Here is a 144,179-nt window from a genome sequence, read left to right on the forward strand (position 1 = left end):
ATCATAAAGCATGGAGGCAATAAAACTCTCGTCTGCTCTAGGAATATCAACTCTTGCCCTCAGGAAATCCAGCACTACTAAGTGTCGTGACAGCCAATCCCTCCCAAAGATGACATCGCATAATCTCAGCTCAATCTTTGACGAATCTCTGAATAACTCGATTCATCCACACATAACTGGTACAACTCGAATATAAATAACTCCCAATGTCATATGTCAGCTGTCTGAACTGAAACAACTCTGAAATGATCAACACTGCCAAAAACTAGCCAACAAAACCAAGCGTAACTCCAATATCAACACAACGCAAGCTGCTGCACCCCAATTCAAAAGCGATCTCCACGAGTTCACAAACCAAATATACCTCCAATATAGTCAACATACTCGTACACAAAAACAACACATGCCAACCAATGGCTCACACCTCATATCACGTAATCTCCAGTAACGAAAACTCGTGGAACGATTGCTTGAAGTAGGGTGGAAGCAGAAACGTCACATATCCACTCATGGATAATCTCGGAATCATGATCAAAGAAACTGATAACTCCTGAGAAAACTGACGAACTGAGACATCACCCATCTGCTGCTGAACATCTGGCTAGAACCCTGTTAGTTGAAGGATGAATGACGATGATTTTACTCATCGTCATATAAAGAGACAATTGAATTAATAATTACTGGACAGAATGGTGCTAAAAGAACTTCACAATCTTTTTTTTAATTATATATAAAAATTATTTTATACTTTTTTTTTTAAAACGTAGAAAACCGAATCCCCTAATCGCCATCCCGGGTCGAGGCCGGGACGGAACACCGCTCTGATACCAAATTGTGACACCCGTCACCTCCAATCCGGAGAACAGCGGGCCACCAACAATATCTCGTATAATAAAAGTCCATATACCCAATTACACTCACCCAAAGCCCAAATAAAAATCCGAATAAAAAGTCCAGTAGCACCAATCCGTCCAAATATCATATACTCATCTGTCTCACCTGAAATGGGGAAGAAAGAGGGGTGAGTAACAGGGGAGTCACTCAGTGAGGTATGAGATACTAAACCCGAAGTCCATGGACCCGGACAGAGCACTCCGAATAAATATAATTTAATCCTAACACGTTGCAAACACGGTACCTAAAGTACCCAAAGATCACACAACAGTCCTAGCGAGGTGCACACTCGCTGCCCACTAACAGGCCAAAACACTACCGAAAAGGTGCTCGGTTCATACACACACCGAACAAGTGCTCGGTAACACGCGCCCGTAGACGATTTATCGACCTCCTGGGTTACGCGTCAACCGGTCGACTATAGCTGACCGTAACCTCCAAACAATCCGGCATACAGAAGTCCGTCTCTGTATCCATCTCAGACAATCATATAACTCCTAATAAAACAACTATTTTTATTTAACAATTTTAAATGAGACAATCATTGTTGAATCCTCTAACACCCTACTTCCGGTTTAAGCAAAGAACCTAAAAACTAAACAAGCAATAATAGACTCGATTTCACACAGGCGGAAACACATTACAAAAAAATTATACTTATTCGAGGTCATAAGCCGTGTAAGAGAAATTCGGGAAAATACCCTCACATTAGCCAATATCGGGAATTAATCGGGGAATTCTCGGGAACTGATATTGCTTGTACAACAAACTCGATCTACGCTTTAGAGAGAATGACTTGGCGAACAAGTCACCCATAAGGTCCATGTTTGCTTCCTACGAATGCCATGATAAAAGTGCACGTTAGATATGTTTCTTGTATCACAAGAAACAACTAATGATACGCTTAACCTTCTCAGACATAGCTACGGTTCAAAGGCCCACGATCTCCAGTGACACGGTTCAGCTCTCCGGTGGCTAACGGTTCATGGCGGCGCAGATCGGTGGTCGTTGGTTCCGAGACGCAACGACTCGCGTCTCACTTTCTCCTTCTAGGTCCTGGCTTGCTCACGTTCTCCATGGAACGGATCCGACGTGAACTGGAAACATGGTACATCGATGGATCTATGACAATGAGGCTATGTCAGTGGCGTGACGACGGCTCCGGTGATGACGTCTATGATTTTGGTGGTGGTAGGCGATGGTGGTGATGAAGACGGCGGCGATCAAGGCATGGATCTCCGTTGTACAGAGATGACTCAAGGCTTTGACCACTCCGGTGGTGACTCATGTGGGCGGTAGTGATGGCACGCAACGGATCAAACTAACGAGTGGTGGTTTGTGATGAACGATGGCGTATCTTCTTTGCAAGAGATCCAGAGGAACACGAGTAAAGGATAAAAGTAGAGACAACATGAGAGAGAAGAGGAAGCTGGTGCAAAATGTTGCTTAGTCTCACACGATGATATCAATGGCGGCTGAGATTTGTGGAAGGAGATAAATATATCAATACATGCATACACGTTTAGGTTATAAGAGAAGGTGGATAAGTGTTGGTTTAATATTAATAATTAAACCAAAAACGGTTAAAGAGAACCGGATCGTTACAAATACATCCCTAAAACTTCTTAAAATTGTATTCAGGACTAACTTAATTTTTGCATAACAGAATGTATTAAATTAAATGATTGATTATGAAATTTCATTATTTAAAAGCAATTTGATACATTATAGCAGAAGCAGTAAAGTTACCCCTCTAAACTTCAATTACTATAATAGTAAACAACGTCTCTGACATCTTTTTCATATATTAAAAATTGCAAAATAGCTAAGTCTGAACTTTGAACCTAACGAAACTTAAAACGATTTCAGATGTGTACTTCAAAAATACGCTTACTTCACTCGGTCGCTCGGTAGTAACAAATTTAATTGCAACTAATCGACAATGGATACGAAGTGCTGACCAAGTGCATTTCTTTACTATTCATAAATAAAATTGATGGTGAATTTGCCATATGTAACAATTAAGAAAAGATATAATCCTTTTACTAAAACTATAAAAAAAAAAAGTGACGAAGGGATATAATCCTCTATACACTATTTTGAAGAGTAATTAAAAACAAGAGGATACCCCAAGCAAGCCCGCACTTTATCATGGATTTAATTTATTTCATCTGCCTACTGTACCCAACCAGAAAAGTATTTAACTTTATTGTCTTTTCTAAATACGAAGAATTTGTTATGGAAGTTTATAGCAATGCATGCGAAGAATTTGTCATGAACATTCACATTTCTATTAATCTCACTTCATGACACATCTATTCAATTAAAGCGGATACCTACGTCAAAGACTAAATAAAAGTGTGCAGAGATCATTTATTCCATCTGGTTAATTTAATTAGCAAGGTAGGTGTTACATACGCAAGTATCTAGCAAGGAAGTAGAGGATGGATCAGCGAGGGCGGGAGAGAACATCGACTGGCACAATGATGTCTGGATAGGGAACTATCCTTCCAAGATCAAAATTTTTATGTGGAAGGCCTTACACGGAGCCATCCCTATAGGCTACAACCTGGAGAAAAGAGGAATAATCAACGACACTACATGCCCAAACTGTGGACAACAAGAGACATTGGATCATATCTTCTTAAACTGCAACTATGCAAAAGAAGTCTGGCGTCTCATGCCAATCACGAAGGATCTCAGCTTAAGCCCACAACAACAATTCGAGCAGCTCGTACACACGGCCAAACACGTCACCGACTCACCGGTCTACCCCCGACAGGGATCTCACCCGAAGTTATCTTCCCATTGACTTGTTGGACATTATGGAAAACAAGAAACCAAAAGCTGTTTGAGAACAGAACCTTCACACCCCCAAGAAACTGCTACAAAGGTGATCTCAGACGTTAGAGAATGGCAAGCAGCACAACTACCTATTGCAAGAGGAACCGTTCCACAACCAGAGCCAGCATGCGACTCGGCTACTATCACAATCCACACTGATGCAGCATGGAATGTACTTGGATGAGTATTATTCAACCATACTGACTCCACTACGCTGCAGGGAAACTCAACTGAATATTTCGTTAGGTCGACAATGGTGGCGGAAGTTCTTGCAATTAGAACAGCCCTTACAATAGCACTGGACAAAAACTGGACTCACATCCACTTGAAATCAGACGATCAGGACCTTATCCAAGCAATCACTGGAAGGAAAATGTTAAAGGAAGCTTTTGGAATCATCCATGATATCATCGTGCTTGCCAACTGTTTCACCTCTATCTCTTTCTCTTATGTTTCTCGTTCTTGCAATGTATCAGCAGACTCTTTGGCAAAAGGAGCTCCATGAGCTCCCACCCAAGCGTGTAGTTGTTTTTTTAATTTAATGAAATCGGTTGACCAAAAAAAAAGGTGAATCACACGCAACTGAGTTTTTTTTTCAAGATGAAAAATATGATTATGCCTTTTGACCAAAGAATACTGTTAGATATATAATTAGATGCGTTATGATAAACAAACTAACAACTGAATTTATTAGATGCTATCTAACTATTTATCTAACAGTATCCATTGACCACTTTAGTTTCATCTAATACAATCGGTTTTACATAATCATAAAATGCATAATCATATCTTTCTTCTTGTAAGAAAATCAGTTGCGTATGATTCCTCTAACTTGCTAAATTAAGCAGATGGAAAAAATGATCTCTGCTTAGCTAGATAAACAGTTAAATGTGTATAACTGCATAAAATAGAAAATAAATAGTTAAACTAGAGTTTGACCCGTGCGGATATATTTTTATTTTATAAATGTATACATTTAACATTATTGTAAATATTTTAAATATATGATTTACATTTTAGTGTGTTATATATTGTGTAACTTTATAATTTTATTGTTTAGGTTTTTTATTCATCATTATTAATATATAATTATTTGTTTTATATTTTTTTACTTTGTTTTAGACACCATTGTGGAATGATAAAAAAACACTCAATGAACCATACTTGTAATGAAAAACATAGAGATATCAGTAGTTGCCACAACATAAAATATAAAAAAAAGACCACTCTCAATAAATTTGTAGTTAAAATAAACTTTTCATTAATATCTTTTGAATTATTATTTTTTCTGATATCTTATTTTGTAAATAACGCATGAACTAAAAGTTTGCTATGACTATTATATTTTGTATATAATCATTTTAGATAATATATTGTTGTGAGTTTCAAATTAATTAAATAATATATAGTTGTAGATATAAAAGTTTAACATATGCTAATATTCTTTGTATAAAATATACATACTTTATGAATTTTAACCCTTTTTTAACGGTGAATAATAGTTTATTTTATTTATTTAAATGAAAGCAATGATATTTTATTTTATTTATTTAAATGAAAGCAATTTTAAAATAAAATAGGTTAATTTACCAATTTTATATAGTTTTTTTATTTAATTCATATAGTACTTCTATTTTATGTAATATATTATGAAATTTATAAAAATAGGAATAATTTTTATTTTTTATTTTATAATAAAAATTTAATTAATAGTAATGTATAATCATATTATATTACTAATTACAAAATTAATTATTGTATGATTTAAAAAATACTTAAAACTTTTAATAAGATTTAGGTAGATATTTTCTCAACAGATTTTGTTATAATTAAAAATAAAATTTAAATATATATTTTTCAACAGATTTGTTAGACTAAGAATAATTATTATGTCATATTAAATAATTAATCAAATGGTCATACTAAGACTTTTAAATAGTAGATAAAAATTAGGACCCTAAAATTAATAGATTAGACTAGATCTCGACCCGCGCAACCGCGCTGATTTTTGTTTTCATTTATTTTTATATAAACATTTTGTTTTCCATTCTAAATTGGTATATATTATAATATATATGTGTCTATCAATTTTCAAAACATAATAAGTTTACGGTATATTTTTTTAATTGAATAGATTGTTTCAAACTTTCACATGTATTTGTATCTTCTTCTATATATATATTTTCGGATTATTATTTCATTATTAAAATCGTAACTATATATATATAAAGATTAGTAAAATATTGTTTTATTTTCATATTCAAAAATATTGTAACATTTCACAAATTTAGAAAGTTTTTTATAAATTAAACTTTTCGCTTCATAGATTTATATTATCGAGTAAATAATTAAACATTTAGTTTCTGTTTAATTTTTAAAATAAACTATATAGTTTAAAATATGTTTTCATTAGTTTAAGCTAGTAAAGATTAATCATTGTTAGGTAATATGATTTTTGTTATTTAAAAAAAAATATTTATAATTTTAAAAGTTAACATCGACAAATATTTAAATTATTAACATATGGAGGTATAGTATTACAACATTAAATTATATCTATTTAATTTATACTATCTATAAATCCAATGGATCATCTATTGTTTAAATCCAATTATTGATAGCCCAATAAAAATTTTTGGTAGACCCACAATTTAAACGATAAGATTAGTGATTATGTAACATGACTTTTTAAAAATATGTCAATTAGGTCTATTTTTAAAAAAATCACACATGAATCAAGGGTGTGACTTCTGTTTTAATATATAAGATGGGTATGATTAACGAACTATAACTAAATTTGATAGGTTATGTGTTGCCTCGTGACTGCCCTATTGAATTTTGTCTTAAGTAGTGGTGGCGAATCGGATTTTCATACTTGAACACTGGGTTATCATGTAATCAACATATCTGAAGTATCCATTTATTCAACATAAAACATGGATTAATTTAGCCCTTAGATTAAAATCACTGCTAGTTCAGTAAAATTTGATGCCTAGATAAATTTTAAGCCCACTTGTATACAACTTGAGCTTTTAACATAAAATTGCAAGACGCAGCCATTAAAAGGAGTAAAGATTGGCTCTCTGCCTATCTAGACAAAATAATATTAATATTTTGTACTAGTTTAATTATTTCATTTATTTTTCTTTTATAAAAGAATGTTCAAATACATAACATGTGTAATACATTTGTTAAATAAAAAATTAGCATCAGAATTAAAAGTCTTTCATATAGTCTTTCACGATTAAAATAAATAAATAAATACTGAATAGACTGTCTCAATCCCAGTTTATGCATCAACCAGCATAACTACATTTGCATGCAACTAAAAAAGTGATCGGGTATCGCCCTGACACCACAACTCATGACATCTTCTTCTCGTCATCAAACATATCGTCACTACATGCCTTCTATGTCGCTGGTTGGGTTGGAAACTCAGACGATTACATCTCCACAAACGCATTCATCACAACCACCCAATATTTTTGTAACTTCCGAGTTAGTGATATATGGAAAAGTTTAAGAGAATTGATTTGGCTAACTATGTCACTAAAATTGACTTATTTTTTCCGTCACACATTCGTTTAAAACTCAAGAGTTAAGCGTGCTTGGCCTGGAATAGTGAAATGATGGGTGACATATCGGGAAGTGTACTGTGCGAGTGAGGCCAAAGCACGGAGAAAAGTCATGTGTTGATTGGGTCAGTAAACAATGATTTCGGGCCTTGAAAAAAATTAACTGACCGACCGTTAAAATGAGATGGGACCCACGTTCCGAGAGAGCGGGCTTGGGTGGCCTATTAGCCGTGGACGGTCGGGGGTAGCTGATTCGCCTCAGTCCATGGATCAGTACATGGAACCGTACCAGAATGGAGATCAGACCGTTCAGGACAGCTCAGCCGAAGTTTGCCTTCCTAGCCGTACCGCCCAGGATGATCGAGCCGTGTACCACCTCGACCCACTTACATCCGGAATGAAGCGTCGACCAAGTCCACGTCCTGAAGACCGATCTGACCGAACCAGTACGCGTCCTTCCCAACCATCTCGACAAGCCAAAGTTAACAGCCGAGCCAGACTTGACATGGATCATGCCCGACTTGACGTGGATCATGCCAGACTTGACTTGGATCATGCCAGACTTGACTTGAATCGTAAGGTTTCCCAAAATGATCGAGACTTCTCTCTCTTGGTTCGTTTGGCACGAAGCGACTGTTCTAATGATCGAGCCAATGGACTAACCCTCATGTCCGACTCCCTCTTGGACTTCTATCATTCAGATTTCTCTAAGGCACGAATGATCCAACTATCTGAAGACTTAGGCCGCATCAGTACACTGCTTGATCAGGCCACTGACTGTCCAGACCGTCCCGCGTTCGTCCAGCTCCTTACCGCGGCGACTTCAACTTGATCGAATGAATCTAGACATCAGCCATCGACCAGATCTGAAGCCGAAGAGTTTCTTGACTGACCTTCCACATTCTCAGTAAATTTTTTTATTTCCTAAGTGTTTTTATTAATGTCTTTCATTTACTACAAGTACTATAAATATGTAAACTCTTCTTCATTATCAATCAATCGATTTTCCCCTTAAAGTTTATGAGTTTATCTCTTTGTTATTTGCTTCGAACAGTTCTTGTTTTCTTGTCGAGTGATTCTCCAAGTAAACATATCTTCCCTTGTTGGTCTTGACGTCACATTCCAAACCACAATCGAAGCCGGTAGTATCATAAGGCCTTTCCGCAACCTTGTGTGTTGCCTATCAAACCATCAGATCTCCCTACTTTGGCGAGTTCATATACAAAATCCTGTTGAGTGATTCTTGTCCGAATCTAGGACGTATCAAAGTGGTATCAGAGCCACTCAACTGGTATCACCTTTTCATCTTTCTCATCTCCCATTTTCTAAATCTGTTCATCTTCTTCTATCTATCACAAATCCGGGTCATCTCTTTACCAGCCACTAGATCCATATCAAAAAAAAAAAACAAAAAAAAATCAAAAGTTCGATTTTTGGCTAGATGGTGGAAGAGAAATTCTGCTGGCTGAAGAGAAATCCAGCCTTAGAGTGGTTAATACGGATTTCAAAACCAAAAATTGATGATCCTCATGGAGAATGGCGAGGTTGAGTCCGAGGATGATCAGGACGATCTAGAGGACAAGGGCGACCTCGGTCCTATCTTTGATGAGGAAGGAGAGTCCTTCGACTACCCACACCAAGGGCCACTTCTAGTTGCCAGGAGAGCCACAGACGAAAGACTTGTTCCAATCTTTGAAGAACATTCAGACCTTGATCTAGAACCGGCCCTAGATGAGACACTTGAGCCGATCTATGATGATGAGGATGGACATCTCGACTACCCAGCTTACGGTCCACTTCTTGTTACCAGAAGAACATTGAGTGTTCAACCCAAAACCAATGAACGTGAAAAAAGGGAGAATCTTTTTCATTCTCGATGCTTAGTTTCAAAAAAAGTTTGTTCTTTGATTATTGATGGTGGTAGTTGCACTAATGTTGCTAGTGATTCTTGTGGGAACTGAAATTCGCACTGTCGATTTCCGTTTAAATAAGGAAACTAGGAAAGCCCTAATTTCCCAGAGGTCCCGGATATCTGCTAATACCACACGCCAAACAATCAGGACATGAAACGAGAACAATAATAAAATAAGAAATCGAAAAAGAGAGCAAGATAGTTCTTATTCCGAATCTACGTTTGAGCGTTTACAACAAGGTAAGTGCCTGGGCTACGAGAGCTGTCGGCGAGATTCCTAGTTCTAAAACCCTAAGACGGAAAAAAACCTAATTGAGTCGCAGCTCGAATAACAAAAACGGAAAATTGCCTAAAATTGCTCTAAGTGCTAAGTTTGCTGTCGAAAAGTCTTCTCCATGCTTCACGCCTAGGACTCCTTATATACTGGCCCCAAGGTCAGTTTACGCTTTTCCCCTTCTGCCTCTAAGCCGCCATAGCATAAAAATGAAGATATTCCATTTTTTCCGATCTTCGTAATTATCTTCAAAATTTTGTATTTATCCACGGAAACTTGACATTTATCTTTCCATGCGAACCAAGCGTAAACCGTCAAGCGGCTTACGGGTTGTTGGTTAAGAAATCGTAAGTTGGGTCTCGAGTCACGTCTTAGGTCCCTTTGGGCCGTCTTCTGACTCGAAGCGTTTATTACGGCTTTTTTCGATAAAGAACGAACTTTCCGCGGTTTTTACGGTTAAGTTTGATCGATAACTTAGAATGGCGGGGAATCGTGAAATTGGTTCGCTACGGTCTTCGGGAGATAGCATCGAAGGGTAGACGAAAATGCATGGACTAATGTCGTATCGACGTTTCGGAAGAGCTCGGTCGCTACGTAGCGACCGAGCGCTCGATCGCTACATAGCGACCGAACTACGGTTCGAGCTCGGTCGCTACGTAGCGACCGAGCGGAATGGACGTTCGGTCGCTATGTAGCGACCGAGCCTTGGCTCGAACTCGGTCGCTATGTAGCGACCGAGCGGAGCACGCGTTCGGTCGTTGCATAGCGACCATTTTCGAGCTCTTGTCCGATGTCTCGTGAATGTGTTTTCTCCGCAAGATTCTTCAAAAATAAATTTTTTTCGAAGATTTATTTTTCGTAAAAACGTTCATTCCGATTTTTACGGACTTTCAGATATTGATTCCGCCGTGATCGATTTTGACCCCAACAGTTAGCCCCCCAGCTCGTTAGAACCATGAGCTTATAGCATGAGGTTCTAGCGAGTGGCTTTGCAAGTTAGGCAAGTTAGGTGAATTTGGCAGAATTAATGGTCGAAAAAGTCAGTGGTAAGTGGTCTTCTCGCTCTTCTAAAAGTAGAACGCGATAAGATTGAGGCTGCGCCTTATGACGGCTGCCTACGTACCCTTGTTGAAGGGATCAAGCCTTTCGTAGTTCGTCTTGGAGTTAAGGTTCTTATGGCTTGTTTTCCAGTGAGACCTTTACGGTCTAGTTTTTATGTAGCGGTTATCAGGCGTGTTGCTGCTGATGGCATTTTATATGAGTGTAGAAGGAAGACTACGAGTTGTCATCTCGTAATCTAACTCTGTGTGAACTGATATATCCGTGATCTGTTTCGAGAGTTTTCCGCAGTGTGTAAATCTTGCAGGATTTCTGAAGACGCTCGAATATTGGCAAAGAGACAAATTTTAGGATCTCGTATCAAGGTTTTTGATACTATGCCTAGAGATGTTAGAGACCAGTGCACTGGTTTTAGGGCAAGACCTAGGTTTACTCCTGGTTTTAGAGGGTGCGATGACTAATTCGACTTACGTATCCCATTTCAGCTTCATCCTGATTCCATACCGATTTAAAGTCCGCGATAGGTTCTCGGCTTATACGACTTGTATGGTTGGAACCGAGCATCTCTCCAAGGACAATTTTTAAGCCTCCTGGAAGTGCTGACCAAAAATTTTGGGTTTCTTTTATAGCGTTATTATCCTTTGTGTCGGATGTACGAGAGTCATCTCCACGAGATGGCTAAGTCTGTTTAGGACGTTAAGAGTTCGTTGTGATCAGCAACAAACTTAATGGTAAAAAATATTGTTTTGAGTCTTCGCGAAGGATATGTTTTGAGAAGATGTTAGTGCGTACGACTGTCTGGTCTTCCAAGAAAGTGTTTTTATCGAGGAAAGAAATTTCGTCGAAGAACAAATCTTCAGGAATCTGCGACGTCTCGCGAGGCTGAAGATTTGTTATTCTTTCGTATGCCGCGTTTCGTGCTTGAAATGTTCGCGGGCTTGAAGATGTTTTGCGATGTTGCAAGGGTTTAGTCTTAGCCCTGCGTTTGAGAAACGTTCTTGTTTGACTACGGATGTTCGCAGCCAAAATTGTTGTTCCTGTTTGGATGCTAATAATTTTATTTGCGATCGAGGAATTAGGACTGAGGTGTCGCGTAAATTTTTCCATGGGAAGAAGCGTTTTCCTTCATAGTGCTTTGTGAAGTGTTGGCTTTCCGATATCCCGTGCATTTTTGAGGATGTTTCATATAGCTCTAGAAGCTTTGTTACGAATTTTTATTTACATGCCGCGTATTATGGGCAAAACGTTGCGGGCTTAAAGTGAAATGTGGAGCGTATTGAACTCGGTCAATTTTCTAAAAGTGTAGATCTTCCTTTAACCATTTGGTTGTTAGGACTGAGTTTCGTTACGAAGAATTTATCATATGACTTCCGACTGTAGGCTATACGATAATTATTCTCTTAATAGTCACACAACGTTTTTAGACAAATCGTAGATTGTCGTTTAGCCGTTAAGTGATGGAGCTATGGTTTCTCAAATAGTTTGGCTTGGCGTGAGGGATGTGTTCACTCAGATAGCCAAGGATGTTGTAGGTCAAGGATTAGACCATGGTACTTTAACATTTAAGGTCATGTTAGTTTACGATCGTCCTTAAAGGGGATGGCAAATATTGGTTTGGACCTTTAGTGGAAGGCGTAATTAACCGAGGGCCAAAGAGCGCTTGTCGAGATTGATAGGCCAAGTTTGTCGGGGTTATCCATGCTAATATGGCCGATAGTCGTAGAAAACGATTCTGCGCTCTAGGTTTCAGTTATACGACGAATATTTCGTATAATGTGACCTATAGTCTTATGAAAATCGAATTTTTTTTGCCTGAGGAAGACGAAGCCCAAGAGGTATGCTACATAACCAGAGTGGAGTCAGTGGCGGGACGACTGCCTTCTCGGATGTGACCGAGGGAAAAGAAAAGCAGAAGCCAGCGAGCCGCATGGTTCTTCATAAAGCCTGTTATGTTAACTTTAGAAAGTTTCTTCGTAAGACTTGGTCTGATTGTACGAAGGATTTTCGCGTAAGTAACGGGACCGGTTTTATGAAGGTTGTAGATCGGTGATATGTAAACATATGTTAAAGTAGCGTTGTTTCTGTGGGTTTCACGAGAAACGTTTCTGCTGTGATTTCGATCCTAGGTGAAAGTTGCTTGGAGTTACTCATGGAGTGTTACCGAAGTTTATTTCATTACGATCTAGTCGCAGAACGTTTTTCATAGGTTTTATGAAAGGATTCTCATGACACATTCATTTCTCGAACGAATTGGTCAACCAGGTGGATCTAGCCACCATCGGGAGGAAAGCGTCTCTTTGTGCATGATGCTACATCTATTCTCGAGTTTTCTTCGTCACAAATGTTTTCGATGCTTTTCCGTGACTCACTTGGTACAACGGAAACTGAAAGAAATGCTTTGGTGATTGAAGATTTCTCGTAGAAATTTTTAAACGAAACTGGCTTTTGGAAAGGGCTTCAATACTTTGGCTAATCGTCGAGTTTCAGTTTGATATTGTTATATGTTTTCTGTACGCATGATTGCGACAAGAAATGATGTATAGTCTTTGAGATTATGTTCATGATCGTCTGGATATGTTGCTAGCGTTTAGACGAATTTTAGATTGCCGTTTGCCTATTTGAGACGATTTGCTTTAACAAAATCGTTTTCTTGACGATTTGCAAAAGTTTTTGAAGTTTGGGAGTATACGAGTATAGTACACGTACCTACTCCCTTTTTTTTTACGAAAGAAAATAGTTGAACCGATACTTTGAAGGGTTGTGTACGTTTCTTCTTCTAAGGTTTGGAATGATCAATAATCCTGGACGATTTAAAGACGACGCTTGGACTGTGATTTGGTTTGTTTCCATTTTGACGACTTGGAATATGTCGGTTCCGAGAAAATTGCTAGAAACGAATCGGTTTTAAGACGACGTTCATGTCTCTAGTTTTTTTCTTTCTTTAGGAAGCGAGCTTGATATGCGTGGCGATCGTTTCTCGATTTTTGGAGAGTTTAGATCGGTCTAGCTAAACAGTTATGGAACGATATATCAAGACAAGAAAAATCGTCTAAGACTTAGTTCGCTAGACTATCCACCTAGGTTTTACGTTCCCTAAAGTTCTATGGCAGTCTCAAAGGCGTTTTTATTTCTTAGTAATTTCCTACGAAAATTCCAAGTCTGATTTCAAAAATTTCAAGTCGGAAATACCTTAGTTCTCTCGAAGACGCAGTTTTGTCTCTTCTCAGTTTTGCTTGCTTATTTTCCCTCCTCTTCTCGTGTATGTTCGCCATTTTCGATATTGGTCTTTATCCTTTAAACCTGACATTTATCTTTCGAACTTGGCTGTTATCTTCTCCTTAGATACGACGTCAATTTTTATAAAAAGGTTCAACGTAATCGTATAGTTGAGGCGGTTAAGGTGTTAAGTTAACCGTTGCCGTCTTATACGATTAATCTGAATCCATGCGAGAAAACAAGTCTTTGCGGGGGGGGGGTTTTTATCGTAAAGTTTCAATGGTAACTCCAATCAAGACGAAACAAGAGACGTTTCGATCGAGATTTGAAGGAGAAGACAAAGATGGAGGTAAGGGCGAGTAGGAGCAAGCGAAGGAGTTTAGACGAGTCTTACTTGTTTTCGTCGTAAAATCTCAACGGAAACTCTGATTGAGACGAAACGAAAAGAATTTCGATGAGGATTCAAAAGAGAACCCAAAGGATGACCTTTCTGAGGCCTGACAGGTCACTATGTAGCGAGTGAAGGTCTGACAGGTCGCTACGTAGCGAGTGGAAGCAAGCCAAGAAGAGTCCTACTTGTTTTCGTCGTAAAATCTCAACGGAAACTCCGATTGAGATGAAACAAAAAGCGTTTTGATGAGGATTCAAAAGAAAACCCAAAGGAGGACCTTTATGAGGCCTGACAGGTCTCTATGTAGCGAGTGAAGGTCTGACAGGTCGCTACGTAGCTTGTGGAAGCAAGCCAAGAAGAGTCCTACTTGTTTTCGTCGTAAAATCTCAACGGAAACTCCGATTGAGATGAAACGAAAAGCGTTTCGATGAGGATTCAAAAGAGAACCCAAAGGAGGACCTTTCTGAACCTGACAAGTCGCTATGTAGCGAGTGAAGGTCTGACAGGTCGTTACGTAGCTTGTGGAAGCAAGCCAAGAAGAGTCCTACTTATTTTCATCGTAAAATCTCAACGGAAACTCCGATTGAGACGAAACGAAAAGCGTTTCGATGAGGATTCAAAAGAGAACCCAAAGGAGGACCTTTCTGAGGCCTGACAGGTCGCTATGTAACGAGTGAAGGTCTGACAGGTCGCTACGTAGCGAGTGGAAGCAAGCCAAGAAGAGTCCTAATTGTTTTCGTCGTAAAATCTCAACGGAAACTCCGATTGAGACGAAACGAAAAGCGTTTCGATGAGGATTCAAACGAGAACGCAAAGGAGGACCTTTCTGAGGCCTTACAGGTCGCTACGTAGCGAGTGGAGAGTTGGCTTGAGCTCGGTCGCTACGTAGCGACCGAGCTGTGTGCGTGCTCGGTCGCTACGTAGCGACCGAGCTGTGTGCGTGTTCGGTCGCTACGTAGCGACCGAGCTGTGTGCGTGCTCGGTCGCAACGTAGCGACCTAGCTGTGTGCGTTCTTGGTCGCTACGTAGCGACCGAACTGTGTGTGAGCTCGGTCACTACGTAGCGACCGAGCCTTGTGAGTGCTCGGTCGCTACGTAGCGACCGAGCTTGGCTAGAGCTTGATCGCTACGTAGCGACCGAGCTGTGTAATCGATTTGCTGCGCTTCCTTTTTCTGCGATTAACCTAGGGGTTTTCTGCGGTTTTTGGGAGAACAAGTTTTACCTTTCCAAAAAGTTTTCGGAAAACGTGTTTTGGTAAAACCCTTACGCATTGAAACTTCTTTAGCTCGGAAATGAGCCAAACTTACGGGATTTGATAAAATTTATCATTTTCCTTTATGTTTAGACAGAGAAATCGCAAGCTCGTTTCGTAGCACTTCCTGTTGGCGAAAAGTCGCGGCTAGGTTTTTTTTTTTTTTTTTTTAGGCACTATGGCGTTTGCGTAATCGTTGGCCATAGGCGCAGTGGCGGCTGGGGTTGTCTTACCAGTTGCGAATTGCGATTTTGTCTTTCGTGTTTCCAGACATTGTTTTGATCAAGCGTTTTGTGGCTGAGAGTTAGATTGATCCGTACCCCCCCCCCCTCCTTCTAGCGGCAAACTATGGGAACCAAAATTCGCACTGTCGATTTCCGTTTAAATAAGGAAACTAAGAAAACCCTAATTTCCCAGAGGTCCCAGATATCTGCTAATACCACACGCCAAACAATCAGAACACGAAACGAGAACAGTAATAAAATAAGAAATCGAAAAAGAGAGCAAGATAGTTCTTATTCCGAATCTGCGTTTGAGCGTTTACAACAAGGTAAGTGCCTGGGCTACGAGAGCTGTCGGAGAGATTCCTAGTTCTAAAACCCTAAGATGGCATAATACCTAATTGAGTCGCAGCTCGAATAACAAAAACGGAAAATTGCTTAAAATTGCTCTAAGTGCTAAGTTTGCTGTCGAAAAATCTTCTCCATGCCTCTCGCCTAGGGCTCCTTATATACTGGCCCCAAGGTCGGTTTACGCTTTTCCCCTCCTGCCCCTAAGCCGCCATAGCATAAAAATGGAGATATTCCATTTTTTCCGATCTTCATAATTATCTTCAAAATTTCGTATTTATCCCCGGAAACTTGACATTTATCTTTCCTTGCGAACCAAGCGTAAACCGTCATGCGGCTTACGGGTTGTTGGTTAAGAAATCGTAAGTTGGGCCTCGAGTCACGTCTTAGGTCCCTTTGGGCCGTCTTCTGACTCGAAGCGTTTATTACGGCTTTTTTCGATAAAGAACGAACTTTCCGCGGTTTTTATGTTTAAGTTTGATCGATAACTTAGAATGGCGGGGAATCGTGAAATGGGTTCGCTACGGTCTTCGGGAGATAGCAGCGAAGGGTAGACGAGAATGCATGGACTAATGTTGTATCGACGTTTCGGAAGAGCTCGGTCGCTACGTAGCGACCGAGCGCTCGATCGCTACGTAGCGACCGAGCGCTCGATCGCTACATAGCGACCGAACTCCGGTTCAAGCTCGGTCGCTACGTAGCGAAAGAGCGGAATGGACGTTCGGTCACTACGTAGCGACCGAGCCTTGGCTCGAACTCGGTCGCTACGTAGCGACCGAGCGGAGAACGCGTTCGGTCGTTGCGTAGCGACCTTTTTCGAGCTCTTGTCCGATGTCTCGTGAATGTGTTTTCTCCACAAGATTCTTCGTAAAAATAAATCTTTTTCGAAGATTTATTTTTCGTAAAAACGTTCATGCCGATTTTTACGGACTTTCAGACATTGATTCCGTCGTGACCGATTTTGACCCCAACAAGTCTCTTGTCAGGAAGTTAGGACTCGTGACCAAACCACTTCCTCGACCTTTCAGATGGGAGTGGTTGAACGACACTGGAGAACAGTACGTCCAGGAACAGGTCGCGGTACCTCTCACTATTGGACGATATGAGGACGAGGTCCTTTGCAACGTTCTGCCCATGGACGCATGCCATATTCTGTTAGGACGACCATGGCAGTTTGACAAAAAGACTATACATGACGAATACACCAACCGCCACTCCTTTGATCATAAGGCAAAGAAGATCACCTTGGTTCCCCTCTCACCGGCCGAAGTCCATCAAGATCAGCTCCAGTTGAAGAAGAGCCGAGACAAAGAGCCAAAGCGATCCGAACCTGAGGTATCTCCTAGGAACTCTAACTTCTTTATCAAAGGAAGCCAGGTAAAGAAATCCTTATGCTCAGAACAGCCGTTTCTTTTGCTCGTTTATAAAGAAACTCGAATGGCTTCCTCCTCTAACATTGCACCGGAAATTTCGAGCGCTCTTACAGATGTGTTTCAGGAATACTCTGATGTGTTTCCAGAAGAGAATCCTAAGAGATTGCCACCAGTCCGAGGCATTGAACATCAGATTGATTTCGCTCCAGGTGCGTCTCTTCCAAACCGACCAGGTTACCGAACCAATCCAGTGGAGACAAAGGAACTTCAAAGGCAGATTGGAGAGCTTCTTGAGAAGGGATACATCTGGGAGAGCCTCAGCCCTTGTGACGTTCCTGTTCTCCTTGTGCCCAAAAATGACGGTTCTTGGCGCATGTGCGTGGACTGCCGAGCCATCAACAACATAACGGTAAAGTATACGCATCCAATCCCTAGGCTTGATGAAATGCTTGATGAGTTGCATGGTTCCTCTGTGTTTTCTAAAATTGATTTGAAAAGTGGTTATCACCAAATTCACATGAAGGAAGGTGATGAATGGAAGACTGCATTCAAAACTAAACTAGGATTGTATGAATGGCTTGTCATGCCATTTGGCCTTACCAATGCACCTAGTACATTCATGCGTTTGATGAATCATATCTTGCGGTCTTTTATTGGTCATTTTGTTGTTGTCTACTTTGATGACATTCTCATTTACAGCAAGAATCTTGATGATCATAAATTGCATTTGAAATCTGTTCTTGAAGTTCTTAGAAAAGAACGTTTGTTTGCTAATCTTGGTAAGTGTTCTTTTGGGACAGATCATGTGGTCTTCTTAGACTTTATTGTAGGTGCAGATGGACTCAGAGTGGACGAGGAAAAGATCAAGGCCATTTGACCTAGTCCAACGACCGTGGGCGAGGTGAGATGCTTTCACGGCCTGGCCGGGTTCTATCGAAGGTTCGTCCAGAACTTCAGCTCTATAGCCGCCTCTCTTACTGAAGTAATCAAGAAGAACGTTGGGTTAAAGTGGGAACAAGCCCAGGAAGAGGCGTTCCAGATCCTCAAAGGGAAGTTGACTCAAGCCCCTACTTGTTCTTCCTGATTTTTCTAAAACTTTCGAAATCGAATGTGATGCCTCGGGTGTAGGTATTGGTGCTGTTTTGATGCAGGATAGGAAACCTATTGCTTATTTCAGTGAGAAGCTTGGAGGAGCTACGCTCAACTATCCCACCTATGGCCAAGAACTGTATGCTTTGGTCCGAGCCCTTCAGACGTGGCAGCACTACCTTTGGCCTAAGGAGTTCGTCATTCATACGGATCACCAGTCTTTGAAACATCTTAAGGGCCAGAAAAAGTTGAACAAAAGGCATGCCCGTTGGGTCGAGTTCATTGAGACCTTTCCTTATGTGATCAAGTACAAGCAAGGTAAGGAAAACGTGGTGGCTGATGCCTTGTCTAGAAGGTATGTTCTTCTGTCCACTCTTGAGACCAAGTTGCTTGGGTTTGAGTTTATCAAAGACTTGTATGCAACTGATCCAGACTTCAAGGAAATTTTCAGAAAATGTTCCAAGGTTGCCTATGGGAAGTATTATCAAATTTCTGATTTCTTATTCTTTGATAACCGTCTTTATGTTCCCCAATGTTCTTTGTGGGAGTTGTTTGTCAGGAAATCTCATGGAGGAGGATTGATGGGACATTTCGGAATCAAGAAAACCTACAAGGTGGTTTATGATCACTTCTATTGGCCGAGTCTGATGAAAGATGTGGAGAGAATATGCAACCGATGTGTGGTGTGCAAGAAGGCCAAGTCCAAAGTGAAAAACCAAGGTTTGTACTCAGCTTTACCCATTCCATCTCATCCTTGGGTAGATATCTCTATGGATTTTTTGCTTGGCTTACCTAAGACTAAGGCCGGACGAGACTCTATCTTTGTGGTAGTTTATAGGTTTTCAAAAATGGCTCATTTCATACCTTGTCATAAAACTGATGATGTTGTGCATGTTGCTGAACTATTATTTAGAGATGTTGTCCGATTGCATGGCATGCCTAGAACAATTGTGTCTGATCGAGATGCTAAGTTCCTGAGCTATTTCTGGAAGACTTTGTGGTCTAAGCTAGGAACTAGACTGTTGTTCTCGACTACTTGTCATCCTCAGACCGATGGTCAAACTGAGGTTGTGAATCGAACTTTGTCTGCACTGCTTAGGTCCTTGGTTAATAAGAATCTTAGGTTTTGGGAAGAATGTTTGCGACATGTTGAGTTTGCATACAATCATTATGTGCATTCTGCGACTAAGTTCTCTCCATTTGAAATTGTGTATGGTTTCAACCCTATGTCTCCACTTGATCTTTTGCCTTTGCCTTTGAGTGAAAGAGTTAGTACAGATGGGAAGAAGAAAGCCGAGTCCATTCGGAAGTTGCCTGAGCAAGTCTGTGCCAACATCACGGCCAAGACAAAGATCTATGAGAGAAAGACAAATAAGAAAAGAAGCAAGGTCGTTTTTGAGGAGCATGATCTTGTTTGGGTTCATTTGAGGAAGGAACGCTTTCCGGAGGAAAGGAAGTCCAAACTCTTGCCTAGGGTCGATGGACCATTCCATATACTTAATCAGTGACAATGCGTATCAATTGGATCTGAGAGGTAAGTATGATATTTTTCCAAGTTTCAATGTTTTTGATCTATCTCCTTTCTTTGCAGATGATCCAGATTTGTGGACAAATCCTTTTGAAGAGAGGGAATGATGCGCCTCAGTCCATGGATCAGTACATGGAACCGTACCAGAATGGAGATCAGACCGTTCAGGACAGCTCAGTCGAGGTTCGCCTTCCTAGCCGTACCGCCCAGGACGATCGAGCCGTGTACCGCCTCGACCCACTTACATCCGGAATGAAGCTTCGACCAAGTCCACGTCCTGAAGACCGATCTAACCGAACCAGTGCGCGTCCTTCCCAACCATCTCGACAAGCCAAAGTTAACAGCCGAGCCAGACTTGACATGGATCATGCCAGACTTGACGTGGATCATGCCAGACTTGACTTGGATCATGCCAGAATTGACTTGGATCGTAAGGTTTCCCAAAATGATCGAGACTTCTCTCTCTTGGTCCGTTTGGCACAAACCGACTGTTCCAATGATCGAGCCAATGGACTAACCCTCATGTCCGACTCCCTCTTGGACTTCTATCATTCAGATTTCTCTAAGGCACGAATCATCCAACTATCTGAAGACTTAGGCCGCATCAGTACACTGCTTGATCAGGCCACTGACTGTCCAAACCGTCCCGCGTTCATCCAGCTCCTTACCGCGGCGACTTCAACTTGATCGAATGAATCTAGACATCAGCCGAAGAGTCACATCGACCAGATCTGAAGCTGAAGAGTTTCTTGACTGGCCTTCCACATTCTCAGTCAATTTTGTTATTTTCTAAGTGTTTTTATTAATGTCTTTCATTAACCACAAGTACTATAAATATGTAAACTCTGCTTCATTATCAATCAATCGATTTTCCCCTTAAAATTTATGAGTTTATCTCTTTGTTCTTTGCTTAAAATAATTCTTGTTTTCTTGTCGAGTGATTCTCCAAGTAAACATATATTCCCTTGTTGGTCTTGACGTCACATTCCAAACCACAATCGAAGCCGTTAGTATAAGGCCTTTCCGCAACCTTGTATGTCGCCTATCAAACCATCAGATCTCCCTACTTTGGCGAGTTCATATCCAAAATCTTGTTGAGTGATCCTTGTCCGAATCTAGGATGTATCAGTAGCAGAGCTGGTTAGTCATCACGGTTCTGACCCAAGAGGCGTCTTAAGACGTGTCGTAGGACACAATGAGGACGTTGCGTTCTTTGAGAGGGGGTGAATTGTAACATCCCGAGTTGTGATATATGGAAAGGCTTAAGAGAATTGATTTGATTATCTATATCACCAAAGTTGACTTATCTTTTCCGTCACACATCCGTTTAGAACTCCAGAGTTAAGCGTGCTTGGGATGGAGTAGTGAAAGGATGGGTGACATATCAAGAAGTGATTTGTGATACCTTGCGAGTGAAGCCAAAGCACAGGGAAAGGTCATGTGGTGATTGCAGGGTCCGTAAACAATGATTTCAAACTTTGGAAAAATTAACGGACCGACCATTGGAACGGGATGGGGTCCACGGGCCGAGAGAGCGGGCGTGGGTGGCCTATTAGCCGTGGACGATCGAAGCGTTATAATTTTGGTCAGCCAAAAAACAGAAAAGCATACAGATCATCAATAGAAGCTGAATACATGTCAGCTGCAAACAATGCCTCTAAATTGTGATGGATATGCAGTTTACTCACTAAATTGGGCATCACCTTATCTGCTCATCCAGTTATCTGATGTGAAAACGTTAGCACCACATTTCTCTATGCAAATCATGTTTTCCACTCAAGGATGAAACTTGCCGCATTGGATTATCACTCCATAACAAGACAAATACAGAATAACATTCTTAACACAAGGGATCAACTCGCATATATATGCATTAACCAAACCTATGGCACGCAACAAATTCATTGAGCCATGAGACAAGATCAGAGTGTCCACGGGCCCCTCCGTCTTGCAGAGCATGTCACGGATACAATAGTATCCCGCTGATATCTCACAAATATCTTTGGAATCTACATATATTACTTGGACCTAGTCTCCTCTACGACCTATGTATAAATACATGTGTATACTCCTAACATATCAATAAGACATGAAGCTTACACTTACATAAATACATGTGTATACTCCTAACATATCAATAAGACATCAAGCTTACAGTTATATCTCTTCTTTCTCTTCTTATTATTTTCCACACATCAAAATCTTCACTTCTCTAATCATTTATCACATAATTGCAATAATATTATGAGGATTCCACAACGAAGCAGAAACGTGGATGACTATATTTCAGGTTATTACATCACCATAAGATAGAGGCAAACTTATGAGCATAGTATTATACACGTGCACTACAAGAAAACACGGACAATACCGACGGAAAAACCGACCGAAAAAAATCGGTCAGGATTTTCCAACGGAATTCCGACGAAAACTTGTCGGAAATCTATTTCGGCAAATTCGTCGGAACTGCGTCGGAAAATACTGACAGAATACTTTCGTCGGTATTTGGTCATACGATCCCGACAGAAAACCGACAAAAAACTGACAAAAATATGACCGTTGCAAAAAATTGACACATACCGACGAAATACCGACGCAGTACCGACAATTTTGGAATTCGGTCAGAATTCCGTCGGTATATTCCGACGGAATACCGATGGATTGAACAGCCGTTTCACTTCCCGATGGAATACCGACGAATTTGCAGCCGTTGCACTTCCCGACGAAATACCGACGAATTATGTAGCCGTTAGTATCCGTTTAAATTACCGACGGAACACCGACGGGTTTTGTACGTTAATTTAGCCGTTATTATTCCCGACGGAATACCGACGAATATTTTCCGTCGGGAAGTTTTCCAGATTCATTATAAATACGACCTCTCCTTCATTCATTCAAATCACAACAAAACAATATAAATTATGGGTACTCCTTATAATTTCCGTTCTTAGTTAGATCAACCTCATATGGATCCAAATACAAATTTACTTACGAAGGAATACACACGTGGTATTCAAGAATTCATGGGGGTGGTTCAAAGTCAACCGGAAGCAAGAACAAGTAAGTATTTATTATGTCCATGTTCTACTTGTAAGAATAATATCCGTGTCAAAAAAATGGAAGTATGGAGTCATTTATATTTGAAAGGATTTACATGTGGTTATAAGATTTGGTATCTTCATGGAGAAAGATTTGAGTATGGTAGTAGTAGCGAACCTCAAACTGCCGATAGGTTAGATGAACCAACCACAAATGTAGATTTTGGGGTAGGGACTGTTCAGATGGTATATGATGCATATGGAGAAAATTTACCGTCGGGTGAAGAGGAAGGAGATAGACAAGAACAACCCAATTTAGAAAATTTCCCATGTGAAGAGGAAGGAGAACGAGAACAACCCAATCTAGAAGCGAGAAGATTTTTTGAAATGTTAGATGCAGCTAAGCAGCCATTGTATCAAGGATGTAAAGATGGGCATTCACCTTTATCATCCGCAAGTCGATTGATGGCGCTAAAGACTGACTATAATTTGGCTGAAGAATGTGTGGATGCGATTGCAGATTTTGTTAGAGATGTTCTACCTGAAGATAATCTTGCACCTGGCTCATATTATGAGGTACAAAAATTGGTCGCTGGTCTTGGCTTACCATATCAGGTGATAGATGTATGCATCGATAACTGCATGATTTACTGGAGAGCAGATGAGAACAGGGAGAATTGTAAATTCTGTCGGAAACCTCGTTATCAGGATACGAGTGGAAGAGTTCCGGTGCCATACAAACGAATGTGGTATTTGCCGTTGACTGAAAGATTAAAGAGGTTATATCAGTCTGAACGAACAGCAGAACCAATGAGATGGCATGCAGAGCACTTAACAAATGGTGAGATAACACATCCTTCCGATGCAGAGGCGTGGAAGCATTTTCAATCAACATATCCAGAATTTGCATCTGAGGTAAGAAATGTGTATCTTGCATTATGCACAGATGGTTTCAGCCCATTTGGAAAGCATGGAAGACAATATTCATTGTGGCCGGTAATCTTGACACCTTACAACTTACCACCACATTTGTGTATGCGACGAGAGTTTTTGTTCCTCTCAATTCTCGTTCCCGGGCCAGATCATCCTAAGAGATCACTGGATGTGTTTCTTCAGCCATTGATATATGAGCTGCAATTATTATGGGAGCACGGTGTTCATACATACGATGTTTCGCGGAAAGAGAATTTTCAGATGCGAGCAGTACTTATGTGGACAATAAGTGATTTTCCAGCATATGGTATGTTATCTGGATGGACCACGCATGGGAGGCTATCATGTCCTTATTGCCAAGACAACACAGATGCTTTCCAACTAAAAAATGGTCGGAAAACGTGTTGGTTTGACTGTCACAGGAGATTTCTACCACACGATCATCCATATCGTAAGAGTAAGACATTGTTTACAAAGAACAAGAGGGTGTTTGACAGTCCACCTGAAGAAGTAAGTGGCAAAAAGTTGAAGGAACAATTAAGAGATTTTGGTGCAGATAGAACGCCAGACGTGGGTGGAAATGGACATGAACCGATTTATGGTGTAGGGGAAAATCATAATTGGCATAAGAAAAGTATCTTCTGGGATTTGCCCTATTGGGAGACTCATTTGTTGCGGCACTGTTTAGATGTCATGCATATTGAGAAGAACTTTTTCGACAATTTGATGAACACCATCCTTGATGTCCAAGGCAAGACGAAGGATAACTTGAAGTCAAGACTGGATTTGGTTGATATTTGTGCTCGTCCCGAACTTCATGTTGATGAGCACGGTAAAGGTCCTATTCCCATATATCGACTGGATGCAACTGCAAAAGAAGAGTTTTTTGATTGGATAACACACAGTGTTAAATTTCCAGACGGTTATGCATCAAGTTTGCGTAATTGTGTTGACAAAAGTGAAGGGAAGTTTACTGGCTTGAAGAGCCATGATTGTCATGTAATGATGCAGCGCCTCCTTCCTTTTGCGTTTTCCGCACTATTGCCACGAAATGTCCACGAAGCAATCGCAGGTACTTTAAAATTTAACATAGTTAAATTAATTGTCATATTATTTTTTAATGCTTATATATATATATATATATATGCTTATGGAATTTGTTTTCTTCGTGTATGTAGGGATAAGTGCTTTCTTCCGTGATTTATGCTCGAGATCACTCACATCAGATGGTATTCGCAATTTGGAAGTTAAAATACCGGTGATCCTTTGCAACCTCGAGAAGATATTTCCTCCATCATTTTTTGATGTTATGGAGCATCTTGCTATTCATCTTGCGAGAGAAGCGGCACTCGGTGGTCCCGTGCAGTACAGGTGGATGTATTTGTACGAACGGTTTATGTTTCATCTGAAGAAGAAGGTCAAGAATTTAAGCAAGGTGGAGGGATCAATAGTGTCTCAGTGCATCAATGAGGAAACCTCAAACTTTGCTGAATACTACTTTCCATCAGAAATTCGAACAAAAAGTCGAAGACCTGCACGGCATGATGATAGAGGTGAAAGGGCAACTTATTATGTTTATGTGCCAAACATGTTTACACAAATTGGACGACATAGTGGAAAGTCAACGGACCGGATACTTACAGTGGCTGAGCATGCTCATTTGCACACATATTTGCTTACAAACTGCGAAGACATTCTTGAATATGAGAGGTACATAGATTTAAAACTATGAATTATTTGCAATATTTTTGACACATATCTAACATTTTGTGTTTTTTACAGTATTTACTTGGCAGAGATGCGCTTAAAGTACCCGGATGCGACCGAAGAACAACTCGAACAACTCAAGCAAAACAACTTTGCAACATGGCTTTCTGATTATGTAAGTGTCTACTCAGTAATTAGTGGTAACTAATCATTTTACTTATTATCTTTTAATGAAAGAAAACATTTTTTTTTGTTTTTATAGGTAAGCCATTGTTTAGCTACTGGGCACCCACCTAAAGATTGGTTACGTGAGATAGTTTGTGGTCCAAAGTTTGTTGCGAAGTCATATCCGAGATATTGCACTCGAGGATATGCATTCAGAGTTCTTAAGGAAAATACTGTAAGGAGAACAGTTGATTGTGGGGTTTCTTCGTCATCCGGAGACGATGTGTACTACGGTAACGTACGCGAGATTTTGGAAATTCAGTACCCGGGAATGATTGGCATGAGATGTATTGTCTTCAACTGTGAGTGGTACGACAACGTTGTTGGTCGCGGAGTAAGCACTGACGCATTCGGTGTTACATCTGTACATTCGCGACGACGACTGGATTTTTACGATCCATTCATTCTTGCTTCACAAGCTGACCAGGTATGTATGTTGAAATATATTTTCCATCGGAAGAAATCATATATAATTACTTGACTTATATAATTTATAATTTTTCAGGTTTGCTATATTCGTTATCCGCGGATTAGGCAAAGGAACGATCCTTGGATCGTTGTCATGTCAATAAATCCCAGAAGCCGAGTACAAGGAGTATTTGATCCACTACAACAACAATTAACCGAAGAGGACGGCGAGATTGGAGAGTTTGACGAAGACGATTCAGATTCATCATGTTCATCATCAGATAATTCCTCAGATGCAGAGTAGATACTCTTTTATGAATGTATATGCAAATTACTTTTAAACATTGTAGATTTCTTCTAAAAACAAATTATGGGTTTGAAACGTTGTATACTTTAAAATTAAAAAAATAAATTAGATTTGTTGATTTCAAAATCTAACGGTTTTGATTGATTGATTATATACGGTTTTGATTGAATGGTTATATATATGTCATGTTCAAAGTTTTAAAACTGTGAGAATACAATGGTGAGATTTGTAAAACAAAAATCAAACTGAAACTCGAAATTGATAATGTCCGTCGGTATTCCGTCGGTATTTACCGACGCATTTCCGACGAACCCTTAGAATTTGAGGGTTTTGTCGGAAATGCGTCGGTAAATACCGACGGAATCCCGACGAACCCCTCAAATTCTAGGGATTCGTCGGTATTCTGTCGGTAAATACCGACGGAATACCGACAAAACCTTCAAATTCTAAGGGTTCGTCGGAAATGCGTCGGTAAATATCGACGGAATACCGACGGACATTATCCATTTAGAGTTTCGGTTTCTTACAGGTATGTTTTTTTTACAGTTGTATTAAATATCATATATAACATCAGACAACAAATCTACCCATTGTATTCTCACAGTTTTAAAATTTGAACATGACATATATATAATCATTCAATCAAAACCGTTCGAACAACATCATACACTTTTAAGTTGGCTTGTGCCAGTTCTCAGAAGTTGTAACACTCAAATAAATTTATAACATTTTTTGAGAATGTTTTATGATTATATAACATAATATATCGGTTTTTGAAAGTCGTATAACAAATATAAATAATTTCGACACCCTGTGTAAACTCTAAACCGTAATCCGTCGGTATCTCGTCGGAATATTCCGACAAATAACTGACGGAATTAACTATACCGACGAAGAACAGACGGAAATGGTCGTCGGTATTTAGAAAATTACCCAGGTGAAGCTGTACCGCGCAAAATTTCAGCGAACCGCCAATATTAAAAAACCGACGGATTTCCGACGGGTATATTAAATACCGACGGAAAAAACCCGTCGGTAATCCGTCAGTTTGTTAAATGAATACATAAGAGAAAATCTCTTCTTTTTCCTCATTTCTTCCCCTTTTTTCTCTCTCTCCGCCCAACCCCTCCTCCTCCCTCGCGATTTCCGGCGATTCCCTCCTCCTCCCTCGCGATTTCCGGCTAAATCCCCCAAATTCGACCTCCTCTTTCACCCAGTCATGTAAGATTTTCAATTCCTTTAACTTTGCTCATGGGATTTTAAAGGTTACAATGTTAGTTTTAGGGTTTATGTGATTTTGAGATTGATTAGGGATTTGGAAGTTAGTTTAGGGCCGGGATTGAAGTTTTGATTTAGGATTTGTGTGATTGAAGTTATAGATTTTGAAGTTATTGAAGTTATAAATTTTTTTTTAATAAAATGTTTTTAATTATATAAAAATCGTTTTTATTTATAAAAAATCAGCATATGGTATAAAAAATATTTTTTTCATTATAAAAATTCGTTAAATAAATTATAAAACACATTTTAATTATTATAAAAATATTTTAATTATAAAACGTTTCTAATTAATAAAAAAGCTTACTAATGTTCTTTTTTGTAGGGATGAACCACCTCCTCTTATACTTAGACGTCGTTCTCGCCGGAGTACTTCTTCAGTGACTCAGAGTACTCAGAGTACGTCACCCGCTAGTAGCCCAGTTGCAGCTACCACTCCTCCAGCAGCCCCCACCCCTCTAGCAGCCTGCACCCCCCCCCCCCCCCCTTCTGTAGCTTCCGGCCCTTCTCAAAGTTCAAGAGGAGGAGGATTGCCTACTACGATGACTGTTGCGGAGTTAGTTAGGCAACCTGGCCGAGAATCGCTTCAGCGCCTTGATCCAAATTATCTTATTGTCCCAAACACCACTTGGTAAGTATTTGTTTTAAAATGTTCTTTCATTTTATATTCATCTTTTACATTTAATTGTGTTTGGTTTTATTTCGTAGGTTTGATTTGTCTGGCAATGGTATCACCAACAGCCTTCTTAGGATGGAGTACACGATGCTAAAGCGTGGTTATCCAACTTTCTATGACATGCCTGACGAAGATCAAGAACTTTGGTTTCGGCAATTTGCGGTATACGTTGTCAATTTTTAATATTATAAAAAAAATTTCTACAATTGTAACTTTCTAAAAAAAAATTTGTATTTATTTTGCAGCAAGAGTTCACTTGGGAATCAGGGATTACAGAACAAGTGAAAATTGTTTTCCGCCGCAAAGCAGCTTCGCACTACACCAAGCGGATCAATGAGTGGAAGCAAAAATTCGATGTTGGCGAGGTCCCGAAGCACATCAACCCAGACGTTTGGCGGGATTTGTGTGCTCATTGGACGAAAGATGAGACAAAGTCTTTGTCGACAATCAACTCGCAAAATCGGTGTAGCGGGCGTGGCGGGAAAGGGATGTTTGTCCACAACTTAGGGGCAACAAGTTTACAGACCCGAGCACTTCAGCTAGTAAGTTTCTAATCTGATTTTCTTATTCATTTTTAAATATGTGATACTAAATATATTGTTTTTAGATGAAGGAAAACGGTGGAGTTCCCGTAGATGATTTTACCCTGATGAAGAACGCCTATACCAACAAGAAGACTGGGGAGATTCAGGATGGACTTATTAAGGGCGTAATCCAGGTCGTGGAAAATCGAAAAGTGGATCTCCTCGCGACTCAAGCTTCTATGTGTGAAGAAGGCGATTCTGCATCTTCCAACTCCTTAACCGTAGAGCAACTCAACAACCTTGTTCTCGAGGTACATTCTAATTTCTTTTTGCTAAGTATGTGTGATATGTGTGTGTGCGTGCGTATGTGTGTGATATGTATTTGTTATTTCTCATTCAGGCTGTTCCAAAGAAAAAGGGCCGTTATGTTGGATTGGCTCGTTCGACCGGAGGGGCTTCTTCTTCTTCTTCAGCTCACTATCCACTCGTTGATGAGCTTATGGAGCAGATTAAGACCAAGGATACGGAGATTGAATTCCTGAAGCAGGACAATGCTGAAATCCGGGTTGAGCTGCAGCAAAACCGAACGACTATGGAGGAAAACAATGTTCTCACCCAGACCTTGTTGCAGAAGTTTAGGACCCGATTCGGTGAAGACTTTTAGTTGTTTTTTAATTTTCAAAAACTCTTTATTACTTTTTATAACTTTAATGTATAATAATGTTGAATTTATATATGTATAATGTTTTTAAATTCTAAATTATCAATTTTTCCTGAAATTAAATTAAGAATTATAAAATTGTTTTTTTAATTAAAAAAGGAATACCGACGGATAGAGTTATCCGTCGGAATGTCTACATTTTTCCGACGAATAAGATCCATCGGTATTTTCATGATATTCCGACGGAATAAAGTCGTCGGTTTTATTTTCAGTTACCGACGGACTGTTTTCGTCGGTATGTTCTGAAATTCCGACGGATTCTCTTCGTCGGTATTCTCTATAAATACCGACGGATACGCATCGTCGGAAATTTTAGATAAAAACCGACGGAATGCGTTCGTCGGTATTTGCCGACGAAATATGTTCGTCGGTATTTACCGACAAATTTCCGACGAATATCAGTATACTGACGAGATGATACCGACGGACATTTGTTGTCGGTATTCCATCGGTATGCGGCTTTCCCGACGAGATTATGACGGATTTGTCCATCGGTATCGCGCAGTTTTCTTGTAGTGGTGGAAGGAATGAAGTTGTGGTCTATGTTAAATAGGTTGCTCGTGTTGCCTTTATCAAGTAGGTTAGGTAATCAACGAAGACCAAGTACCTATGGCAGACAGAAAAACACCATTTAAGCATCCTCTTCCTCTTGTAAAACGAAACTAAGCTGTGAGAAGTGTTTAATCATCTTCTTCCTCTTACTGACAGCTTCTGACGGTTGCGTTTGCTTTTCGAAGTTGCACCAAATTATGGTTCATTGCTGTGCGGGTTGTCTTTTAATTACTCGTTTGTTAGCATATATATGCCATTGTTGTCTTTTCCACCAAAAAGTTTACATATCGGTTGTTTCTCAGTTATAAAAATTTACCGGACTTATACTAGTTCGTTAAATATCGGTTGTTTTAGTTTGAATGCTTTTGATATTTGTAGAGGAGTTCAGTGAGCTGTTATTTCTTCAAATTTTCTAAATCGATCTGTTTTATTACTGAAGGAATTATCAGTTTCTCCTTTGTGGGTGTGTTTCATCACAGATTCTATCAGAAAGATGGGGATTTTTTTTTTCGTTGAGACTCTTTTGCTTAACAACTGATTTGGGGGGGGGGGGGGGGGGGGGGGGGGGGGGGGGAGTTTCTATCATCATTTCATTTGTAATCATTAAATCTGAAACTGCAGCTGATAAAGTGTGTGCATATCCTGAAACATTTTGAAGTGATGTAACCTAATAACTTTCTTTTTGTCACCAAGGGCAAGAAATGATTGCTTAAAGAACAAGAAAACGATATTTAGCTGTTTATTCTTTCAATTATACATTGCGGTCGAGACGTGTTTCTGTTGCTTTGGAGGTACTGCCCATTTGGCCTAGTGGTATCAATTTAAATTAGAAGATGGTCAGTCTCCATCACACTAGACGCACTGTCAACATCACTCTTTATTTCACTGTTCTCGCCAAAACACGTTTCGGTTGGCCACAAAAGTGAAAACGCACATTTTTTTTAGTAAACGCGGATTCTCACGCTAGAGCCTTGTGTGTAGGCTACACATGTGTGAATGTCCGTTCAAAACATGTCAAAAACAAACAAAACAAAAATTATTGAATAGCATTTGCAATTTATAAACATAAATACGGATTAAGATGTTTGAAACTACTTCTGGTCTTTATATATATACAAGTATATATTAAAATGATATACTGATGTAAACACGATCATAAACGCGAAAAATAAACAAAAATTATATGGGCACATAAAAAATCATATGTAACACTTAAACTACCGACCGATCTAATGAATATCGTATTGTCATATCTGATCGTATTTCTTTGATTTCAAGTTAACTCTCAAAGTTACAAGGGGCAGGAAAAAAAATAGAATTATTACACATTGTGGGTAAGAATTTTGTTTTGAGTGTCAACCTGTAATGATGATTTGACGTTGGATGCAAACGCTCCAAGAACTGCACCCAGTGCTGAAACGCACAGAACGCCGGATGATGCGAACAGACCGTCTTTCACAAGGTAACACTCACCGTTTAGCCACCCTTTGCCGTATTTCTGTTCTCTGTTCATGCTTGCACCAATGATTATCAACATAGCCGCAACCGCAAAATTAACCCTTCAATTAAAGAAATACAATCACATACAGTTAAAAATTGATTCGTTTTTATTCGTTAATCTGATTTAATAATATAAGTATTTCTCACCAAGAAAACAACAGAAGAAATACACGAAACGGCGCCGTTTCCTTTTTGTTTGTTTTCAAGAAACCCTTACAAATCACAACATTCCCGATGATCTGACCAACCGAAACACAGACCAGAGCCGCGGTTCCAAACCTGAACGCTTGACTTTCGGGTAGATAACATGATTCTCCATCCCATTTCAGATATTTCCCCTGAAATAAAAAAAAACAAAATAATTACCAGATTCTTGTGTTCTTAGAACATAAAATCGATAACTTGGGAAACAAGTATTGGGCATAACTGTCCACCTTAGCCTTCTGAAACTCAGACGCGAGACAAAGGAAAAACGCGGCGAGACCAAGAAAAACTATGAATATGAAAATGGGAGATAGCTGGGGTCGCTTTTTCCGGGTATCTTGTTCTTGAACTTCCATTGCTTTGTCCTAAAGTTCCCAGAGAGGGAAAACTTCCTTGAGGCTTACTCTACAATTGCAGAGAAATATCTATTTGTGAACGTATACATTTTTATATGTTGACAAAAATGTATTTATATATATTCGCGTTTTGAAAAAGTGGATTTGTTCTTTGTTGTGATGGTTGGGTTGTTGGGTTCTTTGCTTGGCTTTTGTGTTAATAAAGTGTAATGTTGAATCTTTGAGGATTATGAGTAGAATAAACTCTTTCAAGCGGGATTGGTTTACTTTTTCACTTGATTTTTTTCTTTCCTTTATGTGATTATAGACAACTCATTCAGCGTCACATTAATTTGGATGAAATATTTTGAATCAATTTAATTAAACAAAAACATTCTTAAATAATAAATGTATATATTACCTTGTTATATACTACTAACGTTTTCCCCACTAATTTTCTTCATAATGTTTTACCTTTCATTAAGAGCAAAGCTGTCATCCGAATACTGGTACACATCTCAAAAACGAGTGATATTATACATTAGACGTGCAATCTAACGTGTATTAGGACATTTTCATGCTATGTTTACCTAATATTAAAATCTAAATATATAAAATAAGTTCCTTACAAATTAGGTCATGAAAGATGCAACTATTATTATATAGTCTTAGGCTAGCATCTATTATAATAACGTGTGGTCTGATTGTATTACATATATGTACAGACCACGATTGACTGCAAAAAATGTCTTCTAAACTATTTCCTTTTGCAGTCACTGCAACCGTTTTGATGAAAAAGTATGTCTGCCATCGTCATATTTTAACGTCTTTAAACTCATAATATATTGACCTTAAATTGTCAATATAAAGTTTATGATTATCATATATCTAGATTCTGAACTAAATTACAAACATCATACTTTTAGGTTTTGTTTATTAGGTATAACACCATGATTGGCCATGGTTGACCACTAACACTAATATGAATGATTTTAGAAAGTGAAGTTCAAAACCTAGAGTATAAATATTTAAAAAGTATTACTTATCGTGTAAAATGTTATTTTTTTAACTTTTTATGTACTCATCCAAACTCTTTGGCACTAATAAACTTAATAGAAATAAATGGATAACGCTTAATGGAATAAGATGAATTGAATTTAATAGAAAAATAAATAAACAAAATTGTTATGGAATGTTTTGCTTTGTATTTTGTTTAGTTTTTTTTTTGTTGTGGAATTGTTGAAATGATCATTTCATTCAATTCGGGTTAAATAATAAAAAATTATGGAATTAATAGAATTGATCATTCTATAATATTTCATTCCAAAAATAGGTAATCCAGTTACAACCTTTAATTTTTGGTATTTAAAGTTTATAAAACATCTTTTCTACATCATTTGGTTACATTTAGTATTTTAAGTTTTGTAGGCTTTTATAGGTTTATAAAACAGAAGGAAGTTTATTAGTATTTTTAACATAATCCAACATGTAATAATGATTAACAAAGACATATGTCTGACATCTATAAGAGATAAATTACTTACTTTATTAATTGACAAGAGCTCCATCTATATTTATTGTAGCTTTGTACTTCACTTGCGCTTCAACGTTACAGGAGCAGAACTTGCAGGAGAGCTCGGCGTGATCTAGTCAAGAAGAAGTATATCAGTCAATCAACGTTTGGTTTGAGCAGCAACTCTGTCTTCAGCGGTGGAAATTGATGGATGAGTGGATGGTTCGAGCGGTAGCACGGACTAGCTAACTCTGCGGAAAAGATTTTGGCTAGATGGGTGGAGCCCGGACATACACCTTTTCCTTGTCTGAAACCTCCAGTTTTGACCAGGCTGAGGCATTTACTCTGAATGCATCCGCAAGACTCGTCTCAGTGATATAGGTTGTGTGCGCTAAATTTTCAGGTTATCAAAAGTGTTGTTCGTGAGGAAATGTAGGTCCGGTATGTTATGAGAGCGGCCAATTCTATTAAAGTTCGTGGCAACTTAGCGAACACAACAATGAGGGCTATAAAAAATAAAAAAAATGAAAAAAAAAAACAAAACAATGAGGGCTATTGGTAGCGATCATAGACAATGAGCGCTATTTGTATATGACTTTGGCATCACTTGTCAAAGTTTATTCTTGTATTTTGTTGTATTTTTATTTCGTTTTTTCGTTGTTGTTCAGTTGTTTTCATAAAAAAGATTCCACAACTAGTTTGTCATGTAATTTCTGTCCAAATAAAAATTGGTAGAAAATTTTAGCATTTACACCAAAAAGACCATTACTGTGTAATAAATAAACTTCAACATTCTTAATCAAACCAAATGATGTTGAAGAAGACACAATACTGAAACTTCTAAAAAAAAGTTAACTTTCATGAAATGGTATTTAACACTTTATTGTCCTCATCCAAAACTCTTTTTGCTTTGCGTTTAGGTAAGTCTTGCGATTCAGTTCTTTTTGGTGGAATGAGGAACTTTAATAGAGATGGAAAAAGTGTTTAAATGTTTGAAGAGAAATATTTTCATGAAAAGGAAATTTGTGTTAGTAGAGAGGATTTGATTAAAAATGAGATGAGAGAAAATATTTATAACCTCCAAATTACAAAATATCTCAATGTTTAATTACAATCTAGAAACTTTAACAAAAATATTTAAGTTATTTTATTTTAATTATCTAGATAATTCTCTGAAGATATCTAGATAATTATTCTAAGAAGATGGAAAATATTTCTAAAACTTGTTAAGTTTGGACCAACACATGATTAGTAAATTATTATCTCAATATTGTGATCCAAAAACAAGTTTACTTTTCAACACTTCTCTCCCTCGAATATGTCTCTACCAACAACTGCCACAACAGACCTACGCTCCACTTCAACTCTAAGCAACATACATGTCATGTATCATCTTGGTACACATTTTGCAGAAGAGAACAGAAACGTTTTTTTTATATTAACAAATTTGCTAATTGTGAAATTCATAATCATCTTGGTACTCAATGGAATTCAGAAGAGTCATTTTGGGTTTCAAGAATAACCATTAAGGATACACGACATGGAATACAAAAGAGTCATTTTGTTGAAAAACTTCTAAACTCTTTTGAGGAATTATAAGAAAGAGAGAAATACAAAACTCACGTTTACCTGATGCACAAGCACATCCATGAAATATTGAAATTTATTGCTCATTTCTTGAATCACCAATGAGAGTTTATCGATTTGTTCATAGTTTTAAACTAAGGGTTATTTGCAAAATTGACTCAAAACCTATCTTACATGGAAACAGAAGCGGGTACGCGGAAACGGAAGCGTTAGGAAGCGCGGAAACGCATTTTTGAAAATATATAAGAAGCGGGTACGTGTTGGAAGCGTATATTTATACTAAACATCAAAATTAATATATACATATATATATATATATAATTATAATAATAAAATATTGTAAATAATAAAATCCAGTACATAATTCACATACTATAACTCATATAAAATAAATATGTATAATTACTAAGCAAAAATATAATAACATATGTATATTTATATTGCTTTGAAACTGAAAAAATAAAGCACATCAATTAATTAATTCATACACAAAACAATAGGAATAAATAAAAACGCATATTAAAATTAGATTATTATTCAGAAATACATAGTTGGAACTTGGAATGGACTTGTTTTTTTTTTTAGTTTTTAACTCTATTGTTATTTATGAATTAAGATTTTAATAAAGTGAGTTAAGTTGGGCCACAAACCAATTAAACTTTGCAAGTCCACAAGAATAATTAATGTTCGATCTTCTTTGCACATCAACAATCCAGTCACCGTCAAGCTTCCGATCTACGACCATCAACGCTTCCACCTACGAACCGTGCGCTTCCGTCATGCTTCCAAACACCACAATTCCAGAAACGCGATTCCGAGACGATTCCATGCGATTCCGAGCGCTTCCGCTTCCGATTCCGCTTCGGAAACAAGAAACGCACCTCCACCAGCGATTCCATGTAACGTAGCTCAAAACTAAAAGTCAACCACAAAACTAACCTATGTTATTTTTTTTTTGAAATTTCATTTGCCATATTCACCCAACAAGTTCAGATTATTCACGAAAATGCTACTAAATTTTTTTTTTTCGAAAATGGCATTTTTACTCTCTCAACCTCATCATCTTCAAATATTTACAAGATTGCCATTGCCATCAATACACCAACCACCATGAACAACCAATTTGAAGCTCTTAATGCACCTAATATCGTCTGTTAAGTCTTCTAGAGAAGACATAACAAAAGACTTACTAGTAAGTAAATAGAAGAAGACTTACTCCGTCGTTTAGCCATGCTAAGGGGGTTCGGATGATGTGATAAAACCGACTTTGACATCTACGTGGTTTTTTTTCAAAGGTGTTTTATAATAACTGCAAACACAAAATATAGATAAACAATCATTTTTTGAAGACTAAAGCAAGCTATTATGGGATATTCTCTCACTTACGGATCAAGTTTCACCCAGTCAGTGATCACTTTCGACATCTTCTTGTCAACGGGTGCAAAAGGATCATAACCTTGGCCAACCCTTTTGTTTGGAATCATCAGTTTGGCAGTGATGTTTCCCTTAAAAGGAGATTGTTGTGAGGCAGCAAGATTACTTGTTGGCTCACTCTTTCCACGGACATATACCACAACAACATCCTTCTTTGTCAGCCTTCTAGTTTTCCCCTACTGTAAATCTGAAGCAGTGGGTACTCGTTTATCGTATACAAGAACACTAGGTTAACCACTCAGTTCTGAAGGTTTCACCTCTGGCTCATTTGCTACAGAAGACTCAGCTCTTTCGAGGAACTCAGTTTTGGGGACCCACTCGGTTCTTGGGCGTCATTCTGTTCTGCTTTCGCCTCATTCACACTTTCACTCTGCAATTTTGATGTACAAGATGGGTTTATAAAATATTAACCAAAGATCCAATTCACACATCAAACAAAATCCATACATAAGCAAAGTTCCAAGCACACTAGAAATACTACATTGGAATTGTTCTGTTCCGGTCTGGTTTCTCAGACCACCTCAACCTTGAGTAATAGAATAGCTGTTTGAAGGAAAAAAAAAGAAACAAAGCACACATGTTCTGACATACAATGGTTCATCCAAGCACACACAAGTAACAAAGCACATCAGTTCTTATTCCTAACACTTTGCCTAGTGAATCTCTTCTCTGTGATTTTGGGAGAGGTTTTGGTGCTAACTCCGGGTTCGTGCACACGTTTTGGCGGACTTGAAGTTGTGATTTGAAGATCATTAGATGCAGTCCCTTTTTGGTGATTCCCACCTTCTTCTCAACAGCTTACACCATATCCCCCAGCAACTTGATCTCCTTAAGACACATCTCAAACTCATCCCTCATGGCATCAGCTATGTCCCTGAAGTTTTTTTTCAATCTGCTCTTTGGTCATCCCACCAACAGTTGTAGAAGCCTGTGAACGAGCCTCTGTATGACGAACTTTACTAGCCTCTGCACGTGCCTCAACATAAGCCTTTTTACGAGCTTTCTTCTGAGGTCTTCCACTTTCTTCCGTCACACCACTCTCTATCTCCGCTGCACTCACTTCCTTCTTCACAATGGGTTAGTATCGGTGACTTCCTTGCAATCAATGGTCCACTTCCATTTAGGTTTCGCATTAAACATGACTTTCATTATGTTCTCCTCAGCTGAGTCCTCTACATCAAAGTCCCCTCGTGGAAACATTTCACCAAAGTCCTTCTGAACAAAGTTGATCACTCTAGTCTGCAGTAAATAAAAGATATCAACTTAAATATTTGACGGATTAACAAAGACTGAAGTCTTCCAAGGATCCAAGGAAGCAGCGGCGTGAGTGACGACGAGAGAACGAGTCCAGAAGCTTAAGATGACGATGACGAAATGAGAAGACGTTAAACAGACATAGACGGAACAGAGGTCCCGACGCCGGCGGCCATGGGCCTCACCGGCGTCGAGGGATGAGAGCGGCGGCTGCTTGTCTATATTCTCTCTAGGGCGAACGAACGAATTCTTATCAGCACACATAATTATAATGATATCATTTTCATTTTATATGAAAAACAAAGCTCGAATGACTACGAGCTTATTATGTACATAAATAATATACACATACTATGTAAGCATAAAACCAGTGGAAGAAAGAGGGTGGTGGCCTTGGCAAGAACTCTTTTCCCTCCTCTTCTATTGACATTCACGCACGACGCAAAGGAAGGAGATACGGAACGCCTCCACTTCTGCCATGGATCCTCTCTGCTAATACTTGTCCCAATCGCCTTGCCTCCTCCTAGTTAATGCTTTATCCTACAAATTTCATCCACAATTTACTATTTAGCCTTTCTGACTATCACTTTACTTCTCATCTTATTTTGAATCCATTAATCAGAATACCTTAATTTCCACAATCTACTGTTTAGCCATTTTAATGGTGGCCCCATTAGCAGAGATCTGCAGTGTCATCATCCCCACGAGGGTAAGAGCTGCTGTCGCGATACCTTTGAGAATTACGGGACTGGCTAGTTCCTGAACCGTAAGAGCCGCTCCCTTGGCTGTGATTCTGATCTCTCTTGTGTTCAAAGGTGCAGCGTTACTGGTACTGGAAGCACTCGGGCCAGCATTGGCGTTGAGACTGGAACTGGGAGGAGTTCCAGAAGCATGCATTATACTTATGTAGCTAGCATGTTGAAAAGAGAAAAAGGCTGTAGGTAACCAAACAAGCATTGACGACAAGGCTAGCTAGGTAACATGCAAATCAAAATAAAGATGAAACCAGAATGACATACGGCAGTTGCTGGTCAATCCCTCCTAAAATATATTATCTGATCATACAAAACCAAACTTCCAGTGTACATTCGTGCCAGCCAGCAAATTTGTCATTATAAGGAGACCTTTTGTCCTAATAACTAGAGTGAGTAAACTAATTTATGACGGACTATGGCTTGCGAAGAACAACCACAACGGACACACAGAACCATCATAATAAAAACATACAGAAGATGTGCATTACACATTTCGACACACTCTCTCTAGTCTCTTCCAGGGAGAATACATGAAAAGAAAAGAAGGATTGAGAAATAGTCAAGGAAGCGTAGGAGGAGAGACAAGACAGTAAATATTTGGATTAAGGATTTGGATGGGTTAATAATAATAATAATTCATAAGGGCAAGAGGAGGACGGGGCAGGGGATGAACTCAGCAAGTAAATTGGCGTCGATGAACTTGGAGTGGATGGCTTCCATGCTCATCACTACCAGCTCCGTCCCCAGCTCATCCGCCACCTCTCCTATAACGGCAGTTGCCTTTTTCCCTTCCCCAAGCCTCTCCAACAGCTTGAACTCCTCGAAACCACCTGAGCCAACAACCATTCCAATTACTTCATCTCATTACTCTTTTTCTTTTTTTTTTCTCTTTTCTAGTTAAAATTCATAACTACCTTCTGCTAGATGCCACCGGATGTTGGATACTTGAGTCTCGTGCTCCGAAGATGACTCTCTTTTTTCTTCGTCTATGACTGAATCAAACGGCCGTGAGTGAATTCGAACGAGAAACTCTCAGTGCTTAAAGAAGTTTGGTTATATAACACTCACCTAAAACTATCAGTTGAATACACCGCAAGAGTAGATCCAAAGTTTGAAATCTGAAGTATCTGTGTGGGACTAGGGTGATCTTTATAGTTTTTCTTAGTCACGTAAATGTTATAACCACACATGAAAGGAAACAATAGATTTCACAATAGAGATGTGATATATTTCCAAATCCAAATAGAAAAAGTCAGAAAAACTTACTGGGGTCCTTTACACAAAGAACTTTTTTAATTATTACTAGAGATTTACCCGCACGCCCGTGCGGATGTTAAGTATTTTTATATATGTTGATTTTTGTTTTCTATATGAACATCTCATATATTTAAGATGCAAAACCATTTTGTAATACAGTTGTATCACCATATTAATTTTTATTTTTTTATAAATTTTTATTTGTTTTCCATTTTAAGTCTTCTATTTTTTTTTTAAAAAAGTACATATTGAAATGTTAATTGTTTAGTAAATGATAATATGCTATCAATTTTAACGATTTTATAAACAAAATCTATATCTATAATTATTGTGAATTTTATGTTTGTACCTAAATAAAGAAGACATATTTTTTTAACAATATATAATATAATATTGAGAAAATTCTCTAGGATAGACCTAAAATTTTTTTTGTCACAAATATAGACTTTAAAAATGAAAATGACCAAAATAGACTTAAATGTTTTATCAAAAGAGTGAATATACACTTATACCTCTAGGGTTAATTAATCTAGACATTAGGGTTTAGAGTTAAGGGGTGGAGTTTAGGGTTTAGGGTTTTAGGTTTAGGGTTTAAGGTTTAGAGTTTAGGGTTTAGAGTTGAAAAGTGGAGTTTTGGGGATATGAATTCAATTTTTTTTTAATTTTTTTTTAAAATTTTCAAAATAAAAAATGTTATTTTAGTTATTTTAGTTTTTGAGGTCTATTTTTGTGACAAAAACTTAAAAAGATCTAATTTAGAGAATTGCCCTAATATATTTTCTTAAATCATTTTTCTAAAGAAAATAATAATCACAATTTTCATTAATGAAAATGAAATTAAGATTATGATTTGCGCTGAGGTATAACGTTATTTGGGCTCAAAAAAAATTGTTTGATGTGTCAAAAACCCCATTAGGTATCTGTTTTCTTTTCCGGGAACAAACAAACAGTTTTGTGTCACCGACGAAAAGAAACAGACTTATTTTTCGATCAAAACAAAGCTAAGATCCAGACCACATGTTCTTATGTTTCTGGATCAAAACTAAGAATATGTATGCAGATCGTAAGTGAAAAACTATACATATATCACTACAAGAAAACAACCATATTCTGACGGACATTCCGACGGAAAAAGAAATTCTCGTAATATCCCGAGGAATTTCCTCGAGAAAACCAAATTTTGTGTTTCCTCGGAATTTCCTCGGAATATACCGACGGAATTCCGAGGAAACATCATTCCGTCGGAATATTTCGAGGAAATTCCGAGGAAATATGTGTTCCTCGGAAAAAACCGATGAATTCCGTGGAAATATTATAGCCGTTGGAGAGCCGTTGGGAGATTTTACAAAATTCCGAGGAAATTCCGACGAACTAGCCTTTTCCGTCGGAATTCCGTCGGAATTTCCTCGGTCTGTCGGCAGGATTTAAACTATAAATACAAGCACTCATCTTCCTCTTCATTCACTCAATATCTTCATCCTCCCTCTTACTCTATTTACACACGAATTTGATTCATAAAAAATATGTCTTCTTCAAATTATTTTCGTTCTTGGATCGATCGACCTCATTTGGATCCGAACACGAGATTGCTTACGGAAGAATACCAACGAGGTATAACCGAATTCATGGGGTTAGTTCACCGACAACCGGAAGCAAAAACAGGTATGTTAAGATGTCCTTGCTCTAATTGTAAAAATAGAAAGGTTATTAAAGAGTGGGATGTTTGGACTCATCTATATTTGAGTGGGTTTACACGAAGTTACAAAATTTGGTATCATCATGGGGAAACTGATTATGAACATGGTAGTACTAGCGAACCTCAGCCAGCGGTTAGATTAGAAGAACCAATTAGAACGGATGTAGATTATGGTGTAGGTACTGAGCAGATGGTAAATGATCATTTTAGAGGGGAAGATTTACCCAATGCAGAAGCTAGGAGATTTTATGATATGTTGGATGCTGGAAAGCAACCATTGTACGAAGGTTGCAGAGATGGTCATTCAGCTTTATCATCTGCTACAAGATTGATGGGCATTAAAACAGATTATAATTTGGCTGAAGACTGTGTGGATGTGATTGTTGATTTTGTAAAAGGTATTCTACCCGAGGATAATGTAGCTCCTGGTTCATACTACGAGGTTCAAAAACTCGTAGCTGGTCTTGGTTTATCGTATCAGGTAATAGATGTATGCAGCGACAACTGCATGATTTATTGGAGGGCGGATGAACAGCGGGTTACATGCAAATTTTGTGGAAAACCTCGTTATAAAGATACGAGTGGAAGAGTTCCAGTGCCATATAAAAGGATGTGGTATTTACCTTTGACGGAAATGTTGCAGAGGTTGTATCTGTCTGAACGCACAGCGCAACCAATGAGATGGCATGCGGAGCACTCAACAGATGGTGAGATCAGACATCCTTCAGATGCAAAAGCGTGGAAGCATTTCCAATCAAAGTATCCCGACTTTGCGTATGAGAGAAGAAATGTCTACCTTGGATTATGTACTGATGGTTTCAGTCCGTTTGGCAAGAGTGGAAGACAGTATTCTCTATAGCCCGTCATTCTTACACCATATAACCTACCCCCAAACTTGTGCTTGCGACGAGAGTTTTTGTTTCTCTCGATTCTCGTTCCCGGACCAGAGCATCCTAAGAGATCACTTGATGTGTTTCTTCAGCCACTAATATATGAGTTGCAACAACTATGGGCTCAAGGTGCTGAAACATACGATGTTTCGTGTAAAGAAAACTTTCAAATGCGGGCAGTACTAATGTGGACAATAAGTTATTTTCCAGCATATGGTATGTTGTCTGGATGGACAACGCATGGAAGGCTATCATGTCCATATTGTCAAGATAACACTGATGCTTTCCAACTAAAACACGGAAGGAAAACGTGTTGGTTTGACTGTCACAGGAGATTCCTACCACCTGATCATCCATATCGTAGGAGTAGGAATTTGTTTACGAAGAACAAGAGGGTGTTTGACAGTCCACCTCCGGAAATTTGTGGGAAAGATTTGAAGATACAACTAAGAGATTTTGGTGCAGAAAGGACGCCAGACGTCGGTGGACATGAGCGTTTTCCGGTAGATGATGTTGGAGAACTACATAACTGGAACAAAAAAAGTATTTTCTGGGATCTGCCATACTGGGAGGATCATCTGCTAAGGCATAATTTAGATGTCATGCATATTGAGAAGAACTTTTTTGACAATCTCATGAACACGATCCTTAATGTTCAAGGTAAAACAAAGGATAATTTGAAGTCAAGACTGGATTTAGTCGATATATGTGCTCGTTCAGAACTTCATGTTGATGAGAATGGTAGGGCTCCTTTTCCCATATACCGACTTGATGCAGAGGGAAAAGATGCGTTCTTTGATTGGATTTCAAACGATGTGGAATTTCCAGACGGTTACGCATCAAATTTGCGTAACTGTATCGACAGAAAGGAAGGAAAGTTTACTAGCTTGAAAAGCCACGATTGCCATGTAATGATGCAGCGCCTCCTTCCGTTCGCCTTCAAGGAACTATTACCACGAAATGTTCATGAAGCAATTGCAGGGATAAGTGGTTTCTTCCGCGATTTATGCACGAGATCAGTGACTCTTGAAGGTATTGAAAATTTGAAGACTAACATAGCCGTGATTCAGTGCAACCTTGAGAAGATATTTCCTCCCTCATTTTTTGATGTTATGGAGCATCTTGTTATTCACCTGGCAAGAGAATTGGAACTTGGTGGTCCTGTGCAGTATAGATGGATGTATTTGTATGAGTGGTATATGTTCCATTTGAAGAAGATGGTGAAAAATTTAAGTAGGGTGGAAGGTTCTATAGTCGCACAGAAGATCAATGAAGAAACTTCAAACTTTGCCGAGTACTACTTTCCAGCAGAAGTTCAGACCAAAAACAGAAGACCTGCTCGGCATGATGATAGAGGCGAACGGGCAACATATCATGTTACGGTTCCAGACATTTTCACAGACGTTGGACGACTTAGCGGAAAACCAAAGGACCATCGACTTACTGAGCAGGAGCGCAGTCATTTGCAAACATATTTGCTCACCAATTGCGAAGACGTTCTTCAATATGAGAGGTAAATAAATGAGCTTACAAATTTTTATTTTAACAAGTTGAAATTTAAATCTTAATTAATTACATTATTGTCATCATATACATGATTTTCATGGCAGAAAAGCAGTTCGAGTATAGATACGCCACAGAGGACGAACTAGAAGAAATGAAGCAGAGAGAATTTAGTGGATGGATGTTTACTTATGTGAGTGCTTTAAACAAATTAAAATATATTTTATCACATATTTATACTAATTCACATTTATTGATATAACATATATATATGTGCTATTAATAGGTGTCTGCTGGTTTGGCCAGAGGTGAAACATTTGACGATTGGATACGTGAGATGGTCGTTGGACCAAACTTTGTTGTGAAGTCATATCCGAGATTTTGTACTCGAGGATATGCATTCACAACTCAGAAGAGGAGACGTTCGAGTACGACTTATGATGCTGGCGTTTGTTCTGCATCAGGAGATGATGTATACTACGGACACATACATGAGATTTTGGAAATCAAGTATTTGGGCATGGTTGGATTGCGCTGTACTGTTTTCTATTGTGATTGGCACGACAACACTCCCGATCGAGGTGTGAGAACAGATGCATTTGGTGTTACATCAGTAAATTCGAGGCGAAAGCTGCAATATTATGATCCTTTCATTCTTGCTTCTCAGGCCGATCAGGTAATTAAATGTTAATTATTCAGAATGATTCATACTCATGTGTATTAATTTATAATTTTTCTAAATGTTACAGGTTTGTTATATCAAGTACCCCCGGGTAAGGAACAGAGATGCTCCATGGGTTACTGTTACAAGACTCAACCCGAGAGGCCGAGTTCAGGGAAGTTCTGAGCTGGAAGACCCACTACAACCAAGCACATCCGGCAACTTAAGTGCAGCAGAAGATTTAGCTGGAGTTGGCCTTGTAGTCGATTTAACCGACTTTGGAGAGGAAGCCGTCGTTCACGTAGAGGATGAACCAGTGATTGGAGAGTTTCACCAAGATCCAGATTCAGATTCATCTGGTGATGATGACTCGGAAACAGACTACCATTGATTTTTTTTTTTTTTTTTAAAGAAATACCGAGGAAATTTCGAGGAACACTTGATATACCCTCTTTCCTCGGATATTAGTTATTTGGTTTATCTAGCAAGGCAAAGCTGAATACGAATTAAAAACTACTCAAAACACAACCAAATAAAACGAAGAAACCATGTAAAAGAAATACGAACTCATAATTAAGAAAAAAAATAAAAATAAAAACTAAGTTCAAAATTAACAGAAAATAAGACCATAAACGTTAGAATAGAAAAGAAAATAAAATAGCGCGGTCGGAATTCCGACGGAAAATGTCCGTCGGACCCTAGGTTTTATAACCACGAGCCCCTTCTTCTTCCCCATTTCTCTCTTCTTCCTCTGCGCGACTCCTCTCTTCTCTCCGGCGATTTCCCCCTGAAATCCGACGATATCTCTGGCGATCTCCCCCTTCTCTTACACAAATCATGTAAGGACCCTATCCCACTCTCTTAGGTTCTATTTGTTAGGTTTTTGTGTAATTTTGATAGATTTTTGTTAGGGTGATTGGTTAGGATTGTGATTTGGTTGTATAATAGGTTTAGAGTTGTGATTTGGTTGAATAATTTGTTTTGTTGAATTGATTTAGAATTTTTTTATAATTTTTTTATTTTTTTGTATTTATAAAATCTATTTTTGTATATAAAATCGATTTTTGTATTTTACAAAACGATTTTTCTATATAAATTCGATTTTTTGGATTTTACAAAATCTTTTTTGTATATAAATTCAATTTTTTTGGATTTTACAAAACATTTTAAATATCTATAAAACTTTTTTTGTGATTAAAAACTATTATTTGGGATTTAAAAATATTTTTAATATATATATATATATATATTATTAAAACTATTTTTTGTAATTATTAATCTATTTTTTATTTATTAAAACTATTTTTTGTTTATTAGAACTATTTTTATATATTTATTAAATATTTTTAATATATATAAATCTTTTTTTGTGATTAAATTATTTGGGATTTTTTTTTTTTTAATTAATTTATATATTTCTGTATTTATTAAATATTTTTTTTTAATTTACATGTCTCATGATGATCAGACCCGCCCTAGACAGCGTCGTGGTCGTGGTGGTACGGGGAGCCAGTCTCGGGATTCCAGCCATTTTCAGGATTCTCCTTCGCCCCACAGCTCCAACCATACATCTCACTCTGCTGCACCCGCTCCTGCTCCTCTCGCTCCCGCTGCTGCATCCGCTCCTGTTCCTCCGGGTCCTCCGGGAGTGATGAGTGTTGCGGAGTTGGTTCAACAGCCCGGTCGTGACCATCTTCCGTATCTCACTCCGTATCCACATGGACGGGGTCAAACATGGTAATTAAACATTTTTTTTCTTTAAATTTGGATTCATTATTAACCGTTTGTTCTTTTTATTAGGTTCAACCGATCCGGGAACGGGATCAGCGCATGGATCAACCGTATGATGTACTCGGCCCTCGACAGGGGACATCCGACTTTCACTCACTTCCCTACCGACAAACAGGTTCTGTGGTTTCGTCAGTTTGCGGGAAGTATTCTAATTTTTTACTTATATTTTTAATCTTTAATATAAATTTTCTACTAATTGTGTTTTTTTTTCGGCAAGAGTTCAACTGGAATTCTGATGAGACGCTCTTTATCTATCACCACTTCGTCCATAAAGTAATGGACAACTATGGGAAGCAGATCCACGAGTGGAAGAAGAAGTGGGAAATCAATAAGGTTCGATTTAATTTATTAAACAATTTTTTAATTTATTAAACTATTTTTTAATTTATTAAACTATTTTTTTTTTTATTAAAAGGTCCCAAAGTCGATGAACGACACGGTCTGGAAGGAGTTGTGTGCGCATTGGAATAAGGAAGAGACGAAAGAAACTTCTTCCACCAACTCCACCAACCGCAGGAGCGACCGTAAAGGGAAGGGCATCTACAAGCATAACTTGGGTGCTCAATCTATTGCCACTCTGGGAGATCGCATGGTAAGTTCAACCGTTTTTTCTTCAATTATTTGAGTTTCAGAATTTTAATTTATTGTGCATTTCTTCTAATTTCTAATGTTTCTTTAATTTATGTTTTTTTCAAGGCGGAAGAAAATGATGGCGAGCCGGTTGATGATCTCGCCCTAATAAGAAGGGCGTATACCAACAAGAAGACCGGCCAGATTGATGACGGTCTTGTGAGGGGCGTGGTCGACCTGGTCCAAACTCAGGTGGTAGACGAAGTGTCTCAGCTTCAAACCGAGGATGACGCTTCGACGGCTTCGACCAACTTGTCCCGGTTTCGAATCAACGAAATTGTTGAATCCGTAAGTTCTTTTTTTTTTTTAAGTTCAATTCATTTATTTCTTGGTTTAAATTTGTAAATTTGGCTATTTTCTATTCAGTCGGTTCCAAAGAAGAATGGACGTTTGGTCGGTTTGGGTCGTCGCACCCGGTCGGTTCCTCCTTCTTCTGCACCACCGCCCTTTGTTGATCCAGAAGTACTTACGGCTCAGTTGAAGGACAAGGATGATCGCATATCTTTGTTGGAGACCCAGATGGCGGCTCAACAGGCGGGCTATGAGGCACAGAGGAGGCTGAACCAGCAAATGATGGAGATGATGCAGAGGATGTACCCGAACGAGGTGTTCCCGGACGTGCCAGGCCCATAGTTTTTTTTTTTCCAAAAACTCGGAATGTTTTATTTTTATTTGTGAAACTTTGAATATTAATTAATATGATTTCAATTTTAATTTTAATTTTATATTTTCGAATTTAAATTTCAATAATTTTATTTTTTTTAAAAAATTAATATTTTTTACATTCCGAGGAAATTCATTTCATTTTTTACTCGATCGATCGATGCGTTTTTGGACATAAGTCCATCGATCGATCTGTTTATAAAAAAACGTTCGGAATATACCGAGGGAACGGTTCCTCGGTATATTCCGACTGACATGTTCCTCGGAATATTCCGAGGGACATATTCCTCGGAATATACCGAGAGACATGTTCTCGGAATATACCGAGGGACATGAATATTCCGAGGAACATGTCTCTCGGTATATTCCGATCGATCGATGTATATATGTCCAAAAACGCAACGATCGATGAATTCCGAGGAAATATCCCGACGAAGTTCTCCCTCGGTATATTCCGAGGAGATTTCCGACAAACTAGTGATCCTCGGAATTTCCTCGGAAATTTGGTTCCTCGGAATTCCGTCGGAAATTTCCGAGGGATTTCCAAGGAAAGAAGAAATTCCGAGGAATTATTTCCGAGGACTTGTTTCGTCGGTATGTCGTCGGAATAACGATATTCTGACGAAATTCCGACGATTTTTTCCCTCAGAATCCTTGATGTTTTCTTGTAGTGTATAAAGCTTCTGATTTTGAGGATATTTAGGTTTTGTTTTATTTCTTAGATATTGATTGTTGTCGATTTACATCATGTAGAACGGGAGCACGGGTCAAGCTAAGAAGCTTACTATAGAAGATCTGTTTATGAGAACTCATGCCCTAACACAACGGCTTTGGAGGAGAAGACGAACAGAGAACATCGAAGAGGATTTGAGATAGTCGAAGTCTACATGGAAAGTATTTTTCTTAATTATTCAATTACTTATAGAATTTGGTAGCTGTATAGTCATGTGGTGATTATGTTTCTTGTCAAATTTCATTTTGAGTGTTTGCTAATTCAGCTATTGGAGCGCCTTGATGAATTAATCTGTCATTGCTAGAAGATTGTTCATCCGCGGGCACGCGGATAATTTACTGATTTTAGTTATTTATTTCTTCAGTTTCTTTGTGTGTATATTAATTGGAATTGGTATATCAGCTTCTCCAGAAAGTGCTGCAAACATAGAAGCAGTTTATTGGAGCTGTAGTGGAGTTGATAGATCGAGAATAATTATCAGAGGAGTTTGATGAGGTTGCTTTTACAGAGCATCGTGTCTTTGGCAAGCCAGTGGAGGAGGAAGACAATTATTTTTATGGGAAGAGCACTGTTGAAAAGAAGTAAGTACGGCTGGTTTTTAATATGTGTATTTACTTATTTATCAGAGTTTCAGAGATTACTCCATGAAAATGGACAACAAATTTGTACTTTTCTAGTATGTTGAGCGGTTGTTGTTTTTTTGTTTATAATGAGAACATGTGGGCGAACGAACAACCACAAGCTGAGCAGAAAGAAGTTACTCTCCCACTCTGAGCAAGAGAAAGTAAACAACAACTCAGGGTTGGTAACTATTATTACTTAATTGATATGAAAGCAATGTAGTATCATGTAGATATAGGAATAAGATTGAACCATTGCTTTACATAGTTACATAGTACTATATGGCTATATATATATTGTCCACATTATCTAATAAAAAAATGGAGTTTACCCATCAGACATAAATTATATAGTAACAACAAAGAAAAATAATTGTATATGTACAAAAAAATCGATCAAATATAAAAAATAATTTGTCAATACTATCTATTTAAAATATTAATCAAATGAACTCACCAAGCAAGTCTTATCCTAGTGAAAATAGTAAAAAAGGGAGGCGATTAGCAAGATAGGTCTCCAGCGAGTATCAATCCTCTGTCAGGAACTGTCATAGGATAAAGCTCTTTTGAATCATCGTTGACCCCATCACCAATTGGCACTGACGTTGGGCTTCCAATGCAAGATCCGCTTATCCAGTCACTGTTACATAAGTTTTCAGCAAGCAGTGACCCTCAGCTTCTGGATCACTGATTCTTGCTGGCTGATCAAAGTCTGAACCTTAGCCCTAAGAAAGAGGATTTTTCCCTATAACCTCCCTCGTTCGGATCCCTGGCTAACACTTCGTAATTCATAGTGGTAGGATCTCATCACCTCTCAACGATTGTATCTTCTGGATTAGCAATTGGAAAGGCATGAGCATTCGAAACAAGTACTACACAAGGATTGGGACGTCTTCTCGATACATTCATCAAAAACAGCCGCTGCAGGAATCTCCAGCATATTCTCTATAAATAAAAAAATAAAAAGGAAAAAGTAAGCGACACCCACAAAGTAATAATAACCACAAAGAGAAGGAAACTTACCCCAGTTACGACTGTGAAACAAAGCTTCCCAACTCACCAAGAATGAAACCAATCTAATATCCTAGGAATGGTCAATGCCTCATACTCCAATGTTTTCGTATCAAATGATACTAACCGGGAGAGAGCTAACACGAGGATGCATATTAATTAAGAATTACATAAATAATCCATACGTCAAAGTTAAGAATCTTTACTACACGATGCCAAAACAGGGGAAAGCCGGAGGTCCCTCTGACCTTCATAAACATATAGCTCACTAGGGTCGGGTAAGCAAATGAACGAAATAATACAAATGTATTTAAAACTTAAATGAAATTTTTAGTTTATTTTTAATTATAACTTTTACTACAAATTTTACTATTCTTTTTTATAGAAATTATATATTTGTTACTATATTAAAACCATTCATAAAAGAAAAAAAATATTTTACTTTGTTTACAATATTTTCTTTTCTTGAATTTAATAGTTGTTAATACATTTCTTCTTAGATTTTACAATTTAAACAATTCGAAAAAGAAAAACCAATTTGTTATCTTTAAAAAAAAAAGCAAGTAGCACAAAAATATGATATTAATTGTTACTGCTTAATATTTATAAATAACATGTTAGGTTTTATGTTAGGTTTCTGTTTTAACTTTTAAGTGCCAATTTGGATCGCTGTATAAGTTTAACTTCTTATTTATTTGTTTGCAATTGTTGGATGTTGAAGAAAGTTTACCAACAGACTTTATTATAAGGTTTGCAATATATTTGTGGAGTTCTGTTTGTGATACTTTGGCGCTATTTGAGTTTGTTGGAACATTAGTTCCAATGACCCCGCGTTTAAGTTTTAAGTGTGGGCAATAACATGAACTGTGAAGTTTGGTGGTTACATTCTATAAAATGATGTTTAATGCTCCATGTATTTAGAATCTAGGCGGGTTAGTCCTCCATTTTAACAGCCTCATTGTTGTAGTTCCTCATTTGTGTGAGAAATGAGGAGATCATAAGCTTTGACATAAGCCTACATGTGGAACTTCTTTTTGTTATTTCAGATGGAATCTATGTTACATGCAACCATTGTCATCATTGGGAGATCGGAGCATGTCACATATTCCATAATCAAACTTGTAGTTGGCAGTCTACGTACCATAATTTCTCCACATAAATCAGTGCAGTGTAGGACTTTCGGCATTTCTGACTGCGGCCGTGCGCTGCAACGTGCGGGGTCAACACACTGTGTTATTGATACGGTTTATGAGGTGTTGAGAAAAAATTTTACGAGGTGTTGAGAAAATTTTCTTTTTTATGAATTGAATGTTAAATTTATTCAACCAAAAAAAAACTCTTTTGTTTATTTTACAAATGCATCATATGAAAGAATAAAAAAGTTTACATTATTTATGGTCTATACTTTCTATGATCTTGAAACTGGTGTTGAGAAAATTGAGAGACGTGGTAAGCTCACGGTTTCCCAGACCTGTTCTTTCTTTGTTGGTCAGTGGCATTTGTTGCTTAAAACCTTAAAGAACAATTTTACAACGATTGCAAGCGGTACTTTGTTATGGCTAGGTTGTTCAAAAATTTTTTTTTTCTTTGTTCTATTCTAACGCCCCAACAGAAGCTTGTACTATTGTATGTTTGATATGTGACGTGTAGATTGTGTAATGGCTTCATTATAACACATGTATTTTGAGTTTTTGTTAACCATGGTCATGGTTCCATGTCCGGGTTCGACACGTCATTTGGTTCAATAAGTAGTATCTCGTGCCTTCCATAGTGGACTGAAATTATTTTTTAAGGAATTTAACGGTTCCTTTTAATATAGTTAATGTGTTTTAAGCGTTGACAACATAATTGTTGGGTGATTCTTAATTTTTTAAAAGTAAGAATATATTACTGGGTTTATATTGGTTTAATAGTAACAGTTTAAGGTTGATGATTCAAACAAATAACCTTCAAGCTCTGCTTTTGATTCCATTGTCTTAGTTGTTGTAGGTGAGTCTTGTGGTGTTGATAAAAAAAAGAAGGTGCTGTGAGGTCAGAGTTCAAGCAAACAACTATCCTGACTAACATGGGTTGCAGGGAGGTTAGTTTGCAGTTCTTGAGGGTGGCTTTTATATTGGGATGGTATGTTGCACTGCAGTTTTGTAGTGGTGTTTTGCTAAATTTGTGATTGTTTTCGTTTTGGCAGTTATTTGGTAAGTGACATTGTCATTTATAAGACCCGGTGGGTTTCGTGTGTTGGTCTCAAACATTATCCTTACATTCAAACCCGTAGAGAATAGGCAAATCTTCTCCTGCGAACAGCACACAGCGCAAGACAAACAACAACTAAGCAAGATGCTTGAGTTTATCATGTTAACCCTCAATAAGATGCAAACTAAATTATTTTATTTTCCAAAAAAAAAACCCTAGACCTATCCAGTGAAATCACGGTATGGAACTCCATCAAGTTTAGCCAGCTTATTGCAATAACTCATCTGTTGTCTTGCATGCTACACACTGAACTCTTTCATATCCTCACTTCCTCAGCGTCAAAAGTTCACTCAAAACACAAAAACCTGTATCGATTGAAAAATCTGAGGAACCGTAGAACATCTAAAGCAGTAAGAGCTAGCATCCTCATCTCAACTCCATCTCCTCACATAGCCACGTAATCCTCCTCTATCTAAACACAGATAAACGGCAGACAATTTTCTTTTGGCATCAAAAAGACATAAATAAACAGCATAAAATTATTTTTTTGGCATCAGAAACACATATGAATACAAACACTAAATTTCTCTCAAACGGAGCCAGAAAACAATTTTGCGCGTGTGGTTAAACCCAAACAATCCAAGACATAAACTTTTTATGTTAAAATAGCCAAACCAAGAAGACTTACAGACAATCAAGCAATATTCAGAAGGTCAAGAATACAATTTCATTTCGTAGACGAACTAAAACTCCACAATCTGTAATCCAATATCAAAGTTCAATTTCAAAGCTGATTAAAATCATCAGAAGAAGAGAGAGTGACCATGATGAGCGAGAGATATCGAGAGGAGGAATGAGAGGTACGAGATCAGAGATCTCCGCGACTCCTCGTCCTTAGGGCTGATTCGAACCGATGAGGACTCCGTTCACCGCAGCTTCTTGTGTCGCAGCTCGAGAAGCCATTAAAGAAGAGGATTGATGAGTTAGCCATTCAAAGAATAAATTAACTTTGGTGTTATCACGGATTGAGAGGATGATGTTCAAGGAAAGATGGCTTACCTTTTATAGGTGCAGAGAGACCGACTTGCAGCGGGATAAGATGAATCAATCTCAGATCGTGCTCGACGTGGGTTGATGGTATTCAGATGTTTGTTAAAGCGATGAATTAATAACCATTAACGTTTCGAAGGATTAGAAAGGAAGGCGTAAAGACGCAATCGAAGCTTCTTACAGAGATTCTTCAAGACTAACTCACGCATCCTATAGAAACTCCATTGTTGGTGAAGATGCTCAGGGATCGAAGAATAAGATGAACCCTAGATTACGTTGTCCACTTTGGTGAAGACGAATCAACGCTTTTAGAACTCAGTTTGTGCGTCGATCTCAAATATCGGAGATGAAGAGGGGCTCAACCCTCGTATCAAAACGGTGTGTTTCCGTACGGGCTGGTAAAGTGTGAAAAAGTTAGGGCCCAAAATAATACGAAGCCCACATGTATGCATAATAATTTAAATGAAACGCATCGTTTACTTTAAGTGGACACGATGAGAGGCATCGACTTATCTAGCTGGCATCCTATGTGGCGTAAAGAGGAGGGATAAAACCCTCTTTTATAAATATAGAAAATAGAAGATAGAAGATAGAAGATAGATATTCCAACGATTCTCAAAAGGTATGATATCTCAGGTAGCCTTTAACGGTTCTTTAGCAAAGGGTTGGGCATCACGGGAACAAATATGATAGAACTCTCTCCTATTAGCCAGTGGAGTAAAGAAATATCATTAAAAATCTCATGCATGCTAAAGGGTATGCACTCTCTCAGTACTTGGGTGAAAATTAGAGTTCGCCAAGTCAGAGGATCGAGTTGTGAAAGAGAAATACCAAATAACAAACTTCCGCTATTAGAGAATGTGTTCCTCTTCTAAAACCCGCCACCAGGAAGACCTCATAGATGGAAATTTCATCCATTCCTCCATTAGAAGCCCATTCAAATCTATCTGGGCTCCGAAGTTCCATCTATGGAAATAAGGAGAATTTCTTTTGGATTTTAAGAATTTTGTCCTCTATAATCGTAGGAAAAGGACCGGTCCTCTCAAAACCATAGGGATGGTAATACCTTAAGGGAGCCACTGGAGCGATTTTCTGATTAGCTTTGGGAAGACCACTCCATGTAGGACTAGGGAAGGAAAGTGGCTCTAAAAAAGCTGTTTGGGCCTCATGCGCCTACGAAAGAAGAAGGGAAAGAAGAAAAATTAAGATACTCTTCCATCCTTTCGAATCTTTCGCAAGTAGGTATAATGAGGATTACTCCATGGACATATGTATATCAAATTCTAACATGCCTAAGCCTAGTTTTTTTTTTCCGAAAATGCGCCGTTTGCAGGAAAAAAAAGAAAAGGTAGAAATTTTTGAATATCAGGAAGTATGCAAGCTTCCTCCTACAAGAAAATAGGATTTCAAAGACCATAACGACTACATCCCGTTAAGAGGGAAATAAAATCCCCCAAAGAGATTCAAATAATCGACCATAACACATTTCACTTATAAAAGAAGTTCCTCATCCTATCAAATCTATTCTCCAGCTTCAAAACTTAAATTTTCTGCTTCCTGCAAGATGAATAAACTTTCCTTGATAGACACTGGCAGATCTACGCGATCATTATCATCCAGAAAAAAATCTATGCTCATTATGACGTCATAAAACTTATTTCCTGGTCCAGGCCAGGATTCATCGACTAGAAGCAGAAAAACAAGGTACAAACTTAAGTATATTGACAACTAGGTGCATAGTCCCCGCGCAAGCGCGGGGTCGGCTACATTATAGGTGTATTATATAGTTTTGTTTACGGGATTTTATTGTTTTTTTGTCTATAATGTGATTGATGGGACTTTGGATATTACATAGGTTGATGAGTTTGATATAAGAATGAACGACGAAGTCATATGTTGATATTTTTATATCTTATATGTTCAAAGTTGAGGGTGATGGAACTTGTTAGTGTTTACTTAGGTAGTTGTTTGTATATAAATCAAATAGTGCATGGAAAAAGATAATAAATTTGGATTTAAAATGTTAGGGTTTCAAAATAACTGGGCTTTGAATCTGTGGTTTAGTCTAATACTGAAAAAACTGTTAGGACTTCAACTCTTTTTTTTTCTCTATGTCGGGAATGTGGGCACTAATTTCCCGATTCATGTAGGTAAAATTGTTTCTTAGTTTGTGAGATTGAAAAGCGTAGATTGATTTTAAGCATGATTGATGAGAGGTTTACTTGCATCAGTTTCGTCTGCCGTGGGTGTTGAGTTTTGTCGGCGCCAGATGTTAGACATGCAAGAGAGAAGATCTGAATATGTTAATTTCGTGTTTTGTTTTTTCTTCTCTCTTGTTTTGTGGGTTCCACTCTTTGCTCAGACTGTACAAAAGATGAAATCTGGCTAGGCCGTCTCACTTCTCTGAAGTATTCCCTTGATTAACCTCCCACCAACATCTATCTTCTGATTCTGTCTTGAAGTCGAGGAGCTTCCAGAAAAATTAGCTTTCATCTGCTGTTCCGCTTGGAATGGAGAGTTTTGAAATGCCGCATAAAAAAAATATTGGCAAATAACTAATAATTGTCAACAACTATCACTATACTAAATAGAAAATAAATCAAGGTTTTTTGTTCTGCACAAACTAAAATCTTACAACAGGGTTGTCACAGTCTTTTTTCAGGAGCAAGATCTTTTTCTTCCCAGAAACCATAGTCAATGCAATTCTTGGGAGAGAGCTATCCATGACAGAGGCTAAAGTTGCGTAGATGAAAAAATAGATCAGAAACACAGTAGATTTTTTCAGATTAGGAAAATATGGGATAATTTGTTGACTAATTATCAGTTTCAGTTGTTGGTATGTCATTCCGCTTGAATTTGCCTGATTGTAATCTTGCTTGGAGCTGCCAAATATGCTATGTTTACCAATTTCTAGGTTTGTGTTCGCAATCACTTGGAGCACCTAGCAACCTCAAAACGATCGACTTTCACAATGGAATCTGCTTTCAAAGATGGCATGTAATGATTAGCACGTCCGACGGGAGTAAACCCATGAATCACGGAATCTGCAAGTAGTATTATCCAACAAAGAATCAGGAAATAAATTAAAACAATTATGTTAAATAAGGGTGATATATCGAAGATTAACTTACCTTTTCATCGAGGAAAAGAACCGTGATTCCCACAAACTCCCTGTCTTTCTTGAAGTTCAGGGAATCCCAGAAGCGGAGGAAGCCAAAGGCTATGCTCTGACTACTAAGACCAAGACAGAGAGACTCGAAGGTTGAGTGACGGACGCCGGGACGCCGGTTTGACGAACTGGGGAGGCAGAGAGAAACATTTTCTAAAAGATGGTTAAAGCTAAGAGGAATCAATGAGTTTTGTGGAGATGCAGATTGGGTTCATCAAAGATGAGAATCATATATATATGGTTTACAGAGGGGCTACAAATCAGGAACATTTATGATCAAGCGATTTAAGATGGGGACATGAAGAGTTCACCGGTGAAAAAATAGATTACGAACATACACACGGCGCAACTCTGTGAGTCAGACTTGTTTGAGACAATGATGAAAATAACCCATATTAAACTACAACAGTTTACAATATAGGAAAACCATAATTGTTGCAAGCTTAAGCTTTTTTTCATATAACGTGATGAATCCCATTAAAAAATGAAACCCATAATACACTTGTAGGTCCGACCCTCAGAGGAAGCTAAAGAAGCAAGAGCTTCCGCCCTTCATAAATATATATTAGGTTCGGCCATCAATGTACAAAGGTATCAGTTAGCTTGGTGGTATAAATGTTGGTGTTTATATCTTAATAACCCGGATTCGAGCCATGGGTTTGACACTTTTTTACACTTTTTAAAAGTGGGACCCACAAAATTTTGACGTGGCGCGCTGAGGAGTGAGTAAAAACTGATCTATTATAATATAGATTCCTTTACCTGATCCGACCATGTGCCTAAAAGACTATCTGCCCCTCAGGCCATGTGACACCAAAGCCTCGCGCCAAAAGACGGATCTCGTTAATCACTGAATTACGAATTCATGATAAAAAATACCACCAGATCACATAATCTCGTACGAACCTGGACTTAAATCACCAAAGGATCGACATATATTCTTCGACTACTCGTGTTTAGATATCTACTACCGGGTTCTTATATGGTCCAGGCCAGAACAACCCGGAAAAACCTTGAAGAAGAGACATCCTAATCATTCACCTTCTGAGAAGGTATGACTCCAATCGATCAAAGTGCACATGTTATCTCCTAACTTCATTCATGAAATTGAAAGATAAGGGGAAAACTGTTGGAGATAATTAATTCAAGGAGTCATCACTCATGCTTCCGAGTAGCATGCCAGCCTTTGATTCCTGTCTAGACAATTTTTGGTTCCAGATCCTGGTTCATTCATGCCTCTAAGTAGAATGGAAAACTTATACTAAAGGAAGATCTTTCCATATTTCAGGGTATGAAAGGATGAAACCTAATTTACCATTAACGACTATCTATAAAAGAGGGATTTAAACACTAGACAAAGGTTCTTGTATAGAGTTAGGCCGCTAGAATTAGGATTTTTATCCAATACGTTGTAGTCCCGACTATAAAGAGGGATCCAAACACTAGAAAAAGGTTCTTGTATAGAGTTAGGCGGCTAGAATTAGGATTTTTATCCAATACGTTATCCAATACGTTGTAGTCCCGAGCACGAACACGGCTCGGTCGCTACCTAGCGACCGAGCTCCAGCCAAGCTCGGTCGCTATGTAGCGACCAAGTACGCACACGGCTCGGTCGCTACGTAGCAACTGAGCTTGGGTGGAGCTCGGTCGCTACGTAGCGACCAAGCACATACACGGCTTGGTCGCTGCGTAGCGACCGAACTTTCCCAAAACGTCGATAAGACACAAATCCATGCATTCTCGTCTACTCTTTAATGCTATCTCCCGTAGGCCATGGCTAAACCTTTTTTTGTTTCTCATCACTCGAAGTCATCAGTCAAACTTTATGATAAAAACCGCGGGAAGTTTGTTTTTATCGAAGAAACCATAATAAACGTTTCGAGTCAAAGACGGCCTAAAAAGGCCTAAAACGCAACTGGAAACCCACTTACGATTTCTTAACCGAAAAACCCATAATCCTTGTGACGGTTTATGCTTGGTTCGTAAGGCAAGATAAATGTCAAGTTTCCGCGGATAAATGTGAAGTTTCCGAAGATAATCACGAAGATCGGGAAAATTGGAATATCTCCATTTTTGAGCTATGACGGCTTAAGGGCAGAAGGGGAAAGGCACAAACCGACCTAGAAGCAAGTATATAAGGAGTCCTAAGCGAGAGGCAAAAGGGGACTCTGGGCACTTAGAAACTTTGAGGCATTATTCTCGACATGCTCTGTTTCTATGACTGACACCGATTACCAGACGAACGCGCACAAGCAGTTCGATCTCTTGGTTTACTCTTGAACTACGTTCGGCTTGACCCTCGAAAGGGCTACGTAGGCAGCCTTTCATAAGGTTCAGTCCGAAATCAATCAAAACCATTTTCGTATCTTTTCTGTCTTCTATTATCGAGCTGCGACTCAACTAGGTTTAAGGTTTTAGGTCGCTAGAACTAGGTAATTCGCTGACAGCTCTTGCGGCCGAAGCTTTTATAATCTCTTGTAATGATCGCAACGCTCTTACGCGGATTTGAAATAAGATCTACCTTTTCTATAAATTCGCTTTGTTATCTTTTCATATTTTCCGCATTTATTTGGTCACTTGTCGTTGGCTCTCGCAGAGAATCCGGGACCTCAAGGAAAGTTAGGGTTTCCTGACTTTCCTCCGATTATGGAAATCGACGGTGTGAATTTCGGTTCCCACAGTTTGGCGCTAGAAGGAGGGGGGGGGGGGTTACGGTTTACTCTTACTCATGGCCACAAAACGCTTGATCGAAACGATGTCTGGATATATGAAAGACAAACTCGCAGCACTGACTGCTCCTATGGCCAACGCTTACGCAAATGCCACAGTTCTTGAGAAAATCAAAAACCTTGCCGCGACTTTTCGCCACAGGAAGTGCTATGAAACGAGCTCGCGATTTCTCTTTCTAAACATAAAGGGAAACGATAAATCTTATCAAACCCCGTAAGTTTGGCTCATTACCGAACTAAAGAAATCTCAACATGTAAGGGTTTTACCAAAACACGTTTTCCGAAAATTTTTCGGAAAAGTAAAACTTCCTCTCCCCAAAACCGCAGAAAAACCCTAGGTTAATCGCGGAAAAATGAAGCACAGCAAATCGGGTACATAACTCGCCGCTGTACTTCTTCCGACTATCTTGCGGAAAAGCCCTTGGTCGGTCGCAGAAAAAAGGAAGCACAGCAAATCTGGTACATAACTCGCCGCTGTACTTCTTCCGAATATCTTTCGGAAAAACCCTAGATTTATCGTATAAAAAGGAAGCGCAGCAAATCGGTTATGAAACCCCCACTGCTGTACTTCTTCCAAATAAATTTCAGAGAAACGAAGTTAATTTCTATAGAATCACCCGAAACCTAAAACGGCCGACGAAGACTAAATAAAGCAAAACGGGAGATCGTATCCCCACCGCTAAAACGTTTTCTGAAGCCTAAGGTTTCGTAAGAATTCAAGTATCACTTACATAGTAACAAATTCCGCGACTTTTCGCCACAGGAAGTGCTATGAAACGAGCTCGCGATTTCTCTTTCTAAACATAAAGGGAAACGATAAATCTTATCAAACCCCGTAAGTTTGGCTCATTACCGAACTAAAGAAATCTCAACATGTAAGGGTTTTACCAAAACACGTTTTCCGAAAATTTTTCGGAAAAGTAAAACTTCCTCTCCCCAAAACCGCAGAAAAACCCTAGGTTAATCGCGGAAAAATGAAGCACAGCAAATCGGGTACATAACTCGCCGCTGTACTTCTTCCGACTATCTTGCGGAAAAGCCCTTGGTCGGTCGCAGAAAAAAGGAAGCACAGCAAATCTGGTACATAACTCGCCGCTGTACTTCTTCCGAATATCTTTCGGAAAAACCCTAGATTTATCGTATAAAAAGGAAGCGCAGCAAATCGGTTATGAAACCCCCACTGCTGTACTTCTTCCAAATAAATTTCAGAGAAACGAAGTTAATTTCTATAGAATCACCCGAAACCTAAAACGGCCGACGAAGACTAAATAAAGCAAAACGGGAGATCGTATCCCCACCGCTAAAATGTTTTCTGAAGCCTAAGGTTTCGTAAGAATTCAAGTATCACTTACATAGTAACAAATTCCGCGAGTTGTCGATGTTTGTCACCTAAATCTTACTTCAGAAAAAAATTACTCGAAACTTCCACGGATCAATCCCACGGATATGAGAAAAACTTCTGATTAAGTTTGGTTGCAATAATTAACCTCGTCACGGTTCTCGTACAACCAAAACTTCTTTACGGAACAAATATCGTAAAATTATGCTCGACAACATCTTGCGAAATAACCTTTGCAAAAATTAAGCTCGACAACCTTTTACAAAACAACTTTCGTAAAATTAAAATCGATAGCATTGTGCGGAATAACTTTTGTAAAATTAAACTCGATATTATTTTTTGAAATTTTTTTCGTAAAACTAAAGTTGGCAACATTTGACAACCTTCGAAAGTCTAACAACAATCGTAAAAAAAGAATCTCGGATAAGGAAAGAGATGGAGCAAAATCCGAGAATCAAAATTCGCCCATCCGCCTCTCTCCACGGTCTCACCATCCTTCCTCTCGCGCCTCGATCTGTCGCCAAAATATCATCACCTGGAAAGCCTTCCTGATCATCCTTGGCACCTCCTGATCATCTTTGGCACCTCTTGAGCATCCCTGGCTATTCCTAAACTCTAAAAAAAATTTCGACGAGATGCTCATTCACTTTCGTAAATCCAATGATACTCAGATTGAAACATGGATCCTGAAAACCACAAATATTGACAGCAGCCTAAACACGGCCAGGAAAGCAGAGAAGTCCAGGAAAAATCTATATTCTTGCTATTCGAAATGGGCAGACAGACACGAAAAGAGTAAGGGCAAATGAGCAAGCAAAACGGAGAAGAGGCTAACCCGAATCTTCGAGAGAACTAAGGTATTTCCGACTTGAAATCAGGCTTGGAACTCTCGTAGGAAATTACTAAGAAATAGAAACGCATTTGAGACTGCCGTAGAACTTTAGGGAACTTAAAACCTAGGTGGATAGTCTAGTGAACTAAGTCTTAGGCGATTTTTCTTGTCCCGGTATATTGTTCCATGACTGTTCATCCAGATCTTGCAAACTGATCTAAACTCTCTGAAAATCGAGAAACGATCGCCACGCATATCCAGCTCGCCTCCCAAAAGAGAGAAAAAACTAGAGACACGAACATCGTCTTAAAACCGATTTGTTTCTAGCGATTTTCTTAAAACCGACATATTCCAAGTCGTCAATCTGGAAACAACCAAATCACAGTCCCAGCGTCGTCTGTAAATCGTCCCGGATTATCGATCATTCCAAACCTCGGAAGAAGAAACGTACACAACTCTTCAAAGTATCGGTTCAACCGTTTTTTTCGTAAAAAAAAAAGGGGAGTACGTACATATACTATACTCGTATACTCTCAAACTTCAAAAACTTTTGCAAATCGTCAAGAAAACGCTTTCGTCAAAGCAAATCGTCCCAAGTAGGGAAACGACAATCTAAAATTCGTCTAAACGCTAGCAACGTATCCAGACGATCATGAACATAATATCACAGACTACACAGCATTTCTTGTCGCAATCATGTATATAGAAAACCTGTACCAATATCAAACTGAAACTCGATGATTAGCCAAAGTCTTGAAGCCCTTTCCGGCTTTAATTAAAGCCATTTTCGTAAAAAAAATTCTACGAGAATCTTCAAGCATCAAAGCATTTCTTTCAGCTCCCGTTGAAACCAAGTGAGTCACGGAAAAGCCTCGAGAACATTTGTGACGAAGAAAACTCGAGAATAAATGTAGCATCGAGCACATTAAAGGGAACACTTTCTTCCCGATCGTTGGCTAGATCTACCTCTGGTTGACCAATTCGTTCCAGAAACGAATGTGTCATGAGAATCCTCTCAAAAAAAAAAACCAATGAAAAACGTTCTGCGACTAGATCATAGTGAAATAAACTTCGGTAACACTTCATGAGTAACTCCAAGCAACTTTCACCTAAGACCGAAATCACAGCAGAAACGTTTCTCGTAAACCCCGCACACTACAAGAAAATGTCACATATATAGCCCCGGAAAAACGCTATTACATCATAGCATAGCGTTATGGTGAACGTTGTGTCTGCCCCCGCAATCTTTTCTTCGGCACTTTATATAGCGTTTTTCCGTATGCAATTTTAAGTTTTATTTCGATAGCGGTTATTTGTTATGCAATTGTAATATTTATAATAGCGTATTATATTTGCTATTGGTGTTATAAACATAGCACTATTTTGATGTTATTGTTAGTTTTAATATAGCGATTTCTCTTTTGTTGTTGTTTCTGTAATTTTAGCTGAGTTTTGTTTTATAATTGGAATCAACGTATGAGTTGTCTTTATTAGCTCTACCATATTTTGATCAATAGAGAAACACAATGTCATAAGCCAAACGTTAAGTCTCGAATACATAAGTTCTAATAGCCAAACCATCAAGTCTCACACAACCAAACCACAAACAAAGTATTCAACTAGCCAAACACGTTCTACTACCCAAGACAATCCAATATAAGACACTGGTTCACATATAAACAATCTTGTCATTAGGCCAAGCGATTGTAGAACCTAATGCATCAACAACAATCTGGAATTCTAAGGTTGGTCTCCATACACGGTCGTCGTCAATCTTACATACCTCAACCCATACCTTGCTGGCGTTTGGACCCAATGTAACAAAATGGACTTTGTCTTCTGGATTGTCTGATATAACTTTTCCTTCTGCAACCGTTTGACCTGATCCAAAGCAGTCTAAGAGTAAGCAGTTCTTCTTAGGAGAGACACTTGTACCTGAGCTGTTAGCTACACTCTACAAGTGAAAAATACATATCATCATTTTAAGAAAACAATAGATGAATGTGAAAGTTAGATAATTATGTGTAGAATTTTACCTTAGGTGATGAATTTTTAGAAGATGAAACTTTAGATGGTACTGCTCCTTTAGCAACCGATGGTACCTTAGGTGATGAATTTTTAGAAGATGAAACTTTAGATGGTACTGCTCCTTTAGCAACCGATGGTACCTTAGATGATGAATCTTTAGTTGGTCTTGCTCCTTCACACAGTAGAACCTTAGAAACTGGCCATGCTACGTACGCAAACAGTGCATCGCCAATCACTTTCATGTCTTCATTTGGTCTCCACAGGTAAGCCTCTTTGTTAATCACTTTGTCAATCTTAACTTTTGCAGCATTCGGACCCAAATGAATATTATTGACCATCTCTGTTGGGTCAGTCGAAACCATATATCCCTCAGCAATCACTTCAGCATCATTTGTCCAAGCAATAATTTGGATTCTATCTTCCAAGCATTTGTAGCCTGAGTAGTCATTCAAAAACATAATATACGGATCACCTAGTAAATAACCTTTCTAATGATATAATTTTTTTAATACACTGAATAAATGACTAGTAATCTTACCGAGGAACCAGCAGTCTTGTTTGCAGTTGGAGAATCCATACTGTCGAGAATGAGCTTATCGAATGGCCATGCAATTTTTGTTCCCATAGTGTCTCCAAGTAAGGTGATAGCTGTTGTAGGCCTCCATACATATGCTTTCTTATCAACTACTAAGTTAACAAGTACAGCTGCTGCATTAGGTCCAAGTGGAATACGGCCAATCTTGTAAGCCGGTTCAACAGAGCATAGATCTCCTTCACCGACAACAACATCATTTTCGGAATACCAATCAAGTAGCTGACACATAAGTGATCCTTTGCTTGTACCAGTGTTGCCGGATTGTGAACGATCATCCTGATCTTTCTGAGAACATAGAAAACAATTAATATTCGGCTGAGAGAGGATATTATAAGCACATTACCTTATTCACTTACACTTACACTTACACTTTTTCCTTTAGCTAAGTCACGAACCAAGTGTTTCAGATCTTCAACCTCAGTGACCAATGCTGCTTGCTTAGCTTCAAGCTTCTGCACATGAACATCTCGAGCCTGTATGAAAGCTAGCTTGGTAGCAGTAATCCCTCTTCCCATTCCTCTGACTCTTCCATCCTTGTCTTTACCTAGAACCTGACTCACAGCATCTTCTTTAACACTAATAGTGGAGTTTGATCCCATCTCACTATTAATTTTTTTAATTTGTTCCTGATCGATATCAAATTTGAATGGGTATCAATATAGATAATCAAGTATAACGGAAACAGGTTTGATAACTTCTTACAATTGTTTGTTCAAACTCTGGTCTCACGGCTCTTCCATCTGCATGTGTATGTCCAGCTATCCAGATCTTGCTTCTAGTAATCTTACTCGACCAGATGCCTTTTTTGTCTACAAGTAGCAAAGAAAGTAAGGTATAAAGAGAACTTAACTCACCAATACACTAAATCACAGAAACATACCATTTCATCAGCAAGGCGACCCATTCCTTTCCGACTGGTGGTGTGTGGAATCTGACGCATCCGCATATCTCTGAATTGGTCACTTCGTTCATACAATCACATTCCAATTATAAATATAGCAAACCTTTAATTTAACGGAAAGATTTAAAATAAACCACCTTGAAAGAGTGTTATGTCCTACTCTTCACCCACTTTATCCAAACAGCTTCATTGTGAATGTTGCTTGGTTTTAAGGATCGTAGAGTTTCTGTATTCATTGAAGAACACAATTTCTTAACAAGCCTTGACTTAGAAGCTCTAAAAACGCAACCCATTTGCTGGAAGACAGACGTCTTTTGCCAATCTTCTGTCAAATTGAACCTCGCCTACAATAATTTCCTACGTTATCATATAAAAATAAAGAAATATGAAATTTTTACGAAGTAAAAATAAAGAAATTGTACCTGCACCTCCTCCCACATTGTATCTTTGGTCTGCTCATCGATGTGCCTCCAACCTCTTTGCTGACCCATAAACAAAATCCGTTGCTCCTTGCTCATACTCAAGGCTAGTCCTATAAAGCAAAAAACATTTGAAAATTCAATCATAATAGACTCAGTTGTAAGTAACAGAGTTAACGATAATTACATATAAAACCATACCTTGGAAGCCAAACCCAAGACTTATCCATGTCACAGCACCACCACAGCTCCAAGCTCAAAGGGTTTTGCAAACATGTGTGATAATGAACATAAGCCCAAATACACTAAGACTTTAGAGACACATACGAGAGAAGAGAAGGATTATCTGCAAAGTACCTTTACGTTGCAAATATCTTGTAAAATATAATCTGCAAAAGAAAGCAAAATCGTTTAAAGTTAGACAAAACTAAATCACTTAACACTACAATCTGTCTGTGAAATTACAAATACCTCAGCTTGAACCCACCACCAAAAGCTGTCTGTGAAACCTGTTTTAAAAGCCTTAATTAGTCAACAGAAACATTGAAACCCCTTTCTCAAATAAAAACCCTACAATTATACATACCTCAGCTTCCGAGATAGATCTTGAGCTGCCGATGATTCTCTGTAAAAATTCCCAAAATCGGTCAAAAATCCTAAATAATTAACATTTTGAAACCCTAGATCCATATAATTATCGATTACACCGAAAAATCAAACCTTCAATCGAATTCTGAAGACTTTAGAACCCCACGGGTTTTGAATCCAGATCTGGTTCGCGGAGAAACTTTATCGAAGAAGAAATCTACTAGATTTTGAGATCGAGAGGAGATGAGAGAATTCAATTGAGTCAGCCGAGATTTTCCCGAAACAAAGAGATGTGAAAAAAGGAGTGAGAGGGAAAATCGAGAATGAGAGGGAAGAGACGAAAACGATGAAAACGATGAAATTGTGTAAGTACTTTAAACGGGAGAATGAAATAATTTTCCGCCTAAACCATACATAGCGTTTGAAGATTACCAAAGCTATATAAAATAAAAAGCGTTGCACAACTTAGACTCCGAAAAATATAACATAGCATGCGTAAAAAACAACGCTATCTTAAAAAAAAGGTTAGCTCAACGATAACATTATAGGCTAAAACGCTATCTTATTATGCTATCTTTACCCCCTTCCCTTGTAGTGGCAGAAACAACGCTACTTTGACATGTGTATACATATCAACAATTTACAATCTTCGTAAAACCGGTCCCCATTACTTACATGAAAAATCCTTCGTACAATCAGACCAAGTCTTACGAAGAAAATTTTGAAAGTAAATATAACTGGTTTTACGAAGAAGTATATTTTGTATAGCAAACACAAAGCTGTAAAATTTGACTTTGGATGACCAATCTAAAGAGAGATCTCTTCGCATTACGATTTAATAGATCTCGTATTTTAGCCATGCGGCTCACTGGCTTCTGCGTTTCGTTCCCCTCGGTCACATCCGAGCAGGCAATCGTCCCGCAACTGACTCCGCACTGGTTCTGTATCAAACCTCTTAGGCTACGTCTTCCTCAGACAAAAACGAATTAATTTTCATAAGACTGTAGGTAACATTATACGAAACATACATCATATAACTGAAACCTAAAGCATAGAATCGTTTTCTATGACTATCAGCCATCTTAAGAGGGATAACTCTGGCAAACTTGGCCTATCAATCTCGACAAGCGTTCTTTGGCCCTCGGTCAATTACGCCTTCCAGTAAAGGTCCAAACCAGAATTTGCCATCCCCTTTAAGGACGATCGTAAACTAACATGACCTTAAATGTCAAAGTACCATGGTCTAATCCTCGACCTACAACATCCTTGGCTATCTGAGTGAACACATCCTTCACGCCAAGCCAAACTATTTGAGAAACCATCGCTCCATCACTTAACGGCTAAATAACAATCCACGATTTGTCTAAAAACGTCGTGAGACCATTAAGAGAATAATTATCGTATACCACGGTCGGAAATCATATGATAAATTCTTCGTAACGAAACTCAGTCCTAACAACCAAACAGTTAACGAAATACCAAAACTTGTCGACAATCGACCAAGTTCGATACATTCCACAATTCACTTTAAGCCCGCTATGTTTTACCCATAATACGCAGCATGTAAGGAAAAATTTGTAACAAAGCTTCTAGAGCTATACAAAACATCCTCAAAAATGCACGAAATAGATCTCGAAAGGCCAACACTTCACAAAGCACTATGAAGGAAAACGCTTCTTCCCATGGACAAATTTACGCGACCCCTCAGTCCTAATTCCTCGATCGCAAATAAAATTATTAGCATCCAAACAGGAACAACAATTTTGGCTGCGAACATCCGTAGACAGACCAGAATGTTTCTCAAACGCAGGGCTAAGACTAAACCCTTGCAATATCGTGAAACATCTTCATGCCCGCGAACATTTCAAGAACAAAACGCGGCACACAAAATAAAAAAATCAATCTTCAGCATTGCGAGACGTCGCAGATGCCTGAAGAACAATTTTTCGACAAAATTACCTTCCTCGATAAATGCACCTTCTTGGAAGACCAAACAGTCATACATACTAACATCTTCTCAAACACGTATTCTTCGCGAAGACTCAAAAACGGTAATATCTACCGATAAGTTTGTTGTTGATCACAACAAACTCTTAACGTCCTAAACAGACTTAGCCATCTCGTAGAGGTAGCTCTCGTACACCCGACACAAGGGTAATAACGCTATATAAAAATCCGAATTTTTGGTCAGCACTTTCAGGAGACTTAAAAATTTTCCTCAAAGGGATGCTTGATTCCTACCATACAAGTCAAGTAAGCCGAGAAAATATCGCGGAGTTTAAAACGATACGGGAAACGTAAGTCGAAGTAGTCATCGCACCCCCTAAAGCCGTGATTAGACCTAGGTCTTGCCCTAAACCCATCACACTGGTCTCTAACATCTCTAGGCATAGTATCAAACACCCTGATACGAGATCCTAAAATTTGTCTCTTGGCCAATATTCGAGTGTCTTCAGAAATCGCTCAGGTTTACACACTGCTGAAAACTCTCGAAACAGATCACAGATATAGCAGTTCACACAAAGTTAGATTACGAGATGACAACTCGTAGTCTTCCCTCTACACCCATATAAAATGCCATCGGTAGTAACACGCCTGATAACCTCTACATATAAACTAGACCGTAAAGGTCTCGCTAGAAAACTAGTCATAAGAACCTGAACTCCAAGACGAACTACGAAAGGCTTGATCCCTTCAACAAGGGTACGTAGGCAGCCGTCATAAGGCGCAGCCCCAATCTTATCACGTTCCACTTTTAGAAGAGCGAGAAGACCACTTACCACAGACATTTTCAACCATTAATTCCACCTAACTCACCTAACTTGCCTAACTTGCCAAGCCACTCGCTAGAACCTCACGCTAGAAGCTCATGGTTCTAACGAGCTGGGGGGCTAATTGTTGGGGTCAAAATCGGTCACGACGGAATCAATGTCTGAAAGTCCGTAAAAATCGGCATGAACATTTTTACGAAAAGTTATCTTCGTAAAGAAATCTTTACGAAGAGCCTTGCGGTAAAATCTTATTCTAATCTCAATCGAACCACTAAATACCGATTTTCCGAAGGCAACAGACACATATCCAAATCGGCCACGGAAAAGCTCAAGTATGGCCATCGGACCACACACAAGCCAAGCTCGGTCGCTACGTAGCGACCGCGCACGCACACGGCTCGGTTGCTACGTAGTGACCGATCTCAAGCCAAGCTCGGTCGCTACGTAGCGACCAAGCTCCACCCAAGCTCTGTCGCTATGTAGCGACCAAGCACGTACACGGCTCGGTCGCTGCGTAGCGACCGAACTTTCCCAAAACGTCGGTACGAAACGAATCCATGCATTCTCGTCTACTCTTTAATGCTATCTCCCGTAGGCCATGGCTAAACCATTCTTTGTTTCTCATCACTTGAAGTCATCAGTCAAACTTTATGATAAAACCCGCGGGAAGTTTGTTTTTATCGAAGAAACCATAATAAACGTTTCGAGTCAAAGACGGCCCAAAGAGGCCTAAAACGCAACTCGAATCCCACTTAAGATTTCTTAACCAAAAAACCCATAAGCCTTATGATGGTTTATGCTTGGTTCGTAAGGCAAGATAAATGTCAAGTTTCCGCGGATAAATGTGAAGTTTCCGAAGATAATCACGAACATCGGGAAAATTGGAATATCTCCATTTTTGAGCTATGACGGCTTAAGGGCAGAAGGGGAAAGGCGCAAACCGACCTAGGAGCAGGTATATAAGGAGTCCTAGGCGAGAGGCAAAAGGGGACTCTGGGCACTTAGAAAGTTTGAGGCATTATTCTCGACATGCTCTGTTTCTATGACTGACACCCGATTATCAGATGAACGCGCACAAGCAGTTCGATCTCTTGGTTCACTCCTGAACTACGTTCGGCTTGAGCCTCGAAAGGGGTACGTAGGCAGCCTTTCATAAGGTTCAGTCCGAAATCAATCAAAACCATTTTCGTATCTTTTCTGTCTACTATTATCGAGCTGCGACTCAACTAGGTTTAAGGTTTTAGGTCGCTAAAACTAGGTAATTCGCTGACAGCTCTTGCGGCCGAAGCTTTTATAATCTCTTGTAATGATCGCAACGCTCTTACGCGGATTCGAAATAAGATCTACCTTTTCTATAAATTCGTTTTGTTATCTTTTCATATTTTCCGCATTTATTTGGTCACTTGTCGTTGGCTCTCGCAGAGAATCCGGGACCTCAGGGAAAGTTAGGGTTTCCTGACTTTCCTCCGATTACGGAAATCGTCGGTGTGAATTTCGGTTCCCACAGCAGTACAAACACAAGCTCTGATCCAGGAGATAAAGTCTCTTGGCAAGTTGAAGCCCTCCAAGCACGAGAATAGGAAGTCCCAAGATAAGGTATCAAACGCCTTTGCTATGTCTACTTTTATTGTAATCCTTTTGGGGCCATTGACTTTGTGATAACCATTTATGAGTTCTTCTGCTAATGATGTATTCTCCACTAACAAACGGCCTTTGACAAACGCCGTCTGACTAGGTACAATGAGAGGCGGCAAGATGGGCTTTAATCGCTTTACTAAGAGACGGAAGACAACTTTGTAGAGAGTATTGAGGCATGAAATCGGGCGGAAGTCTGTTATCAGCGAAGCTCCAGTGTGTTTAGGGACCAACGACAAGATGGTGCTATTTGTTGTTGCTGGCAAAAATGGAGAGTAGAAGAAGTGCTGAATAGCATGCACCACCTCATTTCCCACAATAGACCAATATGCTTTATAGAACCCAAAAGTAAGCCCATCCGGCCCTGTTGCCTTGTTGGGATTCAGTTTGTACAACACTTTTGTGATCTCCTCAAATGTTGGAATAGACATCATCTCAGCAGTGAAGCTCTGATCACTACGGAAGGGAGGTAGAGACTGGAACCATTCCACAGTAGATATAACACCAATTCGCAGAGTCGGTTTTGGACCGAGGATGCTTGTGAAATGATTGATTGCATGAGCGCTCATGTCCAGAGGGTCTTCTATGACTGCCCCTGAGGGAAGTATGAAGGATCTGATAGTGTTGTAGCTGAGGCGCGTTTGCAGTACCCGGAAAAAGTATGTTGTGTTCTGATCTCCCTCTTTGAGCCAGTTAATCCGTGATCTTTTCTTGAAGTAGCACTCTTCACTCATTCTGAGGAACAGCCAGCGATCATTTGCTTGCTTCTCCAGTTCAAATAGCTGTGTTGTTGGAGTCTGCAAAACCTGTACCTGCAAATCTTGTAAAACAAGGTTAGCCTCACACACTCTTTGCTGAATCTGAGAAAAATTATTTTTATTAAGTTGTTTTGAAGCACTCTTTATTTGTTTCTGTTTCCAGAAAAGAGCTGTGAGGATCCAGGCAGTGCCTCCGGTTTGTGTCCAAGCTTCAAGTACCACTTGATGAAACCACGGGTGTTTAGATAGGTAGTTAAAGAATTTAAACGGGCGGGTGCCAGAGATAGGGATTTTGTAGGCTAGGTTGAGGAGGCAAGGGGAGTGGTCTGACATAAGTGATGGAAGGAAGAAGGCTGAGCAATCAGGGAAAAGGTTAAGGATGTGGTTATTGATGAGCAAGCGATCTAGTTTTTTAGCTATAGGTTCCTCAGGCCTTCGGTTAGTCCAGGTAAACAGGGATCCTTGAAAACGCAAGTCAAAGAGACCCATTTGAGTGAGACAATCTTTGAACTCGATCATGGCTGGGGATAAAGAGTTTACGTCCAGTAGAGAGTGCTCAGCCGGATGCAAGATCTGATTGAAGTCTCCACCTAACATCCAGGGGGTGGTAGCAAGGGAGAAGGTTTGATAAGTATTCAGAAGCTCAACCCAAAGGTCAGTGCGTTCCGAGCTTTCATTAGAGGCGTAGACTGCCGTGTATATAAAGACTGAGGTTCCAGGCATCTTTATTTCACAAGTAATGGCTTGTCTCGATAGATGCAGGACATGCACAAAAATGTTGTCCTTCCAAATAACAATGATTCTGCCATCGCCGTCTGCCAAGTAATTAGAGGTAAAGTTCCATCCTCTACAGAGCTTTCCCGTAAGGTGGTTAAGGTTATGGGTTTTGATGTGAGTCTCTAGTATAGTACCAAAAGAGGGTTGATGACTCGAAAGTCATTGGCAAAAGGGTGAATGTTTTATCGGGTCATTTAGTCCCCCAACATTCCAAAAAAAAAAAATTGTATTCATAGGGAATTAGTCAATGGCCTCTTCAGGATGAAGAGGGCCATGAGGCACCAAAAGAGAGAAGGGGTTAGAAGAAGGGTCAAAGTGAAAAGTGGAATCAGGTGGGATCGGAGGATTTAGGTTAGAGGATGATGAAGAGAAGAAATTTAGTTGAGCAGTAAAAGATGGGAATTTTTGGTTTGAGGGGCTGGAACGTGGTCTTTTTAATGGAGGTCTGGGCTTGGTGGGGATAAAGGGTTTGGAATGAAAGGGATTAACTGGTTAGAGGACGAAAGTAGGGAATTTTGGTGAGGCTTTTGCTGAGAGGGTGTTGTGTTTGTGGTATGGCTTTTTATAGCAGGTGAGGATTTTACAGGATCGGGAACAGGGGAGGCAAGAGGAGCAGAGGAATCAGTAGACGGAATAATAGGGGCAGAGTGTACATTAGCAGAATCTGTGGAGGTTCTACGATTATTACAATTATTAGTGAAAATATACAAAAAATGAATATACAGCTTTCCAAATATATTTATAAAATTATGTAAAATAATTTCAAATTGAAAAATTATGATTAAAACTCATTACATAGTTTGTTTATCAATATTTTATGAGAATTGTACAGATACGCATAATTATCTCTTGAAATCTTCACAAATGCTCATAAAGGTTCAAATCATGAATGATAAACTAGTTATTAATCTAAATTATTAAAATAGAACTACAGATAAGATTTGACCCTGATTTTTCCTAAATATTTACAATCTAATGCCAGTGATCTAAATAAGGCCATTTTATCAAGACTAGCTATTGACTCGTCTGTTTAAGAGTTGAGCTTGTTCATTCTGTTTCATTCATTCGAAATTGATTGTGAACTTTCTTGAGTCTGTAACATCTCTGTAACTCGTTTGATCCTTATCGTTTGAAGATCTTTCTTGTTTACGATCTTCTACATCTGGATTATGTTTTGTTGTTTCATGAACGGCGAAGCGATTCAAATAACGAAATCAACGGATCCTCGTTATTAGTGGTATCAGAGCCACTCTTCCTCGGAGCGGTTGGTAATTGTTGATCGGATTCAATGGTGGAAACTCGTGCGCAGGCGGCGTTGAAGGAGTCGACGTTGCGAGAGGTATTTCATTATGGTATTTATATAAATCGACTCGTGAACATATCAATCACAGCAAAGCCGGAAAATGAATTCACCATTGACCCTCACTTTTTCTCGAGAAGTCCGCCGTCGAGAAGATGTTCCAACCACCAGCAGCTTCGGGTATCTTAACTGTGAGGCTTTCTGACGCAGTCTGAACATAGCATAGAGAGATTGGTCATTTTCTTCGTAGTTTTAGTTTCCAAGTGTAAATCTCCCTCTACTCGGTAAGAAATTTCTTAGTTTGTGTTTTTCCTAATGATCGTAGCATATCTCTACGTTTTCTTTGCTAATTATTTAATTATTTTTCCCCTTTAGTCTAATGTAATAATTGAGGGGTTTGGTTGGTTTCAGTGGGTGAACAAATCGTCTGTTTCTTTTGTTATTGTCCAAATTATTTATGCTGATCTGTTGGTGTAAGATTAGCTGTTCTGCTGATCTCTAACTTAAATTTCATGTCTTTTTCATTTTCTCTCTAAGTTTAAGGTTAGATGATGTCTAGAAGGTTTGGCTTTGTCACAGTTCTTATTAGGCTTCCTTGGTTTGTTGCTAAGTAAAGAAAGTTTGTACCTTTTGTAGCCAAACATGGAGAATCCAGAGGTTTCTTGTGATGATGATGATGAGCTGCCATTGAGCCACATAGTAGATGTGGAAGATTTTAGAAGCTATTGTGCTGATGAACAAGTATGGTCTAAGGAAAGTGATAATACAGCATAAGTAGCCGAGGATGAGGAGGAGGAGGAAGAGGAGAAAAGAGATGAACTTGGGGGTGAATTCTCTGTTAAGTTGTTCTTTAAAGGAGTTTCAATAACCGAGAGAGGAGATTCAAGTTCTGGTTATTCAGGAATTGGTGTTATATTGAAGAGATCAGGAAATTTTGAGTTGATTCAGGTCCAGAAGAAGCTGGACTTTTACGCTGAAGAGTCTGTAGCAAACTACGTAGCTTTACTATATGGTCTTACAGTAGCTTTACAAAACAATCTCCTCTTTGTGGTTGCTGTAACAGTCTCAGAGTTTCTCTATAATCAGGCAAGTCGCTCTTTCAAATGGTTTAATCATCTCTTTTGTAGCTTTGTTGTTTATATGAAAATGGCATTGATGAGTAGTGAGGAGAAGATTGAGATCCCTATCTTGGTAGCTCTGAGAGAAAGGATGTTGGAGAAAACAAGTAACTTTGATGGGTTTGTTCTAAAGATTGCTCTTTTATGTGATCATGACCAAGCTCTAAGCCTGGCTTAAGTAGCGGTATGTGATCTTCAAAATTCTAGAGCAGACGGTAATTGTATTGCTTGTGGTACAAGTGAAGGTTGATGTGATGGACTCTGAGTCATTCTTTTCCAAATAGGTATTGTCTTAGAAAATGACGCTCTTTCTTTTATCCATTCTGTTTTTGTTCTTTACAAAATTATATTGGAGTTTTTTCTTAAAAATGTGGTACAATTGTATTTTGCCTAACTTGCTTTCATTATTTTTTTATGTTTCTGTCTAAATAATATATTTGCTTTAAAAATATCAATATAAAATGTTAACTTAATATTCAACTTCAATCCCAATATTAATAGTTTAATTTCATAAAACCAATAAAACAAAAACTTTCATATTTTACAATTTAATTTTCACTTTGCTAAGTAAATAAAATCACAATAAAAGAAAAACATAATCTCATAGTTCATAAATAGACGCAAAACACAATGAATAAGACACACAATTGTCAAAACTTATGAATCTATAACAAGAACATAAACAATTATGTTTATGATAATATTAAAAGTTAAAAATATGAATACAGCCGCGCGGGTGCGCGGATCAAAGGCTAGTTGTTCTTACAAGGAGTGCACTTTGGAGCGGTGGTGAGCTTGATAAGTTTGGTCTTGAAGACAGGATTTTGCTCGAAAAAGTTGACCGGACGGAGTTCAAAGCCACTAGACAACGTAGGCATTGTCGGAAAATCTTCTTGACATGGAACATGGTGGAATCCGACAGTGTACCACATCGCTATATCTTTATTCTCTATTTTTCTATTCCTGTAATTAACATTCAGTTACACAATTTTAGTCGCACAAAGATAAATTGTCATAAAATTGTTTATTAAGTACACAATAATATCTAAAACTTTACGTAAGAACTGTTACATGCATACAAATTTGTGTTGGTTTTATAAATTGTAAACCTAATATTTATATTTCTATAATTAATTAATTATTAGTGAACTTTATGTTTGTTATTTATTATCAATCCCTGAAATTTCTAATCCAAAATAGCATAATTTTTATGTCAAGGTCATTTGAGTAGACGAAAATAATATTTCTTATATATTAATTGAAAAGCATAACAACCAGGGTCGAAGCCAAGGCAATGACTATGGTGGCAAGTGCCGCCATAATTTTATTAATATTAACAATATTGCATGTAAAAATTCACAGAAATCAGCTAGATGAGATGGTCTAATATTGTTGTGCACCCATTATGTCTCGTCTTCGTTCACTTTTTTGTCAATTATTAAATTCTTGCACCCACTAGAAATTAATTCTAGATTTGCCCCTGATAACAACATGTTTTGGTAGCTACGTATCATCACTAATATGATTCTTACAATCCTTAGAAAAATAATTGGCATATCTAAATATATATTATACTTTTATTAAATTAATTAATAATTATCAAAAAATGATTACTAGGGTACAAAATAATATTCTCTATTCTTTACTTAAGTAAAAGTTACGAAATTACCAAATATGAGTAACATATTACATATATATGACAATTATGATTATAAATAATAAATATTTGATAACAATTTTTGTATCATTCTTCCTTTTTGTTTAATTTTATATTGTTAAAATAAATTAAACAATAACATTAATCATATAATTAAAAATTTTAATTTTTTCGTATATATTATATTTGAATCTTTTAAAATAACTATAAATTACTAAAAATGGTAAAAGTCCCACACTGAAAATTTTGATCAATGATTTAACATTTTTTTGTTCAAACAAGACACAAATGATCATAAAATCGTATGAATATGAAGTTGCATTTAAGAGATATTCTTATTATATATATATATATATATATATTTAATATCATTTATATTAATTTCTATACCATATAAAAATACATAAATATTTTAATTTCAAAATTTTCATTAAAAAATTACTGAGATCTTAATATTTTAATATTAAATTTGCATTGAAAAAATCACACATTAAATTTTTTGTTACAACAAATATACGAATGTTAATAAAATCGTATGAGTAGAAGTCTCAATAATAAATATTTATATTAATATATACTATATATCTATGTCAATATCACTGAAATTAATTATATACCATATAAAATAAATAAGATGATTTTTTTATTTATATATCAAAATATTATTATAAATAAACAAGAGATATTGATTTTGATTTATTTGTATACTCTAATATAATTATATATATACTAACACAAAATAAATAATAATACATAAAAATGGTTATGAGCTAGCTAGCTAACATGTTACTTTTGCGCATTTTAATGGATGCAATCATGCAAAAGAGTCAAATTATAACATATTAATTAATAGAGATGTATGTAAGTTACCTTTGGGACCATACAGCCAACGTGTCGTCGCCTTGGCTACGGTCGGCGTACAAACCGCTAGCCCAAATCTCCGACTTGTTATAGGGGGTGATCCATACGTTGTAGTTGGTAAATGCTGCCCGAATTTGGGGGCAATCATCATGGGTTAGAAGGGGGCCTGAAACCGACCCAGGAAGTAAACAGTACCCAACCTCATTGACATGCTTCGTTTTCTGGTTAGGGTTAACCACCATCAGCTCCTCCGCTCTTAGTCCAAGTTTCACCCGAGCCTCTGCCTCGGTCTTTGCAATTTTTCGATTCGTTGTCCAATAGCTTTTTCTCGGTGTGCCGAAAGATTTTGAAGTCCTCTTCGTCACAATTTTGGTACGGAAAATGAATTTTCCTTACCATCGACGCCAAGATCAAGACTGAATGTCACGAAATGGTTGTGGTTGACTGCGACGGTATTATCTGCGACAATGGTCCCGTAAATATCGTCCTCTTTGATTTCTAATGTGTGAACATATTCCACTGTGTTAGTGCATTGACAACCGAGTTTTAGAAGCCGAAGAAAAATAACTCCTCGAGATGTCCATATACCAGCCGTGAAGTATTACATGAAATCGTACAAGAAGTGCTACATGAAGTGAAGCTGTGTAGCTAATTTGAAGACTGGAATTGGAGCCGACTTAGAGCTGAAGTAAATACTACTTGGAGGGCTGAACAAGCTATGATTTACCTTGGAGAAAAGGCAGATCATCAAGGAAAGATTTCCAAAAGACTTTGAAAAAGGATTTGGAAATATTTCATAAAGGAAGATATGGTAATATCTCTTCCTTGGGAAGTTGGCTAAGGCAACCCACGAAATCTACAAGTATAAGTAGAGAAAGACGTGCCTAGGATTAGGTACCACCTCAAGAGAAGTGTCGTAAGCATAAGGGTTTTGGTGTCGAATGAGAGTAGACACAAAACATAAGGGCTAGGGGTCAAAGGGGTTCTTGGGTTAGTTTGATCTAGGAACGTGTTAGGCTTGTGTCTCTGTCTGAGTGTGACATGTTAGTCAACTCGGAAGAGAGTTAATAAGACACTTTATCTATGTAAAGATAAACTTTCATTATTATCCTGCTGTAATACTTTGTAAAATAAATAAAGCATTGTATTTGTATGTATTACTTTCTGTTTCAGACCGTCTTGCACCTTCGCACTGGTTTAACTTCTAGAACACCGGTCAAACTGACTTAGGTAAGCACAAGTGAATGTTAAGGACAAAAATATAAAATTGTTGTGTATGGTTCAAAGCAAAAAAGTGACAACACTAGAACATATGGAATTATGTTATGGGGTCAAAAGTAATATTTTCTATTAGAACAGAATAACTATATAGAACTAACTTCATTTAACGTTTGATTTACGGGAAACGTCATTGAATTAAATTATTGTTAGAGATTTTTAAAAGTACTTCAGTCATTACTTATATATTAGACAGTTTATTTAAAAATGCACAATCACACATGAAATAATTATACTATTATAATAATATGCATTAGGTTTAGATATTACATATTTTATCATAAAAATGTTATAAATATGTTGACTCTTATTATTTGAATAACTAATAAAATTAGTATTAATTATTAAATTATTATAACTAAATATTAATTAAATTTTAGTTTTAGTTTAAAATAAAGAATCTTTAATATTTATAAGAAATTACATTAATTTAATTTAAAATAAATTAGCTAACCCATATTGTTATAGCGGGTTGAAACTAGTAAACTACACAATACATTTATAAGAAAATAAAAGAATCAACATATCTTAAATGTTTACATCCCTAAATATTATTATTTTAAAACAATTAAATATGAGAAAATCACAAATTTTGTTAAGAAAATAATTCCGCATTATTGAAGGACACCTCTGAATCTAATTCTTTTTAGATTTGGAATCTTCAATTTTTTTATCACATACATTATATGTTTACCTATAATTTAATGTTCCATATTTAAATAATGGAAAATCATTTTTTTAAATGTTTGATAATAAATACATGAAAATATATTGATTTTTCTCTATTAAAAAAAAAGAAGTACACAAGGAAAATAACCTCAATTTTGCGTAGGAGTGGACAAAAAATCCAAACCGAACCGATCCAAACCGAACCAAAGTTAAACCGATCCAAACCAAACCGTGCTCTTTACATAACCCAATTGGTTCATGTTTTACTCAACCCGAATGGTTTGGTTTGGTTTGGGTTCAAACCGACCAAACCGAACCAAACCGAACCAAACCAATAATCCAATATATATATTAACATATTGTAAATTTTAGTTAAAGTTTCGTTTTCCATTTTTTCTTAACTTCTATATATTTTAAAAAAAATCCAAATATGATTCAAATAATCCTAATACCTAAATATTGTACCGAAAACAAAACCTAAAAACTATAAGCATCTAAATCATAGCCATCTCGTTTCGTTCATCTTCTCCAATTTTCCTTCTCTAAATTATGTAATAAAGTTATTATAGGATCAATAAAAACAAAAAGGTAGATGCAAATAGTTTTTTAGTTAATAGGTTTTGGAATGCTTACAAGTCTTTGTTACGCTAATTAGATTACAAATAGTCTGATTTTTGATTATTATGTATTTCTTCCTTTGACGTGGTTAAGAGTTTTGTCATCGAGCTTTAAATTGTTTTTTGTTTCATAGATTTTTAAAGAACCAAACTAAATCTAAACCAAACCGAACTAAACCGAACCAAACTAAACTCAAACCAAACCTAAACCAAAGCTACTTTGGTTTTAATTGGGTTGACTTTTATAAAACCCAAATTAACCAAACCAAACCAAACCGAACCCAAACCGAACCCGAAACTAAACCGATATGCCCACCCCTAATTTCGCGTGGGAATACAAGAAATGCCACTCCATTTTAACTAAAACATAACACATTCATTAATAGATATATAAAATTTTGCCAACTAAATCTACTCTATAGTATAAGAGAGTAAATCAAACCTCGCCAAAAATAACACATTGAAACAGTTCGATATTTTAATAGAAATCCGTTTTGCGTTTATCGTTTGAGAGACTATAAAAAAAACTACATACCATATTTTGACCAAAAAAAAGAAAAGAAAACTACATACCATACTTTAAACCGGATGTAATGGAAATGTTTACAAACATTTTACACAACCATGACCACCATTTTCCATTTACTTTATGCATTCACTTAGAGACAAAGGAGATTCTACCCTCTTCTCTACTGTCTACCAAATATATTATATACCAGAACCGTAAAAGTCATGTTAACAAGGTTGTAAATCGATTGAAGTTATGATTACTTTATGCATTTTCTTAGACCAATATAGAAAGGAATTAATTCTACAATCTTGCTAATTTGTAACTTCCTGCTTGAATACAAAATTTCATTATACCATTTTGATATATTCTTGATCTACAAATAATATACACAAGTGACAATCTACAGTTATGAAACCAAATTATATACTCTATACAATTCAAATTTTAGTTATTGTCTACCAAACATATGATATACAATAACCGTAAAATTCATGTTAACAAGTTTGTACGCAATTGTTTTTTTTTTTTAAGTTTGTACGCATAACTTCAGTTTATGTTTGATAAAATGGTAATTTTGTGGGATAACCTTACTGAGAGAGTAATATTTAACAAATGACCATGTAATAAAGTGAAGTCTGGATGTGACAATTTTGGATAGAAATGGACCAAATGCTTTTTCTTTGTGTGGCGTGCATCTAAAGTGATTTCTAAAATTATACTATACGATATCAATTATGATTTTTAGTACATGAGGTTAAAAAAAGAAAACGGTGGAAAAGATGAGAAAACAATGGATGCAATGGTAGTATAGAAAATGAAGATATCAATGATGAAACAACTGTAACGGTTGTTGTGTTGAAGCTACAAATATGATAACAAAAAACACAATATATATTGTGTCAAATTTATTCTATAGGTTTCATATTGTATAGAATAAAAACAGTACATTGTTCATCTTTTTCATTCGGTTTATTAAATGACGGCGACATAAAAAGTGTATCAGACGAAAGTGATGGAGAAGAAAATGATGGCTATGACGCAATAACCGAGGTGGTGGTCGTGGATATTCCTTGTTTGGAAACTCGCTAGGCGCTATGCGTGCAGTACACCCAAACCTAGTAATTTATTGAAAAAACAGAAAAAACTCGGAGAGTACGCGGGGAAATTTTTTTTGTATTTTTATATGTATGATTCTTTCTTTCTACGTATAATACAAATTTTATGTATAATACATGTTTATGTATAAAGCATTTTATAGATTTGTAATAAATTTAAATATATAATTGTATTTTTCATTCACAAAATATAGTGTTTCATATATTCTAAAGAATTGTTTACTTTAAATGTTCCTCAAACTACTGGGATTTGTTTTTAAACTTTTATATATTTATAATAATCTATATATACAACGTTGTAACTTATCAACAATAAAGTTCGCTGGGTTAAATGGTAGAAGCTTGTTTTTCAGCTGTGGGAACACGAGTTCGAGAGTCTTGTATGTTTTATAATTTTTAAATATTTTTGAATGAAGGATAAACATTTAATTTCACACTTGTCTTCTTCGTCCCTTCCACTACAGGATTAACCCTAGCCTCCATTACAGCTTTATTGCACTTTTCACTTGTTCTTCCACTACAGGATTAACCCTAGCCTCCATTACAGCTTTATTGCACTTTTCACTTGTTTTTATTATTTTTGTTGATTTTCATCCGATCTTAGTAAAAAACTTGTGGATTTTGTTTGATAAAAAGATTTGAGCACCAATACATGCTTTCAATTTTCAGATTATGAATAACTCGGATTCCAGATTTACTCGCCGATTTCTTCGATTACGCGGTCAAAGCCGGGAAAAGTTGGGTCAACGCGTAACGCCACCGATCAGCACCAATACACCACGGTGGGTCTCCGAGTTCCGTATTCTCGGACGAGTAATCGCCTACTCGGACGCGTTTTTGAACAAGGTGGATATTATAACTTGAAGTGATTGAGGAGGGAAAAGAAAATGAAAGAAAAAAAGGAGAAAGAGGAGAATGGAAAAAGAAGAATAGGAAGATGTTCTAATTTTTACACTTATATTGGCCCATTAATTTACTTATAAATTATCTCTACCCATTAGATCTATTTATACGTAAATGTAGATACCAAAATGGATTTATATTAGTGAAATTAGATGTTTTTTTTTGCGCCATACACATACATAATAATGTTTTTAAAATATTTTATTATATTATTTTTTACTTAATTAATTTTATTCAAAATTTTAAAATATAAAGCAATTATTTGTAATTGAGATTCTATATATTTTATGAAATTATTAATCTACAATGGCAGTTAGTTTAAATAAACAAAATTTATTTTGTTTTTCTGAAATAATAGTTTTTATACATCTTTTTATTTTTTTATATTAATCAATAGATTTACCAGATTTTTTATAATTTATGTCATCATTTTCTTTTTATAGTAATTATAGACTTAAACAATTAGTTGGCAAATAATATATTATTTAAAATAAATGATATAATTATTTAAAAGAAATAATATATTTTTTGGCCTGAAAAGAAATAGTATATATTTTTTAAAAAATTCTGTAAATGTAGATAAAACTTTGTAGATATAAAACATAAGTAGGTTTGCATAGAAATTTTATTTGCAGAATTAAAAATACTATAAAACTATTCACATATGTTTATCTATATTTTATTATTTTATATCTTAAACATGAATTATAATACAATGTATATATTATATTTAATAAAATCATAAATATGAGCGGTAAATAAAATAATTTATTCATAAACCTTAAATATGATAAACTTCCATTAAACAAATGAATATTTTAATTTTTTGTTTATTAATTTATTGAGTTTGCAAGTTTATAATAAATCAAATCTAATATTATATTTCCTATGTTTTATAAATATGGTAATGCCATATACTTATTACCTTATATTTTATTTCTATATTTGAAATATGTCATAATTAATTTTATGTCATGTCATAATTAAGAAAGATCAATGTCACAGATTTTGTTAGCCATATCATCATATTTTTTCTTAAAGTGATCATAGTAATAATACGTGTACAAATCACTTGTAAATAATGTCTAAGAGATAATAACACAATAAACTATTTGCTGACCAATATAACATATAGTATATAATATATTCTATATGCAGTTCTTAAGTATTGTATTTAATTTATACTGTTGTTTTGTTATATATTTACAAATAATAACAAATGTAATATATTAGTGTTCTTAAGCACTAATAAAATAATTTGAAATTTGAAAGTATCTACTAATAATAAACTAATTATTTATAAGTAAAAATTCTATACAGAGTATATATAAAATGTATTAATATTTTTCTTCTTTTATTTCATGCATATTTATAGATAAATAATTTTCCAATGCAAAATATATAATTCAAATATATATAAACAAACAACTAATTCAGTACTGCATATAAACAATAATAACGTTATGTGGAAACATGTCATCTAAGCAAATATATAATATGGGTAAATGATATTAATCTATAATATCAAAATTGATAAATATTAATTTTTAAAACAATAAAAACAAACACCCGCGCACTAGTTCGATTTTCTTCTTTTTTTTTTTTGACTAATTTTGAAGTTCGATTTTCTAAGGTAAACATAATACGTTAATGTATGAAAGCAGTTGTAATCAAAATCAAAAATTGAAAATGGAAATGATAAACAGTTAAGTTTTCAAATTAAAAAATTAAATTGGAAAATTTTCAAAAACTTTACCCCACTTTGATGGAACCACTAGGTTTGAACTCATAGTCGACTATGTGGTTGTAGTTGCCCACTGTTGTAACCATCCGGACTACAAGACTTACATCAGGTCTCGCTTCAGTGATCTGCAACAACATTTTACGTAAATATAACTATTTTATCATATTAAATATCACTAAAAATTGTGCAGTTTGCGAAGATAGATTTCATAATATGATATTATAATTTATTACGTTTAACCCGGGAATCTCAGTTTCCATCTTGACTTGCAAACACACCGTCCATGAAAGCATCATTCGCGGGACAATCGTTATACGGCTCAAGAGACACCGTGGACTGACCACAACCGAAGTCACCACAGTCAAGGTAAGTTATAGAGTACCAATCATCACTCACCGGGACCATGTAGGGTACGAACATCTCTGACAAACGGCCTTTATATAGGACTTGCCGATACTTATTCACGTCCATATCGAAAATGGACGCGAGAGAGATGACGAGACCGGCTCGAACGTCGAACGACATGTGAAACCCCCAATTCGCCCATCCATTCACCACCATTCGAGATCGTATAAATTATTAAGTATGTCTATTTTTTATTCCACGATTTATAGGTACTATTATTTTGTTTTAATTAAAATTAATTGCGCATACCTTTTAACAAAACATAGGTATTTATAACTGTATATGGACCAATAATTGTTTATGTAACATCAATAGTGCAAATACCATAAGAAAAGAAAAAATAATATCCTATAAACATGTGACATATCCCACAATGAGCCATATCTTCAAATAGTCTCTCTCTCTCTCTCTCTCTCTCTCTCTCTCTCTCTCTCTCTCTCTCTCTCTCTCTCTCTCTCTCTCTCTCTCTCTCTCTCTCTCTCACGAAAATGGAAGAAAATCTATACAAAATTCCCAAGAATTTTCAAGAGTAACTAATCACAAATTTTTTTGCAATAAGTTTCCAGTGTATACTTCAAACAACAAAATGCAGAAGCATACTTCTAAGTAAATCTACACTTATTAGTTAACAACCTAATCAAACAAAAAAAATTCTTAGTTCCATAATTATAACACATTAACTTTTGAAATTCATCCAAGACCATTAAGATTTACTAACACACACTGTAATATAATTAAATCGTGAAACAAATATGATGAATAGACTTCAACTGAAGTCAACATTTGTAGACTTACAAAGACGTCTACACTAATTATCTAACATATAGTCAAACCAAAAATTTGTAGTCTACTTGGCATTGGCTTGATGCACAAAGGCGTACAATATGCATCTTAGATAACTCGATCAAGTTCCGCACTTGTCCATCATTCGTGACATGCATAGGAGTCGTATCCGAAGCCATTTGCTGTAAACTGACGTCTGGTAAGGAATACTCCACCATCTTGATTTTCTTGTCCAGATCATAATCTTTTTGTGCCATTTCAACAAGTTTACCATATGTACAACCATCATGCACAAGGAACATTCTCCCTTTTCCGATTATCGACCACAAACTCCCACAAAGAGCCTTTCACTACTCATTTTCCCTATACAACAGGTAACTGAACCATTCCCTACAAAAAGAATACGGTTTACAAAATTAGCGAACAAACATTTCTTATTTGATTACAGAAGTAGACTTACAAATACGTCTACACTTATTAGCTGACAACATAGGCAAATCAAAAATTTGATAGTTTCATAATTATAACATATTTTCTTTTTAAAATCACTCAAGACCATTATAATTAACTAACAAACACTGTCAAATAAAAAAATCTTTGAAAAAACTTAATGTATAATGCTCAAATCCAATTTTATAGATTTTTCCACGCAGACTTCAAATTCAGTCTAAAAAAATAATAGACATTCTTTTCAGTTTACATTTGTAGACTGTCATGTAGGTCTACAATTTGGGTTAGTTTTTGCAATTGCAAAATTCACGGGTTATTATTTTCATTTAAAAAAAAGTTGTGATTTTATACGTGTGGACTTTCTTTACAGTCTACATTTTGAAAATGTTAGTTTTTGCAATTGACCAGAATTCACCTAGGATTTGACTTTCAAAAATAAACTTCGTACGCAGTCTACATTTTAAAATTTTTTTGGAACATGTTAGTTTTTGCAATTGACCAAATTTGACTTTCTACGAGTATATCGAAATAAACGTCTACAAATGTGTAGACTTCACCTGAAGTCTACTCTCAAATCCGATGGATGAATTAGTTTTGCATTTGACAAAAATAAAATAGTAGACTTCATATGTAGTCTACGTTTTTTTTTTTTGAGATTAGTAGACTGAATATAAAGTCTGCATATTTGTTTTTTTTTGGGGTTAATTTTTAACATTTTAGTCAAATACAAAACTAACATATTCAACGAAGTCGAAATTTTGATCAAATGTAAAACTAACATTTTGTAAACTTCCCATGCAGTCTACATACTGTAGACTTCCGATGAAGTCTACTATAAAAAGTCAAAAGTTCAGTCAAGTGCAAAACTTACATCTTTTACGTAGACGTCCTAATAAGTCTACCTAATTTTTTGTTTTTGTTTTCAAAGGTAAACATGTAAACTTCTAGGGAAATCTTCTTTACAAAAGAAATTATTTTGGTCAATTGCGAGACTAACATGTGCGTTGACAAGTAAACCGCATCGTAAGTCTACACATATGCGTAGACATAAAAAATAGTCTACAATCGCGACACAGATCTGAAAAGTGACGAAAACCTTATAAATAGTTACTTTTTCCAGTGTAAAGCTCGTTTCCACTCTTTTCCACCGTCCAAGCCCCAAATATGAGCAAAAAGAAGCATTTTTGACGATTCACAACTGAATAAACTCGAAAATATGAAAGTTGTGCTTATGAAAATGAAAGTTATGAGAGTTTTTGGATGAAAATGGATAGGAAATGTGAGAAAATGAAGATTTGTTGGTTTGGAAAGAGAAAAAAATGGTTAGAAATTGAATTCTTGAGCTTTTAATAGCTCCGAAATAGTAGTCCATGTGGTTAGAAAATTGATGATAATGGCGTTGTTGTAATTAAGAAGAAATGTCTAGGGTGTAATTGGTTTTTTGTCATTTTTGAAATAATTGAGAAATTAAATAATAATGGAAATTTTGTAAATAAATCGAAAACATAAGGAGTGTTTGGAGATTTCATGGGTGAATAGTAATGACAAAAAAAAAGGGTTGTTTTAGGTTTGCTTTGAAATTTTAGGTTGTTTTTAAAAAACTCCCTTAATGTTTTAAGTTTTAATTTGTTTTTTGTATTTATATCCAAATAAAACTATAGATTTAAAGTGAATATGATTATATAGGTTTTTATTATTATTTTAGTTGTAAAATTTCTAGTTTCAAACAACATTTTATTTATGAAGCAGTTTTAAATGTCTTTTATATGTAGATATTTTAAATTTTCAAAATTTCAAGATCTGGATCTGATGCAATAGACTTCAGCAACATATTTCATCAGCATAATTTATCGACAGACTTCATTGAAAAACTTCATTAATAGTTCTTTCATAAAATATTTGATCTTAAATTATTTTTGATGCGATATTATTTTAAATTTATGTGTATTTTTTATAATTGTAAATTGTAATTTTAAGCTATTATAAAACATAAATTGTATATTTTATATCATTTTAGCAATGATAAATTATTTAGGATTTCTAAATTATTTAAGTTTTAAGAAATGTTAAAATGGAAATTATAACAAAAAAAAAGTTATAGAGATAACACACAAATTTATATCATTATTTCAAATATAACAGATTTTCAGAATAATACTAGACTTAAATTTAACATAACTAAAAATCATGTTTTTTTTTTAGCTCCCACTAAAAATCATGCTTAAAAGTTACAAAAATTCATGTTTATAAGTACAACATAAAAAATTCAAAATAATACTTAATTCAAGATAACAAAAAATATATGAAGCACATAAGCAAACATAGACAGAGAATGTTCTCAAAAAATTAATGAGATCAGACGTAGTCTGTTATCATTACCTACAAACATAAAGAAACAAGAATATTGTTAATATCATCTCATATTATAAAACATTAAGTCGTAAAATTCATTCATAAACTCCACAATTGACAATACACACAAATGAACAAGAAAATCTTAAAATTTCATTGGAATTTTTATCAAAATGCAAGTTTATTAAAAGTAACAGGGAATACTTCATATGAAGTCTTCAGACACTAGCTACAAGCATAAAGAAGCAAGAATATTTCTAATCTCGTCATTATAAATACTAAGTTATAAAATTTATTCAGAAGTCCCACAGTTGACAAACACACATGAAAGAACAAAACATCTTAAAAATTCATATTGAATTGAGAGAAAATGAAAATTCACTAAAATTAATGGTGAAGACTTCACCCGGAATCTTCTGGAGGTGACTACTCAAGAAATAAAGACAAGAAAACTTCAACTGAAGTAATAAATTCTTATTCTGCATACTTCTTAGGAAGTCTCGCTTTTAGGTAATTTTTACAATTACATATCAACGAATCAAAACTTTTTAAAAAGTCTGTTCAATGAATATACTTCTTGAGAAGTATTCATTTTTGTAACTTATTAGGGGGCTTTTTGCAAAAGTGACTCAAAACTTGAAGTCAAACAGAAAACTAACATTTTCTTTTGACTCCTTTTTTTTTTGAGATTTTAACCCCACACCTGCATTTTATCTACGAAAATGCCATTAACATTTTTTTTTTCTTTTTTTTCGAAAATGGCTTCTTTACTGTCTCAACCTCATCTTCTTCAAGTATTTACAATATTGCCACTGCAATGAATAGTGGCAACAACCTTGTACGAACTGTTTGGAGCTTTTAATGCCCTTTAATGCACGTAAATCTCTTTACACTCTCTCTGTTTCAATTGTTATGAACTAAAAACAACATTTCTTTCACTTTCTCTCTATATTCATCCAAAAAACTCAAGCTTTTGATTCAAAATATGGGCTATGGTTGACAGAGCTATATTTCTTTCGTTTTGACTTACGGTTGCTTTCGTTTGAGGTTCTGGGTGGTTGGAGAAGACCCTGTGTGCAAACGAAGTCATCTCACCTAGTTTAAGGTACGAATTTGAATTTTTTTTCAAGATCTGTTCGCGTAGAAGACTTACTAGTAAGTCATCTGTATGTAGAAGACTTACTGATGAGTCTTCTGGTCAAACGGACGACTTAAATTAAGTCGTCCAGCTTTGTTTGTTAAAGAAAAACACTCCAGACGACTTATATATAAGTCGTCTACGAGAAACGGTCTAGTTTTGCATTTGACCGAATCGTGTCAGATCTTTGACTATTTCTGGACGACTTATAATTCAGTCGTCTCTGGGAAAGTTAAAATTTCAATATTTTATGAAAACTTGACGACTTACGTGTAAGTCGTCCTAGGTTAGTTTTGTAATTGAAAAATAAAACTTCATAATTTAACTTTAACCAGACGACTTAATATAAAGTCGTCCCTCCAGAAGACTTAATTTAAAGTCGTCCGGGGAAAGCAAAGTCGTCCAGAATTTTTCCCAATTTTCTGGTCAAACCTTGCTTATCCCGGACGACCTTAAATTAAGTCGTTTAGCTGGACGACTTTCATCTAAGTCGTCTGGAGAAAGTTAAATTTCAAGTTTTATTTTTCAATTACAAAACTAACCTAGGACGACTTACACGTAAGTCGTCAAGTTTTCATAAAATATTGAAATTTTAACTTTCCCAGAGACGACTGAATTATAAGTCGTCCAGAAATAGTCAAAGATCTGACACGATTCGGTCAAATGCAAAACTAGCCCGTTTCTCGTAGACGACTTATATATAAGTCGTCTGAAGTTTTTTTTTTAACAAACAAATCCGGACGACTTAGAATTAAGTCGTCCCTTTTAATTTTCAATTGCAAAAGTGACCTCTTTAGACGACTTACCTTTAAGTCTTCTGGACGACTTAATGCTAAGTCGTCTGCGGCAATGTTTATTGAACTTCTTCATTTTCTCTATGTTTACTAATGTGTTTTATTTTGAATATTTGCAGATGATTTTTCAGTTACATGCAGTGTATGGAGAATGGTTGTTGAGAGATTTCCGTTGGGATTTTGTGGTTGATGATCTCAAAGGAGCAAGATTGTTTTTATTGAATGAAGATTCAACACATGCTGAACTTGTTGCAATGGCTCAAGAAGATTATAACCTGGACATGAGAACAGTGAGTGTGGAGATTAGCTACTCATTACCAGCAGAAATGATGATGGCTCCAGGCAGTCTTCCCATTCATGTTACAAGTGATAGACAAGTTCGAAACTTGCTGGAGATACTCAAAACCCATAGAGTATGTCTTTGTGTATCAAGCCGCAGCAAGGTCGAAACGGTTTCAGAGAAAAGGGATATTGATGAAGCTGGTGAATGAGAAAAAGATGTTGGTGATAATGATGAAGCTGGTGAATGGGAAGAAGATGTTGGTGATGATGATGAAGCTGGTGAATGGGAAGAAGATGTTGGTGATGATGATGAAGCTGATGAATGTTTTGAAGATGTTGGTGATAATGAGTTTGTTGAAGATGAAAATCAAGATGGGGAGGAGGAAAATGGGGAGGAGGATGCTGATAATTCTATTGTTGGTGAAACGGATCAGAATGGTGGGGATTACAGTCTTTATGGAAAGGTTCCAGATGAGGACGAGGAAGATGATGATAATATTTGTTTTGAAGAAATCCAAAAGACATATGCTAAGACAAATGCTATTGAAGGAGGAAAATCGAATGGTACCAGTATCTATGTCAACCAGAGTTTTGTTAGCAAGGGTGCACTGCTTTCAGAGCTGCGGTTGGCAGCAGTGAGGGGCAAGTTTTCTTTCAGATTATACAAATCAACGAAAACTCTCGTTGTGGCAACATGTCCGGTTAGCTATTGTGGATGGAAGGTCAGAGCGAGTGTCAAACATGGGACAAACACGTTTTGGGTAACAAAGTATGTGGAAAAACATTTATGCTCAGCGGGAGACCGAATCGCTCAGCGGAGACACTGTACTCCGAAGTATGTAGGTAGTCTTTTCATTGATCGTGTTGGAATCATTGATGGGATAACTCCGCAGCATATCACTGATGCAATGAGGAACATGTTTGGCATGGCGCTTGATTACACCACTTCATACAGAGCACTGTTATATGCACAAAGATTGGTGAGAGGATCAGCAGAAGAAGGGTATTCGCGTCTGGCATCATATCTCGAGCAAATCTCCATTGCAAATCCTGATTCTATCACGGCGATAGAACTTGATTCTATGAAAAGATTTAAGTATCTATTTCTCTCTTTTGGAGCTTCTATCAAAGGTTTTAAGTATCAGAGAAGGGTCATTGTGGTGGATGGAACTCACCTAAGTGGAAAGTATGGAGGAACTATGTTAGTTGCAGCCGCACAAGATGGCAATTTTCAGATATTCCCATTGGCTTTTGGGATCGTGGATGAGGAAGATATACCTTCTTGGGAATGGTTTTTCACAAAATTGGCTAGTTGTATATCTCATGACAAGCCTCTGGTGATAGTCTCCGACCGGCACAAGGCCATTAAAAGTGCGTGTGATAAGGTGTTTCCTTGGGCAACCCGAGGAATATGTTATTATCACCTTCAAGATAACATTGTCAAAAAGTTTAAAGGGAAACATCTCATGTACTTGGTGAAAGGGGCTGCTTATGCTCACACGGTTTACGATTTTGACCGGTACATGGCTGAGATACGGAGTGCAAACCCGGAACTTGCAACGTATTTGGAGAAAGCCGACGTCAGGCTATGGTCAAGGGTTTATTGTAAGGGGAACATGTTCAACATAAAAACAAGCAACATTGCTGAATCTATTAATTCCGCACTGAAGCGAGCAAGAGGATTTCCGATTACGTTCCTGCTGGAGTTCATAAGGCAGAAGTTAGGAAAATGGTATTGGAAAAGGAGACAAGATGCTTTGAGTCTCACAACTGAACATAGCGGGGGTGTTGAATACTTGCTGTCTGCTCTGGGACCACCAATACTAGCACCCAATTCCGACATAGCTGTGTACGTCCAGACCTGAAGAACTTGTATAAACCCATCCACGGTGTAACAGCCAGCAATTTCTTTGTTCCACAAAGAGTCCATCAGCACCTTAAACGCGACTCTCCCCCATGGATAATTCTCAAACCGTTCTAAATCCATCACTAGCCTTGCCAGAGTAGATCGTGTAGCGGTTGAAAACTTTCTCCCTTCAATGAATCCAGTGAAGATGGAGAGGTACGCGAGCCGCTTGCGATCTTCCCTGGACCAATCCCCGCATCTCTTCAGTGCTGCTATTATCTGATCAGTAGTTGGCCCAGCTTCCAGATGAACTCCCAACATCCCCCAGAAAGAAACCATCTCTGGGGTAACGTCACATTTTGGTGTCTCAAGGTCCTCGATGTACTCGCAGTTTAGATCAGTGAGGTTTTTAAACTCTAACAGTGAAAACCTCAAAGGTTCTGGACCAACGAGAGACCACATCTCATACTTCTTCTTAATGTCCAGCTTGAAACTGAGCATGTAGTGAACCAGCCTTGAAGCCCAACCAAATCCCTGCTCCTTGAACTTGATGAAAACTCCCAAACTCGACTCCTTGAGCTCTTCAAATTCGTCATCAGTAAGAGCTTTCCTAAGAGCAGTATGCAACTTGCTGTTATCCGTATGATACGAAATGCTATTGTGGGCTTCTGGCTCTTCTCCTGATGTGTATAACCTACGGGGGAGTTCTGGAATATCCATCCTTTTTGTCTGCAAAATAATCAAAGACAACAATATAAGTCCAGACGACTTAGTAGACGACTTAAATTTAAGTCGTCTGGAAAGTCGTCCAAATGGACGACTTATATTTAAGTCATCTACTAAGTCGTCCAGTTGGAAGACTTTCCAGACGACTTAAATTACTTACAAGTCTTCCAGTCGCAGAAGGAGTTGGAGTACTCGTCATTGCGGTTATAGATCTGAAAAAATAAACGTGAAACGGTGAGAATGAGTAAATTGATAGAGACAACATTTTATGTTCATCTTTTCCTCGAGATTGATGACTTAGCGGCGTTAGGGTTTACAGAGAAACGGCGCTAAGGTTTACAGAGAAGAAGCGGCGGCGCTAGGGTTTAGAAGAAGCGGCGGCGCTAGTGTTTAGAGGAAGCGGCGGTGAGAACGTTGGTGACCACGGTGGCGAGGGCGACAGTTTGTTCGGAAATAGTGGAAGCGGCGGCGCTAGGGTTTAGAGGAATCGGCGGCACTAGGGTTTAGAGGAATCGGCGGCGCTAGGGTTAGAAGAAGCTGCGGCGACAACGGTGAGAATGAAGTGAGATAGATAGCTGACGTTGAGAACGATGGTTTGTTCGGAAATCGTGGGAATTCGAAATCGTCTTTGAGAGAGAACTGTTAGGGTTTCTGAATTTCGCGAAAAATGAAACAAAAAAAATAAAAATCACCTTATATATTGGGTAAATAATCCGGTTAGCTTTAAAAGTACATTGGTAAACTTTAAGGTTTGGTCCGGTTTAGACGACTTATTCTGGCTGATAATGTACAACAGACGACTTAATATTTAGTCGTCTGTTTTCAGACGACAAAATATTAAGTCGTCCTAGACCCTAAAATGAACCCCTAAACTAAAATGACTAGATTAACTAACTAACCAGGTTATAAAATCAAATTATACTTAAATAGTGTTTACTATACACAGAAATGAACACGCATAAGTAATTTTAAAAATTTTCAAAAACGGTTTTAATGCTTTCCAAAATCTAACCCTAAGAACACATACAATACTACAACATATGTTGATGAAACATAAACTAAAGAATATCATGACTCACTACTTTCACTCATCTATGCTGAAAACAATTGAAATTTGTTATATCCTAATTTATACCTCCTAAGACATATGTTAATTACATAATTCCCATTTTTCACTTATCAAAATATTTTTTACAAAATTTTTAAATTATGTTTAAGACTAACTGTCCAGACGACTTTCAGTTAAGTCGTCTGGACGACTTATTTTCAAGTCGTCTAAACAGACGACTTGCGAGGGGTAGAAACGTAAAAAAAATTCCGTTTTTTTGTTTGGTCACAAGGGGATAGTTGTAATTTCAATAGCCTTTTAGGTTACTTTTGCCTTTGACCCAAGTTGGGGTATTGTTTTGGGTTTGACTCCAAGTTTTGAGTCACACTTGGCAATTCTCCCTTTATTAGGCTACTTTGTATTTAGAAAGAAATTCAAGTTTTTATTCGCTGATTTTGTTCATAAGAAAGAACATCAAGTTTTTATACTTCTCCAGAAGTCTGCTATGATAATCATGTTAATTTTTGAGTTGGCCGAAGTTTTGTAGAAATTTTACTTTTTCATGGAAGACTTTGGGAAGAGTATATGATTTAATTTTTAATTAATATTTTATTATTTTAAGCAAATCAAAACTGGCATGAGCAAACTTCATTTGACAGATAATGAGATTTCTCGAGAAATCTATTCACGATATACTTCTCCAGAAACCTGCTATGAAAAGTTAAATTCCTATATAATTTTGGTCAAATGCTAAAATAACCTCGATTTTATGCAGACTTCTTAGAAAGGCTATTCAATTTTTTTTTTTGCTTACAAAGAAAAATTAGCAAAAAATTCTCTAGAATTCTGCTAAATGAAACTCAGAAAATGGTGAATTTCAAAACTAACATGTGAATTGACCATGAGACTTCCCCAGAAGTCTTTCTGGTAGAACAGACTTCAGGAGAATTCTTCTGCATGAAACAAATATGAAATTTTGAAAATCAAGTGAATAATTATATAGTTCACGTGAGAATTCATGTTTAACTTTTGCAAGCACCCATGACTTCTAACTTAAACTAAAAGAAAGATATCCAATCGTTAATAACCAACACTACAAGAAAACAACGGTATTCTGACGGACATTCCGACGGAAAATGAAATCGTCGGAATATACCGAGGAATTTCCGAGGAAACACAAAATTGGGTTTCCTCGGAATTTCCTCGGAATATACCGACGGAATTCCGAGGAAATATCAATCCGTCGGAATATTCCGAGGAAATTCCGAGGAAAAATGTGATCCTCGGAAAAAATCGATAAATTCCGAGGAAATATTATAGCCGTTGGAGAGCCGTTGGGGGATTTTACAAAATTCCGAGGAAATTCCGACGAACTAGCCTTTTCCGTCGGAATTCCGTCGGAATTTCCTCGGTCTGTCGGCAGGATTTAAACTATAAATACAAGCACTCCTCTTCCTCTTCATTCACTCCATATCTTCATCCTCCCTCTTACTCTATTTACACACGAATTTGTTTCATAAAAAATATGTCTTCTTCAAATTATTTTCGTTCTTGGATCGATCGACCTCATTTGGATCCGAACACGAGATTGCTTACGGAAGAATACCAACGAGGTATAACCGAATTCATGGGGTTAGTTCACCGACAACCGGAAGCAAAAACAGGTATGTTAAGATGTCCTTGCTCTAATTGTAAAAATAGAAAGGTTATTAAAGAGTGGGATGTTTAGACTCATCTATATTTGAGTGGGTTTACACGAAGTTACAAAATTTGGTATCATCATGGGGAAACTGATTATGAACATGGTAGTACTAGCGAACCTCAGCCAGCGGTTAGATTAGAAGAACCAATTAGAACGGATGTAGATTATGGTGTAGGTACTGAGCAGATGGTAAATGATCATTTTAGAGGGGAAGATTTACCCAATGCACAAGCTAGGAGATTTTATGATATGTTGGATGCTGGAAAGCAACCATTGTACGAAGGTTGCAGAGATGGTCATTCAGCTTTATCATCTGCTACAAGATTGATGGGCATTAAAACAGATTATAATTTAGTTGAAGACTGTGTGGATGCGATTGCTGATTTTGTAAAAGGTATTCTACCCGAGGATAATGTAGCTCCTGGTTCATACTACGAGGTTCAGAAACTCGTAGCTGGTCTTGGTTTATCGTATCAGGTAATAGATGTATGCAGTGACAACTGCATGATTTATTGGAGGGCGGATGAACAGCGGGTTACATGCAAATTTTGTGGAAAGCCTCGTTATAAAGATACGAGTGGAAGAGTTCCAGTGCCATATAAAAGGATGTGGTATTTACCTTTGACAGAAAGGTTGCAGAGGTTGTATCTGTCTGAACGCAAAGCGCAACCAATGAGATGGCATGCAGAGCACTCAACAGATGGTGAGATCAGACATCCTTCAGATGCAAAAGCGTGGAAGCATTTCCAATCAAAGTATCCCGACTTTGTGTATGAGAGAAGAAATGTCTACCTTGGATTATGTACTGATGGTTTCAGTCCGTTTGCCAAGAGTGGAAGACAGTATTCTCTATGGCCCGTCATTCTTACACCATACAACCTACCCCCAAACTTGTGCTTGCGACGAGAGTTTTTGTTTCTCTCGATTCTCGTTCCCGGACCAGAGCATCCTAAGAGATCAATTGATGTGTTTCTTCAGCCACTAATATATGAGTTGCAACAACTATGGGCTCAAGGTGCTGAAACATACGATGTTTCGTGTAAAGAAAACTTTCAAATGCGGGCAGTACTAATGTGGAGAATAAGTGATTTTCCAGCATATGGTATGTTGTCTGGATGGACAACGCATGGAAGGCTATCATGTCCATATTGTCAAGATAACACAGATGCTTTCCAACTAAAACACAGAAGGAAAACGTGTTGGTTTGACTGTCACAGGAGATTCCTACCACCTGATCATCCATATCGTAGGAGTAGGAATTTGTTTACGAAGAACAAGAGGGTGTTTGACAGTCCACCTCCGGAAATTTGTGGGAAAGATTTGAAGATACAACTAAGAGATTTTGGTGCAGAAAGGACGCCAGACGTCGGTGGACATGAGCATTTTCCGGTAGATGCTGTTGGAGAACTACATAAATGGCACAAAAAAGTATTTTCTGGGATCTGCCATACTGGGAGGATCATCTGCTAAGGCATAATTTCGATGTCATGCATATTGAGAAGAACTTTTTTGACAATCTCATGAACACGATCCTTAATGTTCAAGGTAAAACAAAGGATAATTTGAAGTCAAGACTGGATTTAGTCGATATATGTGCTCGTTCAGAACTTCATGTTGATGAGAATGGTAGGGCTCATTTTCCCATATACCGACTTGATGCAGAGGGAAAAGATGCGTTCTTTGATTTGATTTCAAACGATGTGGAATTTCCAGACGGTTACGCATCAAATTTGCGTAACTGTATCGACAGAAAGGAAGGAAAGTTTACTGGCTTGAAAAGCCACGATTGCCATGTAATGATGCAGCGCCTCCTTCCGTTCGCCTTCAAGGAACTATTACCACGAAATGTTCATGAAGAAATTGCAGGGATAAGTGGTTTCTTCCGCGATTTATGCACGAGATCAGTGACTCTTGAAGGTATTGAAAATTTGAAAACTAACATAGCCGTGATTCAGTGCAACTTTGAGAAGATATTTCCTCCCTCATTTTTTGATGTTATGGAGCATCTTGTTATTCACCTGGCAAGAGAATTGGAACTTGGTGGTCCTGTGCAGTATAGATGGATGTATCTGTATGAGCGGTATATGTTCCATTTGAAGAAGATGGTGAAAAATTTAAGTAGGGTGGAAGGTTCTATAGTCGCACAGATGATCAATGAAGAAACTTCAAACTTTGTCGAGTACTACTTTCCAGCAGAAGTTCAGACCAAAACCAGAAGACCTGCTCGGCATGATGATAGAGGCGAACGGGCAACATATCATGTTACGGTTCCAGACATTTTCACAGACGTTGGACGATTTAGCGGAAAACCAAAGGACCGTCGACTTACTGAGCAGGAGCGCAGTCATTTGCAAACATATTTGCTCACCAACTGCGAAGACGTTCTTCAATATGAGAGGTAAATAAATGAGCTTACAAATTTTTATTTTAACAAGTTGAAATTTAAATCTTAATTAATTACATTATTGTCATCATATACAGGATTTTCATGGCAGAAAAGCGGTTCGAGTATAGATACGCCACAGAGGACGAACTAGAAGAAATGAAGCAGAGAAAATTTACTGGATGGATGTTTACTTATGTGAGTGCTTTAAACAAATTAAAATATATTTTATCACATATTTATACTAATTCACATTTATTGATATAACATATATATATATGTGCTATTAATAGGTGTCTGCTGGTTTGGCCAGAGGTGAAACATTTGACGATTGGATACGTGAGATGGTCGTTGGACCAAACTTTGTTGTGAAGTCATATCCGAGATTTTGTACTCGAGGATATGCATTCACAACTCAGAAGAGGAGACGTTCGAGTACGACTTATGATGCTGGCGTTTGTTCTGCATCAGGAGATGATGTATACTACGGACACATACATGAGATTTTGGAAATCAAGTATTTGGGCATGGTTGGATTGCGCTGTACTGTTTTCTATTGTGATTGGCACGACAACACTCCAGATCGAGGTGTGAGAACAGATGCATTTGTTGTTACATCAGTAAATTCGAGGCGAAAGCTGCAATATTATGATCCTTTCATTCTTGCTTCTCAGGCCGATCAGGTAATTAAATGTTAATTATTCAGAATGATTCATCATCATGTGTATTAATTTATAATTTTTCTAAATGTTACAGGTTTGTTATATCAAGTACCCCCGGGTAAGGAACATAGATGATCCATGGGTCACTGTTACCAGACTTAATCCGAGAGGCCGAGTTCAGGGAAGTTCTGAGCTGGAAGACCTACTACAACCAAGCACATCCGGCAACTTAAGTGCAGCAGAAGATTTAGCTGGAGTTGGCCTTGTAGTCGATTTAACCGACTTCGGAGAGGAAGCCGTCGTTCACGTAGATGATGAACCAGTGATTGGAGAGTTTCACCAAGATCCAGATTCAGATTCATCTGGTGATGCAAGAATCATCAAATGTGAAGAAGTTCAATGAAAATGTTATTTCAAAATAAATAATAAATAGGTGCAACAACGTTTTGTAAATAGATTTTTTAGATTGATTCTATTTTAATAGTATAGACTACATTTTGATCTGCACTTCGAATGCGCAGGTTATTTTGGATGATAAACAAATTTTGATATGGAATAGTATTTAGTGATGTTGTACATTATTATGTTAAAAAGTCATATTATATCGAAGAATTTTTCTAAAATTTGTATAATTTATGAATTAGTTTACAGGTTCGGCTTTTGTATGGATCCAGGGCAAAATACATATTGGGTAATTTTTGGATCCGCAAGTCTCTATCGAGTCCAGGTCCTATCCGAGACCCAATCGAGTATCCGAAGTACCCAAAATAGTTTTTTTGTTTATTAGGTATATTTATATATTTTGAATATGTTTTTGAAATTACGGACAATTTTTAAATTTCAAGTTTGGATTTTTTCTATAGTTTTGGGTTTTAGGTAAAATTTCATTTTCAAAAAAATTTCGTATTCAGATAAAAATTTATGTACTTTTTGGTTCTTCGGATCAGATTTTGAGGTAAACTTTTAGGTATTTTGGATACTTAAATATTTTTGGGTATTCGTTTGAGTTTTCGGGTATGTTTTCGTGTCATGTATTTTTGGGTTTTCGGATACTTTTTTGGATTTTTGGATATTTCAAGTCTATTCGGGTTAACAATAATAGAACCGAACGGACCCGTGATGTACCCAAAAGTTACAGTTATTTACATAAACTTAAATTTTAGATCCGGACCTGAGAAAGAAACCAACCTAAATACAAAGCAAATATTTTCAAATACCTAATTAGGTCCAAATGTCGAGGATACTAAAGATCTATACCCAAAATTAGGTGTGGGCAAAAAAACCAAACCGAAACGAACAGAACTAACCCAACCAAAATTAAACCGAACCAAACCAAACTGTGTTCTTTACATAACCCAACTGGTTCATGTTTCACTCAACCCGAATGGTTTGGTTTTAAACCGAACCGAACCAAACCGATAACCCAATATATTTTTATCTATTAATAAATAATAGAAATATATGTATATTAACATATTGTGAAATTATTTAGTTATAGTTCCATTTTCCTTTTTTCCCATTTCAATATTTTTTAAGCTCCTAAATATGAAGCAAATAATACTATTATATATACACTTTAATTCCAATTCTACTATGTAATTCCTAAAGATTATACTAAAAACAAAGCCTAAAAACTATAACCATCTAAAGTTGTCGTCGTCTCTCTCATTCATCGTAGATTCTCCAATTTCAACTTTGTAAAGGTAAAATTATCTAACCTAAGTTCTTCTAGGATCAATCCCCTATATATTAATCCGGGAGCATTGGAACATGTTTTCGTAGCCACGTGTCATCACGAGAATGATTCTTAGAATTGTTAGAAAAATAAGTTGGTCCATATAAATATATACTATGCTTTTTATTAAATTAACTATCAAATTAATTAATAGTGTACAAAAGAATATTTTTTATTTCCTTAAATAAAAGCTACGGATTTACCTAATATGGTTAACATATGTATGACAATTAATGATTATGAATAATACATATTTGATAAAAAAAATTCTGACCTCTCTCTTTTTTGTTTAATTTTATACTATTAAAAGAAATTAAACAATCACATTAAGCGTATAATAAAAAAAATTATATTTTTTCTTATATGCTATATTTTGAATTTTAAAAACGACTATAAATTACTAAAAATGGTAAAAGTGTCACATTAAAATTTATGTGATCAATGGTTTAACTTTTTTTTTTTGTTCAAGCAAGATACAAATGATCATATATCATAGGGGTGGACGTTCGGATACACGTTCGGGTTTGTATCGGATATTTCAGTATAAAGGTATAGAACCCGTTCAGGTACTTCTACACTTTGAGTCGGGTTCGGGTATTTTATGTTCGGGTTCGGATATTTTGGGTCGGGTTCAGATATTTAAATTTTGAAGAAAAAATAAAAAAATTATTCATTGTTTAATTTTTTTTGTATTTAAAAGATTAAAATATTAATTGGTTTGGAGATAAAACTTTTAAAATAGAAAGACACTAATTTAGTTGTTGTTTTGAAATTTTCGATGCAACTTTTGTTAATGCAAGAAACCAGAGCTTCATATGTATATTAAGTGAGTACCAAATGATTTCGTCCATAATTATATGTATATTATTTAATTTTTACCAATAAGAATCATTAATATAAATATTTTGAATAAAATGAGAAAAATAAACTAGAAATATAGAGTTAAATATACTTATGTTTGAGTTATCTTCGGATTCAGATTTTACCCGAACTAGTGAAATAAGTAATTTGTTTTGCTGTTCTAATTAGATGATTTTTAGACCGAGCTGGTGAATATATACTAGACAAAAATTTATATTTCGAGTCTACACTTATATTCTATAACAGCTTTATATATTAGATTTGAACACTAACCTGTTAATATAGTTTGCCGGTGATTTTTTTTCAAAATTTTGATTCTTAGATATGTATATGGAGTGAAACTAATTTTTACAGATGTCCATTTTTTTAATTGACACTTATATAATTCACTGAATTGATAAAATAAGTTAAAAAAGGAAACTTAACTCATATCAATGAAACAAAGACGAGAACGAAAGCACAATTCTATAGAGGTAGAAAATGAAATCACTTATGGAGAGTCAATAGTAAACAAATCGATAGCAGAAAACCTAATCCCCTTTCATCATTATACAATCGATGTAGCCTATTTGGTTTTGGTGATTGGTGTCAGCCGCAAAACTTAATTTCCTTTTGTGCATATGAAGTCTTAAAAATAATTAAAATGAGATGTAATACGTTAACTCTTCAACAACGATGATATATTTAAGAGACCAACATTTGTATTCATCATTTTATAATCGATAAAGAATGCAGTGTTGCAAAATGTTAAAAACATTTCATAAACAAACATTATTATAAGAACTCACCCCGCACATGCGCGCGGGTTATCATCTAGTAAAGAGTAAAGTAGATGCAAATACTCTATTAGTTAAAATAATTTTGGAATGCTTACAAGTCTTCGTTAACAATATATTTCAAAACCAAACCGAACTGCACCGAAAACCAAACCATAATAAAGTAAACCGAACTCAATCTAAACCAAACCGAACTAAACCGAACCAAAGTAAACCCAAACCAAAGCTATTTTGGTTTTGATTCGGTTGAGTTTTAAAAAATTCAAATTAACCAAACCAAACTCAACCCAAAACTAAACCGATATGCCCACCCCTACCCAAAATGAACTAATCTATACCAAATCCGAAAATTTGATGCCTATGTTTATTATATTTTGTGTGCATTTTATAATAGCTACATTTGTTAAGTTGGTGAGAACCGAGATTAATTAGCAGATTTTTGGCTAATTTAAAAGTTTAGATTTATAGAGTTTTTAATAGTTTCTAAACTTATATTAAATAACAAAATTTTATTATAAATATTTTAGTTTTAAATAATTTCCGTACCTATTCCCAGAATTATTAGATTAATAATTTTACTATTATGATTTTGTTTTTTTTCATATCATATACTATGTGCTTTCTTATAGTGCTTCTTTCTTTAAACTCTAAAAAATAATGCAATATCATAAGTACATATGTTATAATAGAAATCAATTAGTTTCGTGAGCTTCTATATAATATTAGATTAATTATTGTTTGGCCGTAGTGTTTCTTTTATATTGATTAGTAGCAACAATTAAAATAATTAACTTAGTGTGTTCCTTATAAATAGGAGTAGTGATATTTTTATTGTTTAAGGAAAATATTAAATAAAACATATTATTAATGAAAGAGTCCAACAATCATTCATAGGTATATTTTTAAAAAACCTTTCCTTTTTAATAGTATATATTTTCATTTAAATACAAAATTTAGATGCTAAGTTGTTTGTTTATCTTTTTATAAAAATATTTGAATACTAGTCGTTAAAAGGCCAAAAAGGGGATTATTTATATTATTAATAAAGAAATAATTATAAAAGACAAAAAGACATGATTTGATTTTAGCATTTTTACGAAAACCCTAATTTCAATTTTGATGGAAAATATGATTTTAAAATTTTGACGGCAAAACAGGCTTTTGGGGTTTTGACAGAAAACACAATTGGACAAATTTGGCGGGAAAACTCAATTTTGCAATGATAGGCCTGTTCGTTTACTAAACGCGCTGCGTCAACACTAGCGGCTGAAATTTGTTTGTAATTTTCTTCTGCACTGACGCTGGTGAAAGAAAGAAGAGAACGCGCGTTAGAATGATCGATGGAATCTGGTGATGTTTGTTGCGCTGAAATAACTAGCGTTACTGTTTATCTTTTCTTTCTCTTCCCTGCGACTGAAAAACATGGATGCTCTTCCATTCTTTCTTTTCTCTCTTCGTTAAGTTGCCTCATTTTCCCTTTAAACTCAGCCGCTAGTGTTGACGCAGCGCGTTTAATAAACAAACAGGCCTGATGGCAGAAAAACGTGTTTTTTGTTTTGGCACGATAACACAATTTTATGATGTTGGCAAGAAAACTTGATTTTACGGATTTGACGGGAAAACACGCTTTTTTGATTATGGCGGAAAAACAAGATTTTATGGTTTTACTGGAACACTAGATTTTGATGTTTCGACAAGAAACACAATTTTGTGGTTTTTGCAGAAATTCATTTTATATTTTCGGTGAAAAAAATTGATTTTGTGGTTTTGGCAGGAACACTCAATTTAGCAGTTTGCCAGGAAAACTATCTTTTTTTGTTTAGCAGGAAAACAAGATTTTTATGTGTTAGCGAGAAAACTCAATTTTATGATTTTGGTGGAAAAAACTCGATTTTATGATTTTTGTGGGAATACTTGATTTTACGATTCTCGTGGAAAAAATTGTTTTTATGATTTTTGTGAATATTCATTTTTGCGATCTTGACGTACAGGATAATGTGATTTTACGATTTTAACGAAAAAACTCAATTTTGATCTATTTTGGCGAAAACATAATATTTTTGGTTTTTAGCGGTAAAATTCATTATTACAATATTGCAGGGAAACATTGATTTTTTTATTTAATGTATTATATAATAATTATAATAACTTATCTAATTAGTTTGTATTTGTATTGAAGAATATTTTAGTATTTTGTATTTTGAGATGCAAATGTTGCTTTTAAATTCTACATTTTTACACATGCCGTAAAGAAACTGTAAACTTATACTATGTTTTTTTCTCGCTGCATGTGGATTATCTATTCTAATTTTACTAAATTTATAAGTTTCACTTGTACGTGAATTTTTCATTTTATATTTTCTTGCATTTTTTCTTGAATTTAAATTTGAAATAATTTTTATGTTTGGTCTGTTTAAACTGAATATTTTATTATTTTCTTCTTAATTTATTGATATGATATGTAATTTTAATTGAAAATTTTGTCTGATGTATTATGAAGTTTATGTTATTTTAAACTATATTTCCATTATATGAATGTAGAGTGATGATTTTGTTTTGTTTTTCTTTTGTAAGAGTTAATTTCATCACTTGTGTATACAGCTTAAATCATCTTAATAAAAGAAATTTAGTAATTCATATCATAACATAAATTAAATATGTAAAATGAAATATCATGTTATTTTGTCCAATATTAACTTTAGATAAATTGTTTATTCTTTTTTGATTTTCTTGTGATTGTTTGAATGTTGTCTTTCATAGTTTTGTTTCAACATAATATTGACAATAGTAAAACAAATAAGTTTTCTTTATTTTTGATGTTAGATATTTGTAAGCTTAGATACGGTAGATCAAACATTTTGTAACTAAATGTATAAAACAGTAGTTTGCAAATCAGTATATATTTGGAAAATAATTTAAAGATGGAAAGAAGAAAAAGTGAAAGACCACAAATGAGAAATTTGGAGATTTGCCATTATCATTGAAATTAAGTATGAACCATAAAAAACTCAAAAATAAACCATTGGTGATGTAATATAAATTAGATTTTGATCAGCGTTTTGCAAGCGAAGAACTATTTTCTGGATACAAATTTTTTTTTAGTGGATATGAAATATAATTAACATTTGATCTTAAACATTTGATGTTTGAAATCTATAACTGAGAGTTTTTTTATTTTCACCTCTTAAATTCTAGATTCCGGCCCAATGTTTTCAAATCAAACACGAACTCAAAGTCGAAGTGGTAAATCTGGTGACCCTTATACGACCCAGATTTAGTGAAAATTTATTAACTAAAAACTATATAAAACCTAGTAAAAATTTAAGAACCCCACATTAATATGTGATCAGACGTCGGTTGACCTAGTAAAATCCCAAGAAAAATCTTATAACATTTCTAGAAAAAAATAATTAAAGTACTCATATACTTTTAAAATTACATAAATTGAATACATTATTTGATTTGTAATACACTAAACTTTAATAAACAATAATATATCATGCAAAGAAAATGGTAATAGAGAAAACCAAAACTATCTATTATAATTTTGTATTTTTATTTATTTAAGATTTAAAATTTAATTTTACTTTAATTTTTATTTATATATTTAATATCTTAACTTTCAACCAAAGTAATAATTTGGTATTAAAAATTATTTCAATAGTGAAAAATAAAAATTAAATTAATTTTTAAATATTTAACTAAAATTTAAATACAATGGCAGACAATTTTGCACGCAGTGCTTGGAAACAATGTCCTACGTCGTTCATATGGACGCAGAGTTACCAAGGTGGTTCTCAAAGTCTTAGTTGAATATGTATTTTGATGAAAAAAAAATTCAAATGTTAATGGCACTATTTTTTTTTGATCAAATGTGAAATTTATTGACAAGAGTAAGAAAAGGCATTTACAAGAGATAAATAAATCCTAAAGCTATTCACAAAAAGAAAGTGCTTGTATAATCCTATGTGTAATCAGATATCTCAAACCAACGCTGCATCAAACCAGCCAGCTTATGATCCGGCTTGTACCGAAGAGAGCTGATTCTGTTTCGTATGGCATGTTGGGGAAAAATACTCACGTATAGGATTCCTCTAGACCCCAGACAGGACACCGGCCTCTAGGTCCCCGCTAGGAAGCACCCCGGGTCCCCGCTACAAAATACTCTGGGTCCGGTCCCAGGGACCGCCCCCTCCTCCCGGGAAAAGAAAAACTTCCGATAAGGAAAACCTTCCATATTTCCGAATAACCTACTCCAACCGACTAAGGCCCGCCTTAAGAAGACTATATAAAGGGAACCTAAACCCTAGAGCAAGGGATCGACACCTCAAGACTTAGAGATTATAGCTAGGCGGCTAGAACTAGGGTTTATACACCAAACACTTGTAGTTCCGTCTTGTTCTATCTAATAAAACATCTCTTCAAGTCTATTTCTCTCAAATACTCACGAAATCTATACGAATATCAGCCTTGTCCATCGTTCCGTAGTACTCACAAAGATCCTACACAAAAGTCCCCTAACATGGCCTTATCGATGATCCGGAGAGCTTGCTCTATTGTGCGATAACCTTTCTGATGTCTCCGGTCATTCCTCTCCTTCCACATGTAATATACGCAAGTCTGAAACAGCATTTTGACGAGTATCTTGTCCATGTTGCTAAGAGTATTACTGGTAACAAAATGCAGAGTAAGCGACCAGTCTGGATTGATCCTACTGCCACAGAGTCTGCTTGCGAGTCTATCCCAGACAGTATAGGTGAATGGACAAGCAAAAAATATATTATCTCTCGTCTCATCCCTTTCTCCACACATCATGCATCCTTGTTGAATGCCCCAAGCCATCATACGAACTCCAGTTGATAGTCTATCTTTTATTGCCAACCAGACTATAAAAGAGTACCTAGGAACTCCTTGTGGAAACAACACACTCTTGCTCCAGACCACTTTGTCTCTCCTTACCAGGATTTGATCCCAGGTTTTACTCGATGAGAAGTGCGTTTTATAGGTATCCTCCGCATGCTTCCATAAAACCACATCTCTACCATGCTCGTCACGCGGCACCCTTTCATTCAGAATACGGTCATGAAGAGCATGAAAATGTCTACTTCTTTGTCCCCTTACATTTCATCGCTGCTGTATAGCTGCTTCACTAACTCTAGCATTGATTGAGACTCCAAGATAGTATGTATCAACAGCTCCCGTAATATCCATAAGCTTCCCCATCTGTAACCAGTCATTAAACCAAAAAAATGCAGTGTGACCATCGTTAACCTGATACCGAATGAATTGATACGCCAGTGGTCTCAATTTTAGGAGCTTCCTCCAAATCCAAGATCCCTTCCCATCCTCTCCTATATCCTAAAAAGAATTATGTCGCAATAAGTAGTGATGTATCCAAGATACCCAAAAAGAAACTGAATTCGAAAAAATCCTCCTGATTAAGCTTAGTGCAAAGACCTTAGACGAATCACACAGCTTCCGGATGCCAAGACCGCCCTCATCCTTAGGGAAACAAAGATCCTCCCAAACCACCTTAGCTTTATGAATCTGCGTAGGGGAGCCAGACCACAAGAATGCACTGCACATACTTTCAGTTGTGTCCAAACAACCTTTAGGAAGAATAAAGGCCTGACTCCAAAAATTGACAATACTGGATATGACTGATTTGATCAACTGTAACCTCCCAGTATAAGATAAGTACTTATTTCTCCAAGATAGCATTATGCTCCTTACCTTGTCTATCAGTGGCTCGTAGTCTTATTAATAGCACTATTGTATATAGTAAAGTTAGGGGTGTCAAAATGGGTCATGACCCATGGGTTGACCCAACCCAAGTTGACCCATTAACCCAAATGAACGGTTTATTTTTGATCCTATGGGTTAATGAGTTAATAGGTTAATGGGTTAACAAGTTAATGGGTTAATAGGTTAACGGGTTAACAAGTTAAATAGGTCTATTGGGTTGGGTCAACTCTGACCCATTTAGTTTTCAATTAAAAAACCATTAATAAACCCAATTCTCTTCCAAACCCATGATTCAATTTTACTTTCTCTATCGTTGCATCGATCTGATTTCGTTTTTTCCGCCAAAATCACAAAACGCGTTTTCCCGCCAAAACCGAAAACACGTTTTCCCGCCAAAACCGAAAAACGCGTTTTCCCGCCAAAACCGCAAAACGCGTTTTTCCCGCCAAAACCACAAAACGCGTTTTTTCCGCCAAAATCGCAAAACGCATTATCCCACCAAAACAACAAAACGTGTTTTCCCACCAAAACCAAAAAACGCGTTTTTCTCGCCAAAATCACAAAAACGCGTTTTTCTCGCCAAAACCGCAAAACGCGTTTTCCCGCCAAAACCGAAAAACACGTTTTCCCGCCAAAACCGAAAAATGCGTTTTCCCGCCAAAACCGCAAAACGCGTTTTCCCGCCAAAACCGCAAAACGCGTTTTCCCGCCAAAACCGCAAAACGCGTTTTCCCGCCAAAACCGCAAAACGTTTTTTCCTGCCAAAACCACAAAACGCGTTTTCCCGCCAAAACCGCAAAACTCGTTTTCCCGCCAGAACCGCAAAACTCGTTTTCCCGCTAAAATCACAAAAACTCGTTTTCCCGCAAAAATGTGTTTTCCGCCTAAATCGGAAAAACGCGTTTTCCCGTCAAAACCGCCAACTTGTTCTTAACTAAAAAATGGTTCATTATAAAGATGTTGGGTTGATGGGTCAACCATTAACCCATCTGACCCATTTAATTTAATGGATCATGGGTCAACCCAATCCATTTATTGAATGGGTTAGGTTGACCAATGACCCATTAACAATAAATCCATTTGGGTTATGGGTTGGGTTGACCTGTTTGATCCATTTTGACACCCCTAAGTAAAGTATATCAAGGAGACTTAAAAAAATCTTATGTTTTAATAGTATTGATGGAAGAGAACAAATAAATACTTTTGTTATATCTTTAAGACAATCTGAAATAGTGCTTCATTTTCCACTTTTTGCTTCATTTTTAAAAAAGGTTTTGCTCCAATAGTTCTTCCAAAATGAAGAAATTAACGGTGTATGTCAAATTTGTAGATATACTATTCATATCTGCATTTTTTTTAAAGAAGAACTTCTTAAATTAAAACTTGGTCCTTAACTTTCATTTATTCTCATATTTTCCCAAAATAAATTATATAAATTATTATTACTCAATTAATTTCAAATATTCAATTATCATTTTCATCTAATTTCATGTTTATATCAAAAATCATGAAAATGTTAATTTTTGCTTCAAATTACATTTTTAATCACTTATAGATGAAAGTTGTTGTTTCTTTATGGTGAAAATAAAAACACAAACTGAAATACATAGTATATAACTATATATTATATAAAACACTTTTTAAATCCTATTTAATTTGGTCAATATAAAAATTTCGAGAGTTCAATTTTCAAGAAAAAAAAATATCATAAAATTAATAATAATTCTTAGAAAACTAATGCAAAAATTTAAAAATTTAGTATGTAGTTTCATTTTAAAATAAATTAACAAATAAACAACAGATTAATATATGAATAGTACAATTACATCAAATTGTATCAAATTACATAATTTGTAATATAATATTGTGCACAAATAAAAAAAAATTATTATCAAACATCTATATTATAAAATAATATATTTTACCCTATATGTAAATTACAAAACATAAAAAACATACATGAGATATTTTTATAAAACCAGCGGTTTATGAATTTACATTGAACATAATTTAAATCAACCACCCGCACAGTGGAGATAGAACATACTTGGAATATTGTTTTGCAAAAAATAAACGAAGCAAGGTATTAGAGCAATTGTTGCTTCATTTTTTCTTCAAAAGTTCACTTTCTTTCACACACTAATGAAGCAAATAAGAAAATTTCCAACATCACTCCATAATTTACTCCAAAATAGAATTTGGAGTAAAAAATTCTACAACTTCACTATATTTTCCACTTTATAATGGAGTAATCATTTTATTTTTTTTTGTTACTCCAGTTTTAACTTCATTTTTGGGTAGGGTTTGAGTAAACTTAATTTCATTATTCCCATAAGTCAATTGCATTTTTTTACGTTTGATGTCTTATAAATATCCAACCCCACTCTATTTTTTTTTTAGTCTGAAATTAAAATGCTCTTATCTTATTTTTTTTCTACTCCATACTAGAATAAAATTTATATTTACTCTAAAAATAAAATAATATATTTATTTATTTTTCATTATTCTACTTTTCATTTAAAAATGGAATACAATTAGAATAAAACCAAACTCAAGTTAGATGGTAACTATTTGTCTGCGCATATATTACTTATCAAAACTACTAAAATAGTTGAAAGGTAGCCGACAGTTTTTGTATTTTTTTTATTTTATAGCTGATAGTAGGTCTGGAACGGATCGGATATTTGGAGAATTTTAAGGTATATGTATCCTTATTCGGCGGATCTATGATTTTATTATCCTTATCCAGATCCGTAGTTCTCGGATATTCGGGTGACGGATATTCGGATCCGGATTTGAATTTTAAAATAAATAAAATAATATTAATATATATATATATATATATAAAAAAATATTAACAATAACTTCAAAATAAAAAAATGTATATAATTTTTTAATTATTTATATGTTTAATATTAAAAATTTATATATAAAATTATAAAAATGAAAATATAATAGATAAAATTAGTTTTTATACACATATATTACTATTTTGAAATAATTCTCAACAAAAAATTACGGATCCGGATTATCCGGACTAAAAAATCAAGATATCCGGATCCGAATCCAGTTTTGATGCATCTAACTTTTTACTATCCGGATCTGAATTTGGCCCCTCCGGATATCCAGATTTTTGTACTGGATCTAGATCGAATCCATTTCAAATAATAAGTATCAGGCCTATCTGATAGAATTGACTAGAGCTTATTTTTTTAACAAACTGGCTCGAATATTATTATTAAGTGAATGCAACATTCATGTTTTATCATAATTATTTTAATTATTACTGTAGATAAGTCATTATACTCAACTAATTCTTTTTTTTTTTAACAATGAATTCTTTTTTTTTTCTTGTGAAAGAAAACCCAAAGATTTCAAAATAAATATTCTCTGTTTTATATTAAGTGTTTAGAGAAAAAAAATTAGCTACAAAACAAGTAATGCTTTAGATTTTTGATACAAAATTTATTAATTTTATATCTTCTATGACTTTTTATATTTTCTGTTCTATTTTTTTATAGATTACAATATGCCTAAATGTATAATTTATTAATTCCATCTATCTTGAATCCTGGACCTTCCGGCTGCAAAACGACGGCTCGAAACGTCGGGTAAACAGTGGCTCAAGCTCCGAGATACGGTACTCCGTTCCGTTAGCCTTCGGCATAGTAACAGTTTTTTTTTCTTGCATAGTAACTGTAACAGTTAACCTATATTTAAACTCTGTTACCTTCACAACGTCAAGATTAACGAGTATCTTCATTCCTTCAATAGGTATAACTTACTCCCTCTGTTTCGATATGTAACTAGTTTTAGCAAAAAATATTTGTTTCACAATGTAAGATGTTTACATAATCCAAAGCACTTTTTATATTTATTACATGTTGTGTGACCAATCAAATAATTCATACATTTTTATTATTGGTTGAATTTATGTATTAAATACTATTTTTTCAAAAGTAAAAGTTTTCTTAATATTCACAATTTTAACTAAAACTACTTACAAATAAAAATACTGGGACTATAAGATACATATTAACGGTTCCGTCAATATAAAACGGCATCATTTTTATAACCCTCTCTGTCTCTGCCTCACTCTCATCATTGTACGGCTTGAACTTAAGCACAAGCTCTGTGGCTGCTTCTTGTTCGTCGTTTGTGAGCATAGGTAACCACTGCCTTCGTGGATCTTGTCCGAGACGATGGCTCGAGAAGAAAAGTCAACGGAAATCTCTCGAGACTTTCAGTTGTCAAGCGATGATGAAGGCCTGACGTGGTGGCGGTTTGATGTTGTTTCGGTGATGAGTACCAAGACAAGACTAGAGACTTGTCGGGTTCGTTGAGACCAACGTATTGGAAAGTAAACTTGTGGCTCGGACTAATGGGGTACGTTTTGTTGATGATGTTTTGGATGAGTTTGAGTTCGAGTTCGGTTTCGGTTAAGGGATCGAATGGGTGACGCGATGGAGCGAAACTTGACGATAAAGTTGCGAAAATGAAAGAAAAGAAGATGATAATGTTGAGGTGAAGTGGAGCCATAGCGATCTTTTCGAACTGTTATATTGTTTTGATTTAATGGACTTGGTTTATGTTTACATTTATAGGCAAATGCACATGTATCCGTAATAGTATTTATGCGCCGAAGAAAAATAATACACACTTAGGTTTTTAGATCGGTCAATTCTCTCAAATAGTTATTTTTAAGTTTTTGTCACAAAAATATCACTCGAAAAAAATGACCAAAATAGTCTATTTTTATTTTTGAAATTTTTAATATTTATTTTTAAATATTTAAAACACTATCCCAAAACTCCACCCCCTAACTCTATACCTTAAATCTAGATTAGTTAACCCTAGGATAAAAATGTACTTTTACCATTTAATAAAACTTCTTTTGGTCATTTTTTTTCATTTGAGTGCTATTTTGTGACAAAAACTTTAAAAAAGCTATCTTAGGGAATTTATCTTTTATATTTGCCACGACTAAAACATTCTGCCTTAGATTAATTAGGAATGTAAATTACAAAAAAGTCTAGTGGATTACTTAGGTGTATTATTAACACTACAAGAAAACAACGGTATTCTGACGGACATTCCGATGGAAAATGAAATCCTCGGAATTTCCGAGGATATTCCGAGGAAACCCAAAATTTGGTTTCCTCGGAATTTTTTCGCAATATGCCGACGGAATTCCGAGGAAATATTAATCCGTCGGAATATTCTTATGGAATACCGAGGAAAAACGTATTCCTCGGAAAAAATTGATGAATTCCGAGGATATATTATAGCCGTTAGAGAGCCGTTGGGGAATTTTAAAAATTCCGAGGAAATTCCGACGAACTAGCCGTTTCCGTCGGAATTCCGTCAGAATTTCCTCGGTCTGTCGGCAGGATTTCAACTATAAATACAAGCACCCCTCTTCCTCTTCATTCACTCTATATCTTCATCCTCCCTCTTACTCTCTTTACACACGAATTTGATTCATAAAAAACATGTCTTCTTCAAATTATTTTCGTTCTTGGATCGATCGACCTCATTTGGATCCGAACACGAGATTGCTTACGGAAGAATACCAACGAGGTATAACCGAATTCATGGGGTTAGTTCACCGACAACCGGAAGCAAAAACAGGTATGTTAAGATGTCCTTGCTCTAATTGTAAAAATAGAAAGGTTATTAAAGAGTGGGATGTTTGGACTCATCTATATTTGAGTGGGTTTACACGAAGTTACAAAATTTGGTATCATCATGGGGAAACTGATTATGAACATGGTAGTACTAGCGAACCTCAGCCAGCGGTTAGATTAGAAGAACCAATTAGAACGGATGTAGATTATGGTGTAGGTACTGAGGAGATGGTAAATGATCATTTTAGAGGGGAAGATTTACCCAATGCACAAGCTAGGAGATTTTATGATATGTTGGATGCTGGAAAGCAACCATTGTACGAAGGTTGCAGAGATGGTCATTCAGCTTTATCATCTGCTACAAGATTGATGGGCATTAAAACAGATTATAATTTGGCTGAAGACTGTGTGGATGCGATTGCTGATTTTGTAAAAGGTATTCTACCCGAGGATAATGTAGCTCCTGGTTCATACTACGAGGTTCAGAAACTCGTAGCTGGTCTTGGTTTATCGTATCAGGTAATAGATGTATGCAGCGACAACTGCATGATTTATTGGAGGGCGGATGAACAGCGGGTTACATGCAAATTTTGTGGAAAGCCTCGTTATAAAGATACGAGTGGAAGAGTTCCAGTGCCATATAAAAGGATGTGGTATTTGCCTTTGACGGAAAGGTTGCAGAGGTTGTATCTGTCTGAACGCACAGCGCAACCAATGAGATGGCATGCGGAGCACTCAACAGATGGTGAGATCAGACATCCTTCAGATGCAAAAGCGTGGAAGCATTTCCAATCAAAGTATCCCGAGTTTGCGTATGAGAGAAGAAATGTCTACCTTGGATTATGTACTGATGGTTTCAGCCCGTTTGGCAAGAGTGGAAGACAGTATTCTCTATGGCCAGTCATTCTTACACCATACAACCTACCCCCAAACTTGTGCTTGCGACGAGAGTTTTTGTTTCTCTCGATTCTCGTTCCCGGACCAGAGCATCCTAAGAGATCACTTGATGTGTTTCTTCAGCCACTAATATATGAGTTGCAACAACTATGGGCTCAAGGTGCTGAAACATACGATGTTTCGTGTAAAGAAAACTTTCAAATGCGGGCAGTACTAATGTGGACAATAAGTGATTTTCCAGCATATGGTATGTTATCTGGATGGACAACGCATGGAAGGCTATCATGTCCATATTGTCAAGATAACACTGATGCTTTCCAACTAAAACACGGAAGGAAAACGTGTTGGTTTGACTGTCACAGGAGATTCCTACCACCTGATCATCCATATCGTAGGAGTAGGAATTTGTTTACGAAGAACAAGAGGGTGTTTGACAGTCCACCTCCGGAAATTTGTGGGAAAGATTTGAAGACACAACTAAGAGATTTTGGTGCAGAAAGGACGCCAGACGTCGGTGGACATGAGCGTTTTCCGGTAGATGCTGTTGGAGACCTACATAACTGGCACAAAAAAAAGTATTTTCTGGGATCTGCCATACTGGGAGGATCATCTGCTAAGGCATAATTTAGATGTCATGCATATTGAGAAGAACTTTTTTGACAATCTCATGAACACGATCCTTAATGTTCAAGGTAAAACAAAGGATAATTTGAAGTCAAGACTGGATTTAGTCGATATATGTGCTCGTTCAGAACTTCATGTTGATGAGAATGGTAGGGCTCCTTTTCCCATATACCGACTTGATGCAGAGGGAAAAGATGCGTTCTTTGATTGGATTTCAAACGATGTGGAATTTCCAGACGGTTACGCATCTAATTTGCGTAACTGTATCGACAGAAAGGAAGAAAGTTTACTGGCTTGAAAAGCCACGATTGCCATGTAATGATGCAGCGCCTCCTTCCGTTTGCCTTCAAGGAACTATTACCACGAAATGTTCATGAAGCAATTGCAGGGATAAGTGGTTTCTTCCGCGATTTATGCACGAGATCAGTGACTCTTGAAGGTATTGAAAATTTGAAGACTAACATAGCCGTGATTCAGTGCAACCTTGAGAAGATATTTCCTCCCTCATTTTTTGATGTTATGGAGCATCTTGTTATTCACCTGGCAAGAGAATTGGAACTTGGTGGTCCTGTGCAGTATAGATGGATGTATCTGTATGAGCGGTATATGTTCCATTTGAAGAAGATGGTGAAAAATTTAAGTAGGGTGGAAGGTTCTATAGTCGCACAGATGATCAATGAAGAAACTTCAAACTTTGCCGAGTACTAATTTCCAGCATAAGTTCAGACCAAAAACAGAAGACCTGCTCGGCATGATGATAGAGGCGAACGGGCAACATATCATGTTACGGTTCCATACATTTTCACAGACGTTGGACGACTTAGCGGAAAACCAAAGGACCGTCGACTTACTGAGCAGGAGCGCAGTAATTTGCAAACATATTTGCTCACCAACTGCGAAGATGTTCTTCAATATGAGAGGTAAATAAATTAGCTTACAAATTTTTATTTTAACAAGTTGAAATTTAAATCTTTATTAATTACATTATTGTCATCATATGTACAAGATTTTCATGGCAGAAAAGAGGTTCGAATATAGATACGCCACAGATGACGAACTAGAAGAAATGAAGCAGAGAGAATTTTCTGGATGGATGTTTACTTATGTGATTGCTTTAAACAAATTAAAATATCATTTAGCACATATTTATACTAATTCACATTTATTGATATAACATATATATGTGCTATTAATATAGGTGTCTGCTGGTTTGGCCAGAGGTGAAACATTTGACGATTGGATACGCGAGATGGTCGTTGGACCAAAATTTGTTGTGAAGTCATATCCGAGATTTTGTACTCGAGGATATGCATTCACAACTCAGAAGAGGAGACGTTCGAGTACGACTTATGATGCTGGCGTTTGTTTTGCATCAGGAGATGATGTATACTACGGACACATACATGAGATTTTGGAAATCAAGTATTTGGGCATGGTTGGATTGCGCTGTACTGTTTTCTAGTGTGATTGGCACGACAACACTCTAGATCGAGGTGTGAGAACAGATGCATTTGGTGTTACATCAGTAAATTCGAGGCGAAAGCTGCAATATTATGACCCTTTCATTCTTGCTTCTCAGGCCGATCAGGTAATTAAATGTTAATCATTTAGAATGATTCATCATCATGTGTATTATTTTATAATTTTACTAATAATTTTTTAAATGTTACAGGTTTGTTATATCAAGTACCCCGGGTAAGGAACTGAGATGATCCATGGGTTACTGTTACAAGACTCAACCCGAGAGGCCGAGTTCAGGGAAGTTCTGAGCTGGAAGACCCACTACAACCAAGCACATCCGGCAACTTAAGTGCAGCAGAAGATTTAGCTGGAGTTGGCCTTGTAGTCGATTTAACCGACTTCGGAGAGGAAGCCGTCGTTCACGTAGAGGATGAACCAGTGATTGGAGAGTTTCACCAAGATCCAGATTCAGATTCATCTGGTGATGATGACTCGGAAACAGACTAGCATCGACTTTTTTTTTTTTTTGGAATATTCCGATGGAATTCCGAGGACGATAAGGGTTTCCTCGGAACTCGGAATATTCCGAGGAAATTCCGAGGAAGTAGAGTTTTTAAACCGAAAACACCTTTTTGCGGTTTGAATAACACTTATATAACCCTTATTAAGTGTCTTAGACTGATTATGAAGTCAAAAATTTGTTCCTTACCCTATAATAAACACTTTTCCGATTGTATGAACAAAATCCCCACAACATAAGAGAAACACTTATACACTTTAATGAACGGTAAAGGGAATACTTACAATTCGTTTTGAAATTTTGTTATTTCATGGTTTATGATCATCTATACAAAGAATCCTCAATGGTATGCATTACAATTGTATAAGAAATAAAATACGGCAAAAAAAAATCGATGTTTTGAAACCCCAAACACTAGTTCCTCGGAATATTCCGACGGAATTCCGACGGATATTTATGTATCCGTCTGAATTTCCTCGGAATATTTTTATTTAACCGGGCAAATATTTCGCGAAAATTCAAATCGGAATTCCGAGGAAATTCCGACGAAAACTATCCGTCGGACCCTAGGTTTTATAACCACGAGCCGCTTCTTCTTCCCCATTTCTCTCTTCTTCCTCTGCGCGGCTCCTCTCCCTCCTCTCCGGCGATCTCCCCCTTCTCTCCGATGATATCTCCGGCGGTCTCCCCCTTCTCTTACACAAATCATGTAAGGACCCTATCCCACTCTCTTAGGTTCTATTTGTTAGGTTTTTGTGTAGATTTGATAGATTTTTGTTAGGGTGATTGGTTAGGATTGTGATTTGGTTGTATAATAGGTTTAGAATTGTGATTTGGTTGAATAATTTGTTTTGTTGAATTGATTTAGAATTTTTTTATAAATTTTTTATTTTTTTGTATTTATAAAATCGATTTTTGTATATAAATTCGATTTTTTTGTATAAATTCGATTTTTGTATTTTACAAAACGTTTTTTGTATATAAATTCGATTTTTTGGATTTTACAAAACATTTTTAATATCTATAAAAAAAAATTTGTGATTAAAAACTATTATTTGGGATTTATAAAAAAAAATATATATATATATATAATATAAATTTCTATATTTATTAAACATTTTTAATATTATTAAAACTATTTTTTGTAATTATTAATCTATTTTTCATTTATTAAAACTATTTTGTGTTTATTAGAACTATTTTTATATATTTATTAAACATTTTTAATATCTATAAAACTTTTTTTGTGATTAAAAACTATTATTTGGGATTTAAAAAAAAAATATATATATATATATATATAATATAAATTTCTATATTTATTAAACATTTTTTATATTATTATAACTATTTTTTGTAATTATTAAACTATTTTTTATTTATTAAAACTATTTTTTGTTGATTAGAACTATTTTTATATATTTATTAAACATTTTTAATATCTATAAAACTTTTTTTCTGATTAAAAACTATTATTTGGGATTTTTTTTTAAAAAAAAAATTAATTTATATATTTCTATATTTATTAAATTTTTTTTTTTAATTTACAGGTCTCATGATGATAAGACCCGGCCTCGACAGCGTCGTGGTCGTGGTGGTACGGGGAGGCAGTCTCGGGATTCCAGCCATTTTCAGGATTCCCTTTCGCCCCACAGCTCCTACCATACATCTCCCTCTGCTGCACCCGCTCCTGCTCCTCTTGCTCCCGCTGCTGCACCCGCTCCTGCTCCTCCGGGTCCTCCGGGAGTGATGAGTGTTGCGGAGTTGGTTCGACAGCCCGGTCGTGACCATCTTTCCTATCTCACTCCGTATCCACATGGACGGGGTCAAACATGGTAATTAAACATATTTTTTTTTCATTAAAATTTGATTCATTATTAACCGTTTGTTCTTTTTATTAGGTTCAACCGATCCGGGAACGGGATCAGCGCATGGATCAACCGTATGATGTACTCGGCCCTCGACAAGGGACATCCGACTTTCACTGACTTCCCTACCGACAAGCAGCATCTGTGGTTTCGTCAGTTTGCGGTAAGTATTCTAATTTTTTACTTATATTTTTAATTTTTAATATAAATTTTCTACTAATTGTTTTTTTTTTCAGCAAGAATTCAACTGGAATTCCGATGAGACGCTCTTTATCTATCACCACTTCGTCCATAAAGTTATGGACAACTATGGAAAACAGATCCACGAGTGGAAGAAGAAGTGGGAAATCAACAAGGTTTGTTTTTAATTTATTAAACTATTTTTTAATTTATTAAACTATTTTCTTTTTGTTTTTATTAAAAGGTCCCAAAGTCGATAAACAACACGGTCTGGACGGAGTTGTGTGCGCATTGGGATAAGGAAGAGACGAAAGAAACTTCTTCCACCAACTCCACCAACCGCAGGAACGACCGTAAAGGGAAGGGCGTCTTCAAGCATAACTTGGGTGCTCAATCTATTGCCTCTCTGGGAGATCGCATGGTAAGTTCAGTCGCTTTTTCTTCAATTATTTAAGTTTTGAAATTTTATTTTTTGTGCATTTCTTCTAATTTCTAATGTTTCTTTAATTTATGTTTTTTTCCAAGGCGGAAGAAAATGATGGCGAGCCGGTTGATGATCTCGCCCTAATGAAGAGGGCGTATACCAACAAGAAGACCGGCCAGATTGATGACGGTCTTTTGAGGGAAGTGGTCACCCTGGTCCAAACTCAGGTGCAAGACGAAGTGTCTCAGCTTCAAACCGAGGATGACGCTTCGACGGCTTCGACCAACTTGTCCCGGTTTCGAATCAACGAAATCGTTGAATCCGTAAGTTCTTTTTTTTTAAAGTTCAATTCATTTATTTCTTGATTTAAATTTGGCTATTTTCTATTTCAGTCGGTTCCAAAGAAGAAGGGACGTTTGGTCGGTTTGGGTCGTCGCACCCGGTCGGTTCCTCCTTCTTCTGCACCACCGCCCTTTGTTGATCCAGAAGTACTTACGGCTCAGTTGAAGGACAAGGATGATCGCATATCTTTGTTGGAGACCCAGATGGCGGCTCAACAGGCGGGCTATGAGGCACAGAGGAGGTTGAACCAGCAAATGATGGAGATGATGCAGAGGATGTACCCGAACGAGGTGTTCCCGGACGTGCCAGACCCGTAGTTTTTTTTTTTTCAAAAACTCAGAATGTTTTATTTTTATTTGTACAACTTTGAATATTAACTATTATGATTTTAATTTTAATTTTAATTTTATATTTTTCGAATTTAAATTTCAAAAATTTTATGTTTTTAAAAAAAATTAATTTTTTTAAAATTTCGAGGAAATAAACCCTCAGAATATACCGAGGGACATCTTCCTCGGAATATACCGAAGGACTCATTCCTCGGAATATACCGAGGGACTTGTTCCTCGGAATTTTCCGAGGGTTCAAATTCCGAGGAAATGAACCCTCGGAATATAACGAGGGACATGTTCCTCGGAATATACCGAGGGACTCATTCCTCGGAATATACCGAGGGACTTGTTCCTCGGAATTTTCCGAGGGTTCATTTCCTCGGAAATTCCCGATGAAAATTCCGAGGAACATTTCGTCGGAACCTCCGAGGTAAATTCCGAGGAAGTTCTCCTTCAGTATATTCCGAGGAGCTTTCCGACGAACTGGTGGTCCTCGGAGTTTCCTCGGAAATTTGTTTCCTCGGAATTCCGTCGGAAAATTCCGAGGGATTTCAGAGGAAAAAAGAATTTCCGAGGACTTGTTTCGTCGGTATGTCGTCGGAATAACGTTATTCCGACGACATACCGACGATTTTTTCCCTCAGTATGTCGCTGTTTTCTTGTAGTGTAACTAGAAGTTGATGTTTATGATTCTTTTTAGGATTTTTAACGTTAAAACCCCTCAACTAAGTTTGTTTTAGGTAAAAACCTCCAAACTAAGTATTTAACGTAAAAGCCCCCAAACTAACTTTATTTACTGAAGTAAACCATAACAGGTCATAATTACCAATACTATCGGTAAATTTTTAGTTTAGGGGTTTCTACATTAAGTAAACATAGTTGAGGGGTTTTACCATTAAAAATAAAATAAAATCAAAATTTTATAATATTATCTAAAAATTAGTAACTTAAATTTTCAAAATTAGCATTTTTAATTTTTTTTTGTAAATATATAAGTTTGATAGGTTTTTAACATCAACATTATATATGTATAAATTAAAAATGTAAAAACCGAGAAAATATAACAAAAATTATAGAAAGAATTTAGACGCAGTAAGACTTTCTTCCATAACTTCCGGATCAGACATTTCCAAGAGCACAAAATACTATGGCGGACAAGCTTGCAAGTAGTGCGAGGAGTTCTCCTTCAGCTATGTTATATGTCGATTTAATACTTCGGTTTGGCTTTTTGAATCGCGCGGTTCAGTTACTTAGTTCTCGCTGTTGTCAAAAAAAAGTTACTAATTTTTAAATAATATTATAAAATTTTGAATTTTTTTTGTTTTTTAAATTTTAATGGTAAAACCCCTCAACTATGTTTACTTAATATAGAAACCCCTAAATTAAAGATTTACCGGTAGTAATGGTAATTATGACCTGCTAGGGTTTAATTCATTAAATAACATTAGTTTGAGGATTTTTTCATTAAATACTTAGTTTGGGGGTTTTTATCCAAAACAAACTTAGTTGAGAGGTTTTAACGTTGAAAATCTTTCTTTTTATTATAGTTTTCTTTTGTAAGTAATATACTGTTTTCAAATTTTGTTATAAAAAGCAATATAGGTATTACTTGACAACCAAATACACTCCATATTATGAGATCGCTTATCTTGACAGGCCAGCAAAATTATTTTCGAAAAATTGCCAAAACGGAAAAAAAATTTAACATGGTTGTCCCTATGGTATAAAACCAACATGAAGTTGTCCCTATAGTATATTTTCTTCATAATTTCAAAACTAACCCTTTGACTAATCAAATTAATCAAAATTTAAAACTTTATTGAATTAAAAAAATTAATGAAAAAAGGAAAAACATAATAAAAAGGCGAAGAAAAAAATTAAAACAAAAAAAAGGGAACAACACTCCCGTAACCCTAACCCTATTGGTTTCTCCGCTTCTCTCTCTCTCTCTCTCTCTCTCTCTCTCTCTCTCTCTCTCTCTCTCTCGCTCTGTCGAAGCGATCAAGAAGGCGATTGTGTCTTCTACGGTGAAATCGAGCTTCCCTTCCGGTGAAGCCCCTTCGTCCGTCTCCTACATCGCTGGCACCTAAGGTAAACACCAAACTTTCTCCTTCCAACCTTCAGTTAATCTCTGTTTAAGAGTAGATGCATAACATAATCCAGTTAGATGCTAGATAGTAAGCACTAATGTGTAACATGTTAAATAGTTATTGATATCAAAGTGACTTCCATCTTTCTCTTGCAGAAGCTATAGGCATAGTAGCTTTTGGGTTTGTATTCTGGGGTGTTGTGCTCAGTATAAAGTAACATGTTTTCGTTAATGACTCAATTGTAGGACCGATATTTAGCTCAGGGATGTGCACTGAAGTGTTTCAGTTCGATGTCTCATCAACCTCGGAGCCATTATACCTGCATCTCCAGCAGCCAACGCCATTATACCTGCATCTCCAAAAACCAACGTCTCTTCTGAACGCAGTAAGAACGCCACAGACAAGCACAAGTGAAAAAAAAAGAAGAACCCTTCGTGGTCTGCCCATTCCACTCCCAAGATCAGATTATAACTTCCCCAAAGAGCACCAAAGAAACAGCTCTAGCAAATAAATCAAGCCAGCTTCATCAATGGTTGTGTCAGTGCTTGTTGATCCCAGAGAAGGTGGTGATGGAGATATCGATGGGACGATTGGGGGACCAAAAACACTTTCTCGAGTTTTTGTTGTCGTGCTTGTGGACAGTGCAAAGTATGTAACATACTCTTGTGTCCTACCTCGATCAGGATCTCCTCATCTTGTGACCACCTAAAAGACTTTACAGGACTGAAACATGATTCAGCGGTCTTCTGTCCTTCAGCTGTGTATGTAGAAGAATAAACAAGCTGTCTGCCTATGGAATCAAGTAGTATCCTTAGCTATTACCATTTTGTTTCCAGATGTAGAATCCGAGTGATGTAACTTTTTTTTATATATACTTTTCATCAAAGAACGTTAGTACACATGTTTGAATATCTGAGCCACTTTCTACCTCTAAATTGTACTTGGCTCTTAACGATCTGCAGTAACACCACAAGCATAACATGACATAAAGCATCCAGGTAGACCTAGTAACACGCCACTGGTTGCAAAACAGCAAATGGTGTTTGTAGAACCTAAAATCTACACTAAGTATTTGATAGTAATCGAGGTTTGATCTAGGGAAGACAAATGATGTAGGCAACAATATCTTTAGAATACAACGATGTTAAACAGTTTCCAGTAGGTAAAAATGGACTTTATTCATGAATAAGATCGAATACAATGAGTTGAACTAGATCGAGTGATACAAATGAGATCCGTAAAGAAAGAATATAAGATTGGGATGAGAACAAGGTCGATGTAAGTGTGTAGCTCTCTCTAGGGTTTTCAACGTGTCCCTCTTCGTGTCTCTTCTCCTTTCTTTATAGTAAGTCGACTTCGTGATCTCCGTAACTGCTCCGCGATCTCCGGGACTACTCTGCGATCTCCGGGACCTCGGAGTCTTCGTTTTCGAGCTCGATATGATTGCTATGGGCTTCAGTTCCTTACGGCCCATATCTTTGATCGCGGCCCATTAATGTACTGACCGAAATTGGGTCCAACAGTGTTGACTAACGCCCATAAAATGCAATGGGTTAAGCAGGGTCCCTACTTTCACATGACTATTCAAAAAGAGGCACATTTAACAAGTTTGGAAGTTAGAGTATTTGTGAATATTTTCTTAACCGAAATTTCCATTATTTTCGCCAAAACCATTTTCTTATCCGTAGAAAGCACTTTCTTCAACCGTAGAAGGAATACAAAAATCTCATAAGCAAATTCTACCTTATGTAGCCGTCTGAATAGTTTTAGATTCTGCATTCCTACTATTGTAGAATACCTCATAAAAGTAGAAACTGCATTCAAAGAAAAAGTAGCGAGCTTTACAATTTGTAGAGTTCGCATTCCACATATTTAGAAATTTAAGTAAAAGTAGATTGTTCGTTCTAAAAAAAGTAGATGTACTTACTTAATCTGGAATTCAATTTCTACTACCTCATTTTCTGTAGAAGACGGGTTCTACTTTTAGTAGAACGTAATTTAAAATTTTAATTTATCAATTTTTTCAAAAAAAAAAAATACCAGTTTGTGTATATGGGTGTTTTCTCAATTGTTTATATTTTATATTTTTTTGATTCATAAAACTATTTATTTCATTAATTTTAAGAAATGTAAAGAGTAAAAAGAGACAAAAAATGGTTTTATACTATGGGGACAACTATGTTGAATTTTTGTTCCACAATTTTCCCAATTATTTTTTTATATATTATATATTGTAGAGTTGTTCTATCCTTCTAGGCTTTTATGGTCCAGCATGAACTTAAAACAGCTGGAATAATATGATTTGCTTTGATACCATGAGAAAAGCTGTGTAAGGTGTAAATAGTTTTCTTGTATTGCTTTAGGTCAATGACCCGAGTTTATATACATAGGCGTTTTAACCTTGTTGCCCAAACTAAGAGATCACACAATATCTATGTTTACATATTTAGCCAAACCGTGAATGTTGAAGATAATCTTGAAGTTAACTTGGGGAACAAGTTACACTAATCCTAATTGAGATATGATTAGGAAAGTTAGTTCTTATGAGTTTAGGAACTTGAGTCTCTATATAAAGAGTTGCAAGAGTGTTACATACCTTTGAGAGTTTCATAGATTGTGTTTGAGAAGCTTAAGGTTTTTGAGTGTTTCCTTAAGAGATTAATAAAGAGAGTTCTTTATTTGTGTTGTTATACAATCGTTGAGACTATATTTGGTATCAGAGCCACAAAAGAGATGATCGATCATGGGAGATATAACAACTGTTGCAACCAAAGCGAAGGGAGGAGGACCTTCCTCGACCACATGTCTGATGTTAAGCGCAACAAACTATACCGTGTGGGCTATACAAATGAAAAATCTTCTAAAAGTTCACTAGGTGTGGGACATTGTCGAGTTAGAATCAAGCGACAATACAGAGAAGAACGACATGGCAACTGCACTCCTCTTTCAATCGATCCCAGAATTTTTAATCTTACAAGTTGGCGAGTTGGACACTGCGAAGAAGGTTTGGGATGCTATTAAGGCATGTAATCTAGGTGCAGATAGAGTAAGTGAAGCAAGATTACAAACTCTCATGGCCGAATTTGACCGTCTTAAGATGAAGGATAGTGAGAGCATTGATGATTTTGTTGGTAAACTGTCCGATATATCATCAAAATCTGCTGCCCTAGGAGAAAATATAGAAGAAGCCAAACTTGTTAAGAAATTCTTAAAGAGTCTACCTAGGAAGAAGTACATTCATATCTTCGCATCGCTAGAACAAATTATTGATCTCAAGACGACTAGCTTTAAAGATATTATAGGACGGCTAAAAACCTATGAAGAACGTATCTGCGAAGAAGAATGGAGATGAAAATCAAGATAATCAACAAAGCAAATTAATGTACTCAAATACGGAGACTCCATCATAACGCGAATACAACAACAAGAACAGAGGAAGGGGTCAAGGAGGCCGAGGTTACTACAGGGGAAGAGGACGAGGTCGTTCATATTGGGATAACAGAGACGCGTCTCGAGTAATGTGTTTCAGGTGTGATAAAATAGGACACTTCGCTGCAACATGTCCGGACAGACTGCTCAAGTTATCCGAAGCTCAAGAAAGCAAAGAAGATGATACACAAGAAGCGGACGGGTGAATGATGCATGAAGTGGTCTACCTTAATGAGAGAAACGTGAAACCTAAAGAATTTGAGTCGTCCATGGATGGAGACAAGATCTGATATCTTGACAATGGTGCTAGCAACCATATGACAGGAAACAAAAACTATTTCAAGAACATCGACGAAACAATTACAGGGAAATTAAGGTTTGGTGATGATTCAAGAATTGATATCAAAGGGAAGGGTTCCATCTTGTTCATCAGCCAGACCGGTGAGTAGAAACTCCTGTCCGACAAAGGAAGGGGTCAAGGAGGCCGAGGTTACTACAGGGGAAGAGGACGAGGTCGTTCATATTGGGATAATAGAGACGCGTCTCGAGTAATGTGTTTCAGGTGTGATAAATTAGGACACTTCGCTGCAACATGTCCGGACAGACTGCTCAAGTTATCCAAATCTCAAGAAAGCAAAGAAGATGATACACAAGAAGCGGACGGGTCAATGCTGCATGAAGTGGTCTACCTTAATGAGAGAAACGTGAAACCTAAAGAATTTGAGTCGACCATGGATGGAAACAAGATCTGGTATCTTGACAATGGTGCTAGCAACCATATGACAGGAAACAAAAACTATTTAAAGAACATCGACGAAACTATTACGGGGAAAGTAAGGTTTGGTGATGATTCAAGAATTGATATCAAAGGGAAGAGTTCCATCTTGTTCATCAGCCAGACCGGTGAGAAGAAACTCTTGTCCGACAAATGAAGGGATCAAGGAGGCCGAGGTTACTACAGGGGAAGAGGACGAGGTCGTTCATATTGGGATAATAGAGACGCGTCTCGAGTAATGTGTTTCAGGTGTGATAAATTAGGACACTTCTCTACAACATGTCCAGAGAGACTGCTCAAGTTATCCAAAGCTCAAGAAAGCAAAGAAGATGATACACAAGAAGCGGACGGGTTAATGATGCATGAAGTGGTCTACCTTAATGAGAGAAACATGAAACCTAAAGAATTTGAGTCGTCCATGGATGGATACAAGATCTTGTATCTTGACAATGGTGTTAGCAACCATATGACAGGAAACAAAACCTATTTCAAGAACATCGACGAAACTATTACGGGAAAGTATGGTTTGGTGATGATTCAAGAATTGATATCAAAGGGAAGGATTCCATCTTGTTCATCAGCCAGACCGGTGAGAAGAAACTCCTGTCCGACGTGTATTATCTACCTAACCTAAGAAGCAATATTATTAGCCTTGGTCAGGCTACGAAAGCTGGATAAGACGTAAGGAGGAGAGGAGATTACCTTACACTTCATGATAAAGATGGAAAACTAATTGTGAAAGCAAGTAGATCAAGGAATCATCTTTACAAGGTTCTTATGGGGATAGGTGACGAAAAGTGCTTAAAGTTGGAGATACAAAGCGATTCAGCGAGATGGCATGCGAGGTTAGGTCACATTGGAATTGATTCGATGAAGCTAATGGTACAAAAGGAACTGGTTCTTGGGATACCTAAGATCGAAGTAGAGAAAGAAATATACGAATCATGTTTGTGTGGCAAGTAAACAAGACAAGCCTTTCCGCAAGCAACCAGCTATCGAGCCTCAGAACCATTAGAACTCATACATGCCGACCTTTGCGGACCAATCACGCCATCCACTGCAGCGATAAACAAATACATATTTGTACTTGTGGACAATCATTCGCGTTATATGTTGACTGTTCTGCTAAAAGATAAAGGAGATGCGTTCGAAAATTTTAAAAACTTCAAGATAATGGTTGAACAAGAAGCTAAGACGAGTATCAAGACACTAAGGACCGATAGAGGTGGTGAATTCACGTCCATCGAATTTCAAAAGTTTTGTGAGGCATCAGGAATTCAACGGCACCTAACTGCACTTTACACACCACAACAGAATAGAGTGGTCGAGAGGCGCAACAAGACGCTATTAGAGATGACGAGGAGTATACTAAAGCATATGAACATACCTAACTATCTTTAGGGGGAAGCTATACGACATGCCACATATCTCATCAACCGAGTAGCCACAAGAACCTTGAAATCACAGACTCCATACGAATGGTTTAAAGGAAAGAAACCAAGCGTCTAGCATCTCAGAGTTTTTGGTTGTATTGGGTATGCAAAAGTTGATGCTCCGCACCTAAGAAAGCTGGACGATAGATTAAGGACACTAGTGCAGCTCGGAACAGAACCTGGTTCCAAAGCTTATAGGATGTTCGATCCAACCAGCAGAAAGATAGTGGTGACTAGGGACATAGTGTTCGATGAAAACAAAACCTGGAAGTGGAACCACACAAGTGAAGACGACACCTGATCAGTGAAATTTTTTGACACCAATCATTTACAGGGAACCAGGAAGCTTTAAAGTCACATTCAGAACTTTTGGAAACCAGGGTATAAGAGGCAATGAAGAAGGAGAAACAGAGGCGTAAACTCATGATGAAGAGGTCGACAATACAACGACTCCGTCTGAAGAGGAATATGATTATAATGAAGGGATAAACTTGAGAAGATCAACCAGAATCTCCAAGAAACCAAACTACTTAAGCGACTACATATGCTTAGCCGAAGCCGAGGGAGAGAGACTACTATTACTCATAAACGAAGAGCCTTGGGATTTTGAAGAGGCAATAGAAGAAAAGGTGTGGAGAGATGCATGTGAAGATGAGATAGAGTCCATCGTCAAGAACAATACGTGGGACTTAGTAGACCTACCCAAAGGAGCTAAAGCGATAGGCCTCAAATGGATCTTCAAAATCAAGCGCAATTCAGATGGGAGCATAAAAAAACATAAGTCGAGACTAGTGGCAAAAGGTTATATACAAAGACATGGTATAGACTTTGAGTAAGCCTGTGCGCCAGTAGCACGTATTGAGACGGTGAGATTCATTATTGGAATCGCAGCTAGTTATGGTTGGGAGGTGCATCACTTAGACGTTAAAACCGCCTTTCTACACGATGAGTTAAAAGAAGACGTATACGTAATGCAACCAGAGGGCTTTGTTGTCGAAGGAAACGAGAACAAAGTATATAAACAAAAGAAGGCACTATACGGCTTGAGACAAGCTCCAAGAGCTTGGAATGAGAAGCTGAATGAGGCTTTTGAGACACTAAAGTTTACTAAGTGCGTAAAGGAACCTTCGCTGTATCATAAGAAAACTAAAGAAGATCTCCTCCTAGTAGCAGTATATGTCGACGACATACTTATAGCCGGATCAAGCAAGGTCATGATCAGTGAGTTCAAGAAGGAGATGTCCACGATCTTTGAGATGAGTGACCTAGGTCTACTAACATATTACCTTGGAATCGAGGTCTTGCAAAGTGAAGATGGGATCACTTTAAGCCAAGGAAGATATGCAGAAAAGATACTTCAAGAGATGGGCATGGATGATTGTAATGCAGTTCATATACCGATGGATGCCGGTTTAGTTTTGTCGAAAGCACCAGAAGAACAGAAAGTCGATGGGAAGGAGTTTAGGAGGAATATATGATGCTTGCGATATCTTCAGCATACATGTCCAGACCTTGCGTTTATTGTTGGTTTATTAAGTCGATACATGCACGAACCGAGGGCATCTCATGCAGCTGCGTTGAAACAGATCCTTCGGTACTTAAAGGGTTATGTATCTTATATCCTTACATACATGCCAGCAAACAAGATGGAGCTAATAGGAATCAGTGATAGTAGCCATAATATAGATAAAGACGATGGAAGAAGCACCACGGGACATGTTTTCTACTTGAATCAATGTCCTATCACTTGGTGCAGTCAAAAAACAAGAAACAGTAGCTTTATCGTCTTGTGAACCTGAATTCATGGCTGCCACTGAATCTGTAAAACAAGCAGTATAGCTTCAAGAACTCTTGGACGAGATCACTGAACAGGCATTCAAGAAAGTGATTATTTGTATTGATAACAAGTCAGCAATATCTCTAACAAAGAATCCGGTGTTTCATAAACGAAGCAAGCACATCCACAAGCGATATCACTTCATCAGGGAATGCATGGAGAATGATCAAGTAGAGGTTCAGCATGTGCCAGGCATGGAGCAACGAGCCGACTTCATGTGAGTTAATTGGTGTGCCCAGACTCTTTCACTACAAGAAAACAACGGTATTCTGACGGACATTCCGACGTAAAATGAAATCCTCGGAATATTCCGAGGAATTTCCGAGGATATTCCGAGGAATTTCCGAGGATATTCCGAGGAAACACAAAATTTGGTTTCCTCGGAATTTCCTCGGAATATACCGACGGAATTCCGAGGAAATATTAATCCGTCGGAATATTCTTATGGAATACCGACGAAAAATGTATTCCTCGGAAAAAATCGATGAATTCCAAGGATATATTATAGCCGTTAGAGAGCCGTTGGGGGATTTTAAAAATTCTGAGGAAATTCCGACGAACTAGCCGAGGAAATTCCGAGAAAGTATGGTTTTTAAACCGAAAACAACGTTTTGCGGTTTGAATAACACTTATATAACCCTTATTAAGTGTCTTAGACTGATTATGAAGTCAAAAATTTGATCCTTACCCGATAATAAACACTTTTCCGATTGTATGAACGAAATCCCCACAACATAAGAGAAACACTTATACACTTTAATGAATGGTAAAGGGAATACTTACAATTCGTTTTGAAATTTGGTTATTTCATGGTTTATGATCATCTATACAAAGAATCCTCAATGATATGCATTACAATTGTATAAGAAATGAAATACGGCAAAAAAATCGATGTTTTGAAACCCCAAACACTAGTTCCTCGGTATTTCCTCGGAATATTCCGACGGAATTCTGAGGAAGATAAGGGTTTCCTCGGAATTCCCTCGGAAAATTCCGAGGAAATTCTGAGGAAGTAGGGTTTTTAAACCGAAAACAACGTTTTGCGGTTTGAATAACACTTATATAACCCTTATTAAGTGTCTTAGACTGATTATGAAGTCAAAAATTTGTTCCTTACCCTATAATAAACACTTTTCTGATTGTATGAACGAAATCTCCACAACATAAGAGAAACACTTATACACTTTAATGAACGGTAAAGAGAATACTTACAATTCATTTTGAAATTTGGTTATTTCATGGTTTATGATCATCTATACAAAGAATCCTCAATGGTATGCATTACAATTGTATAAGAATTGAAATACGGCAAAAAAATCGATGTTTTGAAACCCCAAACACTAGTTCCTCGGTATTTCCTCGGAATATTCCGACGGAATTCCGAGGAAGATAAGTGTTTCCTCGGAATTCCCTCGGAAAATTCCGAGGAAATTCTGAGGAAGTAGGCTTTTTAAACCGAAAACAACGTTTTGCGGTTTGAATAACACTTATATAACCCTTATTAAGTGTCTTAGACTGATTATGAAGTCAAAAATTTGTTCCTTACCCTATAATAAACACTTTCCCGATTGTATGAACGAAATCCCCACAACATAAGAGAAACACTTATACACTTTAATGAACGGTAAAGGGAATACTTACAATTCGTTTTGAAATTTGGTTATTTCATGGTTTATGATCATCTATACAAAGAATCCTCAATGGTATGCATTACAATTGTATAAGAAATGAACTACGGCAAAAAAAATCGATGTTTTGAAACCCCAAACACTAGTTCCTCGGTATTTCCTCGGAATATTCCGACGGAATTCCGAGGAAGATAAGGGTTTCCTCGGAATTCCCTCGGAAAATTCCGAGGAAATTCTGAGGAAGTAGAGTTTTTAAACCGAAAACAACGTTTTGCGGTTTGAATAACACTTATATAACCCTTATTAAGTGTCTTAGACTGATTATGAAGTCAAAAATTTGTTCCTTACCCTATAATAAACACTTTTCCGATTGTATGAACGAAATCCCCACAACATAAGAGAAACACTTATACACTTTAATGAACGGTAAAGGGAATACTTACAATTCGTTTTGAAATTTGGTTATTTCATGGTTTATGATCATCTATACAAAGAATCCTCAATGATATGCATTACAATTGTATAAGAAATGAAATACGGCAAAAAAAATTGATGTTTTGAAACCCCAAACACTAGTTCCTCGGTATTTCCTCGGAATATTCCGACAGAATTCCGAGGAAGATAAGGGTTTCCTCGGAATTCCCTCGGAAAATTCCGAGGAAATTCTGAGGAAGTAGAGTTTTTAAACCGAAAACAACGTTTTGCGGTTTGAATAACACTTATATAACCCTTATTAAGTGTCTTAGACTGATTATGAAGTCAAAAATTTGTTCCTTACCCTATAATAAACACTTTTCCGATTGTATGAACGAAATCCCCACAACATAAGAGAAACACTTATACACTTTAATGAACGGTAAAGGGAATACTTACAATTCGTTTTGAAATTTGGTTATTTCATGGTTTATGATCATCTATACAAAGAATCCTCAATGGTATGCATTACAATTGTATAAGAAATGAAATACGGGAAAAAAAATCGATGTTTTGAAACCCCAAACACTAGTTCCTCGGTATTTCCTCGGAATATTCCGACGGAATTCCGAGGAAGATAAGGGTTTCCTCGGAATTCCCTCGGAAAATTCCGAGGAAATTCTGAGAAAGTAGGGTTTTTAAACCGAAAGCAACGTTTTGCGGTTTGAATAACACTTATATAACCCTTATTAAGTGTCTTAAACTGATTATGAAGTCAAAAATTTGTTCCTTACCCTATAATAAACACTTTTCCGATTGTATGAACGAAATCCCCACAACATAAGAGAAACACTTATACACTTTAATGAACGGTAAAGGGAATACTTACAATTCGTTTTGAAATTAGGTTATTTCATGGTTTATGATCATCTATACAAAGAATCCTAAATGGTATGCATTACAATTTTATAAAAAATGAAATACGACTAAAAAAATCGATGTTTTGAAACCCCAAACACTAGTTCCTCGGTATTTCCTCGGAATGATAAGGGTTTCCTCGGAATTCCCTCGGAAAATTCCGAGGAAATTTTGAGGAAGTAGGGTTTTTAAACCGAAAACAACGTTTTGCGGTTTGAATAACACTTATATAACCCTTATTAAGTGTCTTAGACTGATTATGAAGTCAGAAATTTGTTCCTTACCCTATAATAAACACTTTTCCGATTGTATGAACGAAATCCCCACAACATAAGAGAAACACTTATACACTTTAATGAACGGTAAAGGGAATACTTACAATTTGTTTTGAAATTTGGTTATTTCATGGTTTATGATCATCTATACAAAGAATCCTCAATGGTATGCATTACAATTGTATAAGATATGAAATACGGCAAAAAAAATCGATGTTTTGAAACCCCAAACACTAGTTCCTCGGTATTTCCTCGGAATATTCCGACGGAATTCCGAGGAAGGTAAGGGTTTCCTCGGAATTCCCTCAGAAAATTCCGAGGAAATTCTGAGGAAGTAGGGTTTTTAAAGCGAAAACAACGTTTTGCGGTTTGAATAACACTTATATAACCCTTATTAAGTGTCTTAGACTGATTATGAAGTCAAAAATTTGTTCCTTACCCTATAATAAACACTTTTCCGATTGTATGAACGAAATCCCCGCAAGATAAGAGAAACACTTATACACTTTAATGAACGGTAAAGGGAATACTTACAATTCGTTTTGAAATTTGGTTATTTCAGGGTTTATGATCATCTATACAAAGAATCCTCAATGGTATGCATTACAATTGAATAAGAAATGAAATACGGCAAAAAAAATCGATGTTTTGAAACCCCAAACACTAGTTCCTCGGTATTTCCTCGGAATATTCCGACGGAATTCCGAGGAAGGTAAGGGTTTCCTCGGAATTCCCTCGGAAAATTCCGAGGAAATTCCGAGGAAGTAGGGTTTTTAAACCGAAAAAAACGTTTTGCGGTTTGAATAACACTTATATAACCCTTATTAAGTGTCTTAGACTGATTATGAAGTAAAAAATTTGTTCTTTACCCTACACTTTTCCGATTGTATGAACGAAATACCCACAACATAAGAGAAACACTTATACACTTTAATGAACGGTAAAGGGAATACTTACAATTCGTTTTGAAATTTTGTTATTTCATGGTTTATGATCATCTATACAAAGAATCCTAAATGGTATGCATTACAATTGTATAAGAAATGAAATACGGCAAAAAAAATCGATGTTTTGAAACCCCAAACAATAGTTCCTCAGTATTTCCTCGGAATATTCCGACGGAATTCCGACGAATATTTAAGTATCCGTCGGAATTTCCTCGGAAAATTTTCATTTAACCGGGCAAATATTTCGTGAAAATTGAAATTGGAATTCCGAGGAAATTCCGACGGAAACTATCCGTCAGACCCTAGGTTTTATAACCACGAGCCGCTTCTTCTTCCCCATTTCTCTCTTCTTCCTCTGCGGCTCCTCTCCCTCCTCTCCGGCGATCTCCCCCTTCTCTCCGATGATATCTTCGACGAATCCTCTTTAAACCTACACAAATCATGTAAGGACCCTATCCCACTCTCTTAGGTTCTATTTGTTAGGTTTTTGTGTAGATTTGATAGATTTTTGCTAGGGTGATTGGTTAGGATTGTGATTTGGTTGTATAATAGGTTTAGAATTGTGATTTGGTTGAATAATTTGTTTTGTTGAATTGATTTAGAATTTTTTTATAAATTTTTTATTTTTTCTGTATTTATAAAATCGATTTTTGTATATAAATTCGATTTTTGTGTATAAATTCGATTTTTGTATTTTACAAAACGATTTTTGTATATAAATTCGATTTTTTAGATTTTACAAAACGTTTTTTGTATATAAATTCGATTTTTTGGATTTTACAAAACATTTTTAATATCTACAAAACTTTTTTGTGATTAAAAACTATTATTTGGGATTTTAAAAAAAAATAAATATATATATATATATATATAATATAAATTTCTATATTTATTAAACATTTTTAATATTATTAAAACTATTTTTCGTAATTATTAAACTATTTTTTATTTATTAAAACTATTTTTTGTTTATTAGAACTATTTTTATATATTTATTAAACATTTTTAATATCTATAAAACTTTTTTTGTGATTAAAAACTATTATTTGGGATTTAAAAAAAATAAAAAAAAATAATATATATATATATATATTTATATTATATAAATTTCTATATTTATTAAACATTTTTAATATTATTAAAACTATTTTTTGTAATTATTAAACTATTTTTTATTTATTAAAACTATTTTTTGTTTATTACAACTATCTTTATATATTTGTTAAACATTTTTAATATCTATAAAACTATTTTTGTGATTAAAAACTATTATTTGGGATATTTTTTTTTAAAAAAAAATTTAATTAATATATTTCTATATTTATTAAATATATGTTTTTTATTTACTTATATTTTTAAGTTCAATTCATTTATTTCTTGATTTAAATTTGGCTATTTTCTATTTCAGTCGTTTCCAAAGAAGAAGGGACGTTTGGTCGGTTTGGGTCGTCGCACCCGGTCGGTTCCTCCTTCTTCTGCACCACCGCCCTTTGTTGATCCAGAAGTACTTACGGCTTAGTTGAAGGACAAGGATGATCGCATATCTTTGTTGGAGACCCAGATGGCGGCTCAACAGGCGGGCAATGAGGCACAGAGGAGGCTGAACCAGCAAATGATGGAGATGATGTAGAGGATGTACCCGAACGAGGTGTTCCCGCACGTGCCAGACCCGTAATTTTTTTTTTTTTTTCAAAAACTCGGAATATTTTATTTTTATTTGTACAACTTTGAATATTATCTAATATGTTTTCAATTTTAATTTTAATTTTATATTTTCGAATTTAAATTTCAAAAATTTTATTTTTGTAAAAAAAAATTAATTTTTTTTTAAATTCCGAGGAAATGAACTCTCAGAATATACCGAGGAACATGTTCCTCGGAATATACCGAGGGACTCATTCCTCGGAATATTCCGAGGGACTTGTTTCTCGGAATTTTCCGAGGGCTCCGTTCCTCAGAATTTTCCGAGGGCTCCGTTCCTCGGAAATTTCCGAGGGCTCCGTTCCTCGGAAATTTCCGATGAAAATTCCGAGGAACATTTCGTCGGAACTTCCGAGGATTAGACCATCGGAAACTCCATCGAAATATCCCGAGGAAGTTCTCCCTCGGTATATTCCGAGGAGCTTTCCGACGAACTGGTGGTCCTCAGAAATTTGTTTCCTCGGAATTCCGTCGGAAATTTTCGAGGAAATTCCGAGGAAAAATAAATTTCCGAGGAGTTATTTCCGAGGACTTGTTTCGTCGGTATGTCGTCGGAATAACGTTATTCCGACGACATACCGATGATTTTTTCCCTCAGTATGTTGTTGTTTTCTTGTAGTGTTTCTCGCATATTAGGACCTAATCAGAGTTTGTAACATGATCATCTCAAGATAGTAATACTTTCTCATTTTTCATTAGTGCAAAATAGAACTTGAAACTGGGATTGAAAGATTTGTATGTATAAGCTTTTGTAATATTGAACATGTTATTGGGATCTTTTTTTCTTATAGATGCCATAAGAATTTTTCCTTTTTCATTAGTGTATTTGTGAATTTAAAATTGGGAGTGATCCGAGTTAATATATGTCAAAGCTTTGTGTTACTGAACATGTTCTTGAGAATTTTGTTCATATATATTCCATAAGACTTTGACCTTTTTCGTTAGTTTATTTGTATATATACACGTTCTAGGTATCGTTGTTCATGTTGAGATGATAAGACTTTGTCCTTGTTTGTTAGTATATTTTTTTTTTTTGACGGCCTTTGTTAGTATATTGAAGGAACCAATCATCTCTTATATATTAATTGAGAAACATTACGACATTTTTTTGTAGCCACGTGTCACTATGAGAACGAAATTCAGAATTCTTAGAAAAATTGGTTGGTTCATCTTAATTTATATTATACTTTTTATTAAACTAACTATTAAATTGATAAATAGTGTACAAAAGAATATTTTCGCACTTTTCTTAAATAAAAGGTACGGAATTGCCTAATATAATTAACGTATATATGACAATTAATGAATATGAATAATAAATATTTGATAATAATTTTGGTATCTTAGCTCTTTTTTGTTTAGTTTTATATTATTAAAAACAACCACATTAACCATATAATACAAAAATAACTTTTTTTCCTTATATGTTATATTTTGAATTTTTAAAACGACTATAAATTTTTAAAAACGTTAAATGTCTCACACTAAAATTTTGTGATCAATGGTTTAACTTTTTTTTGGTAATAACAAGATACAAATGATCATAAATCCTAAGAATATGAAGTTTCATTTATTAGACATTTACATTATATATTAATATAGTTTAAAATTAAACTATATAACATAGAAAAATACTTAAATATGATAATTTCTAAATTTGTATTGAAAAAGTATTGAAACCTTAATATTTTAATTTTGAAATTTACATTAAAAAATCGCACATTAGAAAATGTTTATCATATGATTATGAATTCTCAATAATAAATATTTATATTAAAATATACTATATATCTATGTTCATGTCACCGAAATTTAGTTATATACCATATGATGTCAAAAAAAAAGATGTCAAAAAAAAAAAAAATACCATATAAAATAAATAAATAAAATAATTGTTTTGACAAAGAGAAGTAAAAAGAAAAAGAAAAGGAGAAGTACCAGAGTTAAAAGACTGTAATACAAAGAGCAAACCCGTTCATGGTGTGCTTTCAACGGAATCAACACCTCAAAAAATAAAACAAATATGAAGAATTTTAATAATTATAATTTTTTAACAATTTTATACAAGAGTGGAGAAAAAGAGATGAATAATTAAGTAATTAAGTATTAAATATTTTAGTGGACCCTCCCGCCCGCAGTTATCATTGTTTGTTACATTCTAGAATTATAGATATATCGTCATTTCGTCGTCCTCAATCTCTATCTCATGGTCCTCGTCGCCTCTAACATCGTCATTTCGTCGAGATTCTCCGTCACCACCGCCCATGTTCTCAGCTCCACCTATCCCCCTCCGCTTCTAGCAGTGAAGAAAAGTTCCCCCCCTTCCACCCTTCCCGAGGCCATCTCCAACCGCTGGCGCTCTCCACTGCTGTCGCTCTCCAAGACCGCCATCTACCTCTTGCGTCAGATCTTCAACGCTGTCTCCCTGTGTCGTCGACCTGCTTACCATCGTGGTTCCATCCCATTTCGGGATAGTCAAGCCTCGAACCTACGGATCTATGTTCTCCATGACAAATCTTCAGTCATTTCCGTCGTATGCAGAGTCCCACAAGCCAGATCTACACATCAGCCTTGTATTGGGCTTGATATCGCCAGTTCAGAGGTGTGAACAGATGTTGTGTCAGAGCACTCATGTATCTCGTCTCTCCTCCTGGCCGGTTCGAGTCACCAACTCCAGCCATCGCCCCTTCCCAACCCTCTCTAGCTTCCTCGCAGGTCTTCATGCCACCGGCTATACACCTGACATCGAGGCAGCTCCAGCCCACCAAGGTTTCTATGGAGCTAAGCTACATCGTTCAAATCGCTGTCTCCTAGTGACCGCCGGACCTATTGTGCAAGAGTGTTGTTTCGTCAGAGTTGCTCACGACTATGTCACCGCTGCGTCTCTTTCACACTACGCCATCTTAAGCATCGACGGTTCTTCACAAAGCCGGATTGGTGGCCTACCCGATCTCCTAGTCGCTGGAACTATTGTGCAAGAGTTTTGACTCGCCAAATTTTATAACTCCATCACCGTTGCGTCTCCATCACATTACGCCGTCCCAAGCATCGACGGTTCTTCACAAAGTCAACTATGCGACCTTCATACCGGATTTGTTACAAGGAGATCCAACCATCCCGAAGCTTTTTACCTCTTATCCGATGTTTGCTCACACATGTGCTGGTTGAATGAGTGTGATGACTGTACGCTTAGGTCTCCTTCGGTTACAAATTGTTGGGCTCAACACGGTAATGTTGAGTTCCGAGGTTTGGATCCAATTAAACCATCAGTGCTGTCATCAAACTTCATCCTAAGCGCCTCTTTGGAGGTGAAGTTAGAGCTTGAGATTCACCTAGTCTCTTCGGTAAGCCTTGTCGGGTTTAAAGCTGATTGTGCTTGTTTCAGCGCCAAATCAAGTCAGATAGGACTTCGTACTCTCAATGTTGTCTACGGTTCTGGAGCTTCTCACCTAAAGTTCTTACCAGTCAACATTCCGACCGCTTCTTATAGGTGTATCAACGTCGTTTTCGACTATCAATTATTCTTTCGAACAATGGCCATGGGATCAAAAATGGAGCTTCTCTTTGGGTTTCTTCATTTCGCTGAGCGTTACTCGCCCCTATAGGTTCTATCTCTAGTTGTTTTGTAAGGTTTTCTAGTTTCATTCTACCGTCGAGCTTGGCTCTGGGACTTTCTACTTCAGTTGTAAACGTTGCTCTTTGAGCCTTTTATAATATAAGTTTGTGCACAAAAAAAGAATTATAGATATATCCAATAGTGAAGGCCTTCCGAGATTTGATTTTTTGGTTAAGATTTAATGGCACAAATTAGGCTGGTTTTAGCAATGTATAAAACGACGATTAAGAACAGTGTAGATGGTAAATATTAAGAAAAATCAGGATTATTTCCTATTTATACTTCACTTTTAATATTTTAGATGGCAGCAAATCAATTTATCTTATGTGGTTTACCATAAAAAGTGACAACATTAGAAGAAAGAAAATTATGTTATGGTGTTAAATCTTAATGTTTTATTAATTTTATTTTGTCAGAGTTGGCATCTTTAATTTTTTATTCACATAAATTTTTGTGTTACTTAGAATATTTAACTAGTAGGAAAATCGTTTTTGTATTTTTTATCACAATGACAACTAGTAGTAGTATAATATTGGAAAACCTGGATAATGAAATAGCAAATCAAAAATCAAAAATGAATAAATTAAAAATGCTAAAAACTACGGGCTTGGTATATTAGTTGAATATCAAAATAGCAGAACAGTCATGAAATAGCAATCACTGGAACAAAAAAACGTTAGCTGCATAAGCTTAAAATGTGCATTTAATAGATGAATCATATTTTGTTTAAACTAATTCCAAATTAGAAACATACATGACACACCGAAGAGCGTTAATTAACTTTCATGTTTTATCATTTTGTGTCGATTCTTGTGAATGCTATTGCATCACACAGAATCACATTTTAAAAAGTGAAAACATAAAAGGTATCAGTACTATTAAAACAGAAGGTCTTTTTTCAAGGTGCCTATCTGTTTTAACAATATTTACAGAGATGTGCCACTGATTTTATTTTAAACCAATGTTTTATTTATTTTATATTCAACGTTTTTCTTTTTAATGTAACACATATTTCTTTTTTTTTTAAATGTCTTTCCCTTTTTGCTGTAACTAAACGTGCGTATGCAATCTAGCACACTGATGGGACATTGTGTATGCAATCTTAAACCATCGGGACAATTTCTTGAATGTACCATTTTTTTATGAAACTTATATCACCATGTTCCATCAACACTCATGTTTCAACATTTAAGTTTTTTAGTTACAATCGATATTGCGTTTTTCATTCATCAAGCTTCGACATTTGAAGTATACATTCTTAACTGTGAAACTATACATTCAGTTCATTTTTATTAAAGTATCATTTAGTTAAAATCGATTGCAAGCTTATCAACACACATGCTGCTCTATTCAAAATTATACATAATGTGATCACAAAAAATTTTTCAGTCATTTTATATATACCGAAGCTATTAAGTTTAAGATGTGTGGAGACGAACCCAAAATACAAATATGTTTAGTTTATTCATTAATTTTTTAAAATTAACACAGCAGCCAAATTATATGGATAATCACTAAACAAAAAATATAGGCCAACTGTGCAATATACTCGGCCAACGTATTCAATTTGCAGATCTTTTGCAAATCACAAACCAAAAAAAAAAATTACTATAAAATAAAAGGCTAATATTTAGGAAACTATTCTATATTTTCTAAAGTCGCGTAAATTTAGTATAAGAAACGAAAATTTTGCAATTTTTATACTTAACAACTAACTAGGTGGTTGCCCGCAAATTCGCGAGTATAAGTATTGTATAAAATAAATATTGTACATATAATTCAATAAATTTTGAATAATAATTACAAATATAAGAAAATTTTAAAGTCAAAATATTTTGAAATCTAAATTTTAATGTTATATTTTTAGAATCGTGAGATATAGTGATAATTCAATAATATTAATTTAAGTAGCTGAAATATTTATTTTAAATGATTTTGATCAAATGATTAACAAATTCATGATCAAAGAAAATAATATCTATTTTTAAACATTGTATAATCATAGCAGTATCTTATCTATCACCTCATTAAACTTTAATATTTATAAACTATACAACTTTAAAACATTATATAATCATAGCATTATCTTAGCGATTTCAAAATAATCATAGAATTATTTTATCTATCACTTCATTATTATTATAATGTTCGATCAATCAAACTATCAAATTAAAAAAAAAAATCTTAAAACTTATGTGTGATATAAATGTAAGTAAAAATCATTTAAGTGACTTCTCGTTTAACATATAATTTTTATTTTTATAAATTATATATATGCTTTCATAAAAAATTTTAAACTTCTGATAATTTGATTTCAAAAAATATGATAAATATTTTTGAGTTTTTCAAAAAACATTATTAATAATCTATAAAGAATATTATAAAATTATGTACGAATATAATTCATTATGTAAAATATAAAACTGATGACAAAAATAATTATTTTAGTTATTTTATATAAAATATTTGGTCATTATATTATATAGTTTATAAATAATAAAAAATAATTGATCAAACATTACTGATCTTTCCATAATTTCAACATTTAGTTACTATAAGTTATTATCTGCAATATTCTATAGATTATTTGGTAAGTGATATTAATTGATTATAAACTTACCATTAATTTTAGATCTAATTAAAATAAATAAAAATTAAAAATCATCGACCAATTAAATTATAATAATTTTTTGAAACTTCACCAAGGATCGACACATAAGCGAAAGTCACTTAAGTGACTTCTCATTTAATATATAGGAGGATAACAAATAATCTAAATCATAAATACGCCAATCATATATTCCCATATTTTCAACGTAATAATAACATAAAATCAAAAAAAGAAAGCGTGAATTTGGTAACTGAAATATCGATAATAATATACCAGAAAATCTAATATTACATAACTTGAATAAACTTTATTGTCAAGATAATAGTTTTTCCTAAACTCACGGCCTCTATTTTATAAATAAACTGAATGAGAATATTCTAAACTTGATGCTTTTACTTTTCTTATATGTATTGACGATCTACACTCAAACCAGACACGCCATCTAGACACAAAGCTTCTTTTCTAATATAATGTCTTCTAAAACAACTTGGTTTATTGAAGCCAAAATCATACACACCTGGAAACCACCAAATGTCGGTTTTGGTGAGGCTTTAGAGATCATATTTGCAGACAAAAAGGTAAATAAGTACTGCGACATTATTAAGTTTTCGGTTTAACCTTTTTTTTACTGAGATCATGATTTATGTGTTATTTTAATGTAATTTGTTCCAGGGGATAAAAATTCATACTACTTGTAGGAAGAACTATTTGAAATCTTTGGGGGATCAATGTATTGTTGGCGAATGGAAAGACTATTGAAAACTTCTAAGTTAGTGAACCTGGAAAACATTTTAGACCAACAAAACTCATGTACATGATAATTTTTGGTTTTATATGCAGGGGTTTGAATATATTCCAACTGACACAATTTGGTTACCGGAAGTGGCTGGTGATTTGGAAAAGAGTGATGGAAGGACTAAGATTCGGGACACAAGACGACATAAAAAAATAAAAATAGGTCCCATGAGGGATTGTTTGTGATTTTTGTTGGATTTAAAAATACATCATTGGCTTTTAAATACGGGACCCACACTAGTGTAGTCTGGTATATATCCTTCGAGTGTTTCTGGGATATCTGGAAAAATATGCATAATGCAGGTTCCTAAGGGATCAGAAGACTATTGGAGGACACAAGCATCAAGATGCTTTAGCTGGACTACTGGTTTTCATATCTTTAGGGAATTGTGAGGTTTAGACACTGATAAAACTTATATCTCACATGATTGGATAGAGAAAGTATGTATCTATAAGGGTATCTCCTATTTAGCTCAGACGATGTTCAATAGCGTCCGTTATTTTGTATGCAGTTTCCATTATGTGAAGGACAAGATGTATGGTATTTTGAATATAATTTATATTCTTAAAAATAGCAAGGATATCAACAACCTTTGAGAGAATATTCTTAAATTTAGTTTACAAAAAAATATTCTTAAATTCAAAAAAAAAGAAAGAAAAACTCAAACAAGCTTACCTACATGTAATCCTTCTATCATTATAATCTTATTTTGTCATCGTATCATTTGAGTATTAACTACATGTAATCCTGCTGTCATTATTTTCACACTCCAACCTGAAAATCCTTTCTATACTAAATCACAAGTCACATGATCAATAAAGTTGTGACACATGGCTTGTGCTTCAATATAATTTTAAAATCAAAATAAAATACATTATTAATATAGTTAAGATTTCCATCCGAAACAAATAAAGATGCATAGGTTTGTAAACTGTTCCACTATCAAAGCCACGATCCCCAACATTTTGCACGTAAATCATCTCCTTTTGTGCACTGAATTTTTTAATCATTTCAACAAATAATATTTTTTTAAAAACAGTCATCGTCCTGACAGTTTCTTCATATCTTCTTTCTTTTTCTCTATGAAACTTTATCATTCATTGCATAGATTACTTTGTGCGACGGGAGTTTCACTAGATTTCATAACGAGTTTGCAAAATCTGAGTAAACAAAAACATAAGACATCTTTTACCAAAAAAATATAAGATATCAATCTTTGTATTATTCAGTTGTTGAAACTAATTTAGTTTGCTGCAGACATGTATGAGCAATCAAAGGTACAACTGTACAAGAAGAAGATGAGCAATCAAAGAAAAGGTTGGATGAGATATCTTCTGAGTAAAGTTGGCAAAGGTTGAAGAGGAATGGAGTAGAGAGAGTTGCAGAATGTTTGACCATTCATATTTCAGGTAAACAATAATTTTGTTTACTAAAGTCTTTACAATTTTTTTTAACAAATGTCTAATCGTTTTCTGTAACTAATTTTAAAATTTCTCAAAGATTTGTTTTATAAATTTACAAGGTTTTTTAATAACTATCTGAAAACAAAAAAAAAAAGTTAATATGTTTAGATAACACACTTTTCCCGTGAAATTTTAACTAATAATTCAAAGAATGTTTTTTTCTAAGAAAATAATTCAAAGATTTTTTTTTCAAAAAAAAATGATTCAAAGATTTATTTTCAAAAAACAATAATTCAAAGATTTTTTTTCAAAAAAAAAATTCAAAGAAACTTTTTTTGATAAAACAAGCTCAAAAACTAAGTTCACGACATCTCCAAAAATTAGAAAAGAATTATGAAATGACATT

The 144,179-nt window shown here is 36.2% G+C and overlaps 3 protein-coding genes, 4 long non-coding RNA genes and 1 pseudogene across 11 annotated transcripts in view; 4 read left to right on the forward strand and 4 right to left on the reverse strand.

The window, feature by feature from the left end:
* Nucleotides 1–22,979: 22,979 nt before the first annotated feature.
* Nucleotides 22,980–26,721, forward strand: LOC106416728. The gene is made up of 5 exons (XM_048765568.1): nt 22,980–25,020; nt 25,127–25,658; nt 25,731–25,830; nt 25,918–26,307; nt 26,386–26,721. Exons 1-5 carry the CDS (start codon nt 23,001–23,003, stop codon nt 26,590–26,592), a joined length of 3,249 nt encoding a protein of 1,082 aa, XP_048621525.1. The 5' UTR covers nt 22,980–23,000; the 3' UTR covers nt 26,593–26,721.
* Nucleotides 26,722–31,048: 4,327 nt separating this feature from the next.
* On the reverse strand, nt 31,049–33,047 carry BNAA08G07720D (protein MODIFYING WALL LIGNIN-1). 2 transcript variants are annotated; one of them, XM_013840197.3, is made up of 4 exons: nt 32,281–33,047; nt 31,994–32,184; nt 31,707–31,905; nt 31,049–31,328 (listed from the first exon to the last, which is right to left on the reverse strand). In XM_013840197.3, the coding sequence occupies exons 1-4, from the start codon at nt 32,404–32,406 to the stop codon at nt 31,305–31,307; spliced, it is 540 nt and encodes a 179-aa protein (XP_013695651.2). In that variant the 5' UTR covers nt 32,407–33,047; the 3' UTR covers nt 31,049–31,304. The 2 variants fall into 2 exon arrangements, with proteins under 2 accessions (XP_013695651.2, XP_013695650.2); XM_013840196.3 differs by lacking the exon at nt 31,049–31,328 and having other exon boundaries at nt 31,505–31,905; nt 32,281–33,031.
* A 6,322-nt stretch (nt 33,048–39,369) lies between these two features.
* Nucleotides 39,370–40,118, reverse strand: LOC106378464. Its single transcript, XM_048766773.1, has 3 exons — nt 40,020–40,118; nt 39,843–39,957; nt 39,370–39,758 (listed from the first exon to the last, which is right to left on the reverse strand). Exons 1-3 carry the CDS (start codon nt 40,116–40,118, stop codon nt 39,565–39,567), a joined length of 408 nt encoding a protein of 135 aa, XP_048622730.1. The 3' UTR covers nt 39,370–39,564.
* A 773-nt stretch (nt 40,119–40,891) lies between these two features.
* On the forward strand, nt 40,892–49,710 carry LOC125591393. Of its 3 annotated transcripts, none has more exons than XR_007327384.1 (3): nt 40,892–41,248; nt 48,773–49,333; nt 49,467–49,710. It is a non-coding gene; the product is annotated as an uncharacterized LOC125591393 (long non-coding RNA). The 3 variants fall into 3 exon arrangements; XR_007327385.1 differs by having other exon boundaries at nt 48,773–48,913; nt 49,155–49,710; XR_007327383.1 differs by having other exon boundaries at nt 48,773–49,710.
* A 2,861-nt stretch (nt 49,711–52,571) lies between these two features.
* LOC106411673 lies at nt 52,572–54,636 on the reverse strand. The gene is made up of 2 exons (XR_001282414.3): nt 53,397–54,636; nt 52,572–53,045 (listed from the first exon to the last, which is right to left on the reverse strand). It is a non-coding gene; the product is annotated as an uncharacterized LOC106411673 (long non-coding RNA).
* Nucleotides 54,637–71,744: 17,108 nt separating this feature from the next.
* On the forward strand, nt 71,745–74,989 carry LOC125591394. The gene is made up of 2 exons (XR_007327386.1): nt 71,745–73,748; nt 74,101–74,989. It is a non-coding gene; the product is annotated as an uncharacterized LOC125591394 (long non-coding RNA).
* An 85-nt stretch (nt 74,990–75,074) lies between these two features.
* Nucleotides 75,075–112,396, reverse strand: LOC106413492 (annotated as a pseudogene).
* A 29,003-nt stretch (nt 112,397–141,399) lies between these two features.
* Nucleotides 141,400–144,179, forward strand: part of LOC125591395 — a 3,006-nt gene continuing 226 nt past the window's right edge. The window contains exons 1-2 of one of the 2 annotated variants that reach the window (XR_007327388.1): nt 141,400–142,152; nt 142,247–144,179. The exon at nt 142,247–144,179 is cut by the window's right edge and continues 226 nt beyond it. This is a non-coding gene — a long non-coding RNA (uncharacterized LOC125591395). The remainder of the gene's footprint in view (nt 142,153–142,246) is intronic. The other variant, XR_007327387.1, reaches the window with a different exon arrangement.

The sequence above is a fragment of the Brassica napus genome, chromosome C8 (assembly GCF_020379485.1).
Source record: "Brassica napus cultivar Da-Ae chromosome C8, Da-Ae, whole genome shotgun sequence".
Lineage (NCBI taxonomy): Eukaryota > Viridiplantae > Streptophyta > Magnoliopsida > Brassicales > Brassicaceae > Brassica > Brassica napus.

Bases quoted from the DNA above. Each gene is read 5' to 3' on its own strand.
- LOC106416728 (XM_048765568.1), top strand. From the start codon at position 23,001: ATGGGGGTGGTTCAAAGTCAACCGGAAGCAAGAACAAGTAAGTATTTA. The intron at 25,831-25,917 runs GTAAGTGTCTAC...TTGTTTTTATAG, and splicing joins CAACATGGCTTTCTGATTAT to GTAAGCCATTGTTTAGCTAC. The intron at 26,308-26,385 runs GTATGTATGTTG...ATAATTTTTCAG, and splicing joins TTGCTTCACAAGCTGACCAG to GTTTGCTATATTCGTTATCC.
- BNAA08G07720D (XM_013840196.3), bottom strand. From the start codon at position 32,406: ATGGAAGTTCAAGAACAAGATACCCGGAAAAAGCGACCCCAGCTATCT. The intron at 32,185-32,280 runs GTGGACAGTTAT...TTTTTATTTCAG, and splicing joins CTGAGTTTCAGAAGGCTAAG to GGGAAATATCTGAAATGGGA. The intron at 31,906-31,993 runs GTGAGAAATACT...CTTTAATTGAAG, and splicing joins TTTCTTCTGTTGTTTTCTTG to GGTTAATTTTGCGGTTGCGG.
- LOC106378464 (XM_048766773.1), bottom strand. From the start codon at position 40,118: ATGTGTGGTTATAACATTTACGTGACTAAGAAAAACTATAAAGATCAC. The intron at 39,958-40,019 runs GTGTATTCAACT...AAGCACTGAGAG, and splicing joins ACTTTGGATCTACTCTTGCG to TTTCTCGTTCGAATTCACTC. The intron at 39,759-39,842 runs GTAGTTATGAAT...TTGTTGGCTCAG, and splicing joins CCGGTGGCATCTAGCAGAAG to GTGGTTTCGAGGAGTTCAAG.